Source organism: Heterodontus francisci, chromosome 7 (genome assembly GCF_036365525.1).
Source record: "Heterodontus francisci isolate sHetFra1 chromosome 7, sHetFra1.hap1, whole genome shotgun sequence".
Classification (NCBI taxonomy): Eukaryota; Metazoa; Chordata; class Chondrichthyes; order Heterodontiformes; family Heterodontidae; genus Heterodontus; species Heterodontus francisci.
The window spans coordinates 39,485,538-39,629,716 of record NC_090377.1 but is presented as its reverse complement, the minus strand read 5'-3'; the positions used below and the strand labels follow the sequence as shown (position 1 = coordinate 39,629,716).

The 144,179-nt window shown below is 43.6% G+C and overlaps 1 protein-coding gene across 1 annotated transcript; it reads right to left on the bottom strand.

Annotated features, from left to right (window-relative positions):
• Positions 1-131,825: 131,825 nt before the first annotated feature.
• On the bottom strand, positions 131,826-134,365 carry nxph2a (neurexophilin 2a). Its single transcript, XM_068036265.1, has 2 exons — positions 134,351-134,365; positions 131,826-132,647 (listed from the first exon to the last, which is right to left on the bottom strand). The coding sequence occupies exons 1-2, from the start codon at positions 134,363-134,365 to the stop codon at positions 131,898-131,900; spliced, it is 765 nt and encodes a 254-aa protein (XP_067892366.1). The 3' UTR covers positions 131,826-131,897.
• Between the last annotated feature and the right edge of the window lie 9,814 nt (positions 134,366-144,179).

Genomic DNA, 144,179 nt, shown 5'->3' with positions numbered 1-144,179 from the left:
AAAAGAAAAAGAGGACAATCACAGGAGTTTCCTCTGTGCTTCTCACACTCCACTACCAGATAAATGCAAATGGGGTTGTCTGCCATTTAAAGCAGCTGTCAATTGGCCTCACTCCCCTGCTTTTCCCCCATAGCCCTGCGGATTTTTCCTTTTCAAATATATATACAATTGTCTTTTGGAAGTTATCATTGAACCTGCACCCACCACCTTTTCAGACAGTTCGCAACAACTTGTCCATCTCTGATTCCTGCTCCATCCCTACAGTCCTCCGAGAACTCAGCACCTCCAATTTTGGTCTCTTGTGCATCCCCCATTTTATTCATCCCACCATTCAGGCGTCTAGGCCCTAAGCCCTGAAGCTCCCTCCCTACTTCTCTACCTCTCTTCTCCTTTAAGATGCTGCCTAAAACCCACCTCTTTGACCAAGTGTTCCTCTCCCCTTTTACAGGAGAAAATAATTTCACAAAACAATGAGGCAGGGCATCATTGCTAACTTCATCCATGTCACGCAACAGATAAAAAGGCAGATTGAAGTGACGAAGTAATTCAACAAGTGATTAGTATTGCCTGATGCATGATCCTTGTGCTCCAGAAGAAACTAATTGGTTGACTATGAGCAAACATGTATATCAGAATGAAAGATTGCTGTAGCTTAGCATCAACTGATTAAAAGTTTAACCAGTACATAAAGTTAACCATTTCACAGGTATTTGTTTCAGACTGGGGCTCCAGCTGATAAGCCACAACCTTTTGTTACTAGACAAATTCAGTTTGGTTTACTCAGCAGATGGTGGGTCCAGATGTGTGATAATCACAGCATCAGCAGCAGTATCAGAACACGTGCCACAATCGCAAAAGTGTTAAGGGAGAAGACAAGTTATTATCTACACAGAGATGTTGGATCTCATGAATTGACATATACTTCTTGTGGTAACCATATATTGTTCTTGTGTACTTGCAGCTGAGTTGGAAGTGGAATGTGACAATCATTGGATCATACAGCATAGAAGGAGGCCATTTGGTCCATTGTATATGTGACAGCTCTTTGAAAGAACAATGCAAATAGTCTCATAGCCCTGCAATTTTTTCCTTTTCAAGTATATATCCAGTTATCTGTTGAAAGTTACTATTAAATCACTGTATAAGAACAAAATTCTTATCTTCCTCCTTGTTCTTTTGCCAGTTAGTCTGTGTGCTCTGGTTAGTGATCCTCCTGCCAGTGGAAACAGTTTCTCCTTATCTATTAGACCCCCCATAATTTTGAACACCTCTATTAAATCTCCCCTTAATCTTTGCTGTTCTGCAAAGAACAATTCCACCTTCTCTAGCCTCCCACATAACTGAACTCCCTCATCCCTGGCACCATTCTAGTAAATCTCCTCTGCACCCTCTCCAAGGCCTTGTTATCTTTCCTAAAGTGTGGATCCCAGTATTACATAGAATATACAGCATAGAAATGGGCCATTTGACCCAACTAGTCTGCTGGTGTAAATACTCCACATAAGTTTCCCCCCATTCCATCGACCTCATTTCAATTTTTCGGCATATCTTTCTATTCCCTTTTCTCTCATGTACTCATCTGGATTGCTTTTGAAATCTCCCATGCTATTTACCTCAACCACTTCCTGTGGTAGCAAGTTCAACATTGTAACCACTCTTGAGTAAAGAAATTTCTCCTTACTTTGCTATTGGATTTATTAGTAACTACCTTGTATTTATTGGACACAATATTCCAGCTAAGACCTAACTAGTGATGTTATAGGGTTCATTATAACAGGAAATGCTGGAAAACAGGCCAGGCAGCATCCATGGAGAGTGTTAACATTTCCGATCAATGACTTTCTTCAGAACTACAGATGCTGTCTGACCTGCTGAGTGTTTCCAGCATTTTCTGCTTTCATTTCAGATTTCCAGGATCAGTATCTGTTTTTGTTTACCAGAACCTCCTTGCTTTTGTACTCTATGCCTCTCTTTAAAAAGCCAGGACAGTATGCTTTCTTAACAGCGAATCATTGTTTGATATATTCTTTAAAAAAAGACAGACTGTAATCCATTCTGCTTATATTTATTTATTTGGCTGATTCTAAAAAAACAATTTTTGAAACTTTCTAATTACCTGCTCTTTTAAATCAGCATCATATAAATTGTTGTATTCTGTTTTCAAAAATTTAGGACTGTCATCAATCTAATATAGTCTAAAATGTCTAGCTTCTTGAGGCTCAGTCCCAATTTGACTAGGCGATCCAGATGAATTGGAGAAGATATTTTCAAGGAACTTGAGGCAGCTTACTGTATGGGTCCAAGTAGAAACAAAACTATTGCAAACCTTAGGGCTGCTCTGTTTTCTTGACAATTGAAAGACCAGACTTAGGTTGACTGACTAACTCAGCAGGTCCTTCCCATGCTTTATGTATCAACCAGGAAGAATACAAATTTAGAAACAAGTCCATTGTCCTTGGAGGCTCCTACCACCCACGTGAATTGAAGAACTATATCAAAACCTTTCAAAGAGCTGTTCCAAGGTGTAGCCGGACAATATTTTTAAAAAGAGTACAACCATACTGGCAATTACACACGTTTACACTTAAAAGGGCTGAATTTTACCGGCCCCTCGACGCCGCAGATCGCGGTGCGGAGGCCGGTAAAATGCTTCGGGGAGAGGCTCGCCTCGACCTGCAACATCGAGAAGGGCCCACCGCATATTACCGGCGGGACCTCCGTGTGGCCAACCCCCCTGCCACCTGGTGGCGGGCCCTTCATCAGCATATGTAAATGAACATGTAAAATATTTAAATAAACTTACCTGCAGGCGGCGGCCATCCCACTCTGATATTACAGCTGCCGTTTGTGTTACGCGCATCTTCGGAACTCCATACGGAGTTCCAGGCGAGGGCCTGGTGGGGAGGGGGAAAAATAACATTTACAGGGCGGGAGGGCTGGAGGAGCGGGGAAATCAATTTTTATTGGATCCTCATTGGCTGCAGGTGAGGTCCCAGAGGACTGGAGAATAGCCAATGTTGTTCCTTTGTTTAAGAAGGGTAGCAAGGATAATCCAGGAAATTAGAGGCCGGTGAGCCTTACATCAGTGGTAGGGAAATTATTAAAGAGGATTCTTCGGGACAGGATTTACTCCCATTTGGAAACAAATGGACTTATTAGTGAGAGGCAGCATGGTTTTGTGAAGGGGAGGTCATGTCTCCCTAATTTGATTGAGTTTTTTGAGGAAGTGACAAAGATGATTGATGAAGGAAGGGCAGTGGATGTTATCTATATGGACTTCAGTAAAGCCTTTGACAAGGTCCCTAATGGCAGACTGATACAAAAGGTGAAGTCACGTGGGATCAGAGGTGAGCTGGCAAGATGGATACAGAACTGGCTCAGTCACAGAAGACAGAGGGTAGCAGTGGAAGGGTGCTTTTCTGAATGGAGGGATGTGACTAGTGATGTTCCGCAGGGATCAGTGTTGGGACCTTTGCTGTTTGTAGTATATATAAATGATTTGGAGGAAAATGTAGCTGGTCTGATTAGTATGTTTGCGGACAACACAAAGGTTGGTGGAGTTGCGGACAGTGATGAGGATTGTCAGAGGATACAGCAGGATATAGATCGGTTGGAGACTTGGGCGGAGAAATGGCAGATGGAGTTTAATCCGGACAAATGTGAGGTAATGCATTTTGGAAGGTCTAATGCAGGTGGGAAGTATACAGTAAATGGCAGAACCCTTAGGAGTATTGACAGGCAGAGAGATCTGGACGTACAGGTCCACAGGTCACTGAAAGTGGCAACGCAGGTGGATAAGGTAGTCAGGAAGGCATACGGCATGCTTGCCTTCATCGGTCGGGGCATAGAGTATAAAAATAGGCAAGTCATGCTGCAGCTGTACAGAACCTTAGTTAGGCCACACTTAGAATATTGCGTGCAATTCTGGTCGCCACACTACCAGAAGGACGTGGAGGCTTTGGAGAGGGTACAGAAGCGGTTTACCAGGATGTTGCCTGGTCTGGAGGGCATTAGCTATGAGGAGAGGTTGGATAAACTCGGACTGTTTTCACTGGAACGACGGAGGTGGAGGGGCGACATGATAGAGGTTTACAAAGTTATGAGCGGCATGGACAGAGTGGATAGTCAGAAGCTTTTTCCCAGGGTGGAAGAGTCAGTTACTAGGGGACATAGGTTTAAGGTGAGAGGGGAAAAGTTTAGAGGGGATGTGCGAGGCAAGTTCTTTACACAGAGGGTGGTGAGTGCCTGGAACTTGTTGCCAGGGGAGGTGGTGGAAGCAGGTACCATAGAGACGTTTAAGAGGCATCTTGACAAATACATAAATAGGATGGGAATAGAGGGATACGGACCCCGGAAGTGCAGAAGGTGTTAGTTTAGGCAGGCATCAAGATCGGTGCAGGCTTGGAGGGCCGAATGGCCTGTTCCTGTGCTGTACTGTTCTTTGGATGTGGGGATGGTGGGAAGGGGTTGGAGGGCAAAAGATTGGAGGTTTGGGGGGAATTTCAGGTATTGGAACAAATAACTGATGGTCATTTCATTGCCTGATTGATCATTGTGGGGGGGTTGGGGAAGGGCCTCCATCACTGATATTTCAATGTATTAAAAATCTTTTATTTTATACCCTTTAAAAATTAAACTTATTTGTGTGGGCTTAAAGCCCTTTAAAAATGGCGCCGGCGCTAGCGCGGTGGGGCCAGAAGCCGTTGCCGGGGACGCAGCAGCCGCCTCCACTGTGTCATCGGGACGGCTGCTCCGCCCCCTCTGTTCAAATGAGCCCCCACACGTAATATCGCGGGGGCACAGGGACGGCGCATCCGCACTGGATGCATGCCGTTCTTAGAGTGCGCAACCGCGATACTGCAGCACACTCATAAAATTCAGCCCAAAATGTATTAATTTTACAGAAAACCAAAATGTATCCAGCGTTCAATGGCAGTAATACAAAGATTTTTTTTAGATAATCAGAAAAGTGGCCCAGATTTTGAGGACAGCAATGAAGCAAGGGTGCTCACAGCTGCCCACAGATATTTTGCTGGTTTTTCAGCAGCGACTTGCTGCCAACAGGAGGTGAATTTTACCAGGCCCCTGACGTCAGGGGTCGTGGCAGGGGGCCAGGAAAATAACTCCAAGAGAGGCCCGCCATGGGCCTCAACAGCGGGAAGGCCCCGTCCCATATTACCGGCGAAGTCGGGCCTTGTGGCAGCCCCCCTCGCCGCTCAGTGGCAGCATCACAATTTACATATGTTACTATATTCTAATTAATGAAGTAATCACTTACCTGCTGCTGCCAGCCATCCCGCTGCAATATTGCGGTTGGTTGCTGGAACTTCTGTGCCTTTGGATCTCCGTTCAGAGATCCAAGGCGGAAGACTGGTTGGGAGGGGCGAGGAGGTAAGTTTTCAGGGTGAGCGTTGGGGTGGGGGGGGAGCGTGAAAAACTATTGCGATTGCTGGAGGGGATGGTGGGATGGGTTATAAACTTTGGCAGGGGGGGCGACGATCAGGATCGCAAGGTAAGTTTTTTGGGGGAAAAGGGCATTAATAAATTGCTTAGTCATGGGGGCGGGGGCAGGGAGGAAGACGGGATTGAATCTTTTATTAAATTTTTCACTTTCATTTTATAGGCCCTGTAACTTTAAAAATTTAAATTAAACTGAAGGGCAGGAAGCCCTTTAAAAATGGCGCCAGCTCCTGCGTCACTGTGTGTCCGACCCAGCCCAACCCGACCCGAGCCCAAATGCTTGATCCGGAAGAGCGACACGACCTGAACCCGACACCTGTCGTCGAGTCCCGTAGGATTCGGATTGGGTAGCCATGCTCTAGTTGGAGGTAGCAAATTCCTTTTTACTCCCATCTCTAAGAAGTCTCTGCCTCAGGAGTAACTTTCTGTTGCCTTTTGCGTTTCTGGGAGTTCTGGAGTTTCTCCAGATAGCCTGCTAATTAAAAATCTAAATAGACCTATTGTGTGATGTCTACTGCAGCTGAAGTTCCTTGAAATCCTATCCACTACAGACTGTTCATCAAACTCGCCTGGAGACTGTGAGTGGCATCTGACTATTCGACTCTGGGACATCTCACTGATCCAGGAAATTAACCAACCAGGACTTACTACCCAGTTGTTTTATTATTCCTAAGAAGCAGTTCTAATTTTGAAAACAATTTTAGAACCAGTTAACCATTGGTTTTTGAATGTGTGTGTGTGTGTGCATGAGGGTTAGGAGGAGTAAGAAGTTATAAAGTCTTTTCAGACATAGACATTGTTTAAGATATAGTTTATTAATAAATAATTAAATGGTTGTTGTTTAAAGATACCTGGTTTGGTGTGTTTTATTTTGTGGGGGTTAATAAAGTGTGTAATTTGGCTAATTTTTCCAGTAGGTGGGAAGCTTTAATAATATGTCGTGACCTGTGGAATAGTGGGCCTGAATTGACAGTACATTACTCCCGCCTCGGTAGTAACAAGGACCAGAGAAATTGTTTGGAGTAATTATGACAGATTACACCATTCACTTACATCTGAATGCAGGAGCCATGGCTTTTTCTGCATTATTTAATGGGTAACTACAGCAACTTCATACCTTTACATTAATTTCAATGCCAAATCTATCAATGAGGTACTGTTATAGCACAGCCTGTATAGGAGCACAGTAACCAGGGATAGGTTGAATCATGGGCATTTGACAAAATTATTGACTCAGCCACGAACATGGGGGCAATTAAACTGCACGTAAAGTGTAGAGCCAGCCTAATGCCATCAAAACACAGTCTAATTTAAAACACATTTCTCCCTAGAAATCAAGTAGCTAAGCATACAAACACCAATGGAGAGCAGCACAACTGTATTAGCTAGCCAGCAAGCAAAATAGTATGCACTATCAATGCAAATTACTTTTGTTGACAGAATAGAGCTAGCTACATCATATCACGGGGTTTTAGATGGACCTTATCAGATGACCTCTTTGGATTCACACTGTGTCAAGAGTGCAAATTCATCCAATAAACCATGACAGTCAAGGGGAGGATTGTTATTGTGATCATTGAGTTGGGGCAGTAGAAAAATCAGCAATAGGAAGGCGAGTAATTTCTCACACTGCTGTTGCCACAAGACAATTTAACTTGTGATGGTCTCTGTTTATGCAACTTCTCCACCTGCTTGTAATATGTGTCTGAAGATAGGGCAGTGATCTCCAAATCAGGAGAATGTTATAGGGGGGAAGCAAATAGTACTTTAGAAGAGTCATGTAAAACAGAAAAGCAGAGTGGGAAAGGAAGGAGCAGAGAGATTAACAATAGGTAGCCGAAACCAGTTTATTCATCTTGACAGGCTGTTAAACCAGGTCCTGGATTCTAAAATACAGAAACAACCGAATCCCTGATGGAGAAAATGTCATTTGGTCACCAAAGCTAGTGACAAAGTTAGATAAATACAATTACAAATAAAGAGCACCCTTCAATTCCTCCAATAAAGTGATTCTCTTAAATTATGTCTATATCTCAGTCTATCACTGTCAATTCCGATTCAGCTCTGAAGATAATTATTAACAAAAAGCTTTTCTGCAAAAAGTTGAGCAGTTGTTATAAAATGGCTAGTTGCTATCTGTAAGATTGTACTCCAGACTAAACAATTTATGTCTAAGCCAAATCTCTTACCTGTTAGCAAATGTGCACTTTTAATGTATTGTAATTATATGATACAGACAACTTTCAGATGACATCGACCACTCAGGTTATCTGCCCTCAAATTGGATAATAAATGATGCATATTGCAGTTACTGGTCTTGGAAATACTTGTAAAACTTGCCCTTTAATCCAATTCACAGCAAAAAAAATAGTTGATGACTGTTTCTAACATGGTCATTGAAACATAATACACTTTTACTATGTCTTCCCTTACAGTTTTTAAAACTGCAAATGCAGCAGAGATTGTGCTCAGGAATCATAGAAAGTTGATCATAGATTAAGGTTTATTAAAGCTATGCAATTACATTGTATTTAATAACTATTGTATATGGGTCAGCAGCATCCTGTTTTTGCCAATATCACTTAGCTGCTTGCATTCTTGAGGAACTTACAGTGATGACCTCTGGAGATTACCTGGATTTTCTTGCTTGTTTTCCACTCAATATAAGTTCTGGAACAATGTGATTCCGAATGGATAGCAGTGGAATTGCATCATTTATATAGAAGTGAAAATCCAGCAACTTTCAACATGTCACTGAGCTTGTGTCCCAGGTGAAAGAAATGTGTGCCAGAGTGCAGACATTGAGACATTCCCTGAGTGACTTTTGCCATTTTAATATGAGTTTACATAGCACAAGCCTTAAAACTCGTGTTTTACAAGGTTAAAGGCTTGAAGCAGGAGTGCCCAACCTTTTTACATGAAGGGCCACATTACAATTTTTGGCTTACATCGGGGGCCAGTAAGATCATTTCGAAAGATAAAGGCATTAAACATTTATCTTACTATTAATCAAAATGACAACAAATGTGCATTTTTGTGAAGAAACTTTAGATAGAAGATTAATTTATTGAATTACTTTCTCATCACTATGTTCAACACTGATTTCATGAGATACCTGGCATTTTGTTGCTTGCACAGTGTTTGCCCGTATGCTTGTTGTAGCGATGCAGACTATTCTGGATAGATGTCTATCTGTCAGGAGTGATCTTGATCATTATCTCTCCCTCCTCTCTCTGTCTCTCTTTCTTCCCTCCCTCTCTGTCCCTCTCTCCATGTTGTTACCCCTTCTGTGTTGTTCCTCCTCTCTGTGTCATTCCCCCCTTTTCCCCCTCTCTGTCCTCTCTTTCTCCCCCTCTCTCCTTCCCTTTCCACCCCTTTCTTGCTCTCCTCCTCTCTCTCTCCCCTTTCTCTCTCTCTCTCCCCTTTCTCTCTCTCTCTCCCCTTTCTCTCTCTCTCTCCCCTTTCTCTCTCTCTCTCCCCTTTCTCTCTCTCTCTCCCCTTTCTCTCTCTCTCTCCCCTTTCTCTCTCTCTCTCCCCTTTCTCTCTCTCTCTCTCCCCTTTCTCTCTCTCTCTCTCTCTCCCCTTTCTCTCTCTCTCTCTCCCCTTTCTCTCTCTCTCTCTCCCCTTTCTCTCTCTCTTTCTCCCCTCTCTGCCCCCCCCTCTCCCTCCCTCTCTCTCCCTCCCTCTCTTTCTCTTTCTGTCCCTCTCTCTTTCTCCCTCTCTTTCTATCCCTCTCTCCCCGCCGCCCCCCCCCCCCCCCCCCCTCCGACAGTTGCAGAGAATGGGAACGCTCAGTAGAGCAACTCGTGGTTGGTCAGTTTTTTAAATCGTAGCCATCTGACAGTCGCTTAGAGCAGAGACAGCACTTTCGACCTTCCGATAAGTTCGTTTTTGTCTGCAGGCTTTTTTAAAAAATAGAAACCTGCCGGAAAACCACCAACTTGTCTGAAGTTCGGAGGTGCTGTCTCTGCTCTAAGCACTTGTCAGCTGTGAAGCTGATGGCTGTGATTTTTTTAAAGTTGGACTGGTCTGGAAGAAGAAACCAATGGGAAAATTCTCATCCCTGAAACTACCAGTCACGGACCTCAAAATGTTTTACCATGGACACTGGAATCCATGTACAGGCACGTTGCTGATCCCTGAGAGTAAACTGGGATCACAATTTCCAGATGTCTGTGCTTTACTGTGCATGTGCGTCATCTGGAAGTTCTCCAATTTACACCATTATAACAGTGAATGCTGTTGGCCTCACCATTATCCTATATCACATCCTACATAAGCATGGTTTGTTTCATAATTTAAAGCAGCATGAACCATTAATATGTTGCCGTTTTATATTTTTAAAGGTGGCAAACTCTACAGAGATTGCATTTGATATATTACCATCTTAAAACCAAAATGTTTTGTTCTCCAAGGCCAGGTATTTTAGATAATTTTTCTGAGTTGCAAATTGTTTTAGTAATTTATCATACTTCACCATTAGAATACTTAATGTTTATAGTCTCTAAACCCTCTATATTCATTTTTGGGATCTTGCTGTGTGTAAATTGGTTGCCACATTTCTGTATTTGGTAACAGTTTTCATTCTTCAAAATAATTCATTGGGTGTGAAATTCTTTGCGAAGTCTTGAGCTTGTGAAAGGTGCAATATAAATGCAGGGCCTTCCTTTCTTCAACAATGAGCTGGCTCCGATATTGCATTTGGAACCAGCACATCACTTCAGAAATTAATCCATGCCATGAGTTGCATTGAAACTATTTTATCTGCCTAATTAATATTTTTTTCTCTCTCACTCTTGTATTTGCATGTAATCTCAATTCAGTATGCAGATGCTGTATGTTAAATGGACTTTCTATACTGTGTACTTGGATTTCTTCTAAACCTTTAAGCACTTGCAAATACATAAAATGTTATCTGACCTATGCCACGCCTAACTTGAAAGTTCCTGATTCTGACACCAGGTGATAAAAGTGTTAGATTTTAACCATCTATATCGTCATGCAGGCCCCCACCTGCCAAGAATGAGGCAAATTAATTTTGCCACATGGACACTAAACTTCAAATTGTTGCTCGGAAGAAGAGAAGGCATGTTGTAAGGAATTGCCAGGCCGCTGGCCAGAAGGACATTTTTGCATATTAGCAGACAGTGTTGGAACAAAGGAGCTATCCCCTGCTCCCAAACAATACACAAAAAAGACCTGGTCAAACCAGTTGGTCAGGTGACCACCCTGCTGGCCAACTTGGGGAGTTTTAAATTGTAGAGATAGTGTTTGAACTGGCAGAAAGCTCTTGGCTCCTGGATTGAAAAGAGCCTCTCCTGTCTGCTCCCATCTCTTTCTCACCATCTTCGGAATTTACTGAAGACAAATGAACCCAAGAGAGAACAGTGAACAAGGTTTAAGAAGAATACTGGACCCCAACGAAAAGCAAGATCTACCTACAAGCAAGGACTATACAGTGAGCTTGAAGACCCATAACAAAAAACCCTTCAGATATTGCCTCAAACCTTTCCACTTGATTTCTTCTCTTTTCTGCCTCTATCTGCATGTGTGTATCGCGTATGCATGCTAGCATGGGTGCGTCATGTATCCGTAGGAGTTAACCAAATTAGAGTTCAAGTTTAATAAATTTCACTTTTCTTCTTTAAACCTAAGAAAGTCTGTTTGTGCTTGTTTCGTTGCTTTATTATTGGAAAGTGGTGAACAAGGATTCACCAAGGGGGAGCTCAAAATATGGTGTGTTAAAAATTAAACCTTGTTACAGTAAGACCAGGTAAAGGCTGAGAGGGCCCCCAGATACCTTTCTCACCTAGTCGTAACAGAAATGTGTGTTACTGTCCTGGATTTTACCCACAGACAAACGAGAGAAATTGGAAGCGGGAAGCCAAATTGTTCCCAATCAAAAAAGAGCAATATTTTAATGCAGGTTTTCTTGTGATTTTGTGTGATTGAATGCTAACGTGTCTGAAAATGATGCTAGCAGCTCTCCAAGCCAGGGTGAAGTAACTTGGGATAAGTTAAAAGCACTGTTTATGGAGGAGTTGAGAAAAATGGCTGAGCAGTAGGTGGCAGGGCTAGGAGGTCTGAACTCCGAAGGCTAGTGGCCAACCGTTTTTCCCTTGAATCCGATGAAGCAGAAGCAGTGTTAGAAGCAGATTCCAACAGGGTATTGTTAGCAAAGATACAATTGGAACAGAGGAAACCTAAATTAGAAGAAAGGGAAAAAGAGAGAGAGAGAGGCCCCTGAAACAGGCACAATGTTTGTACATATTCTTTCTGTCTGCAAAGAACCAGGGCCCTGTCTATTAATATATGTAGCTTCCAGTACACGCAAATGCATCATACTGTGAGTCCTACTGACAATCTTAAATTGGTCATCAGCGTAATTCTTAGCACACTGTGGATTATTTAGCAAATGTTGTCCAATCATGGAATCACATCTAATGTTGGACACTGTGTTTTGAGTTTTGCAAGCATGGGTTGGTTGGGTATTAAAATTTATGGGTTAAATAAAATGGGTTATTAAAAATTAATGAATAGATAATTGCAGACTGGTGAACACGGAAGCAAAAATCGCCAGTTGGTGTTGTCTTTTTGCTGTGTATGTCTCTGCCAGTACGACACTGAGACAATGATGCTGGTCCATGTTAGGCCGATCACATGTTTTACACTTTATAATAAATTTTTACAGTGTACCAATCAAACACTTTCTTATGCTGCTTCCTTAAATGTGGCCATCCAATCACATTGCAGTATATTTTATGCTCAAGTAAGTAATTAAACCGTATGACAGTGGCAGTTTTAAAATTGGTTTTAAGGGCCACGTTTCACTCTAGTACTTGCTAGAGATTACTCAGTAGCCATCTGTAGATGCATCTTTCATGGTACCTCAGCAATAGCCTACTCACTACACAGTTTGGGTTCTGCAAACACCATTTGGTTTCAGACTTCACAGCCTACATCCAGACATAGAGTCAAGAACTAAATATGAAAGGAGAGGTGATAGTGCCTGCCCTCGACATCAAGGTAGCATTCACTCAAGTATGCACCAAGGAGCCTAAGCAAAATGGAGATCAAAGGGGAAACCCATTGACACAAAGGAAGATGGTCATGAACATTGGACCACAATTATTGCAGCCTCTGGAAATTGCTGCTGGAGTTCGTAAGAAGATTTTGTAATCCCGCCACCAGGGGCAGTAGTGGGCACTGAAGATAGTGGCCACCCCGCACAGGATCTGCGCCACCACGCCGCCGCGATTGTGTGGCGAGCAGCCACTTTACATATTCACGGCAGCCGCCATCCCAATCACGTGGCGGGGGTAGCATTGGTGATGCTGTTCACAGCGTCACTGTTGTGGAAGCAGGTGCTGGAGCCATTTTTAAAAAGCTGTCAGCACTGTAGACAGTTCAACAAAGTGCAGAGTTCACTGCTTCTCTTCCCCCCACCCCCCCCCCCCCCCCCCCCCACCACCGCCTTCCCTATGCCCAAAGTGCAAAGTTCATTCCTTCCCCCCTTCCCTATACACAGAGTGCAGAATTCACCCCTTCCCCACCTCAGTGGCACTAGCTTTCCCTGAACGGGAAAGTGAAGGCGCATGAGTGCAACTCATCGCACTGAGGATTGAGCACTGAAGGTAAGATCACTGCAGTTTAGATTTTAATTCATGCAAATGTGTAATTTAAATATGCTAAGTCGGGTCCTGTCACAGAGCAGCGGAGGGGCCGTCATGGATCTTCCTTGCCGCCAGGAAGATCAGGCCTGACAATCCTGGTGTTGGGTTCCGTGGCGGATGGCGCACCAATTCTCTGGTCTGCCCCCACCCCCCGCCATGGAACCAGACATTGGGCTGGAAACAAAATCCAGCCCAGTATCTTTTACCCAACCATCTTCATCTGCTTCATCAATGACTTGCTCTTCATTATACAGTTAAGAATGGCCTGTTTATTGATGAAGCCACAACATTGAGCTCCATTCATGACTCTTCCAATAATGAAGCACCCAATGCTGACCAAGAAGAAGACTGGGCTGACAAGTGGCAGGTAATAAACATCTCCAGCAAGAGACACCCAACCACCTTCCTCTGTCCTTCAACAACTGTGCCATTGCACCATCAAAGTCTTGGGGGTCAACACTAACCAGAAGCTGACCTGAACGTCATTGCTGCAAGAGCAGGATAGTTGATGGGAACTTGAATGAGTGGCTCTCCTGACCCCTACCCGTGGCATAATTCAAGTCAGGAGTATGATGGAATACGTGTCACTCTTATGAACTTGCTTTTACCAGTTTATATTGATATTACTGTGTCCTGTAGTTGTGATTTAACTTGAAACAAACCTGATTAATCTTATCTATTCCATTCATGTATTAATTACTTATTTTCAAGACTGAATAGTTGAATTTTTCCAAACTCTCCTAGTAACTCACTTTTCTAGGAATTTAGATCAGCCTCATGGCCCTTCTTTGCACAGCTTCTATTGCTTGGATGTTTATCTTGTGCCTCATTGACCAGAATTGAATGTAATACTCATTGTAGCTCTGGACCAGAGCACTGTATAGCTTAAAGATGACAACCTCAGATCCTTTCAGTGAAAAATTAACATGAAATTTGTTAACCTTTTTAAAGTCATACTATATTCTCGATTAAATGTTATTCGAGTTTCAGAATGTTTGTAAATACCTTCAAGTTGATGCACAGTCTGATTTGAATAGTGCTGCTGCCTATTGGTTTCTTATCCTCTTTTATCGATAAAATGTCTCCTTTGCCTTTTTTCACAGACCCAATCCTTCAGGAGATTGTCATTTTCCCTGCTCCTAAACACCACCGTTCTGACAGAATTTGGCACATAAAACCTTTTGTCACCTCCAAATTTGACTCTTATTTTTATCTGATTATGCTCCTGTGAAGTGCCTTGGGATGTTTTCCTACATTAAAGGCGTTATATAAATTCAAGTTGTTATTTTCAATCCCCATCTATAAGAATGCTTTCAAAAACTGAAACAGGATTAGGTTCCTCTTAGATGCCCCAAAACTTCTTATAAAATATGTTCCAATCAGCAAACGCATTCTAACGTCATTTAAATGCAAGCAGAGAATGTAGTCTTTAATTATGCCGATGCTAAGCCACTTTGACAGTGGCATGAAAACTGGCTTAAATGTAGGTAAATGGCGATCAGCATTGATTTTAATGAGGGGTGGAGCTTTAAGGAAGTTTTCACACATTTAGATGAGGGTAATGGTGGTGCAGTGTAGAGCATCCTAGGAAATGTTAGCCTGCTGTAAGTCATATATGCCATAATTTCCTGAGTATCTGCACCATGGCAACATCATACACTACAGCCAGCAAATTCCAGGCCACTTATAAGTATATAGATTTCTTGCTCTGAAAATGGCTGTTTTACGAATGAAGACTGACAGTAGTCGGGATTTTATTCCGTGACAGGCTTCCCAGCAGTGGGCTGGAAGGCACAGGGAGACCCCACCTCGGCCCTCCATTGGACCCCTGTTGCAATTCCACATTGGGCCACCACTCAACTGCCCACCGTTGGGGACGCCCTCTGTTTAAAGGACGAGCTCCTGCCTCCAGAGCTGCTGACTAATCAGAGCACCAGCAGTGCCACTGGAGCAATGGCCACTGTCAGTAGTGCAGGAAGCCTGCAGTGCCTAAGATGGAGGAGACCCCAGGATGCAGGTTAGTCAGGCAGGCACTGGCAATGGGGCAGGGGTGGGGCGTCGTGCCAGGGAGCCCTCTAGGGGTTATGGATTTCCCTCAGGAGGGACCGTGCCACCCCAGCTCACTGGGAGCCACCAGCTCTCACATGGCAGTGTCTCTATGTGGCGGCAGGATCCTCTGATTCCATAAAATCGGAGGGGAGGTGGGAGCGCACCCGTGAGTGGCCACTTATTGGCTTCAATTGGCCTGAGGTGGGAAAGCCGTTCGTGGCTTTCCCCGCCCTGGGCAAAATGGCAGGGGGCCAGGACAACATGGGGCATGGCACCCCTTGGCATTTTGTTTGCCCACCCCGCCTCCATTCCTGTCTCCAATTTGTTACTGATCGAATAGCAAAGCTCAAGTCAATTGAAACCCAAATGGAAATAGGAAGATTTTAATAACCAGACAATTATAGTTGAAATTTCCTTCATTCTGTTACATTTATTCCATGATCATAGTCACATGTACTTTATGGCTTTGTCCATGGGACAAATCTAACACTTAGATGAACTTCTAGGCATGATATTATGCTGTGGTCTAATCCCTAAAACATTGAAGGGCTAATGCCACCTTTTGATACATGCAAACACAACTGAAGCTCTACACAAGTACAGGTAATTATGATGCCAACTGATGCTTTGAATTTGTAGATTCATCAAGCCTGATTTTGCTATAAGAATAACAGTAAGGCTGACAACAACATTTTCAGTCATGATGGCTAAATCGGACAGCAGCTTCTAGCGTCCACGCGTGCAGCTAAACGTGCAAATCCAGAAGTTACAGTTAGAGAAACTGTGCTCCTCCACTGGGTATGCCGTTACATTCTTTGCTAATAGACTCAGCACTGAAATCATTGTAATGGTGTGAACTTGCCCAATAGTTCTGCACTAAAAATGGCTGAAGAAAGTAGGGCGTGTATTTGGGATTAATTGAATTTTTAATGGTGCGATACATCATAATTACTGCCTCTCTAACCCTGAAAATTTAATTTTACAAGTGTGAAGTCTCATTCCCTCAAAAGAAAATTAGTGTTGGAAATATACAAAAAGTATTAAAATATATATTCCTTTTCTTTTTTGTCTGTCTCTTTTATCTCTCTCCTTTAATCCCATCTGTATTCCCTAATCTTTATTTTGCCTACTGTACATCATTTAATTCTAATTTATATATGCTGCTCTATAATTCCTGGTTTAGACTCTGCATGGCTCAGTAAGGTTCTTCATTCTGATAGGTTGAAGAGCCACACTGTTCCTTGCTTTTTCTTGCACAACTACCACAGATCTCCTGTAATAGGTGCTGCATTGAAATTGATGCCCTTTGACAGTAGGTCTCTACTCTGTGGGCAGCTGTCAGCAAGGTGAATGGTGAGCATCATTGCTTCGCTGCTGACCACAAAATACGAGACAATATTTTCAGTGTAACAGTGCGTATCCCAGCATCAGTTTACTCCGTTAATCTTGAAAGCTCTATTCCTTTAACAATCATACTTCTGTGATATAAATGGGATGAATGGCCTCATTAGTGCACTGAATTATATTTACTTTCTAATTAATCACTTAGAGACAGATTTTCCATGTTATTTCATTGATTTGTTTTGATGCCCAAAACTATTATTCATCATCTTCAACATAAATATCAATGAGTATATTGTGTTAGGAAGACTTATTTAACAGGACTGAATAAATAATGACTTATGTGGCAATTGTACGTGCACTGACAAAGCCCACCTCCCAAAAAAAGTCTGCTGCCAATTAAAGATGCAAGGTTTTAATCAAGCATGAGTATATGTCTTCATTTGTATTAGCCCTTTTGCTTCATGGACAAGACAAATTTTAATTACCGCTGCTCTACCTCATGGAGCATAATAATGAAGTAGAGTACGTGGATGGATTTGAAGACTGTATTGAGTCAAAACATTATCTTTTCTTGAGATATGAACACTGGATTTGGGCTTGTTCCTGGTTCTATGTTTCTTTTTAAATCCACTTGCAGGTTACCTACTTTGTAAATAGAGTTTTGTTTGAAGTAATAATCCTGTGGGGAAAATGTAAGATAACTTAAACCAAACACAAATGCAGCTTTTAGTCAGAGTTAAAGGGTTAGATAATTTGTAATTCTGATCAATTTTGAGGGAAAGAAGGAAAATTGCTGAACTTTCTCTTGGCAAAGACAGTTTATACTTGATATGTGGAATGAAAGGGCTGAATGCCTTATTCTAATTCTATGTTTTCTTATACTTTTCCATCATTTTGTGTAAGTACAATTATAAGCAGAAGCATTGGCACAATGTACATCGGAGACATTATTATTGCTCAAGACATGAGTTCTATTCGCAATTCTGAACTGAGTAGCAAGACATGTGTCTTTTTGGTTCGAACGACCTTTTAGGAAAGGAACTTGCTATTGAAGCATACAGTGCGGATATGTCATACCCATAGACTAATTACAATTTTATTACTTTGATAGAGAAATCTCTTGCACTCAGTAAGGGTGATTTTTGTGTCTCTCCACTACATTTGTGCTTCAAAATGGAGCAGTAGCAAGCCCGATGTAGCACTCATTTAAATTTTTGGGGACTTATTTCTAGCCCACCCAATGCTCCCACTGAAACAGGCAAGAACCTCTTAGATATATGTTAATATCACAGTTAAATCCCCAAATGTCAGATTATGCTCCTGTTCACCAAGCATAGGCAGTAGAAGTTGGGAAGCAGCCATTTTGAGCATATGTTAAAAGGATAGGCGACTATAGGGAAATCTGACTGCAAAGTTTGCATACTTATTTATGTCAGTCACTTGTGGATTGTGAAATTTAAAGGTCTTGCTGCAGTAGGTGCTGCAAACATTTTGTCAGCATTTTCCTTTTGCTCCTAACATTAACACCCCTCCACTCCAAGGTGTCCCTGCAGGCTTATCAAAACCAGTTGCCACTGCCTGATTTGTTTCCCAAGATTGATGACCTGCATATAGGGAGCATGCTAGGCACTGACAGCTTTCTGAATTAATGAGGCCTAACCATGAAAATTACATGGACACTTTGCCAAATTCTATGGGTGGGCACAGTGCACGCCTTGCCCATTGCCCGCCCGATGTGTGCACAAACCAAAAATCGCCACAGTGTCTGCTGGCAACAAAATTAATCCAAAGCCTGTAAATGAGTGAATAGAGTATCAGGCTTTTGATGTTGGAATAAACTTAAATATAAAGAACTTCTCAAAGTTAGTGTGAACGTGAGTGACTCCTCATAAATCAAATTGTCACAGTGCAATTTGAATCACATCTAAGATTACAATTAATTTGATAACACATGCATTGGCAATATTTAAAAGTATTTGACACTTGGGCAATAGCCTGATCTTGGAGTAATAATGGACAGAAATTAGTTCAGCTGGAATATGATTTTGTATAACCAAAGTGGCTTACATCACTGGAATCGAAAATTCCGTAGACTTGGAATGGTTCAAAAGTAATAAAATAACCGCCCTTCTCCTATTGTTGCTATATATTGGTCATTCCCACTTGTTGCAAATTATGTGGGATGGTTTCATGGAGTATGTTTCAATTCAATCTGTTTCACTCTGCTTCAGGTAAGAGATACCAAGTGAGTCAAATTCCAGATCTGCTTCCAGTTTCCTGGGCCCAGGCAGCTATAGATCCTATACTTCAGGCTCTCTGTTTTCTATCAACTTCATTCTTTAGTAACACAATAAATTTATATTTCCCCTGTATCATTCTAGTGTTTATTATTTACAAAGGAAAAATATAGTAGTGATGTTGCTCATAGGGGGAGGCGGTGGCATAGTGGTAATGTCACTGGACTAGTAATCCCAATACCTAGGCTAATGCTCTGGGGACACGGATTCACGATCCCATCACAGCAGATGGTGAAATTTGAATTCAATTAATAAATCTGGAATTATAATCTAGTCTGATGGTGACCATGAAACCATTGTCATTTGTTGTTAAAACCCATCTGGTTCACTGATGTCCTTTAGGGATGGAAATCTGCTGTCTTTACCTGGTCTGGCCTACATGTGATTCCAGACCCACAGCAAAAGTGGTTAACTCTTAACTGCCCTCTAAAATGGCCTAGCAAGCCTCTCAGTTCAAGAGCAATTAGGGATGGGCAACAAATGCTGGCCTTGCCAGCAACAGTGGCGCAGTGGTTAGCACCGCAGCCTCACAGCTCCAGGAACACAAGTTCAATTCTGGTTAGTGCCTGTGTGGAGTTTGCAAGTTCTCCCTGTGACCGCGTGGGTTTTCGCCGGGTTTCCTCCCACAGCCAAAGACTTGCAGGTGAGAGGTAAATTGGCTGTTATAAATTGCCCCTAGTATAAGTAGGTGGTAGGGAATATGGGATTACTGTAGGGTTAGTATATATGGGTGATTGTTGGTCGGCACAGACTCGGTGGGTCGAAGGGTCTGTTTCAGTGCTGTATCTTTAAATAAAAATAAAATAAATTTTTAAAAAGCACCTACATGCCATGAAAGAATAAAACTAATCACCACTTTTTAATCAGTGATACAATTCCTTATTTACCTGAATTATATATGTTGAAGTCCGGCGTCTACAAAACATGAGAAGGTGCTATATTCTTGTGTTGGTCAGGCTAAGAGATTGAGATGGCAAATAAATATTCATTTTTCTCGTGTACGTAATTGAAAGAATAAAAACTCTGAGAGGGGAAGGAGGAGTCCTTTAAAAACTGTCTCTTTCATGCCTAAGTAATTTGGAAAATTTATTTTAAGAACTAAATTTGTAGAGAATCTTTCGAATGTAATTTAATTTCTAATCATAACCAGAGGGAATTTTATTTTTTTCCCGGTTCAAACTGAGATCGCGACTATAGATTTCACATTGCATTGAAAATTGAGGGACTTCAGGTAGTGGCTTGAGCTGCGCAAAGAGAAAGAAGACTACTTGGCTAATAAGACTATTTTTGTAGCCAATAGGGAGTAGCTTCTGATACTGCTGTATCCACTCAATCTATTCCTTTAAGTTTTTTGCAACCCAGTAATATTTATGCCCATCTATTTCAATGATTTACATTGAAAAGGTGTATCAAATCAGTCTAGGACAGGGATTATGTTCAAAGCCATATTCAGAGATTTCTTCTTAGTACTGGTTAAAACTGTTATGTTAATATTGTGGAATCAGTTTCACTGACCAGCAGGGAAGAAACAAAATGGTGGCGGATGCTGCCAAGCCATTTGCTAATTGCTCTCCTGTTTCTGCCCTGAATTTCTGTTATATGTGGCTCTTCTTGATCTGCAATCGGCAAATCAGTAGCAGATGACATTCCGAACAGATAAGTGCAATGTTCTACACATAGGAAGGAAAAATGAGTGTTATGAACATACTGTCAATGGTATACCCGTAGCTAAGGATGAAGAGGGATTTTGGGTGATGGTAATTTTGTCCCTTAGCACCTTAAATGACTGCAGCAACAATAAACAAAGTGAGTAGAATGCTAAATTATATTGCTCGAGTATAGTCAGAAGATGTCACAATAAAACATCTTAAGAAGTATTTAGATGAGCACTTGAAACGTCATAGCACACAAGGCTAGGGCCAAGTGCTGGAAAATGGGATTAGAATAGATAGGTGCTTGATGGCCAGCACAGACACGATGGGCCAAAGGGCCTGTTTCTGTGCTGTATAACTCTATGACTCTAAAACTGTGTCATGCCCCTGTTTAGACTACACCTCAAATGCAGCGTATAGTTTAGGTCCCCAATGTTCAAGGTATTCTGGGGTACCCTAACAAAAAGATGAAGAATGAAACCAGTACAAGGGCAATTTAGGATTGATAGCAAGACGTACTCCTTTAAGTAAAGAGTGATCAACATTTGGAATAGTCTGAGGGTAGGGCTGAATGGAACATAGGAATATAGGAACAGGAGTACCCCATCCAGCATTGAAACTTGTTACACTTTTCAATTAGTTCCTGACTGATCTGTTCCTCAGCTGTATTTATCCACCTTTGCTATGTATATCCCTTGATATTCTTAGCTAACAAAAATCTACAATCTCAGTCTTGAAAATTTCAATTGACCCAGCATCCACAGCGTTTTGACAGAGTGAGTTACAGATTTCCATTACTCTTTGGGTGAAAAAGTGTTTCCTGACTTCACTCCGAAATGAACTAGCTTATTTTAAGATTTTTTTTTATATTCGTTCATGTGATGTGGCCATCGCTGGCTAGGCCAGCATTTATTGCCCATCTCTAATTACCCTTGAACTGAGTGGCCATTTCAGAGGGCATTTTAAGAGTCAACCACATTATGCCCTCGTATTCTGGATTCCCCCAGCAAAGGAAATAATTTATCTATCTATCCTATCAACCCCCTTAATAATTTTAAAGGCCTCATTCTGATCAACCCTCAATTGTATACATACAAAATTTATTCATCCTATCCTCATAGTTTAACCCTTTAACCCCTGGTATCATTCCACTGAATCTGCACTGTATCTTCTCCATGGCCAATATATTTTACCCGAGGAGTGAAGACCAAACATGAACATAGTACTCTAGATAGGGTTTGAACCAAAGAATCACTTCCTCACTTTTGTACTTCAATTCTCTTGAGTTAAATGCTTCAGTCAGATTGACAAACAATCCATTTAGATCTTTTTCTTTTTGAGATAAGCGGTCCAAGACACACAGGGTAGGATTTTCCCTGCGGGCTTCTGAGCCTCACCGTCAGGCTGAAATGTGCGTCAGAAGCCCGCACTGTGGGGGAAATTATCACTCACTGTGATTTTCCCCGAAGCAGCCAATTAATGGCCAATTAAGGCCGTGGACGGGCTCTCGAAGCTGGACGGCCAATCAGAGGTCCTCCAGCTTGAAAGCAGCAACAGCAGGATGCCATGACAGGTAAGTGAGGGGTGCCCTCTCCATCATCTTTAAACTTATAGTAAAAAGTGGGTCCGCAGCCGAGCCACCACTAGGAGGGAAGGGGAGTGGGGTTGGTGGGCAAGCCTCGCTACAGGGTGGGCCTGCAGCTGCCGCTGGGGGACCTCTTCCAGGTAGCTAAACTGTTCCCCCACCGCCTCCGAGAACCTGGAGGCCTGATGGGAAAATCCCTGTCAGTGTCCAACAATTAGCTTTAAGTGGCCATTAATTTGCTGAATTGACTATCCGCCGCTTGAGGCGGCTAGCCCTGCCAATACAAGCCCCCTCCTACCCACCCAGTCTGCCTTGGGAAATGGCCTGGGGGTGCGATGGAGCCAGGGAACTGGCCACAGGCCAGTGGTGTGAAATTCCGTGCCCATCGACCTTCGTTCCTATCCCCAATGTGTAGTATAAGGATCTGAAAGGTTTAATGTTTGTGACAGTGAGAGTAACCTGTTCCACTGTAGTAGTGATGATGATATAATAGTCACATGGGTAATAGACTGGAAGAAGCAAGAAGCATCATGAGACGTGCTAGCAAGTCATGCTTAAGAAGAGTGTATGTAGTTGTTTAAATACAATAAACAAGTTATTATTTAGACATATACAGACTCTGAGAATTCTGTAGACAAAGCTCGACCTAGCATCTTAAATGCTATCAACAATATGCTACACTGTGGGGCCTTAACATCCTCCCCATAGAATCGTGCATCATAGAAGGAAGGCATTCGGCCCATCATGCTGTTTGAAATAGCCAGTCCCACTCCCTTGCTCCTTCTTTGTAGAAAATTTTCCTCTTTATGTATATATCCAATTTCCTTTTAAAGAGTTACTTTTTAATGTGCTTTCACCACCTTTACAAGCAGTGCATTCTCGATCATCATAACTCACTGCGTAAAAAGATTTCTTCTTATCTCCTCTCTTGTTCTTTTTAACTTAATTATGTTAAATCTACATCCTCTGCTAACTGACCCTACTGCTAGTGGAAACAGTTTCCGCCTATTTGCTCTGTTACAACCCCCCATAATTTTGAACAGCTTTATTAAATCTACCATTCACCTTCTCTGCTGCAAGGGGAAAAATCCTGGCTTCTCTTGTCTTTCCACATAACTGATTTCCCTCCTCCCTGGTGCCATTCTAGTAAATGTTCTCTGCACCCTCTCCAAAGCCTTGACATCCTTTCTGAAGTGTGGTGCCCAGAAATGGATGGAATACTCCAGCTGGGGCCTAACCAGAGATTTATAAATGTTTATGATAACTTCCTTGCTTTTTTACTCTGTGCCTCTATTTGTAATGCCAATGGTCCCATATGCTTTTTTAACAGTCTTATTGACTTGTCCTGCTGCATTGAAGGATGTGTGTATGATTATATTTGGACTGGATTTTTTTGGCCTGATATTCTAATGACCAAAAGAAATCTTCAAAGTCAGCAACCAACTGGCATGAACTATCTGATTAGGCAGAACTATTCTTCTGTTTGTGAGATCTTCACAGCCAGTTATCCTCGCCTATGATCCATTTAATCCATTGGAAACAGGGCAAAGGTTTAAGTTATGTTGGTCTTAGGATCATAGAATGGTTACAGCACAGAAGGAGGCCACTCGGCTCATCGAGTTCATGCTGGCTCTCTGCAAGAACTACTCAGCTAGTCCCACTCCCTGGCCCTTTCCCTGTAGCCCTGCTTATCCAATTCCCTTTTGAAAGTCAAGATTGAATCTGTCTCTACCACACTTCCAGGCAGTGCTTTCTAGATCGTAACCACTCGCTGTGTAAAAACAGTTGTTCCTCATGTCAGCTTTGGTTCTTTTATCAATCACTTTAAATCTGTGCCCTTGGGTTTCGACCCTTCTGCCAATGGTAACTGTTTCTCTCTTTGTAGTCTATCTAGACCTCACATGATTTTGAACACCTCTGTCAAATCTCCTCTCAACCTTCTCTAAGGAGAACAGTGCAATTTGCCCAAAATCTGCCAAACCATTGCAAAAGATTGAGGAAATTCAAGTGCAAGTATGTCCTGCACAAATTGAGCATCTGTGATTATTTGTCCTAGTTTAAAAATCATCTTTCTGGAAGTAGGCCCTGCCCACAAAACTGGTCACACCCCAGATCAAATCAATCACCACGGCAAGTTTTCACTAACTGCACACATTTGCAGTTCTCAAGGAGATTCTTAAAATTAAGCTGTTGTTTTTAGGCACCGGGGCACAATTGGGCAACTTTTAAAAGCTTTTAAATATCAAAAAACCTTTAATTTACTAAGTAACTAACTACTGTACACCAATTAAACTAATAAATGGTTCTCTTTAGTTTTATCAAAGTTATTTTCTGTTATTTAAAATGAGGTTAATCGCAGGTGGTAGACTAGACACTCTGGTGAAGATGCTTTTTTTGTGTTGAACCTATTTTCAGCTGTATGAATAAAACACCAGGTAAACACTTTTAAATACCAAGGAATATTTTGAATGCAAAAAAGATGTAAATAATTATGTTCTAAAACACTATCCAATTGCATGAGTTCATGGAAGATTTTACATTCAACGATACACAAACAAGTTGAGCAAAAATTACATTCAGAAAACTATGGCAATTTTGTTTGTAATTTGCACCTAAACTGCCAATTGCGCCCAATGTGGAAACTCTAGCCCAATTTAATTTTGGAGTTGAATGAATTACATAAGAGAAAGTCAAATATAATAGCATCTAAACGTATTGTAACACAAGCAATTTTGACATTTCAAATTTGCCCTGCCTAGTTTGAGGACAATTTTAGGGCTTGCATTTTAGGTGCAACACTTTTATTGCTAAAAGGCACTGGGTTTTTGAAAATAAAATGGCTAGTGTAAAACTTGCGTACCTCCAAATCTGCAGCATGGAGTAATGGTTCTGATTTACACAGTATGTCTTAAGATGCACTATTTTATAAGGAAGAGAACATAATATCATGCAAAACCCAATGCTGAATTGTAGGTATGTATCCTTTTAAGGTAACAATGTCTCTATTTGTGGGTAACTTAGTTGAGAATCTCTTGACATTGTGATTTTTTTTTTTTAACCTGTACATTTTCTCCATAGATTCCAAATTGCCTTTGTTTTCATTGGAAACAGAGCTTTGGACTTGTTTTAATTCGTTCCTGGGATGTTGGCATCACTGGCTAGACCAGCGTTTATCGCCCATCCTTAACTGCCCTTGAGAAGGTGGTGGTGAGCTGCCTTCTTGAACCACTGCAGTCCATGTGGGGTAGGTACACCCACAGTGTTGTTAGGAAGGGAGTTCCAGGATTATGACCCAGCGACAGTGAAGGAATGGCGATATAGTTCCAAGTCAGGATAGTGTGTGGTTTGGAGGAGAACTTGCAAGTGGTGGTGCTCCCATGCATCTGCTGCCCTGGTCCTTCAAGGTGGTAGAGCTCGCAAGATTGGAAGGTGCTGTCGAAGGAGCCTTGGTGCATTGCTGCAGTGCATCTTTCAGATAGTACACACTGCTACCACTGTGCGTCGGTGGTGCAGGGAGTGAATGTTTGTGGACAGGGTGCCAATCAAGCGGGCTGCTTTGTCTTGGATGGTGTTGAGCTTCTTAAGTGTTTTTGGAGCTGCACCCATCCAAGCAAGTGGAGAGTATTCCATCACACTCCTGACTTGTGCTTTGTAGATGGTAGACAGGCTTTGGGGAGTCAGGAGATGAGTTACTTGCCGCAGGATTCCTAGCCTCTGACCTGTTCTTGTAGCCATGGTATTACTGTGGCTACTCCAGTTCAGTTTCTGGTCAATGGTAACCCCCAGGATGTTGATATTGGAGATTCAGCGATGGTAATGCCATTGAATGTCAAGGGGAGATGGTTAGATACTCTCTTGTTAGAGGTGGTCATTGCCTGGCACTTGTGTGGCGTGAATGTTAGTTGCCACTTATCAGCCCAAGCCTGGATATTGTCCAGGTCTTGCTGCATTTCTACACGGACTGCTTCAGTATCTGAGGAGTCGCAAATGGTGCTAAACATTGTGCAATCAAAAGCAGAGATCCCCACTTCTGACCTTATGATGGAGGGAAGGTCATTGATGAAGCAGCTGAAGATGATTGGGCCTTGGAAAGTACCCTGAGGAACTCCTGCAGTGATGTCCTGGAGCTGAGATGATTGACTTCCAACAACTACTACCATCTTCCTTTGCGCTTGGTATGACTCACCAGTGGAGAGTTTTCCCCCAATTTCCATTGGCTACAGTTTTGCTAGGGGCTCCTTGATGCCATACTCTGTCAAATACTGCCTTGATGTCAAGGGCAGTCACTCTCACCTCACCTCTTGAGTTCAGCTCTTTTATCCATGTTAGAACCAAGGCTGTAATGAGGTCGGGAGCTGAGTGGCCATGGCGGAACCCAAACTGAGCGTCACTGAGCAGGTTATTGCTAAGCAGGTGCCGCTTGATAGCACTGTCGATGACACCTTCCATCACTTTACTGGTGATTGAGAGTGGACTGATGAGGCGGTAATTGGTCGGGTTGGACTTGTCCTGCTTTTGTGCACAGGACAAACCTGAGCAATGTTCCACATTGCCATGTAGATGTCAGTGTTGTAGCTTTACTGGAACTGCTTGGCTCGGGGCACAGTAAGTTCTGGAGCACAGGTCTTAAGTACTATTGCCGGAGTTTTGTCAGGGCCCATAACCTTTGCAGTATCCAGTGCCTTCAGTCGTTTCTTGATATCACGTGGAGTGAATCGAATTGGCTGAAGACTGGCATCTGTGATGATGGGGACATCAGGAGGAGGCTGAGATGGATCATCAATTCGGCACTTCTGGCTGAATATTGTTGCAAATGCTTTAGCCTTATCCTTTGACCTGATGTGCTGGGCTCCCCCATCATTGAGGATGGGGATGTTTGTGGAGCCACCTCTCCAGTTAGTTGTTTAATTGAACCACCATTCACGACTGGTGGTGACAGGACTGAAAAGTTAAGATCTGATCCGCTGGGTATGGGATCGCTTAGCTCTGTCTATTGCATGCTGCTTAAGCTGTTTGGCATGCAAAAAGTCCTGTCTTGCAGCTTCACCAGGTTGACACCTCATTTTCCCTCTTGTTGGTTACCTCACCATCTGCCGCATACCCAGACTGGCAGCTATGTCCTTTAAGACTCGGCCAGCTTGGTCAGTAATGGTGCTGCAGAGCCACTCTTGGTGATGGACATTGAAGTCCCCCACCCAGATTACATTCTACACCTTTGCCACCTCCAAGTAGTGTTCAATGTGGAGAAGCACTGATTCATCAGCTGATGGTGGGGGTGGGGTGGGGGGTCGGTCGGTGGTAATCAGCAGGAGGTTTCCTTGCCCATGTTTGACCTGATGCCATGAGACTTCATGGGGTCTGTAGTCGATGTTGCGGACTCCCAGGGCAACTCACTCCCAACTGTATACCGCTGTGCCGCCACCTCTGCTGGATCTGTCCTGCCGGTGAGACAGGATATACCCGGTGATGGTGATGGTGTATGAGACATTGTCTGTCAGGTATGATTCGGTGAGTATGACTATGTCGGGCTGTTGCTTGACTAGTCCGAGGGACAGCTCTCCCAACTTTGGCACAAGTCCCCATATGTTAGTAAAGAGGACTTTGCAGGGTCAACAGGTCTGGGTTTGCCATTGTCATTTCCGGTGCCTAGGTCGATGCCAGTTGGTCCATCCAGTTTCATCTCCAAATACTTTCATGAATCTTGCAGGTCAATTTTAACACAATGGGAATTGGAGGTGTGGGGGCTGAAGTGGGTGGTGAGCCATCCAGGCCCCCAGATTGTGACGCCAACGTGAACAATATGACTGCTGGCTTGCAGGAGTCAAAATTGGTGGGAGGTCCAGATCACAGTTGGGAGCTATGGAAATGGTCCCAGCAAGGTAAGGATTTAGTGAGGGAAGGCATGCTGTGCTCAAGGGATGGAAGAAGCCTAAGGTATGGGAGGCCCAAGATATCCTTTTGGGGTCAGGATCCTCTCAACCACTATCTTTTGCTGCCGTGTTCGACACTGTCGGTGCCTTTGTTGGACCATGATTAAAATGGCTTGCGGCTCCCGATAGCCTAGTTCGTACATGACATTTAAATTAGCCCTCTACTACTCTGGGGCAGGCCTCCTTCCCATGCCTGAATTCAAGCAAGTAGAAATGGAGGGGATAGTTAGATGCTGGGAATATGACACTAAGGCCCTTACCATCCTAACTCTATCCTGACACACATTGTTCCTGTGGGTGGGAGCTAAGGTTTTAAAATTAGCCCTTATGACTTTTTATTGCCAATAGATCGCCAGCTACAGGAGAAATGCCGAGAACAACAGATGCCCCTCTATGTTGCTTTCATTGATCTCACCAAAGCCTTTGACCTCGTCAGCAGACGTGGTCTCTTCAGACTACTAGCAAAGATCGGATGTCCACCAAAGCTACTAAGTATCATCACCTCATTCCATGACAATATGAAAAGCACAATTCAGCACAGCGGCACCTCATCAGACCCCTTTCCTATCCTGAGTGGCGTGAAACAGGGCTGTGTTCTCGCACCCTTGCTGTTTGGGATCTTCTTCTCCCTGCTGCTCTCACATGTGTTCAAGTCTTCAGAAGAAGAAATTTTCCTCCACACAAGATCAGGTGGCAGGTTGTTCAACCTTGCCCGTCTAAGAGCGAAGACCAAAGTATGGAAAGTCCTCATCAGGGAACTCCTCTTTGCTGACGATGCTGTATTAACATCCCACACTGAAGAGTGTCTGCAGAGACTCATCAACAGGATTGCAGCTGCTTGCAACAAATTTGGCCTAACCATCAGCCTCAAGAAAACGAACAACATGGGACGGGACATCAGAAAAGCTTCATCCATCAATATCGGCAACCACACTCTGGAAGTGGTTCAAGAGTTCACCTACCTAGGCTCAACTATCACCAGTAACCTGTCTCTCGATGCAGAAATCAACAAGCGCATGGGAAAGGCATCCACTGCTATGTCCAGACTGGCCAAGAGGGTGTGGGAAAATGGCACACTGACACGGAACACAAAAGTCCGAATGTATCAAGCCTGTGTCCTCAGTACCTTGCCCTACGGCAGCGAGGCCTGGACAATGTATGTCAGCCAAGAGCGACGTCTCAATTCATTCCATCTTCGCTGCCTCCGGAGAATCCTTGGCATCAGATGGCAGGACTGTATCTCCAACACAGAAGTCCTCGAGGTGGCCAACATCCCCAGCATATACACCCTACTGAGCCAGCGGCGCTTGAGATGGCTTGGCCATGTGAGCCGCATGGCATATGGCAGGATCTCCAAGGACACATTGTACAGCGAGCTCGTCACTGGTATCAGACCCACCGGCCGTCCATGTCTCAGTTTTAAAGACGTCTGCAAACGCAACATGAAGTCCTGTGACATTGATCACAAGTCGTGGGAGTCAGTTGCCAGCGATCGCCAGAGCTGGCGGACAGCCATAAAGGCAGGGCTAAAGCGTGGCGAGTCGAAGAGACTTAGCAGTTGGCAGGAAAAAAGACAGAAGCGCAAGGTGAGAGCCAACTGTGTAACAGCTCCGGCAACCAATTTTATCTGCAGTGCCTGTGGAAGAGTCTGTCACTCTAGAATTGGACTTTCTAGCCACTCCTGGCGCTGCTTCACAAACCACTGACCATCTCCAGGCGCTTACCTATTGTCTCTCGAGACAAGGAGGCCAAAGAAGAAGAGATCTCAGTCCACTCTCTGCAAACTTGGACAAAAGGAGAGAATGATAAAATGGTAAAATCAACGTCAATACATATCAGGGGAAAACTCTTCAGTAGCTGGAATCCTACCCAGTACAAAGGAAGATGGTTTTGATTGTTAGAGGCCAATTGCCTCTGCCCCAGGACATCGCTATGGGAGTACGCAAGTGCAGTGATACATGCCCAACTATTTTCAGTTGCTTTGTCAATGACTATCATAAGATCGGAAGTCGGGCTGTCATGGCTTATTTTGAAATACACCTTTCAATTTAACATTTCTATTATTGTATTAGGAATTTGAATAGAGACTAAAATTTGAACAACTTGCATTTATATGATATCTTTAAACTAGAAAAGACATTTCAAGGCGTTTCACATTGGTGTAATCCAAAAATGCATGTGCTTTATCTTTGCATATAGAGCTCCCAATTTTCTTTACTGACAATTATGTTCTATTTTACGTTAATTGTCTATTACCCAAGTCTGCTATCATCCATTTGTATCAAAATGACCTGAAGTGGAAATCTGTTTGAGGTCATGGGCTGAATTTTATAAGCTGGCAGGCGAAAAAAATGGCAGCCCACCCATGTGGGCCGCACGCCAAAGAGCTGCCGCGATTCCAAGCACGGCGGCTTATTTAAATAGCCGAGCCGGGCCGCCACCCCCCCCACCCTGATCACATAGAGGGGGGCAGGCTGTCCATCCCCAGCAATGGTGTCAGCTGCTTGTGCACCGGTGCTGACACGATTTTTAAAGGGCTGTTAGCCCTACTGGCATATTTAAATATTTAAAGAAAGATATAATGAAATTAAATAAATACATCTCTTTTGTCCCTCTCCCCCCAATAACAATTAAACTAATTATTTGCCCTTCACCCCCCAAAACTGCATAAACTTTAAACTACAACCCTTCCCACTATCGCCTGCACCCATGATGTTAATTTGACCCAGTTCCACACCCACCCCCCCCCCCCCCCCCACCACATTGAGAAACTTATCTCTTCCACCCTCCTGACAAACGTTCCACCTCATTTCCTCGGAAGGGGATCCGAAGGTACGGGAGTGCCGGCTGTTGGGCCGAAGATCGCAGCGGGATATTAAGATTAATGATAAGTATATGCAAATCTATTAATTTAATTGCTGAGTGGCAGTGGGGCTGCTATGCTGCCCTGCGACCACTGGGAGGTTTGGGCCGGGCCCTGCCGGCATCGAGGTCCTGGCAGGCCTCATCCGGGGCCATCTTCAGGTCCTCCCCTGCCATGGATCCCGACGTCAAGGTCTCCTTAAATCTAGCCCAATGTATGCAGTGAAGAGCTAAGAAAGAACATGTGGCTTTCATGACAAGTGAAAGTAAAACTCTGAAATGTATGATTTCCTCACCTTCAGTCTGCAACCATGGATTGAACTGGGGCTTGTGAGCCAGGTGGAAAAGGCATGAAGTTGCAAGAGAGAAAATAGGCCTAATCTCCTTGGTTGAGGGGGTTAGAAGGTTAGGGTAAGAGGGAGGAGGTTTAGAAGGGATTCAAGGGGAAACCAGAGGGTGGTGGGGATTTGGAACTCACTGACTGAAAGGGTGGTAGAGAAGAAACCCTCATAACATTTAAAAAGTACTTGGAGATGCACTTGAAATGCCGTAACCTACAAGGCTACAGACTGAGTGGAAAGTGGGATTAGGCTGGATGGCTATTTGTCAGCTGGCACAAACACAATGGGCTGTATGGCCTCCTTCCATGCTGCAAATTTCTCTGATTTTATGATTCATCTGCCTACCAAAAAGGAGGCATCATCTAGTAGCACAATTAGTACCTTATAAAGTTTAACCAGCTGAGGCATGCAAATGATTCTGGTCAACCCACAATTCTAATTCATTGCTTCTATATTGGTAGATAAGTGAAATACATTTAGTTAGTCACAATTCCACCAATTTACTTGTTTGCAATGGAGACGTGAAAGGAAACTTGTTAAATTATATGGCATTAGTTTAGAGTTAAGTTCATCTTGTGCCATCCTTGCCAAAAGTATAATACTTAGTGAAAGTAAATCAATTTTAAAGGCTTCACTTTAAGATTAGATTAGATTAGAGATACAGCACTGAAACAGGCCCTTCGGCCCACCGAGTCTGTGCCGAACATCAACCACCCATTTATACTAATCCTACACTAATCCCATATTCCTACCAAACATCCCCACCTGTCCCTACCACCTACCTACACTAGTGACAATTTATAATGGCCAATTTACCTATCAACCTGCAAGTCTTTTGGCTTGTGGGAGGAAACCGGAGTTTTAAAGTTAAATTTTCTATTGTGGCCCTTTTACTTTCTTGCCACTCTTGTGATTCCAGCCATGATGATAATGATTTTGCAACACTTGGAAAGATGCAAGAAAATTGTGTAGAAATGATGCAAATCTTCTATTTCCAAAGCAGTAATTAAGGCTCATTAAAAAGAAGCCAACAGTTTTATGAATTGTCTTATGATTGGAGGCTGCACACCATTTAGAAAGATTCCGCATCAACAGTATTTTTATTGATTTCTCTGAGGACAAAGATGCTTAGTGGAACTATGAATTATAATATTCCCTCTTTCAAGACATCCTACCATTTATTATTTTCTGTTCAATCCTCTGTCACACTCTATTGAGGCACCTGACAGGTTACTGAATGCAAATAATATAGATCATCAGTCTGTGCTAATACACTGCCTATTTTAATACATGTCTGTGGAGAAAAGTTAAATTCTACCAGCCACAACAGAGGACCTTGCTACTCTTGATATTTAGCACTATTTTCTCTTGCAGCAACCATTGTCTATCAACAGACAATAGTCCTTCAGGAGACAGCAATTGCCAGATACACACAAAGTGGTAGAAAGGGTGTAAATTATATCTCAAAGTTGTCGAAGTGACAATTGTAAGGAACATGTAACTGGATTGCAAGTATCGTTGGTTCATTATTTCAACCACCTTAGGACACTGAAAAGCTAGAGTAAGCCATTGGGGGGAATTTTATGTTGGCAGCGGGGATCTCGACGTCGGGGAAACAGACGCTGAGATCCCTATGTTACCTCTTTTAAGGAAGGCCCGCCAAATTTAGTGCCAGTCAGGTACTTAACTGAACAGTGCCGGGCCTTCCATAGGATTTAGGAAGTCCCGCCCTTGCAGAGCTGCTGGCCAATCAGAGGCCGGCAGCTGCAGCGCCACTGTGGAGGTGGTGGCTGCTACTGTAGCTAATGCTACCAGACACTGAGGAGCGGCACTGGAACCAGGCCACAGGTAGGTCAGGGCAGGAGGGGACTCGCATGGTGTGGGTCACGGGGGAGGTGGGGAGTGGGGCCAGCAGCAGAAACAGGGGTTGGCCCTCAGTGGGCAGCCCCCTTCCCAATGCCAAGTCCCTCATTCAGACAGTAAGTAGCTTTGTACGAGGGCCTCCCACCCCCACCATGGAGCCGGGAAGCAGCCTGCACGTTTTTTTGTGCCGTGCTTCCCACGAGGCAAGAGGGCTGTCCGCCACATGGGTAATTGTGGCTGTGGCGGGAAGAGGTCCTTAATTGGGGGTTAGTTACCCAGTTAAGGGCCTCAATTGGCAGCGGGGCAGGAAGGCTGTTTACAGGCCTTCCCGGCGCAGACTAAATTTCGGCAGAGGCAGGATGGTGATGGTGGGGACCCCGCCACCATCCCACCTGATTTTATTCCCTCCCTGCCTCCAAACCCACTGTGGGGAGAGCATAAAATTCCACTATCACACCAGTGCAAAAGACAAGGCTGAAACAATTGCAAGCATCTTCAGCCAGAAGGGTCAAGTGGATAGTCCATCTCAACCTCCTCCTGAGGGCCCCAGCATCACAGATGCCACTCATCAGCCAATTTGATTCACTCCACGTGATATCAAAAAAAGGCTGAAGGCACTGGATACTGCTTAGGCTATGGGCCCTGATAACATCTCAGCTATAGTACTGAAGAATTATGCTCCAGAACTAGCTGCACCCCTAGCCAAGCTGTTCCAGTACAGCTACAACACTGGCATCTACCTGACAATGTGGAAAATTTCCTGGGTATGTCCCATCCACAAAAAGGACAAATCCAATCCAGCCAATTATGACCCCATCAGTCTACTCTTGATCATCAGCAAAGTGATGCAAGGTGTCGTTGACAGTGCTATCTAGTGACACTTAGCAATAACCTGCTCACTGATGCTCAGTTTGGGTTCTACCAGGGTCACTTGGCTACAGACCTCATTACAGCCTTGGTCCAAGCATGGACAAAAGAGCTGAATTCCAGCAGTGAGGTGAGAGTGACTGCCCCTGATAGCAAGGCAGCATTTGACAGAGTGTGGCATTAAGGAGCCTGAGCAAAATTGAAGTCAATGGGAATCGGTGGGGGGGGAGGGGATCTTTCCACTGGTTGGAGTCAGACCTAGTCCAAAGGAAGATGGTTGTGGTTGATGGAGGCCAAACATCTCAGCCCCAGGTCGTTGCTGCAGGAGTATTTCAGGGTCGTGTCCTAGACCCAACTATCTTCATCTGCTTCATCAATGACCTTCCCTCTATCATAAGGTCAGAAGTGGGGATGATCGCTGATGTTTGCACAGCGTTCAGTACAATTTGTGCCTCCTGGGATACTGAAGCACTCTATGCCCACATGCAGCAAAACCTGGACAACATTCAGGCTTGGGCTGATAAGTTGCAAGTCACATTCACACCACACATGTGCCAGACAATGACCATCTTCAACAAGAGAGAATCTAACCATCGCCCTTGATGTTGAACGGCATTACCATTGCTAAATCCCCCACTCAACATCCTGGGGATTACCATTGACCTTAACCTTAACTGGGCCATGTAAATACTGTGGCAACAAGAGCAGGTCAGAGGCTGAGAATTCTGTGGCGAGTAACTCACCTCCTGACCCCCCAGAGCCAGTTGGCCATCTACCAGGCACAAGTCAGGAGTGTGATGGAATATTCTCCACTTGCCTGGATGAGTGCAGCTCCAACACTTAAGCTCAGCGCCAAAGACAAACCATCCCACTTGATCAGCAATGCTTCCACTACCTTAAACATTCACTCCCTCCACCACTGACGCACAGTGGCAGCAGTGTGTACCATCTATAAGATGCACTGCAGCAACTCGCCAAACCTCCTCCGACAGCACCTTTGAAACCTGTGACGTCTATCACCTAGAAGGACCAGGGCAACAGATGCACGGAAACACCACCACCTCCAAGCCACACACCATCCTGACTTGGAACTATATCACTGTTTCTTCACAGTGGTTTGGTCAATATCCTGGAACTCCCTAACAGCACTGTGGATGTACCTGCACCAGATGGACTGCAGCAGTTCAAGAAGGCAGCTCACCACCACCTTCTCAAGGTTAATTAGGGATGCACAATAAATACTGGTCTGGCCAGCGATGCTCACATCCCATGAAAGAATTTAAAATAAGAAGGAATACTCCACATAAAATAATCTGAACCACTGCCAACTGGGGCTCCCCCTGTCCCTTCTGTGATCGTGACCGTCCCCCAGCACAGCCTTCTTTATAGATTGTAAAAATACTTTTCTATGTTGAAAAAATGCTGCAGTACGTTATAGCTTGCAGATATGTAAGTATAAATACTGCTGCATTTCTTTTATTCATCCCAAGACATTAGAGAAGTAATTGTAAAAGACAGATAACATAATTTGCTTTTAATCACCCAATGCCCTTGACAATGATCTTCTGGTAAGGTTTTGACTTTTAATGATTAATAAGATGAATATGACTGCCTGCTTCTCAGAAGAAGTATTATCATGTTCTTTGATTTAGACTCATTTGTCAACCAAATTATGGCATGTCATTTTGAACATCTGGTGGATCTGCACCAACTTCATACAGTCATTATTCACATCTTGAATACACTGCTGGGTCCAATTTTAGGTTAATAATTTAGCTGTTGCATGACATTTAAGCTTAACCCCTCCTTTTAAAAAAATCTCTTCAGATTATACTTTGATTTAAAACAAAACCTATGTGGTTTCCTGAAAGGTGTATCTACATTTTTTGGGGTTTCATAAAATGTGACAATCATTTCTTACTCCTTGTACAAATTGTCAGAAGAGCTGGTAACTACTTCACAACTCAAGTTATAAATCATTTCAAAATCTAATGGAGGCTCTCTTTGTTTGCTAATGGAGTTGAAGCAGGGAAAGTTAAAGCAGACCAAATTCTTTGGGGTCAATAACAATGCCTGTGGGGAAGGGGAAAGCGAGAAGGAATCCAGCGCCACAGCAATTTTCAGCATTATGTCTGAAATAATGGCCCGGATTTTACAATCAGTGGTGAAGAAATGGCGCTGACCACTGACCTCGGAGAAAGCTGCCCACAAAAATCTAGTAATTTCCGTGGCATGGATTTTCTCCTTCCCCGGTATCAGTTTGAATCTGCTGCCAAATCAATGAGATCTGCAGGCGCCAGCAACAGTGATGTCATTAAGCAGGGTGAGCAACCAATTTCATTGACGTATTCTCACAGGCAGCCAACCAGGAAGTAAAATGCACTAAATCTTCCATTTTTAATTAAAATTTTACAGAGAGCTAAATAAATGATTGGAACATGCACATGGGATTAAGGTAGAAGCTAAAATATGGTAAACAAACTTTTTAAAAATCCCCATCTTTAATTCTTTTGATCATAATGGAGAAATATGACATTCCATAAATATCAATTAGCTTCTCAGAGCCCATGAGGCTATTCAGCAGCAATTATGAACTTAGTACTGCAAATTCCAAGCCAATCTGATGGATCTGAAACTATCATTTCATACTGAATATGATTTAGACGTAATAGTTTTGTTTCTGTTTGAAATGTTCATGTTGCATTGTGATAGTTCTCAGTTACTCTTGATGATTTTCCTGTGATTGATTTGAGCCATGGTCTCGGTTTTTATTGCTCAATACAGGACTAGTACCAGCATCAGAAGACCAGGAGAATAACTGGTTTGGTCACTTGCTTACTCACAGAATGTAACACAAGGTAAGCGATGCAATGGGTGAAAAGGTGTAGTCTGAGGGGCAGGGACTCGCATGCATAGTATTTTAGTCTGACATCAATTAGTTAATCCATAACAGGGGTGCTAATTATAGTTGTTAGTGGTTTGTAGCTATTTCTAATCTCTCTGCTTGAACGTTGCATTTACCTTTGTGACTGTGCTTTCCCCTGTACCCAGGCTGGCATTTGCAATTGTCAGGGACCACACATCTTCCAGCATTCTTCCACTCTATCTTGCATCCATGTGGCGCAACAAAACATGGGGAAAAATGCATATATTAGCTGACAGAATTCATTATATGGGGAAAAAAGACTAGTACCACATGCTATTGAGTTAACAGGAGAAAATGGCATGAAACATTATTTTGTTTGTTTAGAAGTCTAAATAATGTCTTTATAAATATTCAGTATAAAGGCTCCACAACAAAAAAAGTTTCTTTTGAAATTCTGTTTAATTTTCTGTGCCAAGTGGCAAAGCAACTTGGTGTACTAATGCAAACTGATGCAATGTTGGGTTTGCACCCATGGTAGTTTGCATGGTGAACTTCTGATCTTAACCAGGAAGCTAAGGAAAGTGCCAATCTTTCTGCTTCCCAATCGCTTGCCATCCAGAATCAATCTTATACCTACTAACTAATTGCAGAGCTCCACTGGCAGATAACTGAATATACCAGTGGCTGAAAACCTATTGCAAAATGTCTTCAACACTCTGATTCTATCCACTTTTTGTGTTCTTATTTTAGTAATAAAGCAGAAGGATACCAGCAATAAGTTTACTTTCCTGAACTAAAATTGAAGTCTAAGCAGTATATGGTATAGTATTGGTACACTAACCTAAAGCAGTATATGGTACTCTAGGTTAGTGTACCAATACATATTAGCCCAAATTTTGCAGCCAGTGGTGAAGCGACAGCACTGAAGCTGCCCACAAAGGTATTGCGATCTCTGTGGCATGGATTTCAACTTTCCTGATGTTAGTTTGAATCTGAGGCCAAGTCAAGGGATTCCTAGCCATCCAGTAATGGCGATGTCATCAAGCTGGGTAGGCAGCTAATCACACTGAAGCATTTCCACAGACAGCAAAGCAAGAAGTAAAATACACTGATCATCCTTAATTTTAATTAAATTTTACAGAGAGTGAAATAAATGATTGGGACATACACATGGGGTTATGGTAGAAGCTGAAATGACATAAACAAACTTTGTTAAAAAATTAAAGATGTGTGGAATTTTTATCATAATGGGGGTGTTTGACATTGCACAAATATAAAATTAGTTTTTTAGGGCTAGTGAAGGTGCTTAGCAGCAATGATGAGCTTAGTACACTGTTCAAAACCAGTTACACCCTCAAAGATTTATACAAGACTAATAGTGTAAAATGCCTTGAAGCCAGTAGAGAGGCTTTGAGTTGTCAGGAGGTGAGTTACTTGCTGCAGAATACCCAGCCTCTGACCTGTTCTAGGAGCCATGTCATTTATGTGGTTCCTTCAGTTAGTTCTTGATTAATTGTGACCGTCCCAGATGTTGATGGTGGTAGATTTGGTGCTGGTAAAAAGAGATAGAGTGGAGAAACAGCGCGGACCTGATTGGTATATTTCCAAAATTTTAAAACAAGGGCAGTGATTTAAATTGTGGCAGGAAACTATAAATTACTGTGTTAAATTTATAGCTTAACTACAACAACTTATATTTATATTGCACCTTTACTGTAATAAAATGTCCCAAGGTGCTTCACAGGAGCATTAGAAAACAAAGTATGACATCGAGACACAAAAGGAGGCTTTGGGTTAGATAACCAAAAGCTTGCTCAAAGAGTTAGGGAGTTTTAGAGAGTGCCTTAAAGGAGGAAAGCAAGGTGAAGAGTCGGAGTAGTGAAAGGAGGATATTCCAGATCTTGGGACCCAGGCAACTGAAGGCGCAGACACCAATGGTGGAGCAATTAAAATCAGGAATGTATAAGAGGCCAGAGTTAGAGGAGCGCAGATATCTTGGAGGGTTGTGGGCTGGAGGACATTACAGAGATAGGAAGGAGTGAGGCCATAGAGGGATTTGAAAACAAGGATGAGAATTTTAAAATAAAAATATTGCTTGACCAGGAGCCAACGTAGGTCAGCGAGAACAGGGATAATAGGGGAACAGGAGTTGGTGCCAATTAAGACACAGACAGCAGAGTTTTAGATGACCTCAAGTTTATGGAAAGTAGAATGGGGGAGACCAGCCAGGAGTGCATTGGAATAGTCAGGTCTAGAGGTAACAAAGGCGTGAATGAGGGTTTCAGCAAATGAGGCAAAGTCAGAAAATATTATAGAAGTGGAAATAGGCAGTCTTAATGATGGCATGAATATGAGATTGAAAGTTCATCTCAGGGCCAAATGTGACACCAAGGTTGTGAACAGACTGGCTCAATCTCATACCGTTGTTATGGAGAGGGATGGAGTCAGTAGTTCATGGATAACTTTGTGTAGAAAAAGACCTTTGACACCAATCCATCAGACAATGGTCTGCATGGAATGTCCTCAAGGCCCTACGGGAAAAGGAGATGGTGGATTCTGTCGGATGGTTCATCAAGCAGTCTGTCAAAGGCATTTGGTAGAATGCCTCATCATCAGAACTTTCAAACAAGCACCAAGATGTAGCTTGGCTGGTGGTGAGAAGGGCCCTGTCCGATCCTTCCTGCACATCCGGAATCTCACCGCCTCCGCACGCTGCCCTCGAGGTGGCTGTGATGGGGAAGAAACTGTTGCCCAGCTCCTTCTGGAATGTGCCTTTGCAAAGCAGGTGTGGAAAGAGATGCAGTGGTTTTTGTCGAGTTTCATTTGGAGCAGCTCTGTATCACATGAGTCTGTGCTCTACGGGCTGTTCCCAGGGATGTACACCGAGATAAACATCAACTGCCGCTGGAGGACCATCAACTTGGTGAAAAACTTGGTCTGCCCAAAACTTGCTGCTCTTCTAGTGCAAAGAGTTGTCCACGACCGAGCGTTGCAGACTGGCACATTCCAAGGTCCAGGTCTACGTGCTGAGGGACGCACTAAAGCTTGAGTCATCCGCCGCAAAGGCTCAATGGGGAAAGACCATTATGGCGGGAGCACCTTTCACAGTGAACTGAGGAGCTGGAATCTGTTTAAAAGCCCTCAGGCTAAATGCACCAAAATGTTTTTTTACTATGTCATGCCAATGTACATTTCATTTAAAATGGAATGTGAAGAATTGTGAGGCACTTCATGTTTTTCTGCATCGAAGAAATTTTATCTCTATCGTACTTTCCGGAATGTGAAATTTGAACTAATAAAACATTTTTTCAAAGGATGGCGTCAGTAGCTAAGGAATGGAGCTGGAGCAGGGACAGAAAACAATGGCTTCAGTCTTCCCAATATTTAATTGGAGGAAATTTCTGCTCATCCAGTACTGGATGTCAGATAAGCAGTCTGATAATTTAGCAACAGTGGAGGAGTTGAGAGAAGCGGGGGGAGGTAGAGTTAAGCGTTATCAGCATACATGTGAAATCTAACGCTGTGCTTTTGAATGATGGCACTAAGGGGCAGCATATTGAAGAGAAATAGTAGGGAGACAAGGATAGATCCTTGGGGGACACCAGAGGTATTGGCGAGGAGCAGGAAGAGAAATGATTGCAGGTGATTCTCTGGCTACGATTAGATAGATAAGAATAGAACCAGGTGAGAGCAGTCCCACCCAGCTGGATGACAGTGGAGCGGCAGTGGAGGAGGATGGTGTTGGCAATATGTCAAAGACTGCAGACAGGTCTAGCAGGATGAGGATGGAAAGTTTGCCTCTGTCACAATCACTTAGGATGTCATTTGTGACTTTGAGAAGAGCTGTTTTGGTACTGTGGCAAGGGAGGAAACTTTATTGAAGGGATTCAAATGGAGTTTCAGGAAAGATGGGAATGAATTTGGGAGGTGACCATAGAACCCGAAAAATAACGGCACAGAAGGAGGCCATTCAGCCCATCGTGTCCATGCCAGCTGGAAAAAAACTAGCCGCCCAATCTAATCCCACCTTCCAGCACCTGGTTCAGAGCCTCGCAGGTTACAGCACTTCAGGTGCACATGCAGGTACCTTTTAAATGGGTTGAGGGTTTCTGCCTCCACCACCATTCCTGGCAGTGAATTCCAGACACCCACCACCCTCTGGGTGAAAATGTATGTCCTCATGTCCCCTCTAATCCTTCTACAAATCACCTTAAAACAGTGCCCCCGATAATTGACCTCTCCGCTAGAGGAAACAGGTCCTTCCTGTCTACTCTATCTAGGCCCCTCATAGTTTTGTACACCTCAATTAAGTCACCTCTCAGCCTCTTCTGTTTTAAGGAAAACAACACTAGCCTATCCAATCTTTCTTCATAGCGAGTGGGTGGGCGAGTGGAAGGAAGGGACACAGCAGAGGCAGCTGATCAGATGGTGTAAATCTTTGTGACAAAGACGTCCATGAGCTCCTCCTGTTGTTGGAGGTAAGAATGGAAGGGACAGGGGAGAGGGGTTTAAGAAGATGGTTTGCAGTAGAGAAAAAGAAGCTGGGGGTTATCTTTGCATTCCAAGATGATTCTGGAATAATGAGCAGTTTTATCAGATGAGAGCAGGACCTGATAGTGCTTTATATGGCCCAGCCCCATCTGGCGGTGGATGGCTAAACCAGTCTGCCATATCCAATCAAGTCTGTGTACCTTAGTATTAAGGGAGGGGGGCTGAGGGCCATACCAGGGGGAATGGCCAGGGTGAGACCGTTCTTTTTATTGGGGACTAAGCCATCTAAGGTGGAGGTGAGGGTGTGATTGAGCAAATCAGTAGCTGCAGAAATGTTGTGACAAACAGAGGGCCGAAGGCTGGATAGTTGATTTTGGAAGTGCAGTTGTAAGTAAAAAGGGGGATTGTATTTTCCAGGGATGGATACAGAATGAGGTAGGGTTGGGGCTTGGGAGGGGAATGTGGGTGGAGAGTGATATACGAAATTGATCAGAGGTGGCCTTAACTATGATTGATACGATGGGACTAGCAAGGCTGTATGAGACAGCAAGACCAAGGGGGTGCCATGAATATGGGTTGGGGAGTTCACGTGGAGGGAGAGGTTTAGGAAGGATAAGATCGCAGTGAACTCAGAGGAGAGAGAACATGATGAGTTGAGATGGAGTTTGAAATCACCGAGGATGAGAAGTTGCTCGGTGCAGAGGCTGAGGGAGGAAAACAGTGAAGAGATATCAGTGATAAAACTTTATCGTACTTGGGAGGGTGGTAGAGAACAATGATTTTGAGAGTTGGGAAGGATGGAACAAGGTGAGATGCTCAAAGGAGGACAAAGTACCAGAGGAGTAGGGGGTCAGTCCAAGGTGTAATCTAGTGATAAATGCCACATCTCCATGGTGACTGTCTTGGTGGAGCGAGTGGTGGAAGCTGTAGCCAGGCGGGGAGGCTTCATTAAGTGGCAAGTTATCATCACCCCTCAGCCAGGTTTCCGTTAAGGCCATGATGTTGATGTAATCACCACAATAAGTTCATGGATGGCAAAGGGCCTTGGTCATAAATGAACGGACATTCTGGAGAGAGATACATAGAGCGGTGGTGAGAGCTGATCCGCTGGCGGTGTCCACAGGGTCAGCAGTGGGAGGGGTGAGTTGGATAGGAAGATGATTGGCAAGATTAGTCCCCAGCTGGCGCACTGAGCGGGAAGGTCGACAACAGAGTGGGGTGGAACAAATGGGATTGCTGCTCATAATGAGCCAGCATCGAGTGCCTCAGTGAGCCCATTGGTGGATGCCAAGAGGGAAGCTGTAGGCTTATGTAATAGGGAGTCAAATCTGGGTCAGCGGCACGAGAGCAGGAAGATACAGGAGTGCTGAAGGATTGTAGGGGATTGGGAGGACAGAATACCTGAGAGTGGAGAAGTGAAAGGAGACGTGACAATAGAAGAGAGTCTAGGAGGGATAAGGGGAAAATAAGTTAAAGAGAAAGAGCAGAAGTGGAAATAGATTGATGGACTCAGGTCCCAAACGACAGTGAAAATGTGCACATGAATGGACTCGGAGGCTCAAATTATATAGGTCTAATCACATAAAAACTAGGGTACATAAATTTAGTATAATGTGCATAAGCTGTTGCTAGGTAGATTACATATATAAGCCTTAAGCATCATCACAGGATGTGATGTCCGAGTTTGGAAACTGGTGTAGTGAGTGAAGACCAGAAGCTGTTTGAGGGTAGAGTATTGGAGGACACACCGATGGAGATATCTTTGTAGGAATGATGATCCAGGTGGTGTACAGAGTCAGTTGCAGGATAAAAAGATGAAGAAGTTGGAGGACACCATAAAATCCGGAGGTTTTATTCTTCAGCCCAGGTGGGTGATATTCTGGCCAGGAACAGATTGAAGCTGAAAAACCAGTATAATCGGTGGCGAGTCACAGGCTCAGCAGAAAACTGAGGTTTCTCAATCACAGCAGTGGTGGGAAAAGGGCTGATCAAGTAAATATCACAAAAGAGCAGCAAATTAGACACAGTAGTTGGGTCTTGCGGTATAGCCAGTGTAGTCCAGAACAGAGGCGTCTTCTTGATGACGAGAGAAATCCGGGAATTTGAAGCTAAGTTTGAAAGAAGATTTAGATATTTTCCAGATCTTTTCCACCGCTCACAGATCAAAAAATAGCAGCAGATTGTATACAGAAGCAGAGTCGTACAATTTTTCCAATTTATTCCAGTGCACAAATGTATCCCTGATATCCAGTGAAACCAGGAACCTGAAGCCAGATTTGAGAGAAAATCCACATCCAGGTCTTATCCAGATCTTTATCAGAGCTCACAAGGTGAGATTGGGGATGGGGTTTGAATCATCAGACAGAGGCCATTTAAACTGTTAACTTGAAGTTTGGACTAAAATGCATCCACTGTTAGAATTGGGGGAACTTAAACAGCAGAAGAGAGGATTTAGGGGGAAGAAAGAGCAACAGATAACAGCAAATGGCCACAGATAGACGTGAACAGTGAGAAGCTCCGAAGACAGCCAACTGCGCATGAGCTATCTTGAGTAGAAAAAGAACTTGTTCAACTAATTAATAGAATTTCAATCAGGGTAAGTATAACAGTAAGGAAATTAGTATTAAGAGTATTAACACCAAACAGGTCTAGAGGTATTAATTACAATAGTTTATACTAGGTAGTAACTAGATTCTAAAAGAGGGAATTAGAGACTTTTTCCTTCAATCATGGATGGGCAGCTGAGACCTGTTGCTTGCAATTCTTGTGGAATGCTTCTGGAAACTTCAGGATACTTCATGTATTCTTGGGGGACCATGTGTGCAGGAAGTGTCTCCATCTGCTTGAGCTCAGGATTTCTGAGCTTGAGAGGCCCCTGGAGTCACTGCGGAGCATCAGGGAGGATAAGAGTTTCCTGGATCATACATTCCAGGGGCCGGTCACCCCACAGACAGTGAGAGTTTAGGATAGTAGATTGGTGGCCGCCAAGGAGTAGGAAGGGGCAGGAGGTGCAGAAGTCTTTGGAGTGGCTGCCACTCTGAAACCGGTACTCAGTTTTAACGACTATTGGGAGCGACGACATGTTGAAGGAATGCAGTCCAGACCCTGGAACCAATGGGCATGGGACTGTACAGGAGGAAATAGCAAAGAGTAAAAATGCAGGACTTATCCAGATCTTTATCAGAGCTCACAAGATAAGAGATTCCATAGCCGGGGAACAGAAATTTCTGTAACCGTCATCCTGAGTCCCGCATGGTGTGTTGCCACCCTGGCACCAGGATGACGCACATCATGGAGAGCGTGCAGAATATGCTGAAAGAGCCAGAAGCTGTGGTACATGTCGGTACCGACGACAGAAAGAACAGGTATTGAGGTTCTACAGTCAGATTTTCAGGAGCTAGGGAGGATTACTCCCAGTGCCGAACAGTAGAGAGAGTAGATCAATGTGTGGCTTGAGGCATGGTGTAGGAAGGAGAGCTTCAGATTCTTGGGGCATTGAGACCAATTCTGAGGCAGAGGTACCTATGTGAAAAAGACAGATTGCACCTTAACAGGACTGGGACCGATGCCCTTGCAGGGAGCTTCATGAGTGTGGTTGGGGAGGGTTTAAGCTAAATTGGTAGGGGTTGGGCAACAGCATATAAGACGAGAAAAGACGAATAAGGTGCATAAAGTAGTGACAGTGTTGTGTTGTATTGGAGAAGGAAATAGTACCATATTAGATAGGAACAGACTAAGAAGGACTATAAGGAATACAACAACAGGTTTAGAATGCATACATGTAAACACACAAAGACAAGGTTGGTGAGCAACAAGCACAAATAGCCATGTGGGAATATGATGTCATGGCAGTAATGGAAATGTGGCTTTAAAATGTTAGGATTGGGTGCTAAATTTTCTACGATAAAAAGTGTTTAGAAAAGATAGGGAAGGTAAATAAAAAAGGAGGTGGGTTGGCAGTACTGATTAGGGAAGACATTGTAGTGTTGAAAAGACTTGAGGCAAAGACAGAATTCATTTGGTTAGAGCTGAAAAGCAAAAAGAGATGAACATGCTACTGGGGGTATTCTATAGGCTTGCAAATAGTGAGAGAGAGATAAAGGAGCAAAATTGCAGGGAAATCACAGATGTGCAAGAACTATAGAGTGGTGATATTGAAGGACTTTAATTATGCAAATATTGATTGGGATAATGTTACAGTAAAGGGTAAAGTGGGGGAGGAATTTCTGAAATGTGTTCAGGAATACTTCCTTCACCATTATATTCTTTGTCCAACTAGGAAGGAGGCATTACTGGATCTGATTCTGGAGAATGAGGTGGACCAAGTGATTGAGGGGGAACACTTGGGTAAGAGTGATCATTGTATCACAAGGTTTAGATTGGTAATGGAGAAGAGAAAGGATCAATCTGAAGTAGAACTTCTAAATTGGACTTCAATGGGATGAAAGTGGACCTCGCTAGAGTAAAATGGAACCAAAGACTGATAAGAAAAAACTGTAACATGACAATAGGTGATCTTTAAGGAGGAAATGTTCTGGTGCAGGCTAGGATGCATACCAATAAAGACAACAAGTAAAGGAACAAAGCCAGGACTCCTTGGATGATGAGGGAGGTAGGGAATATGATGAAAAAAAAGGATGTATGATGCATGTCAGGTGAATTCTTCAAGTGAGAACCATGCCAAATGCAATAAATTGAGAGGGAAAGTGAAGAGGAAAATAAGACTGGCAAAGAGAATATGAGAATAAAATGGCAGTCAACATAAAACAGAACCCCAAATTCTTCTACTGGCATGTAAATAGTAAATGGGTAGTCAGAGGTGGGGTGGGGCCTATTAGGGACAAAGAGAGTGATGTATGCTTAGAGGTGCAGGGCAAGGCTAAAATACTTAATGAGTACTTTGTGTCGGTGTTTACTAAGGAAGAGCAATCTGACAGAATTTCGGTAGAAGCAGAGATGGTAGAGGTAATGGATGGAGTGAAAACTGATAGGAAGAATGTAATGGAAAGGCTGGCAATGCTTCGAGTGGATAAGTCACCTATTCTGTATGGCTTGCATCCCAGGTTGCTAGTGGAAGTGGAGATTGCCATAAATTTTCCAGTCTTCCCTGGATATGGGGGAGGTGTCAGAGGATTGGACATATGTGACATCCTTATTCAAGAAAGTGTGTAAGGACATTCCTAGTAACGACAGGCCAGTCAGTTTAATATCAGTGGTGGACAAGGTTTTAGAAATAATAATCAGGGAAAAAATTCAACAGGCACTTAGAGAGGTTTGAGTTAATTAAGGAGAGCCAGCATAGATTTGTAAAAGGCAGATCATGCTTGACTAATCTAATTGAATTTTTTGATGAAGGAATAGAGAACTTTGATGAAGGAAAAGCAATGGATGTTGTCGATATGAATTTTAAGAAAACATTTGACAAAGTACCACATAAAAGGCTGCTTGACAAAATTGAGGTTCATGGAATAGGAGGGTCAGTGTCAGTTTGGATAAAAAAAAATGGGTAAAGGACAGAAAACAGCGAATCATGATAAATGGTTGTTTTTCAGACTGGAGGATGGTAGACTGTGGTGTTTCCCGAGGGTCAGTGCTAGGACCACTGCTTTTTTTGATATATATAAATGCCTTGGATATTGGAATACCGAGCAAAATTGCAAAATTTGCCAATGATACCAAACTTGGAGGTGTGACCAACAGTGAGGATGATACAAATCAATTGCAACAGGACATAGACAGGCTAACAGAATGGGTGGGCAAGTGGCAGATAGAATTTAATACAGAGAAGAGTGAGGTGATGCATTTTGGCAGAAGGAGTAGGGAGAGGCAATATATACTAAATAGCACAGTTCTTAAGAGTGTGCAGGGGCAGAAAACCTGGGGGTTCGTGTGCATGGATCTTTGAAAGTGGTAGGATACATTGAAAGAGTAGTTAGCAAAGCATTTGGGATCCTGGGCTTCATAAATAGAAATATTAAGTACAAAAGCGGGGAAATTATGCTGAAATAAAAGCGAAATACTGCAGATGCTGGAAATCTGAAATAAAAACAGAAAATGCTGGAAATACTCAGCAGGTCTGGCAGCATCTGTTATGCTGAACCTTTATAAAGCTCTGGTTAGGCCACAACTAGAGTGTTGCATCTAGTTCTGGTCACCACACTTTAGGAAGGATGTCAGAGCCCTTGAGAGGGTGCAGAGGAGATTTACCAGAATGGTTCCAGGGATGAAGGATTTTGACTACAAGGTTAGGTTGGAGAAGCTGGGGATGTTTTCCTTGAAGTAAAGGAGATTGAGGGGAGATTTGATAGAAGTGTACAAGATTCTGACAGGTTTAGATAGGGTAGACAAAGAGAAGCTATTCCCATTAGCTGATGGTTCAAGGACTAGGGGACACAGATTTAAGCTTTTGTGCAAGACATGTAGGGGGTATATGAGGAAGAACCTTTTAACACAGCGAGTGATAATGACCTGGAACTCGCTGGCTACAAGGGTATGGAAGCAGAGATGATGAATGATTTCAATAGGAAATTAGATGGGCACTTGACAGATATAAAGTAGCAGGACTATGGGAATAGAGCGACAGAATGGCACTGACTGTGATGGGCCAAATGGCCTCCTTCTGTGCCATAATAATTTCTCTATGATTCTATGAATGTCAAATGGTTAGGGTATCTCTTGTTGGAGATGGGCACTGCCTAGCATGAATGTTACTTGCCTCTTATGAGCCCAAACCTGGATGTTGTCCAATGTATGGCTTGCTTCACTCTTAGGAATTCCAAACGAAGCTGAATACTGCAATGGTAGGTGAATAGCCCCACTTCTGACCTTATAATTGAGAGGGAGTCATTGATGAAGCAGCTGAAGATAGTTGGGCCTAAGCTGCTGCCCTGAGCAGCTCCTGCAGCGATGTCCTGGGGCTGAGATGATTAGATTCCAATAACCATAACTACCTTCCTTTATGCTAGATATACCTCCAGATGTGAGAGTTTTCCCCCGATCTCCATTGACTTCTGTTTTATTAGCTCCTTGGTACTACACTCAGTCAAAGGCTGCCTTGATGTCAAGGGCAGTCACTCTCACTTTATTTCTGGGATTCACTTCTTTTGTCCATGTTTAGAGCAAAGCTGTAATGTGGTCCAGAGCTGAGTGGTTCTGGTAGAACCCTCAGTGAGCACGTTATTGGTGAGTAAGTACTACTTGATAAAACTATAGATGGCTCCTTCCATCACTTTGCTGATGATTGGGAGTAAGATGATAGGACAGTAATTGGCCAATAAAAACAAGAAATGCTGGAAATACTCAGCAGGTCTGGCAGCATCTGTGGAGAGAGAAGCAGGGTTAACATTTCAGGTCAGTGACCCTTCTTCAGAACAGGCAAATATTAGAAATGTAAAAGGTTATAAGCAAGTAAAGCGGGGGTGGGGCAAGAGATAACAAAGGAGAAGGTGTAGATAGGACAAGGTCACAGATTAGCTGACCTGAAGGTCGTGGAGCAAAGGCAAACAATATGTTCATGGTGTGTTGAAAGACAAAGCATTAGTACAGGTAGGGTGTTAACGGGCTGAAAATTGAACAGCCACAAGTACAAACATGAAAAAAAACAGTGGGTAAGCAAACTGAACAAACTAAGATGAAATAAAATAAAATAAACACAAAAATATATATAAACATAGGAAAAAGAAAAAAATAACTGAAAATAAAAGTAAAATGGGGGGTCCGTCATGCTCTGAAATTATTGAACTCACTGTTCAGTCCGGCAGGCTGTAGTGTGCCTAATCGGTAAATGAGATGCTGTTCCTCAAGCTTGCAAATGCAGACTAGGTGACCGCTTTGCGGAACACCTCCACTCAGTCCACAAGCAGGACCCCAAGCTTCCAGTTGCTTGCCATTTCAACACTCCCCCCTGCTCTCATGCTCACATCTCTGTCCTGGGATTGCTGCAGTGTTCCAGTGAACATCAACGCAAGCTCGAGGAACAGCATCTGATTTACCGATTAGGCACACTACAGCCTGCTGGACTGAACATTGAGTTCAATAATTTCATAAAATGGCCCCCCATTTTACTTTTATTTTTAGTTTTTTCTTTTTCCTTTTTAAAATTTTTTTTTGTGTTTATTTTATTTTATTTCATCTTAGTTTGTTCAGTTTGCTTACCCACTGTTTTTTTCACGTTTGTACTTGCGGTTGTTCAATTTTTAGTCCGTTAACACCCTATCTGTACTAATGCTTTGTCTTTCGACACACCATTAACATATTGTTTGCCTTTACTCCACGACCTTCTGGTCAGCTATTCTGTGACCTTGTCCTATCTACACCTTTTCCTTTGTTATTTCTTGCCCCACCCCTGCTTTACTTGCTTATAACCTTTTACATTTCTAATATTTGCCTGTTCTGAAGAAGGGTCACTGACCTGAAGCGTTAATTCTGCTTCACTCTCCACAGATGCTGCCAGACCTGCTGAGTATTTCCAGCATTTCTTGTTTTTATTTCAGATTTCCAGCATCCGCAGTATTTTGCTTTTATTTCAGTAATTGGCCAAATTGGATTTATCTTTTTTTTTTGTGGATGGGACATACCTGGACAATTCTCTACATTGTTGTGTAGATGCCAGTGTTATAGCTGTACTGGAACAACTTGGTTAGAGGCATGGCTAGTTGTGTAGCACAGGTCTTCAACAGACAAGCCAGGATGTTGTCAGGTCCAGTAGCCATTGCTATGTATAGTGCATTCAGCCATGTATTGGGATCACAAGGAATAAATTAGCTAAAGTATTGAGTACTGAGCCATACAGACCAGGAAAGTTCCAGGTTTAATTCCCAGTCTTAGGAGAGTTAGCAAACATCAGGTAAGGCAGTAGTAAGGGTGCTACTATCAGTCTCACTGCTCTTAAGTTAGAGAGAGAAAAATCAGATTGGCTACCCATTTTTCATTGCTATCAACAACTCCTGCTGAATGTGTGTGGCTATGGATATTGAGGATGACAGAATCAGACGTAACTTGATGGATCCCTTAATTGAAGTTCTTGCATACACTCAACAGAGCTTAAGTGTAAGAACAGTCACTTGAGTGAAATACTGGAAAGTGACTCCCATGGAACTATATCCCAGTAGTGTCTTCATGTCTCAGAAAATGCATAATTACTGTTAACTTAATGTGTGCATCTAAACCACCACCAAAAAAGCTGTAAAATGTTTGACGGGCGGGACAGTGACGTAGTGGTAATGTTATTGAGCTAGTTATCCAGAGGCCCTGACTAATGCTCTAGGGACAAGAGTTCAAATCCCACCACTACAGCTAGGGGAATTTAAATACAATTAATTAAATAATCTGGAATTAAAAACTAGTCTCAGTAATTGTGACCATGAACCTACTGGACTGTCATTAAAAACCCATCTGGCTCACTATTTTCATTTAGGAAGGAAAGCTGCCATCCTTACCTGGTCTGACCTACATGTGACTCCAGTCCCACAGCAAAATGGTTGACTTTTAACTGCCCTCTGAAATGGCCTAGCAAGCAACTCAGTTGTACCAAACACTACAGAAAAGTCAAGTAAGAATAAAACCAAACAGTCCACCTGGCATTGACCCAGGCATCTGAAATGGCAATGGCATACCCAGCCTCGTCGACCCTGCAAGGACCTCCTTACTGACATCTGGGGGCTTGTGCCAAAATTGGGAGAGCTGTCCCACAGACTAGTCAAGCAACAGCCTGACATAGTCATACTCACCGAATCATACCTTACAGACAATGTCCCAGACACCACCATCACAATCCCCGGGTATGTCCTCTCCCACTAGCAGGACAGACGCAGCAGAGGTGGCGGCACAGTGGTATACAGTCGGGAGGGAGTTGCCCTGAATGTCTTCAACATCGACTCCTGACCTCATGAAGGCTTATGGCATCAGGTCAAACATGGGCAAGGAAACCTCCTGCTGATTACCGCCTATCGCCCTACCTCAGCTGATGAATCACTACTCCTCCATGTTGAACGCCACTTGGAAGAAGCATTGGGGGTATTAAGGGCACAAAATGTACTCGTGGTGGGGGACTTCAATGCCCATCACTAAGAGTGGCTCAGTAGCACTACTAATAACAGAGCTGGTCAAGTCCTGTGGCACGTGGTGAGGGAAACAACAAGAAGGAAAACCTGCTTGAGCTCACCCTAACCAATCTACCTCTCGCAGATAATTGTTCATGGTAGGAGTGACCACTGCACAGTCCTTGTGAAGACAAAGACCCCACTTCACACTGAGGATACCATCCACTTTGTTATGTGCCACTACCACCATGCTAAATAGAATAGATTCAGAACAGATCTGGCATCTCAAAACTGGGCATCCATGAGGCGCTTTGGAGCATCAGCAGCAGCAGAATTATATTCAAACACAATCTGTAACCTCCTGGCCTGACGTATCCCGCACTCTACCATTACCATCAAGCCAGGGGATCAACCCTGGTTCAATGAGGAGTGCAGGAGAGCATGTCAGGAACAGCATCAGGCATACCGGAAAATGTGGTGCTAACCTGGTGAAGCTACGATACAGGACTAAATGCATGCACAACAGCAGAAACAACATGTGATAGACAGAGCTAAGTGATCCCACAACCAATTGATCAGATCTAAGCTCTGCTGTCCTGCCACATCCAGTCATGAATGGTGGTGGACAAATAAACAACAGGACGAGGAGGCTCCACAAATATCCCCATCCTCAATGATGGGGGAGTAAAGCGCATCAGTGCAAAAGACAAGGCTGAAGCATTTGCAGCCATCTTCAGTCAGAACTGCCGAGTGGATGATCCATCTCTGCCTCTTCCTGAGGTCCCCAGCATCACAGATTCAATTCACTCCACATGATATCAAGAAACAGCTGAAGGCACTGGATACTGCAAAGGCAATGTGCTACGATAACATCCCAACAGTAGTACTGAAGACTTGTGCCCCAGAACTAGTCATATCCTTAGCAAAGTTGTTCCAGTACAGCTACAACACTGGCATCCACCCAAAAATGTGGAAAATTGCCCAGGTACCTCCTGTCCACAAAAGCAGGACAAATCCAATCTGGCCAATTACATCCGATTTAGTCTACTCTCGATCATCAGCAAAGTGATGCAAGATGTCATCGATAGTACTATCAAGCGACAATTACACAGCAATAAACTGCACACTGCTCAGTTTGGGTTCCGCCAGGGTCACTCGGCTCCAGACCTCATGTTCAAACATGGACAAAAGAGCTGAATTCAAGAGGTGAGGTGAGAGTGACCACTCTTGACATCAAGGCAGCGTTTGACCGAGTATGGCACCAAGGAGCCCTAGCAAAATTGAAATCAATGAGAATCAGAGGGAAAACTTTCCACTGGTTGGAGTTATACCTAATACAAAGGAAGATGGATGTGGTTGTTAGAGGCCAAACATCTAAGCCCCAGGACATTGCTGCAGTTCCTCAGGATAATGTCCTAGCTCAACCATACGAATTAAGAGAAGCAGGCCATTCAGCCCCTCAAGTCTGCTCCGCCATTTCAATAAGATCATGGCTGGTCTGCATGTGCCTCGAATTCCACTCTCCCATCTACCCCCGAGAACCTTTAATTCCCTTGCCTAATAAGAATCTATCTATCTCCGCCTTAGAAATATTCAATGACCCCCACCTCCACCACCTTCTGAGGCAGAGAGTTCCAAAGTCGCACAACCTCGAGAGAAAAAATTTCTCCTCAACTCTGTCCTATCTGGGTGTGATTTTTTAAAAATTCATTCATGGGATGTGGGTGTCGCTGGCTATGCCAGTATTTATTGCCCATCCCTAATAGCTCTTCAGAAGGTGATGCTGAGCTGCTGCCTTGAACCGCTGCAGTCCTGGGTGTAGGTACACCCACAGTGCTGTTAGGAAGGGAGTTCCAGGATTTTGACCCAGTGACAATGAAAGAACAGCGATGCAGTTCCAAGTCAGGATGGTGTGTGGCTTGGAGGGGAACTTGCAGGTGGTGGTGTTGCCATGCATCTGCTGCCCTTGTCCTTCTAGTTGGTGGAGGTCGCGGGTTTGGAAGGTGCTGTCGAAGCAGCCTTGGTGAGTTGCTGCAGTGCATCTTGTAGATGATACACACTGCCGCCACTGTGCGTCGGTGGTGAAGTGAGTGAATGTTGAAAGTGGTGGATGGGTTGCCAATCAAGCAAGGTGCTTTTTCCTGGATGGTGTCGAGCTTCCTGAGTGTTGTTGGAACTGCACCCATCCAGGCAAGTGGAGAGTATTCCATCACACTCCTGACTTGTGCCTTGCAGATGGTGGACAGGCATTGGGGAGTCAGGAGGTTAGTTACTTTCCGCAGAATTCCCAGCCTCTGACTTACTGTTTTAGCCACAGTATTTACGTGGCTGGTGCAGTTTGGTTTCTGGTCAATGGTAACCCCCAGGAGGTTGATAGTGGGGGAGTCAGCGATGGTAATACCATTGAAATTAAGAGGATATGGTTAGGTTCTCTCTTGTTTGAGATGGTCATTGCCTGCCACTTGTGTGGTGCAAATGTTGCTTACCACTTATTAGCGCAATCCTGGATGTTGTCCAGGTCTTGCTGCATCTGGACACGGGCTGCGTCATTATATGAGGAGTCGCAAATGGTGCTAAACATTGTGCAATCATCAACAAACATCCCCACTTCTGATCTGATGGAGGGCAGTTCATTGATGAAGCAGCTGAAGATGGTTGGGCCTAGGTCACTACCCTGAGGAACTCCTGCAGTGATGTCCTGGGACTGAGATGATTGACCTCCAACAACCACAACCATCTTCCTATGACTCCAACCAGCGGAGAGTTGTCCCCCTGATTCCCATTGACTCCAGTTTTGCTAGGGCTCCTTGATGCTATACTCAGTCAAATGCTGCCTTGATATCAAAGGCAGTCACTCTCACTTCACCTCTGGAATTCAGCTCTTTTGTCCACGTTTGGACAAAGGCTGGAATTAAGGCAGGAGTTAAATGGCCCTGGCGGAACCCAAACTGAGCATCAGTGAAGAGGTTATTGCTGAGCAAGTGCTGCTTGATAGCACTGTCAAAGACACCTCCCATCACTTTACTGATGATTGAGAGTAGACTGATGGGGCGGTAATTGTCTGGGTTGGATTTTTACGCTTTTTATGTACAGGACATACCTCATTTACCTCATTGAGGTATGCCTTGTGTTGCTCCTGGCAGCCCCAGCTGCACACTTCATTGAACCAGGGTTGGTCCCCTGGCTTGACGATAATGGTAGAGTGGGGGATATGCCGGGCCATGAGGTTACAGATTGTGGTTGAATACAATTCTGCTGCTGCTGATGGCCCACAGTGCCTCATGGATGCCCAGTTTTGAGTTGCTAGACCTGTTGAAATCTTTCGCATTTAGCATGGTGGTAGTGCCACGCAACACAATGGTGGGTATCCTCAATGTGAAGACGGGACTTTGTCTCCACAGGACTGTGGAGTGGTCATTCCTATCAATACAGTCATGGACAGATGCATCTGCGACAGGTCGATTTGGTGAGGATGAGGTCAAGTAGATTTTTCCCTCTTGTTGGTTCCCTTACCACCTGCTGCAGACACAGTCTAGCAGCTATGTCCTTCAGCACTCAGCCAGCTCGGTCAGTAGTGGTACTACTGAGCCACTCTTGGTAATGGACATTGACGTCCTACCCAGAGTACATTATTTGCCCTTGCTGCCCTCAGTGCTTTTTCCAATTGGTGTTCAACATGGAGAAGCACTGATTCATCAACCGGGGTCTTGTAGGGCGGGGATGAGGGTGCAATAGGTGGTAATCAGCAGGAGGTTTCCTCGCCCATGTTTGACCTGATGCCATGAGACTTCATGAGGTCCGGAGTCGATGTTGAGGACTCTCAGGGCAATTCCCTCCCAACTGTATACCACTGTGCCATCACTTCTGCTGGGTCTGTCCTGCGATGGGATAGGACATACCCTGGGATGGTGATGGTGGTGTCAGGGACATTGTCTGTAAGGTATGATTCGGTGAGTATGATTATGTCAGGCTGTTGCTTGACTAGTCTGTAGGACAGCTCTCCCAATTTTGGCACAAGCCCCCAGAGGTTAGTAAGGAGGACTTTGCAGGGTCGACAGGGCTTGGTTATCATTGTCATTTCCAGTGCCTTAGGTCGATGCTGGGTGGTCCATCCAGTTTCATTCCTTTTCTTATACTTTGCATTTTTTTAGTACAGCTGAATGGCATGCTCGGCCATCTAAGCGTCAACCACATTACTGTGGGTCTGGAGTCGCATGTAGGCCAAGGTAGGCAAGCTATATTTACTTCCCTAAAGGACATTAGGGATGAAATATTCTCTACTTGCCTGGATGAGTGCAGCCCCAACAACACTCCAGAATTTTGACACCATCCAACACAAAGCAGCCCTCTTGATCGGCACCCCATCCACTACCTTCAACATTCACTCCCTCCACCACCATTGCAGCGTGGCAGCGATGTGTACCATATACAAGTTGCACTGCAGCAGCTCACCAAACTTCCTTTGACAGCATCTTCCAAACTCGCGACCTCTACATCCTAGAAGGACAAGGGCAGCAGATGCATAGGAACACACCCATCTGCACGTTCCTCTCCAAGTCGCACATCATCCAGACACAGTTCTTCACTGTCACTGGGTCATAAACCTGGAACTCCCTCCCTAACAGCACTGTGGTGTACTTACACCAGATGGATTGCAATGGTTCAAGAAGGCAGCTCACCACCACCTTCTCAAGGGCAATTAGAGATGGGGAACAAATGCTGGCCTATCCTGGGACACTCATGAAAGAATAAAAGTTCCTGCTTTCAATTTTCAGGTTAAAGGAGGCAAACAGACACCATCATTTGTGCAAGGAGGGTCACGTACTTCTAAAATAAGTGGTACATTTTTAGAATTAGTAAAGTGGGCACAGCAATAATAGATGAAAAATCTTACTGTCTTTATTGTTAAAGGTGCATACATTTTTCACACAGTTTGTCATGGCCATTGTAAGGGCATCAGCTTGATGTTGCACATTATTCACCATTAAGACACTTCTCTGAATGCATAGCTCTGTTTCATGCAGAGGTGAGTTATTACATGTCCATCAGGTAATACATGATTACATGGAGTAATCTCTCAGTTTAATGATGGAGCATCATCACCAGGTATAAAAATTCATTAAAAATTAACCTATGCTCTTTTCAGCAGCTGTCACTCTGAACATTTGATTTCCTGGACTTCTAAACTGTCAGGACTGCTTTGCTGGATTACACTGTATCGCTCGGCCAATATAAAATGAGGCCAGTTTAACCTCTGTGTTGGGAAAGGTTTTAGAAATGATAATCCAGTGCAAAGTTAACTTGGTCAAATGTAGATTAATTAAGGAAAGCTAGCACAGATTTTTTTTTTAAAAAACAAATCATGTTTAACTAACTTGATTGAATTTTTTGATAAGGTAACAAAAAGTGTTGATGAAGGTATTGTGGTTGACGTGGTGTACGTGGCCTTCCAAAAGGCATTTGACAAAATGTGGCATTTTGTCAGCAAAGTTAAAGCCCATGGAAAAAAAGGGACAGTGACAGCATGGATACGAAGTTGGCTGAGTGACAGGAATCAGAGAGTAGTAGTGAATAGTTGTTTCTCGGTCTGGGGTATGTTATATAGTCGGCTTCCCCAGGGGTCAGTACCAGGGCCACTGCTCTTCTTGATCTATATTAATGACCTAGACTTGGGTGTACAGGCCACAATTTCAAAATGTTGAACTGACACAAAACTTGGAAGTATTGTGAACTGTGAGAAGATAGTGATGGACATCAAGAGGACATAGAGAGGCTGGTGGAATGGGCGGACGTGTGGTAGTTGAAATTTAATGCTGAGAAGTGTGGTGATATATTTTGATAGAAGAATGAGGGGAGGCAATATAAAATAATGGATACAATTTTAAAGGGGTAGAGGGACCTGGGGTTAGATGTGCACAAATTGTTGAAAGTGCCAGGCCAGGTTGAGAAAGTTTAAAAGGCCTACAGGATCCTGGGCTTTATAAATAGAGGCAAAAGCAAGGAAGTTATGGTGAACCTTTATAAAACACTGGTTTGGCCTCAACTGGAATATTGTTCCCAATTTTGGGCAAGACACTTTAGGAAGGACGTGAAGGCATGAGAGAGCACAGAAAAGATTTACGAGTATGGCTCCATGGATGAGGGACTTCAGTTACTAAGATAGGTTAGAGAAGCTGGGGTTGTTCTACTTAGAGAAGAGAAGGTTGAGAGGAGATTTGTAGAGGGTTCTGGACAGAGTAGATCAAGAGAAACTGATCCCATTGGTGGAAGGGTCGAGAACCAGGGGACGCCAATTTAAGATGCATGGCACAAACGGCAAGGCAACATGAGGAACATCTTTTTCACACAGCTTTTGATTAGGATCTGGAATGCGCTGCCTGAGTGTGTGGTGGAGGCAGAGTCAATAGTGGCTTTCAAAAGGGATTTGGATAATTATCTGAAGAGAGAATTTGCAGGACCACGTAGAAAAAGGTTAGGGATTGGGACCAGCTGAGATGCTGTTGCGGAGAGCCAGCATGGACGTGACAGATCAAATGGCCTCCTCCTGTGCTGTAACCATTCTATGACTCTAGTCAATTGTGGATGAACCATAATATCCATCAAATATTGGTAAGACTGAAGCCGCTGTCTTCGGCCCCCATCACAAAACTAGTCTGTTCTATTTTATCCTGAGATGAACTTCAAATGTCATGTTCTGTCTACCACAAAACCTATCAACTTCCACCCCTTTACATTCACCCTGTCTCAGTCCATGTGCTGTCGAAACTGTCATCAATGCCTATGGTAAAGGCCTGCTACCCGACCTGAATCCGATGGGACCCAACTACATGTGTCAGGTTCAGGTCGGGTCGCACTTCCGGGTCTGACATTCGGGCTCGGGTCAGGTTGGGCCGGATCGGACACGCCCTAACACCACCTCAGGTAAGTGACTCTAATGTTAATTTACTTTTTGGACTTTAAAGGCTGTTTTGTTAGTTTTTTAAAACTTGCGCAGGTAAGGAACAAAGTGAAAAACGGAAGGTACGTTGACTGATGGTCGGGTCGGGCGCAGGCAAAAATGGAAGAACTTGGGCCGAGTCGGGTCTCATTTGCAGACCCGAGCAGGCCTTTAGGCCCTGGCACCTCCAGACTCAACACTTCAATGTTTTCCTGACCAGTCTCTCATCCTCCACTCCATATATTTCAATTCTTCCAAACCTCTGCTGCCCATATCCTGTCCCACACAAAATCCCCATCACCCATCACTCTTGTCCTTGTTGACCCAGTCCTCCAATGCTTCAAATTTAAAATTCTCATTCTAATGTTCAATTTGCTTCATTACTTTGCCCTTCTCTGTCAATGTAACCTTCTCCATTCCTACCGTCTTCCAAGAATTCTACATTCCTCCAACCTTGGCGCATGCATCTCCCTTCCTTCACCCTACCACTGCTGGCTGTGCCATTAGCCTTAGGCCACTACTCTGAAATTCCCTTACTAAACTTTACTCCATCTTTATCTCCCTCTCCTTCTTCAGAATATTTCTTAAAACTCACCTTATTGAACAAACTCTTGGTCACCCCTGAAAATTTCTCCTTCTTTGACTCAGTATCCATCCTTTACTGATGTTATTACCAGGTGAGAAGGGGTCTAAGGGTTCCCTCTCAGTCTTTGCCTGGTTTAACCGTAACATGTTTAATTTTAAAGCAGTGTTTTTAGCTCCCCCTCAGTCAATCCTTGTTCATGCTCCAATTGTAAGGCAAAGAAATCAAACTGGTTTCCTTAGATTTAAACAAGAAAAGGTAGAAGTTTATTAACCTTAAACACTAAACTGGTTAATGACTACGAATATGCAACGTGACCACGCTAGCATGCATACACAATCAACGCACACACAGATAGAGACAGAAAAAGTCGAAGGAATAAAGGGGAAAAGTTTGAGGCAATATCTGGTAGTTCCAGTCCTTAAAGTTCAATGTGGAGTCTTTGGTTGCCAGTAAGTCTTGCAATTTGTTGGGGCCCAGTTCAGGCTTCAACTTGTTCCGATGTAGGAGTCTTTTCTCTCTTGAGATTTACGCGTCTTCCATGGGTCTGGTGGCTTGGGAGAAAGTGAGAGAGAGAGAGACAGCAGGTGAGAGACTTTGTTGCAGCTTCAGTTGTATACCGCCTTCTGGGTCTTTCTCTGTGGCACAGTTCAAAAATCCTCAGGTTGCCCAGCAGGTTAGTCATGTGACTAGCTCCTTATTTGCGAACAGTCCTGCGAGGTTTGTGGATTTCAAAGCTGTCATTGGGTGGGGGTGCGTAGTGCTATCTCTTACCAACAAGATATGGAACCATTGTCAGACCAATCTCTGTTAATTGAATCAGTGATCAATTTCTTTGTCTTTCCAAGCACTGTCTCTTAGTATGCAAATGTTCTTCTAGCCAAGTGTCTGGTGATCTCCAAACCAGTCATTTCTTCATTCCAGCAACAGTTTAAAATCAATGTTCATATATGAAATCAATATGCCTCATTCTTGGCAGGTGGGGGTTTGCATGACAACTGATTACATCTGATTACAAAGTGCTTTGCAAAGTTCTTTCTATATCAAAAGGCACTATATAAATGCAAGTTGTTATTGTTTTTAAAAACATCTCCCAATAATATTTCCCCCAAAAATCATTGAAACATTTAAAGACTGTGGGTGGAATTTTATGCTGTCCCCCACAGTGGGTTTGGAGGTGGTGAGATCATAAAATCTGGTGGGTTGGTGGCAGCGAGGGTTCCCGCTACTATCCCACCTCTGCCAAAATTTAGTCTGGGGCGGGAAGACCTGTGAATGGCCTTCCCGCTCCGCCGCCAACTGAGGCTGCGAACTGGGCAATTAACCCTCAATTAAGGGCCTCTTCCCACTCCAGCTGCAATTACGTGTGCAGCAGGTGGCCCTGCAGCTGCACAGGAAGCACAGTAGAAAAAACTGTGCGGGCTGCTTCCCTGCTCCGGGGAGGGGGGGGTCCCTCACTGTAAGGGGCAAGGGCTTGCCCTGGTTCCCAAAAATGCCTCACGAGTTGGACGTCTTGTCCAAATGAGCGATCTTTATTACGAGCATGCAAGCAGAAGTCCTACTCTCACGAATGATTGTAAGCATTCTACTAGTACAATGTCTGAGCAGTCATTTCATACAGTTTACAGGAGGTTTATTTTATAAGCTCTTTCTTTAATTACCTCATCTCCCACTTACTGTCTTCCATAGTTTCATCCTGCCTTGGTTATATTATTCACCTCGTCAACCTTTTATTTAGGTTTTGCATATGATTCGGGCGCCTCGCTCTTGGCCTTGTTACCTTTTGATTCATATAATTTGTGTGTCCAGTAGGCAAGTTTTCTCAAGTTACTGGGACCTAAGTTACACCAAGTATCCCATGTTCCCTAAGCCAGTCTCCCCTACACTCACTCAAAGGCTCTTTGAATGAAGAACCCGGCTTGAGAAGGGAGATCCACTGAGGACCACCCCCTGCCCTTGCTGCCAACTCCCTCCCCCCTCCCCCACAACTCCCACCATGTGAAACCCCTCCCTCTCTGATCTACCTGAGGCCTGGCTCCAGCAATGCTCCTCGGCCTCCCAACAGTAGCTGCCGCCTCTGTGGTGACACTGCAGCTGCCGGCCTCTGATTTGCCAGGAGCTGTTCAAGGGCGGGACTTCCGGTGATGGGATCCTAAATCCGATGGAAGGCCTGCTGCTGTCCACTTAAGTGCCTGATTGGCATTAAATTTGACAGGGCCTCAGGAAAAGAGGCGATGTGGGGATCTCAGTGTGGGTTTCCCCTAATGTCGAGACCCTCGCCGCCAGCTTAACATTCCCCCCTGTGATTTAGATGTAATTAATTTTAGTTCCAAACTATATTCTGATGTTAGGATGATTCTTTATTAATTTTTTCTTTGGAAACTGATTGCCCTCTGCAAAAAGTTGTTGAATGATCTATCTACTGAACTCAAGGAGAGCTTGGTGGCTGAAACAAAATGGAATATGTCTTCATATCAACAAAAGTAGTTTGATAGTATGTTCATGGGTCAAACTTGCATTTGGGTTCAAAAGTTTTTATCAACTGTTCAAGCTACAATCACTGTTATTGGCATTATAACCTCTCAAGTGTATTAGTTTTAGTCACAGTTGTTCTCAATATGTTCAGAAAACGGACATTCAAAAAGAAAATGCTTTGTTGACTGTTTGTAATTACCTTGTTTCTCAGCAATCCATGACTCTCAATTGGGTTAAACTAATTCAACTTGTTCAATGCAAAAACATGAGTTTCAGAGCATTAAAGTCCATGTACATTGGTCTGATAGCCATCAACCAGCAGATGCAGAAACAAGTATTGCTTTCAGCTGCAGACTTGGAGAAAGGTCACAACACAAAATATTTTCTTCTTGAGCGTACAGCAGTGAAACATAATTGGACTTGTCTACAGTTTGTTCGAACAAAGTTCATCTATAATTTTACTGGTCCACTCAATCTAGCATTTTTATATCAATCTTGTTGCTAGATGTTGATGGACAAACAGGCAACATAAATCAAATTATAGGTAAACAAAATGGCATCTCATTTGGAATTAGTTGTTGGCTTTTTAAAAAATTAATTCACGGTATGTGGACATCGCTGGCAAGGCCAGCATTGAATACCCATTCCTAATTGCCCTCAAGAAGGTGGTAATGAGCTGCCATCTTGAGCTGCTGTAGTCTGTGTGGTATTGGTACACGCACAGTGCTGTTAAGGAGGGAGTTCCAGGATTTTGACCAACGACAAGGAAGAAACAGTGATGTATTTCCAAATCAGGTGGACATGTGACATGGAGGGGAACTTGCAGGTGTGCTGTTCCCATTTGACTGCTGTTCTTGCCCTTCTATGTAATAAAGTTTAAGGGCTTGAGAGATGCTGCATAAAACATTGGCAAATTGCTGCAGTGCATCTTGTAGATGGTACAACTGCAGCCATGGTGTGCCAGCAGTAGAGGGAGTGAATGTTTAAGCTGGTGAATGGGGTGCCAGTCAAGTGAGCTGCTTTGTCTTAGATGGTGTTGAGCTTCCTGAGTGTTGTTTGAACTGCACTGATCCAGGCAAGTGGAGAGTATTCCATCCTATTACGCTCCTTTCTCATACCTTGTCAATGATGGAAAGGCTTTGTGTAGTTAAGTGAGTTACTCGCTGCAGAACTCCCAGTGTCTGATCTGCTCTTGTAGTCACAGTACTTATGTCGCTGGTCCAGTTAAATTTCTGGTCAATAGTGACCCCCAGGATGTTGGTGGGGTTTCAATGATGGCAATGGTATTGGAATGTCAAGGGGAGGTGGTTACACATTCCTTTGTTAATGATCATTGCCTGGCACTTGTCTGGTGTGAATGTCACTTGCCACTTATCAACCCAAGCCTGAAGGTTGTCCAGGTCTTGCTGCATGTGGGAAAGTACATATATTGGGAATTTCATGTTCATTGAGACTATATTTGAAAATTGTATTCAACATAATAGCATAGTTGGGATGATATATCCACTTTATTTCTATATTTTAATTTGTTTTGTTAATACTTGATAGCTTTAATGTATGAGCTTGCAATGTCATTGTTTACATCCTATATTTTCAGTACATTAGAACTGCAGGAGTATTGATTTAATTTATATAATGATGAGTTGAGTTAAAGTGAGGAGGTATGCAGCAGTATTACTTTGTCACTCCTTCAGTTAGGATTTGCCTTTAGCATTTCTTTGGGAATATAGAATTAGTTGCTATTTAGTACATAATAGGGATTAAGAACATAAGAGAATATGGAACAAGAAAAGGTAATTTGGCACACAATCCTTCAAAGAATATTTAAAATCTACCAGCTCTCTATTATTAAGCTCAGTTTTGAAACCCTCCACCAGTTGTCAGAGAAAATGGGTGAGATTCTAAACGAGTACTTTGCATCGGTATTCACCGAGGAGAGGGACATGATGGATGTTGAGGTTAGGGATAGATGTTTGATTACTCTAGGTCAAGTCGGCATAAGGAGGGAGGAAGTGTTGGGTATTCTAAAAGGCATTAAGGTGGACAAGTCCCCAGGTCCGGATGGGATCTATCCCAGGTTACTGAGGGAAGCGAGAGAGGAAATAGCTGGGGCCTTAACAGATATCTTTGCAGCATCCTTAAACACGGGTGAGGTCCCGGAGGACTGGAGAATTGCTAATGTTGTCCCCTTGTTTAAGAAGTGTAGCAGGGATAATCCAGGTAATTATAGACCGGTGAGCCTGACGTCAGTGGTAGGGAAGCTGCTGGAGAAGATACTGAGGGATAGGATCTATTCCCATTTGGAAGAAAATGGGCTTATCAGTGATAGGCAACATGGTTTTGTGCAGGGAAGGTCATGTCTTACCATCTTAATAGAATTCTTTGAGGAAGTGACAAAGTTGATTGATGAGGGAAGAGCTGTAGATGTCATATACATGGACTTCAGTAAGGCGTTTGATAAGGTTCCCCATGGTAGGTTGATGGAGAAAGTGAAGTCGCATGGGGTCCAGGGTGTACAAGCTAGATGGATAAAGAACTGGCTGGGCAACAGGAGACAGAGAGTAGCAGTGGAAGGGAGTTTCTCAAAATGGAGACGTGTGACCAGTGGTGTTTCACAGGGATCCGTGCTGGGACCACTGTTGTTTGTGATATACATAAATGATTTGGAGGAAAGTATAGGTGGTCTGATTATCAAGTTTGCAGACGACACTAAGATTGGTGGAGTAGCAGATAGTGAAGGGGACTGTCAGAGAATACAGCAGAATATGGATAGATTGGAGAGTTGGGCAGAGAAATGGCAGATGGAGTTCAATCAGGGCAAATGCGAGGTGATGCATTTTGTAAGATCTAATTCAAGTGAACTAAACAATAAATGGAAAAGTCCTGGGGAAAATTGATGTACAGAGAGATTTGGGTGTTCAGGTCCATTGTTCCCTGAAGGTGGCAACGCAGGTCAATAGAGTGGTCAAGAAGGCATACGGCATGCTTTCCTTCATCGGACGGGGTATTGAGTACAAGAGTTGGCAGGTCATGTTACAGTTGTATAAGACTTTGGTTCGGCCACATTTGGAATACTGCGTGCAGTTCTGGTCGCCACATTACCAAAAGGATGTAGATGCTTTGGAGAGGGTGCAGAGGAGGTTCACCAGGATGTTGCCTGGTATGGAGGGCGCTAGCTATGAAGAGAGGATGAGTAGATTAGGATTATTTTCATTAGAAAGACGGAGGTTGAGGGGGGACCTGGTTGAGGTGTACAAAATCATGAGAGGTATAGACAGGGTGGATAACAAGAAGCTTTTTCCCAGAGTGGGGGATTCAATTACTAGGGGTCACGAGTTCAAAGTGAGAGGGGAAAAGTTTAGGGGGGAAATGTGTGGAAAGTTCTTTACGCAGAGGGTGGTGGGTGCCTGGAACGCGTTGCCAGCGGAGGTGGTAGACGCGGGCACGATAGCGTCTTTTAAGATGTATCTAGACAGATACATGAATGGGCAGGAAGCAAAGAGATACAGACCCTTAGAAAATAGGAGACAGGTTTAGATAGAGGATCTGGATTGGCGCAGGCTTGGAGAGCCGAAGGGCCTGTTCCTGTGCTGTAATTTTCTTCTTTGTTCTTTGAATACAGAAACCACTTTATCCAATGAAATATTTCAACTTTTCAGTCTGTTGATATCTCAGTTATTTCCATTCTGGTTCCCAACTAGCTACTTCGCCATTTTCTTTTGAAAGAATCATTAGTTGACACAGCATTAACTGCTTTTGCAGTTCCATTTATTCACCACTTTGTGGGGTGGTGGTTGTAATTCGGTTTTCTAGTCTTGCTTGATAGATGTTCAATTTTGCAATAGTCCTTTTAGTTTTATGTTCATTGTCTAAGAATCCATTACTGCTGAATAAGAAATATAGTGAGTTGGAGGGCCTACACGTGATGACTTACAGCACAAGTGAGCAGAAACAGGGAGCTGCATTTTACAGCCTCCCCGCCCCCACATTGCCTCCAGCACAGGTCTGCCACAGGCCTTGACGCCGGGAAGGCCCAGCCCGATATTGCCGGCGGCGGCGAGGCCTCATGGTGGCCCCCTCCCTGCTGCTTGGTGACAGGAGAGTCATAAGAGTTTTTTTTAAAACTGGGATGTCTGTGTGCCTTCAAGACCTGTTGCTATTTTCTGTGAACAGTGACTGAATGTTGACATTTGGTATTTGGAGTGCAGGCTGCAAGGCAATTCGGATACAAGCAACAAGAAGATTTTACGATGGTCTTGTGGCTTCTATTGAAAAAGGCTTTCTGTTTCACTTTGGCAGTGAAAGAAACCAGGGGAACTATGAGCAGCTAAAAGAGGTTCTGCTGGAGACTGGTCAGGAATACAATCCTTAGAAAACTCTCTTGAAAAATAGTTCCATTATCAAGTAAAATTCTAATCGCTTCATGAGGTCAAAAGAACTTTAAAGAAGTTGCAAATCTAATGTAGGGAGCTAAAACCCTTGTTGCTGTTTACGCCTGGAGAGAGGAAGAGACCCAGAGAAAAGAGGAATTGTTACACTCTGTGGAGAAACGCTGCTTTGGAGAAACCAAGCTTGTGTTTCAGGTGTGACAGGTTGCTGTTGCCTCCAGTCAAGAATCCCTGCCTGAGGAGTGAGTTCTGTAGTTGCTCTGTGGAGAAGGCTCCTTTGCTGAGACTAAGTCCTGTTGACTTTTGTGTTTTGGAAGTTCCTGAACTCTCAAGAAAGTTTCTACTGTTAGACTGCTATTTTAAAATGTAAATAGACCTGTTGCTACAACCTGTTGCTGAAAGAGCTATGTGACACCTACTGCAGATGAATTACCTTGAACGCCTACCCACCACAGACTGTTCATTAATTTTACCTGGAGACTTTGAGTGGCATCTGACTATTCAACTCTGGGACACCTCACCGATCTGGAAAATACTACTAGAAGTTTCAACCTATTTATTTTATTATTCCTAAGAAAGTGTTGTAAAGTCAATATTTCCATTTTCCCTGGTTAACCATTGGTAATTGAATGTATGTGTGTGCATAAGGGTTAGGAAGGTTAAAGGAGTTATAAAATCTTTTCATACATATAGATCCATATCATTATCATTTAAAACTTGGCTTATTAATAAATAGTTAATTTTGTTGTTGTTTAAAGAAACCTGGTTTGGCTTGCTTTACTCTGGCGATAAATAAAGTGATTAATTTGGCTATTTTTCCAGTTGGTGGAAACTTTACTAATATCCTGTGACCAGTCAAGCAGTGGGACTGAAGTAACAGGATCAAGGCAGAAGTAATGCACTAACATTAATTGGGAGCTTTTATGGGATTCAAATCCAATGCTAATTACTTGATTTATAAGGGGACTAATAATTTGAAAGAGAAAAAAATAGAAGAACCAAGTTTCTTGTACAAGGGTAAACACCATACTATCAGAATGGCATTAGCAGATGCAGCAGATTTTCTGGGAAAGGAGAATGTATCCCTCAGTGACTTGAAAACTTTAACCAAGGTTAAATTGATAGAATTGGCAGCAACATTGGGGTTAGAATTGAAATCAAATGCCAATAAAGCAGAGATATTAGATATAATAGTCCAACGTTTAACATTGCAAGAAGAGGAGAAACAAGAAGATAGTAAGTCGAAGTGATGCAGTGGGATTGGCTAGAATTCAGTTAGAAATGAAAAAAAACTTGAGCAGGAAAAAAAATTGAATTAAGAAAACTTGACAAAGGAAAAAGAAAGAAACAGCAATAGAATTGGAAAAACTTAAACTTCATGAAAAAAAAGAAATAGCATTGGAAAGACTTAGACTTGAATTTCAGAGAGAAAGTGAAAAAGAAGCTAAGGAATTCAAACTTAAAGATAGAATTAAGACAAACGGGTGGTCTTGACTCCAGGGAAAGTTCTGGTCAGAAAGAATCTGAATCTAGCCCAGGATCCAGTGAAAAGTTGTTTAAATTCATACAAGCTCATCCTAAGTTTGAGGAAAAGGACGTAGAGGCATTTTTCATTTCTTTTGAAAAAATAGCTAAACAAATGAAATGGCCAAAGGAAAGCTGGATGCTGCTTATGCAAAGCAGGTTGATGGGCAGAGCTAATTATGTTTATACCATGCTTCCTGAAGAGGCTTCTGTAGATTATGTGATAGCAAAAAAGGCTATTCTTGCTATGTATGAGTAAGCCCCTGAAGCTTACTGTCAGAAGTTTCGGAACTTAGAGATTGGCTGGGCAGACGTATGTAGAATTTGAGAGGGTGAAGCAAATTAATTTTGATCATTGGATGCGGGCATTAAAGATAGAAACTACATATGAGAATTGATTCTCTTAGAAGAGTTTAAAAATTCAATCCCTCCAGTAATGAGAACTCATGTAGATAACCTGAAAGTTTTAAAGAAGGATAGAAAATGGGAGAGTGAAAGGAAGGCAAGTAGCTGGGGACAAGAGGGAACAGCTGGGAATGTCCCAGGATCACATCCTCAGGCCAGAAAGGAATGTGCTGAGGGTAGAAGTGAGGTCCACAAGCCAAAGTGGTGTCATTGCCCCATGGTAGGACATCTTCATTCAGAATGCTGGAAGTTGCAAGGTAAACCCATGGGACTTGTTGGGGTACACAAAGCTAATGCTGAGAAAGAGCCTCTTTCTCTGACTGAGAGTACAGCAGACCAGGCTGTGGCTTTAACAGCAGCTGTAAAACCAGAGACAAAAACCAAAGTGAGTGTAGAGGTTAAGAATAAGATACCTGAAATTTATAATGAATACTTGTTAAAGGGAAAAGTAACTCCATATCCTATCGTTATACTTAGGGATACAGGAGCAAACCAAACTCTTTTGCTGGGGAAAGGTATAACATTTTCACCAGAGAGCGCACTGAACGCTAAAGTTTTAGTTAATGAAATTGGCAGGGAGTATATAGCCGTACCTTTATATAAAGTGCACCTAGAGCGTGGCCTAATATCTGGGGTGGTAACTGTAGGAGTTGTCCATAGCTTGCCAGTAGAGGGCATTGACTTACTCCTAGGGACTGATTTGGCCAAATCAGAAGTATCAATTTCTCCTGCAGTCACAGAGAAACCAAATGAAGTTAAAGAAACAAAACAATTGCAGGAACAAGTTCCAGGAATATTTCCTGTGTGTAGCAATAGCTCAACAGGTTCCATTGTCGGAGGTAAAATTGGCACCACATACAGATAGCTGAGTATCTGAAACTTTATTTGGAGATTTGGATAATCCAGATGAGATCAGAATAAATCAGTGATTGATGGCCGGCACAGACACGATGGCCTGAAGGGCCTGTTTGTGTGCTGTATAACTCTGACTCTATGAATAAAATATTCAGGGCGGGAGGGGTGGGGGAGTGGGAAAAATAAATTTAATTGGTTGTGTGAATGGTGGGAAGGGGTTAGAGGCCAAATGTTAGAACGTTGAGGGGTGGGGGGGGTGGTGGGGAGTTTGGAAGGGAATAAAGTATTTTTTGACAATAAGTGCCAAATAAATGACCATGAGGTAGGGTGGGGGGGGGGGGGGGGGGAAGGGCCTCCATATCTTTATTAATTAATAAAAAAAATTGTTTATGTACCTGTAAAAATTAAAAATTAATTCGAAGGGCTTAAAGCCCTTTAAAAATGGCGCCAGCACGGTGGAGCTGAATGTCATTGCCGGGGATGCAGCGGCCACCTCCTACATGTCATCGGGGGTGGCCGCTCCGCCCCCTCCATTTAAATGAGCCCCCGCACGTAATATTATGGGGGCTCCTCGGCGGCACTTCTGTGTCAGAAGGCCGCTGAGTTCAAAGCGTGCCGCCGTAGACCATAGATCGCTTATAAAATTCAGGCCTATGTGTGTGCATGAGGGTTAGGAAGATTAAGGAGTTATATAATCTTTTCTTACATATAGATTCATGTCATTATCATTTAAAACTTGGTTTATTAATAAATAATTAATTTTGTTGTTGTTTAAAGAAACCTGGTTTGGCTTTCTGGGGATAAATAAATAATGTGATTAATTTGTCTATTTTCCCATGGGTGGGGAACTTTTACTAATATGCTGTTAACTGTGGAGTAGTGGGACTGAAGTAACAGTGCATTACTCCCGCCTTGGTCATAACAGGAGCAAAATTTAAATATTTTAATTTATTTAAATAAATGAATGAATTACTTAACCGCTCCCACCGTTTGTCCTGGAATGATATTGATGCCGGTGGCCGGCACTCCCATTCCTTCGGATCTCCGTCCGGGGATCTGAGGCGGAACACTAGTGGGGATGGGGGAGCAGATAAGTTTCTCAGTGCGGGGCGCGTGCGGAGGGAGGGTAGCAGGATCAAACTAATTTCATTGGTCTAGGGGTGGTGGGATGGGGTAAAGTTTAATGTTGATGAACCTGGGGGGGGGTGCGTGGGGGTAGTTCGAGAGCACAAGGTAAGTGTTTTGGGCAGGCGGGGGAGAGGGCAGGTGAATTACTTATTGCGGGGAGCTGGGTGGGAAAGGGTCAGGATCACTTTATTTCATTTTTCAGAATCATTACTTCTTTAAATATTCAAATTGCAAAGTAGGGCTTGAAGCCTTTAAGGCGACTGACGCCGTTGCTGGGGACAGACCACACGCCCCCTCCATGTCAGCGGGGTGGGGGGGCGGTCTGCCCCAGACATTTAAATGAGCCACCGCATTCAATATCGCAGCGGCTCCGCGACATGTGGTCCAGGTGGCAGAGCACCATTTTTGAAGGCGAGTTTATAAAATCCAGCCCAGGGTCTAGTGCAAGTGACATTGAGGTCCTGTAGGTGTCATGGGATATGATTTAAATACTTTAAGGCTCCCACTTGCTTCAAGTGGGCTAACCTAGTGAAAGCCCTGAACAAATAGTGCAAGGTGGGATTGGAGAAGGAATGAGGCACTAATTGTGGCACTGCAGTTTTAGGATGACTACTGCCTCTTTCTCACCAGCTGGAGTGAATTAACATTGGCTCTTTCATCTTTTAATGGTGGTAATGCAAGCCCATGTTTCTCACCATAGATGGAAGAATTTTGAATGCTGATGTGGAAAAATGAAGGGTTAATAGGGTTAGTAAGGTTCACACAGCTGAAGTTGTTTTTTCTCTTACTGTAACTTTCCATCATGAGGTCTTGGTCTGTTTATCTGTTTGAAGAGATAAAATTGGGGAGGGTAAAATTGCAAAGAAGAACTGATATTGTAAAGTGTTGAAAAGAAGTGTATAAGCAATAAGATAACCAAATATGGGCATGAGTAACCAGCTGTATTAATTCCTCATAAAGACATTATATTTATATATCTCTGCTGTAACCATGACTTTTCACAGAACACTTGGTCCACTGAAGGCTCTCCCCTTCATGCTTGTAATAAAGATTTCCTGATTTTAGCTCACTCCTGACTCTGAAGTGGCTTTTGTTTCACTACAACTTGGCATAGTTGGCAGGATCTGCTGACGGCCCTGACTAAAGTAGAGTCCCCACAGACAGCAGACACCAGAGGGTGAATACACTTTATTTAATACCACCCCACGTTTACTTAGGTTTGACTGATCGCTGGGGCCTCCTCGGGACCTCAGGGATCACGAACATTTGAACAGAGTTGGAGAGACTGAATGTGGAGAAAGGGCAAGGAGACAATGCTTTGTCTAGTATCGCTGACAACTGACGGACAGGCTGGGGGGAGGAGGCTTAGTGGGTACTCCTTGGAGGTGAAAAGCCTTGCGACTTGTGTTTAGGCACCCTGACCAATGGACTGGTCATGATGAGAATGCTTAGTGGGTGTTCCCAAAGGTGAAGAGCCTTGTGCATAGGGTCAAAAACCCAGGAGAAGAGACAGGTTACAAGTGTTAGAATGGCGGGAGCCGGAGTGGGAAAGTGAGAGGTATCAGGTTGAGGAAAGAGGGACAACTTAAACAAGATAATTTTAGTGAAGTTTAAAGTGAGTAAAAGCAAGTTACTGTGTCTTTTGTTCGAGTCTGTATGAATGTTGGAAGCTTCCACGAATTAATGTACTTGTCTGTGCAGATTGTGTTTTGTAGAACTAACAGTAGTTAACCTTTTAAGGTCTGCCTTTAATGTTGAAAGTATGAATCTGTTACTTGTTCTATTTTTGCACGTGTATATTTCTGTGAGAACCCCGGAGTCATGTTTTGGTTGTGAACCTGGGCTTGGGACTGGAAATTTAATGCAGATTTTTGGTTCTTTGAATTCATAACCCATTACAGGAATCAATATTTCTAAGTTGTTTGGAATTAAAAAGTGTGAATGTGACTGATTTCAATTCAAGATTGTGCATCCAGAAATGGGATATAAAAACGGAATTAAATTTAAAGATGCTGATGTAATGTTTTATTTTTATTTTAAAAGTTGGCTTTGCAACTGTGAAAAGGCAATGAACAATTTTGTCAGAGGTAAGCTTCAGCCTTGAAGACTTAAAGATGTCTGGCAGAAATCCAATTTGAAGTTTTAAAACACTTTGCTTTCACCGAACCAAAGTTTAAAATCTGCTATTGGCTTTTTGCAGTTTAAATTAAAGACATGACTTACTGACTGTTTTTAAGTAGTTAATGTCAGGAATTGGAAATTTGTTTAAGGGAGAGAAGGATAAACAAAGGAGATATGGGAAAGATTCTGATTGGTTAAAGTTTGTTTAAGAGGCTGGTGTTAAGTCTTTTGTGTAATAATGTTAACAACTTTCTCTTTAGTTTTTTGGTTTTATTACAGTCATTTGAAAAGGCATTTGAAATATGTAATTTACCTTTTCTTTTAAAAAGCATGTGCTATTCTGTTCTGTGTATAGTTAATAAGCATTGGTCTGAATTAAATTTAAATTATGGTTAACTGACCTCAGGTTACTTTCAAGAAACTAAAATGCCATCCAAGATAAAGGACAAACAAAATATGGTAATACATAGAATCAAATAGAAATGTATGATTTCTGTTTTAAAGATATTATGAATATTGAACTGTAAAGTTTCTCCAGGGCTCATGAATGAGATAGAATTATAATTAATGGGAATTGGAAGTTAGATCTGACTGATGCTAGAGATAATAAAGGAATTTTGGATACAATGGTGAAAATAGAATTCAAGCTGTTAAATGAATATAGTGTAACATTTCCAAGTGCAGAACTTTCCAGTGAAAGTCAGGAAAGTGGAGGTAAGACTGGTAATTTGATAGCTTTCTCTTGGAGATATTTGTATCCTTGCCTATGAGTTTTTTTTTAAAAGACAACATTTGATAGTCTGTCCACTACCTGAGACATCAGGACCATGCAGGGGGGAGATAAGCAAGGATCTCAGACAGACGTCACACCTTTTTTTTGATCTTGTGATAAGATCACAGAGTCAAATATGTGTGGCATGATATTGGAATAAGAGTGCAGATGTGATTTGTTACATGTGAAGCAACCAACATGCAAAATGCATGGTGAAATGCACTGAAGAATGGGTCTCAGACATGTATAGCAACTTAGCATGAACAACAGCATGACATGAAATGGTTAATGTGGCCAGTAGAATGAGACATTTTAAATTATCAAGGCATTGACAGATACTCCATGGAGAAAATGACTTTACAATAATCAGGATGAATTAAACACATTGATAATGGTTAGAGGATGTAAAATTAAAGTTCAGAAAGACAGCTGATGGGCTAGGAAAATAATACTTAGCAAGAATTATCCACAAGATGGATACAGGTAAAGAGAGAGCTGGAGAATCTTTTAAGTCCATGCATGATGGAAGGATTGTGACTTTGTAATGAATGTAATGTGACGCTTTCGTGACCAGTGTGATTGGACCATAGATGTTGCCACCCCGATTAGATGAGTTAGACTCAAGGAAGGGGAATGGTTTGGAATTGGTACAGCAGTTAGTACTGCAGTCTGGAATAGAAAGGACCACCACCTCACAGAAAGACTTAGTAAAAATGATGCAGAACAATGAGCGTAGAATGCAGGAAATACAACGGCTAGGCAACGGGCAATGGTGGGAGATTGTATATAATCTAGGAAAACATCCATGGCTCTGGACTCTGCCTATGTTTATGATACTAACCCTGGCTGTAGTATTAGTAGCAGGACTCTGCATGCTTTGCTATTTGAGGTGCCTTGTGCGACAAGTGCGTTACACGAAACAAAGCTTAGAGCTGGTGGCTTTTCTTGGAAATAGTAAAATAGTTAATGAGGGGTCAATAAGGATATCTTCCCCTCAACTGGGGGAATTGTAGATTATTAGGTTACTAAAAAGTTATTAACTAGAATACTAATAGTTTATAACTGCTAGATTTTAACAAACAATGAAATCATCTAAATCTAGCATTTAGTTTTATTAGAACTCTTCTTTGTAGTATGGTAAAGTGGGAAAACTTAGGAAATAGGGCACAAAATATACAAGATGTCAAGGTAGAGGGATTCTGAGAGATTGTCAAGTTTTAAAATGCTTATTTGCAGTAAAAGGGTGAGACCATTGAGAGCAGACAGTGAAAACCACTTCTGTAAGAACAAAATGTAGATTTGTCTTGCAATGAGATAAGGGACAATGGAATGTAAAAGCATTGAGATAAAGTAATCAACGCAAAGGGGTATTACCTATATAAAACTGAAAGGAAGAACAGAGGAAAAACCTATTGTCTGGTCATAAAAGATCATTTCACAAGGTGGGTAGAAGCGTTTCCAACACGAAACTGCACCGCAGACATAGCTGCTAGGATACTGGCAGAAGTAGTGATACCACAGTGGGGAGTTCCCCTACAGATAGATTCTGACTAAGGAAACCATTTTGCAGACAAGGTTCTGAAAACTGTGTGCAGACTGCTGGAAGTAAACAAAGATTTCATATACCCTACCACCCTAGAGCTCAGAAATGGTAGAGTGTATGAATCGAACTTTAAAAATTGCTATCTCCAAAAGCAATTGCGAGTACAAGTAAAAAATGGGTAGATGTACTCCCAGCGGTGCTGATGAAACTACGGGCCACTTCTAAATCGAACAATAGGACTGACCCCTTATGAGTTAATGACTGGAAAGGCTATGAGGCTCCCTGAGGGGGTTGTGGCAGGGAGTGGTGAAAAGGGACCACTAAAAGATAATATTACATCCTATGTGAGGGAACTGTGCAAACAACTCCGAGGTATGAAAACAGAAGTGAAAGAGCAGCAAGAGGCTACAGACAGGGACCCGAGCATAAGCTGCCCGAGCTCCGAGGTAGGAGACAGAGTAATGGCGCAGGTAGTGCCATCCCAACCAGGACTGGCACCCCATTGGATGGGACCCTACACAGTCCTGATGACCAGCGACACTTCCGTATGTTTGGACATGCTGCGAGGCAGCAGATGGAAATATTGGTCTCAGGTTAGGGCATTTGACTCACATTCTGTTTCTGCCAACAGGATAGTCACAGCAGATCTCTTAAATATGGGATTTTAGGTAAACCACGAGAGCAGTGGCAGCCTGGTGGAGAGCAGTGATGGTGATCACCCTCCTGGTAGTCATCGCAGAATGGAGGCACCCACCGTGCACATCAATAAGAACACCTGCATCCTGGGCAGTACACACAACTGTCTAAGGGAGGTAAAGAAGACTGGATCTTTGATAAGATCACCCCAAGTACCCACACGACCCAAGTAGTATGCCTACCAGATTCAGACCTGACAAGGAACGGCCCAGCGGTCACTGTGCAGCAGCCTGGCATGACAGTCCTTCTACTGAACCTGGGGTGTGACGAGGTAACAATATTTTACAATCAGGTGAAGGGTGATGCGGTATGATGGTTTTTCCTACCACAGGCATGTGAAGAACCAAGGGGTTATGGAATACCTTTAAGTCAGACCAATATAACATTTAGCAATAGTTTGGACGGGTTGGTAGATATAACTGGGATGTACAACAGCAACTTGGGACTCAGAGTATTGTTTTGAGTGCGGACTGAAATATGCTTCAAACAGAGGGCTGGATTTTAATTGGGCCACATGCCAAAGAGCCGCCACAAGCTTAAGCGCGGTGGCTCATTTAAATAGCCGGGCGGCCTGCACCCCCCCATCCCCCCAATCACAGAGGGGGCGGGCTGTCTGTCCCCAGAAATGGTGTCAGCTGCCTGTGCGCAGGCAATGACGCCATTTTTAAAGAGCAGTCAGCCCTGCCGGTTTATTTATATATTTAAAGATATGTTCAATAAAATTAAATATTTGTTTTGCCCCTCTCTCACCCCCCCAATAACTATTACATTAACTATTTGCCGTTCCCCCCAAAACACTTAGAGTCATAGAGAGATACAGCACTGAAACAGGCCCTTCGGCCCACCGAGTCTGTGCCGACCATCAACCACCCATTTATACTAATCCTATATTAATCCCATATTCCCTACCACATCCCCACCTTCCCTCAATTCTCCTACCACCTACCTACACGAGGGACAATTTACAATGGTCAATTTACCTATCAACCTGCAAGTCTTTGGCTGTGGGAGGAAACTGGAGCACCCGGCGGAAACCCACGCGGTCACAGGGAGAACTTGCAAACTCCGCACAGGCATTACCCAGAATTGAACCCGGGTCGCTGGAGCTGTGGTGCTAACCACTGCGCCATCCTATCTTTAACATCTGATCTGCTACCCCAAAACTGCACAAAGTTTAAAGTACAACCCTTCCTACCATCCTCTACACCCATGACGTTTATTTGACACCGTACTCCTCACATTGATAAACTTACCTCCTCCCTCCTCCCCACCAGTGTGGCACCTCGTTTCCCCGGACAGGGATCAGAAGGCATGGGAGTGCTGGCTGCCGAGCTGAAGATCACAGCAGGCTCTCAAGATCTGAGGTCAATGTGGGTGGCACAGTGGCGCAGTGGTTAGCACCGCAGCCTCATAGCTCCAGGGACCCGGGTTCGATTCTGGGTACTGCCTGAGCGGAGTTTGCAAGTTCTCCCTGTGTCTGCGTGGGTTTTCGTCGGGTGCTCCGGTTTCCTCCCACATCCAAAGACTTGCAGGTGATAGGTAAATAGGCCGTTGTAAATTGCCCCTAGTGTAGAGAGGTGATGGGGAATATGGGATTACTGTAGGGTTAGTATAAAAGGGTGGTTGTTGGTCGGCACAGACTCGGTGGGCCGAAGGGCCTGTTTCAGAGCTGTATCTGTAAATAAATATAAATAAATAAATATAAATGCATTCATTTTAATAATTTGAATATGGTGAATGTGGTTCCATTACCGAGTGGCGGGGGAGCCTCCACAGTGCCTCGCTGCCGCAGGGAAGATCGGGCCGGGGCCTGCCGGCATCGAGGTCCAGGACGGGCTTCATCCAAAGCCATCTTCAGGCTACACCCCCCCCACCCACCACCACAGATCTTGGCGTCGAGGGCTGCTTAAAATCCAGCTCAGTAATTTTCACGGGAGTTGAGGTGCGATCTGGATGGACCAATTTGTCTCCATTCATCTGGGAGCCGGGACTCGAAGGACAATATTGTCAAGAATTGTGTATTAATGTTATTAACCGTCCAGGATGTCCTGATGTAAGATGCTTTAATTTCATGACATGTGGTTATAGGAAATTGGCACAGTGCCCCACCACTGAGTTGCCTCCCGAGGACGGCATGATAAGGATAGGGAACCCAAAGATGCTATTTCATGATACCATGATTAGAGTGACCTATAATTTAAGTAGTGTAATTCCTGCATTAAAGGCCAACTGCAGTAACTACCCTGAGTCAATTGACTGGGCAGAGCACAAATTGCAGCAGCTGATCAGTGATTATAAGAATCAGATAACCCCTGGAACAAAGAACCCATGGGGGAGAAAGGAGCGGAACATATTTGGGGATGGAGGGGACCTGTTCGGTAGTACTAACTCAGTCCTAAATTCATGGGGTATTTTGAATATCAATGATTATGCCCTGTGGGGGCATGAGAAAGTGCTAAAGGCTTGCAATTTGCAGCCCGAGGGACACAATATGCAGTCAGCCTTGGATCTGCAAGGAACAGGGTTAGTGAAAGGGTTAACTTTGCTGGGAGAAGCCATTATGAATTTGGCTGGTTCACAGTCCAAGGGTCAGGCCTTCGATGTACTGGCTTGAGACTTAATTGGCAAGATAGAATTAGATATAGAGAATATTCGATTTGGCACCGTGCCCAGATACACACACACGGATGTTAGTGGCCTAAGTTTGATTAATTTGGAACCAGGGAGAGAAGAACTGCCAGTGACCCGACCGACTAGTGACGGTAGGGAAGACACACTCATGTTTCTGCTGATAATGCCGCAAGGCACGAAGACAATTTATGCTCTCTAATTTGGCCAGTAGTGTTCCAAACCAAGCATGACATAATTAGGACATCCAGTGAAATTGAAAGAGGACTTGAAATTGTTAGGATTTGATGCCTGCAGAAGTTCAGTAGGATCCCTGGGCAACTCTGCCTGCAGAGAATCCAGGAAAATGGTTTAGGTTGTGCCCACCTGGATCAGATATAATCTGTCCAGGACCCAACAGGGTATAGTGATGTGGAAAATGAAGGGTTACTAGGGTTACTAAGGTTCACACAACTGCAGTTGTTTTTTGTCCTCGCTGTAACTTTCCATCATGAGGCCTTAGTCTTTATCTGTTTTAAGAGGTAAAATTGGGGAGGGTGAAATTGCAAGAAAGAATTGGTATTGTGAAGTGTTGCAAAGAAGTGTATAAACAATAATAAGATAACCAAATATGGTCATGAGTAACCAGCTGTATTAAGTCCTCAAAGTTATTGTATAAATATCTCTGCTGTAACCATGATATTGTCGAGACACTTTGATCCACTGAAGGCTCTCCCCTTCATGCTTGTAATAAAGATTTCCTGATTTTATCTCACTCCTAACTCTGAAGTGGCTTTTGTCTCACAATAAATGCCTTGTAGCAATTAGACTTGGTGAGTGTTTTAACTCAGATGAAACATGCAAGCATTCTGTAATGGCCCACAGTCTGGTAATTATACCCCAATACCACAATCTCTATAGAAACAAAGTTTGATTTCATGATGTTTTTGTGGTTCAAAGTTACTTTAGTTTTACCAACCTGTTTGTTGATCCTTTTAATATATTTAGTTGAGTTTCATCTTTTGCTTTCTGTACTGTTGAGATTATGCTTAAGATGCTTTGCTGCTCTGCACTCAGTTTTACTCAAGCCTGTTTCATTATTTATAATCTTTTGTCCCTGATTGCCTAAAATCCCATTGTTTAGCTGCAACTATAATCTTTACTGGAAGCCTAAATTAATTTCAACAAATTATAATGGAATTACAAATGATGAAAACTCAATGTTGTCCAACATGAGCACAATTTGAACTTTAATTTACAACCAACAATGCATGGGCCAGTAAAGCCTCTAACACACTTGCTCTTATTCAGACAATTGCATGTGACAAACGTATTTATAAGACCATGTTTATTTAATAGGTATATTTGTGTTATTCTTTAATTGAACGTAAGAAGCACATTTGTTTTAATTGAATATCTTCGTACATCGAATCATTTACATCTAAAGTTGTAAATTTGGGAGACACTGCGTATGAACAGAATATCCCTTCACCTCAGAATTCATCATAAAATGATGGGATTAAAAACTTTTTTTTGTAGTAGCTATATGAGTTCTAAACAAAACTAATTTTGACAATCTTAATTAACCTAGTGGGCATGAGTCCACAGCAGAAGCTGCCTATATTTCAACACTGACTGACATTTATTTGGCAATCACACTTACAGCGCAAAAGGATAGCTGATAGGAAAGTGTTAGACTGATGCAACAATGGGTGCTCGTGATTGTATGAAAGTCAGATGATCATGAAACGATCTAATTTTTATGTAATTAGACTTATGTAACTTGTGCTCTCCCCGAGTCCATTCACATGCACAATTTGACTGCCAGTCCGGACCTGAGCCCATCAGTCTACTTCCACTTCTGCTCTTTCTCTTTAAGCTCTTTTCTCTTTACCTCTCCTAGGCTCTCTATTGTTATGCCTTCTTTCACCTCCACTCAGGTATTCTGCCCTCTCAATTCCCAACCCCTATCCTTCAGTACTCTTTGACCTTCCTGCTCTTATGCCACCATCCAAGGCTTGACTCCCTATTAAATAAGCCTACAGCTTCCTTCTGTGCCTCTCTTGGCATCCTCCAACGGGCTCATTGAGGCACTCGATGCTGGCTCATTATGAGCACTGATTCCAATTGTCCCATCCCACTGTTGTCGATCTTCCCACCCAGTGTGCCCATTGGGGGCTAATCTTGCCAATCTGTCCAATTCACCCCTCCCACTACTGACCCTGTGGACTCTGCCAGTGGATCAGCTCTCACCGCCCACCTACGCATCTCCTTGGAACATCCATTCACTTATAAACAAGGCCCTTGCCATCCATAAACTTAATGTGGATGATTGTGTCGAAATCATGGCCTTAACAGAAACCAGGCTGAAAGGTGATGACACTTTGTCACTTAATGAAGCCTCCCCACCTGTCGACATCCTCCACTACTTGTGCCGTCAAGACCATCATGGTGGCAGTGTGCTGCTTATCACCAGGTCACAACTTGGCCTGACCCCATACTCCTCTGGCACTTTCTCCTCCTTCGAGCATCTCACCTTGTTCCACCCCTCCCACTTCTCTTTCAAAATCATTCTTCTCTACTGCCCTCCCAAGTACGATAAAAATATTACCAATATCTCTTCACTGCTTCCCTCCCTCAGCCTCTGCACTTAGTGACTTATCCTAGGTGATTTCAATCTCCATTTCAACTCATCATGCTCTCTCTCCTTTGAGTTCACTGCCCTCTTATCCTCTCTAAATCTCTCCCTCCATGTAAACTCCCCAACCATATTCACAGCAACATCCCACCGCCCTCCCCCCCCACCCCCCCCGGACCTGGTCATCTCACGTGATCTTGCTAGTCTCATTGTATCAATTACAGGTAAGGCCATCTCTGATCATTTTCTTGTGCCACTCTCCACCCACATCCCCCTTCCATGCCCTAACCCTAACTCATTTTGTATCCATCCGTGGAAAAAACGATCCCCCTATTCACTTACGACTGCACTTTCAAAATCTCAACTCTCCAACCTTTGACCCTCCATTTGTCTTAACATTTCTGCAGATACTGATTTGCTCAAATGCACCCTCACCTCCACCTTTGATGCCCTGGTCCCCAATAAACAGATCAGTCTCTGTCACCTGGCCATTCCCCAGTCTGGCCCTCATCGCCACTTCCTTAAGTCTAAGACGTGCAGACTTGTAACGATATAGTGACAGCTAGTTTAGCAATCCAGTGTCAGATCTGGCTAGACCACTTAAAACACTATCAAGTCCTGCTTTGTTATCTGCTAAAACTGTTCACTATTCCAGGATCATCTTGGAATACGAAGATAACACCTGGCTTCTCTCCTCTTCTGCAAACCCTCTTCTTAAACCCCTCTGAGCTCGTATTGTCCATGCAACCACCTCCTACTCCCTTGATCCTATTCCCACAATTTTCCCTCCTGGTCCCCATGTTAGCTGATATCATAAACAGTTCTCTCTCTTCAGGTGCTGTCCCTCTCTCCTTTAAATCTGCCGTCATCAACCCTCTCCTCAGAAAAATGCTTGACCCCACCGCCCTTGCAAACTACCGCCCCATTTCCAAACTCCCTTCCCTCTCCAAAGTCCTTGAGTTTGTTGTCACCTCCTAAATCCGTTGCCGTCTTTCCTGGAACTCCATCGTTGAATCAGGTTTCTGCCCCTGCCACAGCACCGAAACAGTTCTTACAGTCACAAATGACATCCTAAGTGATTGTGACAAAAGTATACTTTCCCTTCTCGTTCTTCTCGACCTGTCTGCTGCGTTTGACAAGGTTGACCACACACCGTCCTCCCCACTGTCGTCCAGCTGTATGGGATTGCTCTCATTTGGTTCCATTCTTATCTATCTAATTGTAGCCAGAGAATCACTTGCAATGGCTTCTCTTCTTGCTCCCACACCTCTGGTGTCTCCCAATGATCGATCAACAGTCCTCATCTATTTCTCATCTACATGCTGCCCCTTAGCAACATTAATTGAAAGCACAGCATTAGTCTTCACATGTATGCTGACGATATCCAGTTCTACCTCATCACCACTTCTCTCAACTCCCCCACTGTTGCTAAATTATCAGACTGCTTATCTGACATGCAGTACTGGATAAGCAGAAATTTCCCCAAATAATAATTGGGAAGACTGAAACCATTGTTTTCAGTCCTCACTCCAAACTCCGTTCCCCAGTTACTGACTCCATCCCTCTCCCTGGGAACAATCTGAGATTCAGCCAGTCTGTTTGCAACCTTGGCGTCACATTTGACCTCGAGTTGAGCTTCTGACTTCATATTCGTGCTATTAATTCTGCCTATTTACACTTGGTAACATTGCCTGACTTCACCCTGTCTCAGCTCATTTTCTGCTGAAACTCTCATTCATGCCTTCAATACCTCTAGACTTGACTATTCCAACGCATTCTTGGTAGGTCTCACGTTCTACTCTCCGTAAATTTGAGATCATCTAAAATCTTGTTACGACTGGGTGAGGAAGGGGTCTCAGGCTCCCCTCTTGGCCCTTTCCTGATTTGGTCATAACAAGGTTTATCTTTTAAAACAGTGTTTTAGCTTAACACCTGAGTGAGTCCTTGCTCACTGCTCTCTAATTGTAATTGCAAAAAGGAACCAACCAGACAGGTTTTCTTAGGTTTAAACAAGAAAGATGTAAGTTTATAAGCCTTAACACACTAACTGTTAAAATTACTAAAAATACGCGACACAACCATGCTCGCATGCATATGAGATAAATGCACAAATAGATAGAGAGGGGGAGAAAGAATCAAAGGGGGAGGTTGAAATAGTAAATGGAATTCAGTTACTGTCTTTAGTTTTGCTGTAAAGTCCATAGTTGGAATTGCGGTCTTGTAGTTCTCACTGGGGCCCAATACACACTTTCAAACTTGCTTCTTTGACACCGGAGGTTGAAGACATCCTCTGTCTTGAGACTTAAGCTGCTTCCGTGGGCGCCTGGGACATTGCGAGAGAGAGTTCCTAGTCTGGCCAGCAGGTAAGTCATGTGACCAGCTCTTTGTTTGAAACAGCATCGTCTGCGAAGGTTGTTGATTCTCAATGTTCTCCAGTCACACACAGTGGGGTGTGGAGCTCTGGCTCTTACACAGCCAAAGAAGGTTGATTATTATGATTGCCCAGACCCATCTTGTTAATTGAATCAGTGAGCACTCCCATTTTCTTTCTATTCAACTGTCTCTCAGAATGCAAATGTGCAACCATGTTTCAGCTGTCCAACTCTTTTTTTAAACAAGTTCTGTGCAATGTCCAGTAAAAAGGGTTCAAGTAGTATTCCATCTGATTAAATTAATATGTTTCCATTTGGCAGGTGTGGTTTCCATCACAACTCCACCTCTTGCCGGATCAAATGCAGCATTAGGAGAGCATTTCATTACAAATTATAAGGGAGAGAAAATAGAGGAAAGCACATATGCATTTCTCTCATTCATTCAGAAATCTTAAAAAATTGTTTCAGCTTGTCTTTCCTTTGTAGCATTGCTGCTTTAAACTGCCCCTTTTCCTTGAGGTGGGTCTGAGATAGTTATGTGTTGCCCAACGGCTTTAAAGTTTCTTTAGGATCAGCCTACAATACGTTGAGAATGGGCATCCCAATAAATGTGTGATTTCTGGGGAGGATTGAACTTGCACATTTCCATGATTGTCTAGGGTGCCTTTGTTCCTGTTGGGGTCTGCAGGGGGATGGTTAGATTGAATTAGCCCTGGTTTGGAGCTCTGATCATGGAATTCAGCAATGGGTGGATCTGCTCTGACCTCACTTTTAGTGCTCTGGTGAATCATGCAAGTGCTATTCACTTCAGGGTATTGTTGGTTCTCTTTTCTCCTGACTCTGAGGGTGGATTCTTTGCTCATCTTCCCTTTGTCCTCTTTGACACTCCAGCTTGCAGGTATTTGTCCAAATTCAACTGCACTCCCCTGTGGCACTTCGACTAGGTGAGCCATCACTCTCACTGTTTCTCTGCCTCTTGAGGGCTTTCCTTATCCCTGCAGGTTTCTGCAAATGCTGATAGCAACCCTGGTGGGGTGCTTCTGGTGTCTGCATTTACATAGGAGGATGTTGGGTCTAATTTTTCCAACATTTCAGGGTTGGCTGACCAGACAGTAGGGGTTTTCATTTGGGAATCCTCCCGAACCTCCTTTAACCTGTCCTATATGTCCCTTTTTCCCCTTTCCTCTCTAACGTTTTGCCAGCCCTGTGTCCGTCTGTCCCCTTTTGTTCTCGGCAGGGCTCCCTTACAATTCTCCAGCCTTCTGCTGGAGGATTTTCCCCAAAGCCGATACAGGAATTAGGGGTGCAGATTTGCCTGCAAGTTGGGGTTTCTCCTCAACCTGGCACATGTAGCAACTCCTACAGTACTCCACTACATCCTTGAGTTTTGGCCAGTCAAACTGCTGTCTTATATGGGCTTTGGTATCTCGTATACTGAGATGTACAGCCATTGTCAACTCATGGACCATTCTTAATATTTCTCTCCAGTACCTCTGCAGCACCACTCACTGGTGAACTACAGTCCACGCTTTGTCCTCAGACCTGATGACAATTCCATTTCCTCATCAGTACCTCATTCTTGCAATCAGGGACTCCCTCTGCTTCAATTTCAGTCTGGCAGTCTGTGCTAACTCTCGCAATACTGGGCAGCTCGCTGAGCCTCAGCTAGGGAAGATCCATTTACTCCATTCCCTGGGTCTTCTAACTTTCCATGGTCATCTGTCTGCAGCACCAATTCAGTCTCCTCTGGGGCAGCTGGTTTGATCATGGCTTGATTCACTACACATTCAGGGAAACTGCAGGGGACTGTCTCCTGCCACTGCCCTGTCTCTGACCTCCTTCGGTGTCTCTTTCACCACCGGGGAAGCTACCACCTTCATCCCTGCCAGATCACCACCTAGGAGCAGGTCAACCCCATCCACAGGCAAACTAGGGACAAACCCTACAGTCAAGGGTCCTGAAACTAGGTCACACTCCAAATGCACCTGGTATACAGGTACAGGCATACACAGCCTCCAATACCATTCGCCACCATTCTGGTATTTACTACACTTTCTGGGGGAAAGGTCATGCCTTTTCCCAGCAAAAGGGATCTGGTGGCCCCTGTATCCCTAGAGATTACTATGGGCTTGCCTGCCCCATTCGAGAGGTATGGGGTCACTCTCCCTTGAGACACAAAATCCTGATAACCTTCAGGGATCCTTTTAAATTTTCCTGCAACTGCAACAGTACGTTTCCTGGGTCTTACTGCTGCTGCAGTTAAATCCACAGCCTGCTTGGGTCTCTTCTCCTTCACTGAGCGGGTGTGCCCTGATTAATCCTACAGGCTTTCCCCATAGTTTGAGCAGTCAGCCCACAGATGACCTGTCTTATTACAATGGAAGCACACAGGCCTTTAGGTCTCACTCCTACTTATAGCACTATCCTTTTTGGCTGGAGGAGGGCCCCGTGTGTCCAAATTTTCTTTCTCTGCCAGGACTGCTTGGGCCTCCACCCTTTGTCCTTTTCGGATTTGTGGGGGTGACAAGGAAAGGTTTTCCCCTGGGGAACTGACTTGTATATTAGAGCAAACTCATCAGCCAGAACTGTGGCTTGCCTCACTATGTACTTTTTCTTCCTCCACATGGGTCTTTATGGAGGGGGAAGAGTGTTTTTAAATTACTCTAGTAAAATCACCTGAGGTTTTCATAGGTGGGCTGTACCTTAAGAGCCCTCAATCACTGGTAAAAGCCAGCTGCTCACTTTCCTGAAACTCCAAGTAGGTGTGAGCAGCTTGTTTTCGGAGGGTTCAGAACTTTAGGTGGTAGGCGTCTGGTATTAGCTCATAAGCCCCGAGGATAGCATTTTATGTCAATTCACAATTTGATTCTCTCTAATTCAAGTTTCCTCAGTTCCAATTATATCTTTGCTAGCAATGCCCTGCTGGAGTCTATTTCTAACCCTGCCTCTTATTCTTCGGGTTCGAGGGAAAAGTAGTTGGCCACTAGTCGCAAGAGTTCTGATTTCCTAGCTCTGGCATGGAAAGCGATACCACACAGCCATATTCCTCAACTCCTCCATAGTTACTGCTTTTAACTTATCCCAAGTTACTTCGGAGTTAACGTTTCGGGTCAGTGACCCGAAACGTTAACTCTGCTTCTCTTTCCACAGATGCTGCCAGACCTGCTGAGTGGTTCCAGCATTTCTTGTTTTTATTTCAGATTTCCAGCATCCGCAGTATTTTGCTTTTATTGCCCAAGTTACTTCACCCTGGCCTGGGAGTGTACTGGCTTCGGTCATGGACGTGTTAGTATTCTAGTACACACAACCAAAAGAAAACCTGTATTGAAATCTTCTCTGTTTTGATTGGGATCAACTTGATTTCCCACTTCTAATTTCTCATTTGTCTATGGGTCCAATCCAGAAGATAGCCCCCAAATTTCTGTTATGACCAGGTGACGAAGAGTCTCAGGCTCCCCTCTTGGCCCTTTCCTGGTTTGGCCATAACAAGACTTATCTTTTAAAACGGTGTTTCAGCTTAGCATCTCAGTAAGTCCTTGCTCACTTTTCTTTAATTGAGACTGCAAAATGAACCAGTCCGGTTTTTTTAGGTTTAAACAAGAAAGATGCAAGTTTCTTCACCCTAACACTCTAATTCAGTTAAAATTACTAAAAATACACTGTATTGAGGATTTTGTGAAGAGAAAATGTAAGAAATGTATTATTTTGCTCGCTTTTGGGCTTTTGAGCTTTTCTGAAATTATATTACCTCCATTTATAGTTGGCATCAGAAACTTGGCCTGAGGAAATAATGAGTATTAATTATTCTGATTATGCAAGATTTTGGTACAGTTAACAAGTAGCATCATCACTATTAGGAGACTGATCACTGCTATGGATTTCGGATGCATGAAAATCCAGCATTTACACTTTATAAAAAAATGATGACTTTAGCATATTATTTCAATGACATTTTAGTCAATTATAATCCAAGCTTGTACGTGCAAATTCCAAATGTGCACAGAAAAGCAGCAAATTCATATATTAACTTGTCTACTTACATAAATATCAAATGATTTCATTGAACTGTCAAAGTCAAGTTGGGAATACAATTTTTGCTGTAACCAATGCTGATCATGGTATTCCTGACCTCACTTGCAAAGCTGAGCATGTTAAAAATCCATGGCATAAAAAATCCATTACACAAAATGATTACTGGATTCTCAATTATTAAGTGGTCATGGATCACGGGTCAACTTATGTGCAGCTTTTAAATGAGTTACATTGCCTCACTGGGTCTGGAGTTTCCACTCGATTGTATTGGTTTCTTTGGTGCAATTCCACAGCCCCCACCCCCGCCCTCAATATTGGTGGAACTGGTGTAAGGGATTGCAAAATTTTAAGTGCAAATTGCATTCAGTGCTGATTTTTCGCCCTAATTTTTAAATCATTGCACTTGAAGCTGGCCACGTCCCCAGGGTTAATCAATCACCATTGAGAGTTTCCACTATTTGTGCATGTTTGCAGGACTTCGAGGCAGCTCCAAAAGTTAAGCTGGATCTTTTGGACACAGGAACACTAATAAGGGTTTGAATAATAAAAAATAAATATACTTAAGAACTGGCTACAGTACCCAAATCTAAATAGAAAATAATTGTATATTTTTTAGTTATTTTCTTGTAATTTAAAGTCAGGTTACTCAGGTGGTGGTTGGCATTGATTTAAAATGTTACTTTCTTGTGCTAAATCTATTTTCAGCTATATTAATCAAACTTTACCACGTTATCACTCTTACATATAGCAAGAACTATTTTTTAAATTACATTTTTAAAAATTGTTTTAAAATGTTGATTGATTGTGCTGGTTCATAGCAGATTTTGCGGTTGGCACTGTGCAAATGAGTTTGAGTGGAAACTGGAGAAAAAGCGCATTTCAAAATAGGTGCCGATTATGTTGGAATCACCAGTTGTGCCCAAAGCAGAAATGTACATTTTACTTTGTAAATATTTGTATGTAAATGATTCCATTGCATTTAAAGCCAAAAATTTAGAAGCCTAATTATTTGTTTACCATTGCTGATGACACCCCTAACTTATCCATCCCTTGCTCCTGTATTATAATAAAGAATACTTCCCTCCTGTCCCCAAAAATAAGAGTATTGTATTCCTTCTCTCCCTCTTATAGTTAGTTACGTATATACTATGTAAAATTCTTTAGTCAGGGTGCAGTAGGACTTCAGTATCCCAGTCGAGAGAGGAGAAATTTCAGTCAAGGGTTTCTGTTCCTTGTTATTATCCACAGATCACTGCTGGAAAGTATGCGTGCCTGTGAGCATTGGGTAAAGTCAGCAGCAAGTTTGGCTGTAATGCCTCATATGGTTGAGTAGACTGCCACTACACACTGTCAAGCGCCCTATATAGAAGATGGACACTGGGGAGAAGTATCAAGTGGCTTCCAGCACCTGTGGGACTATATCCCAATGTGAGTTACCATTTTCAAGATGGAAAATTGCAGGAAAAAAATGCTGCTTTAAATGGATAAAATGAAGACCTAAGGAGACATTAGCTATTACTTTTCATGCACTGTTTTTCTCAGGCAACTATTTCAAAGAGTGCTTCCCTCTTCCCCAAATAATTTTATTTCTTCTTTCCTTTCCCTTTTTCTAGTCTGCACAGATTATGCCCAGTTGAGGGATGCTGGTGCAGTATTGGAATTTGCTACTGGGCAGCACAGACAGCTGTTCCTTGTACATCCCGTGAAAGAAAGTGCCTGGGCTCTGCTTTGTAGTCCCTACAATGGGTGGAGTTCCAAGCATAAATTGATGTCATGTTGAGTAGCTCATTCAAAGAGTCCATTTTTGTTTGGAAATGAAACTGTTGTCTGTTGGTTCTAAGAATAGGTATATAGTTATTAAATAGTTCAGGGGAAATGATAGTTATTGCACTGCAGCAGTGCAGGTGGGGAAATAATGGGTGTCATCCCTGAAGGATAGTCATGTAGAGCAGAATAGCAAAGCTGTATAGACTGGGTGGAATGTGTATGCTGTTTGCAGATTTAACCTATTCTCTCATTCTATTTTTTTAAAACTCCACAGTGCAGAGTGTACAAGGGCCAACAAACTGCACCTAAAAGCCCCCATATAATAGAACCATGATGTTACAGATATGCGGCATTTTGTTTGTAATTGTTATTTTAGTATTTTTCCAATTAATCTGAAGACTATTTTTATGCTCACGTGATGTGCAATTGAAATGCAGAATGCAAACTGAATAGTTATAAAAATTGACTTTTCCTTTAAAAAGTGGACAGTGTGTTGCAAAATGGCTGAAGGTCAAACTGTATATTTAAACAGTCTTACTGCCTGTTAAGGATAAAAAGATACATTCCAAGCTAAGATGTGCCAATGGCATCCATCCTAAACCCATCAAGAGATATTTTGTCCATGATGGTTTCACAGGATAACCTCCCGCATGTGGCCACTCATTAGCGGCAGAGCAGGAGTCAGCTCTGATGGGCCAGGGCCCTTCAGAGAGGACGATATGCTTTTGACAGGCAATGCCGCTGCCTGGTCATTGCCAGTGACTGCTTGGATATGCCCTTTCTACCAATCTCACATTCACATCTCGTCACTTTTAAGGCTGTAGGGTAAGCAATGTGTGGTGCCCTCACCTTGGTGGAACACAAAGCCATTAACCCTCTTGCTGCACTGCAGCCAGGTTCAAGGGATGACCCCATGGCTACTGACCTCTATAATCTCCATCCAGGCTTGCTTCCTCTGGCAGGCCAGTCTCCTCCTCCTATCTGGGGGAACAGGACCTCCCTCCTTGCCTGAGTACCCAGGAGGAGAACCTGCAGGGAGGCATCACTGAACCGTGGGTCCACCCGGGATCCACCTTCTGCCATTTCTTGTACTGCTTTCTTCTTCAGGGCTTCCTTTGTGGGTGGATGGAATTGTCAGTGTGCTGGCAGCCCTTTAAATAAGGCACCAGTACTTCCAGTGGCGTGACCTCATGCCGCCTGCGCTGCCTGAGTGGACGGCTCACTGCCTCCTGACAGTTAATTGGCCGGCTGCCACTAAATCATGTTCTCAGGCACACCCCCTGCCCAAGCGGCAGTGGCTCCTGCCTCCGGTTCCGATGGCGGAACCTCGGGGCTTTCTGCAAAATTCAGCCCTACACTTCAAAGGGTACTTAATTATTTATAAAGTGTTTGGGATGGCCTGAAAGGTGCTATATAAATTCAAATTCTTTTTTCCCTTATATCCTATAATAATGATCTTTACGTTTTTTTTTAAACTAAAAAAGAATTCTTTAGCTGTTCCACCGAGGGTAGTGAAGTTTACACGAGATGAAAGGTTATTCAAAGTGACAGTAATATAGGATCTAGAGAGATATTGAGTATTGCTGAAAATAGAGACATGTTGTCAAAGCTTTTCATCTTGCACTCATCAGGACAATCTGAAAGAGTACCAATGTAAAGGAAAACAACTTTATACTGTATGAGAAGAGAGTGCTGATTGGTTGGCAAGTGAACTCTGGTAGAGGCGTTGCAATGGAGAATGGTCAAGAGGTCAGAATTAGAATGCAGATATCTTGGATGGCTGAAATGAGAACAGAAAGTGCTGGAAATACTCAGCTGGTCTGGCAGCATCTGCTGAGAGAGAAACAGAGTTAACATTTCAGGTCTGTGACCCTTCATCAGGGCTGGCAAAAGTTACAAATGTCTTTAAGCAATTGAAAAGGGGTGGGGGTGGGGGGGGGAAGTAGAACAAGAAGGAAGGACTGTGATAGGATGTGGGGGAGAGATTAAATGACAGATGTCATGGAACAGAATGCAAATGGATCGCTAAATAATTGCAGCAAAAGACAAAGCACGAGTCCAGAGGGTGTTAATGGCAGAATAATGAACAGATCTGTACAAAAGCAAAAACATAAAAATAAATACAAGACTAGCACATGATTAAAAAATATAAAACAAGAATATATATAAAAATAAAAATAAAGTAACAAAAAGTAATGGGGCTCATGTGCAGACCTTACTTTGATGTCTTATCCAGAATACAACACTTCTTGAAGTGTCATCCTAGATTATGTACAGATTATTTTATAGTGGGAGCAGTGTTCAATAGTAATTTGACCTTTATTCTTCTCACTAAAGGTTCGGTTACAATTACAGACGTCAGTGTCACTGCCAATAATGGAGATTTGTGTTGAGCCAGTCTTCTTAAAAGGAGGAAGAGAACATTCATTACTCCACTATGTTATGTTGCAAAGCAAACAGGGTTGACAAAGATAGGGAGTGATGGAGAAACGTGATCTTGTTGGAATTCATGTTGCATCTCCTGATCAGAAGATTATTTCTGTGGCTACATTTCAGCATTCAGATCCACAGAATTGGGTGGATTTCAGCCACAATTGTGACTTGTATTTCAAATTCTGGGCAACATAGAGCTTCAGCGATAGTTGTTCCTTGATATTGCTGATCCAAGCTATTGCTCTGCAAACTCCAGCATTTAACTGCTCATGATCTGGTTAGCCCACACTGAGTAAAAATTGTAAGGGATTCTCAAAATGCACACCCAAAATTGAAAGGACTCTCCATAACACTACAGACTTATACATGTTATTAAAATGCTATTCATTTCCATTGTATGTCTTAATTATGTCACATTATAACTTCAATTATCACAACACTAATTTCACTGCTAAATCTTCTTATTCCATCCTGTTGATTCCCATTTATCGCCTGCTAAAAGGATTCCTGAAGTCTTTGTAAACTTCGTTCATATTGAATATATAATAAAACATGTTTGGTGTATTTCAAGGTTGTACTGTATCCAAATGACATTGTTCTAGCTCTTTGATGTCATCTGACTTCTTAATCTGTTACCAAGTAGCTCCTATATTAATAGCAATGCAAGTGCTTTTAGTTCATGCGTTGCCAACTTGCTTACTTGACTGTCAAATATCTACCAGGACCAATTCCAGTGTGGAATTCACTTCTGACATCCTAAATATAACTGGCTTTCAAGCACTGATTACTGTATTGATTCATTTATAAATGTAGTATTGTCAACATGGCATTGAATGCCTTGCTAATACTGAATTCAATGGTTTTGGTAGTGATGAAATGTTACATCCCAGTTGTTCAACTTCGAATAATGCAACATTGGTGGTACATTTAATAGGGTGTGAGAAATGGGTTATCGTCACATAACCAGCTCATAAATGTTGATTGGAAAAAGGTAGAATTCCTTAGAGGCAGAGAATTGACCACCAATCTCCAACTGTTAGTTAACATTCCAATGCCAGACCATCACATTTCAATAACTAAAAATGATCATAAATGATCTGCATGCAGTGCACCATACTGGAGCCAGGGTGGATGGTGGAGAGGGTTTAAACTGTAAAATATAAAGCTTAAAATGCAATAGCCTGGAATTTCTGCTAGGTTGTGCTTTTTTCTGGTGTACTTCATCTGAAATTGGCCAAACCAGTACAAAAGCTCAAAGAATTTCAAGTACAAATTATGTGCAGTGCTAAGTGAGGTTCTGTGATCTTTTGCACTAGTTTAAAACCATTGCACCAGTAGTTTTTTATTTCAGTGCAAGGACACTATTAACACTTCTTAAAAACTCAAGATTTTTTTTTTTATTTACTAAGAAACTGGCCACTGTACCCCAATATAACTAGAAAATGGTTCAGTATGATCTTTAAGTCATTTTCAGTCTGTGACCTTTCATCAGAACACAGACTTGAAATGTTGGGCTGGATTTTGTGTTGGAGGAAGGGCTTCCGGCACCAGGCCAAAAAGGCGGGGGGTACCCCACCTCTAACTTCCCCTGACCACTGCCGCCCCCCCCCCCCACCCCCCAAACGCGATCCTCCAGTCTTTTTCTGTCCATGTTTTAGGAGGCAGGACCCCTGTCCATTTAAAGACTTTAGTCCTTCAGTCCAGGGGGAGGGGGGGTGGGTCCCAGCAGGTGAAGTTTTTCCTGGTGGGGGTCCTCCATGGGCCACAAATTTCCCACAGAGAAGGGACTCCCCACCCCCAAGCCTGCAGGGAGGGCGTCCCATTTTACAAGGTATCCTCCCCACTTGGTGGGGGCCCCCCACCTCCTCCAACCCCCCACCCTGCCAGTAAGATTCCAGCAGCTGTGGGAAGAGGCCCTTAATAGGCCGCTTAAGGGTTTCAATTTGCCTCTGGGCGGGCAGGCTGTCATTGGCCTATCGCGCCCTTGGGAAGAGGTCTGGGCGACTGGGAGGCTTGAAGGCTGCTTATTATTTCGATACATGGCAGATTTTATGTTCAGTGATATGCAAGTTAGTTTGAGTGGAAACTTGAGAAAAAAAAACACACATCTGAAAATTACCATAATTTATACCCAGATTGCCGGTTGCACCTTAAGTGCAAACATCAGGCTACTAGCTTTATTATATTGCAGGCATCCTAAGCAGAACACGGAGTAGTGTCACTAAAACTGCTGTAGTTTCAGATCACCCGTTATACCACATGCTTTGCCTCAGACTGATGTAAAAGACTATCTCACCATTGCACACAACCTGCAGTATATGTGAGGCATTGGACCCAATCTACAGTAGTTTAAATGCTCTTTATTAACAACTTCTACAAAAAAGCAATGAGTCTGATCTTAATTAACCATTAACAAATGATTTTGTAAAATTATAATTTGATGACCTGCATGCTTCTGTGCATTAGGTGGAAATTATTTTTAATTAAAATGGTTTGCTGTTAAATGGGCTCTGCTGTATTAAATTACCAGAAATTTGTAAGCAGGAATTACTAATTGATTTTTCTCTTACCTATTCTACGGCGAGATGAGAATAACCTCTGAAGCAAACATTTACAATATCTTGTGTGAAGTTCTCTGGGTATGCAGGTAACCCACAGAATGCTGAAACAGCCATTTAGATGAACAAAACAGAGCCAGGAATCATTCTAGTCTGTGGTTTTTGCTAACCTGTTCCAATAGCTGTGCCTGGACAAGTAAAGCATGCTGCGATACAAAAATGAGAGAATTGATGCAGGTCTATGGGTGGTAATCAAATGAACAACTTGGCATCAAATGAAAGTTAATTGCCCAGGTATGTCCTGTACACAAAAAGTAGGATATGTCCAACCCAGCCAATTACCGCCCCATCAGCCTACTCTCAATTATCAGTAAAGTGATGGAAGGTGTCATCGACATTGCTATCAAGCGGCATTTGCTTAGCAATAACCTGCTCAGTGACACTCAGTTTTGGTTCCGCCAAGGCCACTCAGCTCCTGACCTCATTACAGCCTTGGTTCAAACATGGACAAAAAAGCTGAACTCCAGAGGTGAGGTGAGAGTGACTGCCCTTGACATCAAGGCAGCATTTGACCGAGTATGGCATCAAGGAGCCCTAGCAAAACTGAACTCAATGGTAATCAGGGTGAAAACTCTCTGCTGTTTGGAGTCATACCTAGCGCAAAGGAAGATGGCTGTGGTTGTTGAAGGTCAATCATTCCAGCTCCAGGACATCACTGCAGGAGTTCCTCAGGGTAGTGTCCTAGGCCCAACCATCTTCAGCTGCTTCATCAATGACCTTCCTTCAATCATAAGGTCAGAAGTGGGGATGTTCGCTGATGATTGTACAATGTTCAACACCATTTGTGACTCCTCAGATACTGAAGCAGTCCGTGTAGAAATGCAGCAAGACTTGGACAATATCCAGGCTTGGGCTGATAAGTGGCAAGTAACATTCGTGCCACACAAGTGCCAGGCAATGACCATCTCCAACAAGAGAGAATCTAATCATCTCCCCTTGACATTCAATGGTACTACGATAGCTGAATCCTCCACAATCAAAATCCTGGGGGTTAGCATTGACCAGAAACTGAACTGGAGTAGCCATATAAATACTGTGGCTACAAAAGCATGTCAGAGGCTAGGAATCCTGCAACGAGTAACCCACCTCCTGACTCCCCAAAGCCTGTCCACTATCTACAAGGCACAAGTCAGGAGTGTGATGGAATACTCTCCACTTGCCTGGATAGGTGCAGCTCCAACAACACTCAAGAAGCTCAACACCATCCAGGACAAAGCAGCCCGCTTGATTGGCACCCCATCCACAAACATTCACTCCCATTCCACCACCGACGTACAGTGGCAACAGTGTGTACCATTTACAAGATGCACTTCAGCAATGCACCAAGGCTCCTTAGACAGCACCCCCTAAACCTGTGGCCTCTACCATCTAGAAGGACAAGGGCAGCAAATGCATGGGAACACCGCCACTTGCAAGTTCTCCTCCAAGCCACACATCATCCTGACTTGGAACTATATTGCTGTTCCTTCACTGTTGCTGGGTCAAAATCCTGGAACTCCCTTCCTAACAGCACTGTGGATCTACCTACCCCACATGGACTATAGCGGTTCAAGAAGGCAGCTCATCACCACCTTCTCAAAGGCAATTAGGGATGGGCAATAAATGCTGGCCTGACCAGCGACACCCACATCCCATGAATGAATAAAAAAATGTAATAGGCTGCCTCTGGGAGCCCTGACCAATTAAGGATGGCATGTGCAGTTGGGAGCGCCAATGGGAGCGCCCAAGGCTGTGGGTGGCCAGCAGACCCACCAGGAGAGCTAGGTGTTGCTGCTATATACGGGGGACCTGAGAGCGGCTCAAGATGGAGATGCGCTCTGAAGACTTTTAAATGATTAAAAATAACCTGCGGATGTAGCTCCCAGGCCATCATTGTGGAAGGAGATTTCTCCCCTAGGATGGCCTGAGGCTGCAGCTGTCGCCCTGTGGCACCCACGGCTCCGGTAGGTGGGGGTGAATTAAAGGAGATCTCGCTCAACCCTGGCCTGCTGCCAAGAGACTGTCTCTAACCACCTGCTAGGCTTTAGCCTCAGTGGGGGGCCTGTCTGCCACCGGTAAGATCCTGGTGGCATCACTAATTTTCCCCTAAGTGGGTATTTAATTGATAGTTAGCTGCCACTGTCGGGTGGGTAACTGATTCCAGTCTCGCCCCACCTCCGGCAAGATCACTCAGTGGCAAATGCATTGGTGAGCTTCCCCAATGTGAGATTTTCTGTAATTCCCCCACCCTAGCCTCCAAAGTCGCCTCCATACAGCTGATAGGATTCTGCCCTGCATGTTTCAGTGAGGATTGTTCAATTTGATTGGTTGAAGAGCCATGTTGTTGTTTGTCCTGCTCAATCGTGAAACAGAATCAAAGAATCACAGAATTGTTACAGCACAGAAGGAGGCCATTCGGCCTGTCATGTCTGCACTGGCTCTCAGAAGGAGCAATTCACCTAGTACCACTCCCCCACCTTCTCCCTGTAGCCCTGCATATTCTTCCTTTTCTGATTATGATCCAATTTCCTCTTGAATGCCTCGCTTGAACCTGCCTCCACCATACTCTCGGGCAGTGCATTCCAAATCCTAACCACTCACTGTGTGAAAAAGTTTTTCCTCATGTCTCCACTGCTTCTTCTGCCAATTACCTTAAATCCATGCCCTCTTGTTCTCGATCCTTCCACCGGTGGGAACAGTTTCTCCCTATCTACTCTGTCCAGACCCCTCATGATTTTGTGTACCTCTATCAAATCTCCTCTCAACTTTCTATTCTCCAAGGAAAATAGTTCCAAAATCTCCAGTCTATCCACGTAACTGAAGTTCTTCATCGTCGGAACCATTCTCGTGAATCTTTTCTGAAATCTCTCCAATGCCTTTACATCTTTCCTAAAACATGCCACCCAATTGAGGCCGAACCAGTGCTCTATACTTCCTCACTTTTGTAATCCATGCCCCTATTAATAAAGCCTCGAATACCATATGCCCTGTAGAGGGCAGCACGCTGCATCAGATGCCTGATGACAGTAAATCTCACTGAAAAGCTCGCAACATGTCTGGGCAGCTATCAGCTTGGCGAACAGCAAGCACTGTTCCATTGCTGCTGACTACCAAATCTGGGCCAATTATATCCTTATGTATGCTTTTTATAAGTATGAATACATGTTAAGAAATATATTTCTCAGTCAGTTTTTTTAAAACCCTGTTGTTTTCTTTGCAGTGGTCAGATGGTGCACAGTTTAATGTATCTAGTGAAGCAGTCCCTTGGGGCTTTGTGGAACATGGGGCTCTTTATATGCATTTTTGCGGGTTACAAGCTTCGTAAATAAGTTACAGTGATTGGTACAACAAGAAATAACAAACAGGTATAATGCCACAGCGTAATGGAGAGAAACTGGGTGGGCCACCAGAGACAGAACAGGGTAAACAAAAATCCAAGCCAGGAAAGTTTAATGGAAGACAAATGGAGTTTGCAAATATAAATATTTCAAGATGACAGAAGCGGTATGATAAACTGTATTGTCAAAGAAGCAAGAGAGGCCATAGCAAATGTTTAAACATACGGTGGTTCTCAGTACTGTAAGCTGAACACACTTATTCATAAGCAGTCTTCAACCTTGTGCTAAGAGTAAATTCAGGTAGCAAGAAGATAGAAAACTTTCCAATTAAACTCCTCTTTAACAGTCTAAACAAAAACTATCCTAATTATACTTCAGCTGCTTATGGAAAGCAATCTGCACAAAAGCCACAATACTTGGAAAGTTATGTACAAATAAATTCAATTATTTTATTTTAAATACATTTGCAAATCCAACAATAGATCAGATGCACTCCAACCTCTGCTTCTTGTTTAAATGAGCAGTTTTTTCCACTAGCCTTTGTGGACAGTTAAATTGTCTGTACCTCACCAATGCTTTCTTTAAGCGAATGTTCTCATTAGTAGAATGTTATCTATCTGGAGGGGAGAGGAACTTGATTTCAGTACAAAGCAAGGCTAAATTCCCTTGATGCCTTTGGTGTGAGAGTTTAAATCACAACAGCAATTACCGGAGACAGGTCAGAGCCTCATTTAATTACTGTCAGAATGAGGAGTGAAGTGAGCCTATTGTGGGTCCTGACTGATGGTCTTGGTCAGAGCTTTATCATTGTTATGTCCCTAGGCTTCATTAATGGATGAGTAATGACAAACTGTGAGTCAGAAGACAGAGTTTATACCTGCAGCAATTTGCTTTTGAATCCTAGGTAATAGTCACAAACAATTTCATATATACGCCTCATCTACTTACCTAGATTTTTTCAGTGTAGCTCATGAGTCTTATTTTAATATTGGGATGGAGGGGGGTGCAGTTAAATAAATTTTCCTTATAATGCAAAAATAATTTTCTATGTGCAGGTCATTTTTTCATCTTTCCAGATTTTTCATCACTGCTTTATTCTTCTGATGAAAACAAATTTGCTCCAAGTGATGAAATGTTTTTAAATCACTACTGCCACTGTTAAATTATAACGGCTGGCCACCTGTTCCATATTGAGGATTCAAGGACAATTGAAGGACATGCATTTTTCACCCGGCAGAGTCAAAGAACAGCATGGTCAGTAACAGTACAGTAATATGCTCAATCATAAAGGAAATGCTAACAGTGTAGAAAAGCTCTATGGTACAGACAGGACTAGTGGAAGAATACATGGGCCCAGATTTTACAGTCAGCGGTAAAATCACGGTGCTCGCTGCTGACCTTCATGAAAGCTGCCTACAAAGATCTAGCGATTTCAGTGGTTTGGATTTCACTTTGCCGAATGTTATTTTGATTACAGCATGAGCTTCAGGGGAATCTCTGCAACTCAGCAACAGTGATGTCATCAAGCAGGCTAAGTAACCAATCACATTGCAGAATTCTTACTGACAGCAAGCCAGGAAGTAAAAATTATTCATTATCCTTCATTTTTTAATAATTTTACAGAATGTGAAATAGAGATCGGGACGTATACATGGGATTAAGATGGAAATTAAAATGTCACAGCCTTTAAAAAGGTATTGTTTGCAAATTCTGTGGATTTTTTTTGATCATAATGGAGAAATCTGACATTCCACAAATATAAAATTAGCTTTTCAGGGCCAGAGTGGTTGTTCATCAGTAATTATGAGCTTAATACAGCGTTATGAACCCAATTACACTTCATTCAACTTTTCTTAAAAGTTTTTACAGCGAGACTAAAAGCGTAAAAGTGGAAGTTCGCGTCAAATCAAATGATTTCAGAAGATTTCTATCTGTGGAAACTTCAACAGTGCCTCCTGTGAAGGAGCAGGAATTCACTGACAGCAACTTCTAGATATCCACACTTAACTATGTATATGTGGATGCCAGAAGATGCCACCAATTTCGCAGTTGTAATGATGGTGAATGCTGACAGTTTTGTTGTCATTACAACTGCAAATATTGAGCCATGATCTTCAAAGTCTTTTGCAGTACAGGTAGCCAATCATTGTAACTTGTTTTTAAATTGATTATTTTCTTCAGAATTACCACAGTGGACTGATATCTTTAGCAGTAGACCATTGGATTCTCAAAACAAATGAGTTTTAATACTCACCTTGACTAAGTTTCCAATTTCTATGTTATTGGCTAGAATTGATCAGCATTGGTCAGGCTTCTTACTGGAATTTTTGAAAGTGCATGGGGTAGAAGAATGTGAAGCATTGAGAATTTGCTTCCATCTCATAGCAGGATACTTCTGTCCTGCAATTGGATCAGGAGCATGTTTTCATACAGCCTTTCAAGCCATGCTTCAGAAATGTCTGGCTGAGGATGCAGAGGTTATTTGTTGATCATGGCTAGTATGCATTGACATTCAAGATCCTTCATTATGTATCACAGACTACCTGCACATTGACAGAATAGATGTCTTTGAGGTTGACATAAGCCATTGGTTGTGGATATATTTATCCTAATGTATTAGTAATTAACATGCAACATCTCTGGGAAAGTAGCAATGATTCAGAAATATTGTTACCATTCCAACTGCTGCTCAGTGCTTACATGGAAATATAAAAGCTTGTGGTGTCTCTGGAACTATAAATAGTCATTCTTGAAAGCATGTGAATACCATATTGTGACTAATACCACTAAGTTGCAACCAGGTGATTGAAACAGACCAGACAAAGGGCCCTCAATTCATTTGTTATTATTGGAAGCTTTGGGTAAAGGTGTCCTTGGAGAACTCCAATCTCACTGCTTCAGACAATCAGTTCCAGGTCTGACATGTTGACTCTTTCAAATCCTTTTCTTTCAATATGTTCTTGTCCTGCAAGGGCGACATCTGTGTTCCCTTATACATAATTATTTCAATCCTCATTTGAAAGAATAATGGCAGCCATGATCAGACCAAACACGATGTTGCTGTGCTTTCGGTTTGGTAAAGAAGTTTATAGAGATAACTTTAATTGTGGGCAAAGATTAAAATAGGTGATATAAAATCAGCTGCTCCTTATACACTCCGCCCAATTTTATTTCCCTCCATTGACTTCATTAAAAAGGAAAATCAGCTTTGTTGTACAATGGGCAGCCAAGTGGATATCTCCCATTTTACACCATCTTCCCAAGGTAAAATTAGCCCCCCATGTTTAGCACCAGTTCAGAATTGGACTTGTTGGTGATGTGTCTGCAGACTCTTCAAGTAATTGGAAAATGCAACATTGCCTGTTTTAATTGGATTCAACCTCCACTCAATGAATTTATTGATATTTTACGACACCTTCTTCTGGCAGGGTAGGGATCCTGAAGAACCAAGACAGCACGGAGTGGACTTTGCCATCAGAAACTCTTTGTTCAGCATGATAGAGCCACCTTCAAATGGCTCAGAATGCAAACTGTCCATCCGACAGCTCACCGCTTTTGGTCCAGTACACCCACTCAGCATCTATGCTCCAACACTCTGCTCTTCACATGAAGTTAAAATCCAGTTTTACGAGGAACTCCATAATATCTGTAGTAGCATTCCCAATACAGAACATTTGTTCCTGCTGGGGGACTTTAATGCCAGGGTTGAGGCTGACCATGACTCATGGCCCTCCTACCTTGGGTACTATGGCATTAGAAGGATGAATGAGAATGGACAGAAACTGTTGGAGTTGTGTACCTATCGCAACCTCTGCATCACCAACTCATTCTTTCATACTAAACCCTGTCACCAGGTTTCATGGAGGCATCCAAGATCACGCTGTTGGCACTAGCTGGACCTCATAGTCACAAGGCGAGGCTCTATAAACAGTGTCCAAATCACAGGCAGCTTCCACAGTGCAGACTGCGACACTGACCACTCCCTGGTGTGCAGCAAAGTTAGACTCAAACCAAAGAAGCTACATCACTCCAAGCAGAAGGGCCGCCCGTGCATCAACACTAACAGAATTTCTTATCTACAGCTGTTACGTAAGTTTCTAAATTCACTTAAAAAAGCCCTTCAAAACCCCTACAGGGGATGCAGAAACCAAGTGTGCCCACATCAGAAATACCATCTATGACTCAGCAATGACCACCTATGGCAAACGTGTGAAGCAGAATGCAGGCTGGTTTCAATCTCACTTTGAAGAGCTCAAACCTGTCATAGCTGCTAAGCGCATTGCACAGTTGAACTACAAGAAAGCCCCCAGCGAGTTAACATCTGTAGCACTTAAAGTAACCAGAATCGCTGCACAAAGAACAGCCAGGCACTGTGCAAATGACTACTGGCAACACCTATGCAGTAGTATTCAGCTGGCCTCTGACACCGGAAACATTAGAGGAATGTATGATGGCATTAAGAGAGCTTTTGGGCCAACCATCAAAAAGCTCGCTCCCCCCCTCAAGTCTAAATCAGGGGACACGTTCTCTGACCAACGCAAGCAAATGGACCGCTGGGTGGAGCACTACCTAGAACTGTACTCCAGGGAAAATGTTGTCACTGAGACCGCCCTCAATGCAGCCCAGTCTCTGCCAGTCATAGATGAGCTGGATGAACAGCCAACAAAATCGGATGCCATTGATTCTCTAGCCAGTGGAAAAGCCCCTGGAAAGGACAGCATTACCCCTGAAATAATCAAGAGTGCCAAGCCTGCTATCCTGTCAGCACTCCATGAACTGCTTTGCCTGTGCTGGGATGAGGGAGCAGTACCACAAGACATATGCAATGCCAATATCATCACCCTCTATAAGAACAAGGGTGACCGTGGTGACTGCAACAACTACCGTGGAATCTCCCTGCTCAGCATAGTGGGGAAAGTCTTCGCTTGAGTCATTTTAAACTGACTCCAGAAGCTGGCTGAGCGTGTCTACCCTGAGGCGCAGTGTGGCTTTCGAGCAGTGAGATCCACCATTGACATGCTGTTCTCCCTTCGCCAGCTACAGGAGAAATGCCACGAACAACAGATGCCCCTCTACGTTGCTTTCATTGATCTCACCAAAGCCTTTGACCTCGTCAGCAGTCGTGGTCTCTTCAGACTACTAGAAAAGATCGGATGTCCACCAAAGCTACTGAGTATCATCACCTCATTCCATGACAATATGAAAGGCACAATTCAGCATAGCGATGCCTCATCAGACCCCTTTCCTATCCTGAGTGGTGTGAAACAGGGCTGTGTTCTCGCACCTACACTGTTTGGGATCTTCTTCTCCCTGCTGCTCTCACATGCGTTCAAGTCTTCAGAAGAAGGAATTTTCCTCCACACAAGATCAGATTGCAGGTTGTTTAACCTTGCCCGTCTTACAGTGAAGACCAAAGTATGGAAGGTCCTCATTAGGGAACTTCTCTTTGCTGATGATGCTGCATTAACATCCCATACTGAAGAGTTTTTGCAGAGACTTATTGACTGGCTTGCAGCTGCCTGCAATGAATTTGGCCTAACCATCAGCCTCAAGAAAATGATCATCATGGGACAGGACATCAGAAATGCTCCATCCATCAATATCGGCGACCTCGCTCTGGAAGCGGTTCAAGAGTTCACCTACCTGGGCTTCATCATCAGTAACCTGTCTCTCGATGCAAAAATCAACAAGCACATGGGAAAGGTGTCTACTGCTATGTCCAGACTGGCCAAGAAAGTGGGGGAAAATGGCGCACTGACACGGAACACAGAAGTCTGAGTGTATCAAGCCTGTGTCCTCAGTACCTTGCTCTATGTTTGCCAAGAACGACATCTCAACTCATTCCATCTTCGCTGCCTCTGGAGAATCCTTGGCATCAGGTGGCAGGATCGTATCTCCAACGCAGAAGTCCTCAAGGCTGCCAACATTCCCATCATATACACCCTACTGAGCCAGCATCGCTTGAGATGGCTTGACCATGTGAGCCACATGGAAGATGGCAGGATCCCCAAGGACACACTGTACAGCGAGCTCGTCACTGGTATCAGACCCACCAGCCGTCCATGTCGCCGCTTTAAAGGTGTCTGAAAACGCAACATGAAGTCCTGTGACATTGATCACAAGTCGTGGGAGTCAGTTGCCAGTGATCGCCAGAGCTGGCGGACAGCCATAAAGGCGGGGCTAAAGAATGGCGAGTCGGAGACTTAGCTGTTGGCAGGAAAAAAGACAGAAGCGCAAGTACAGAGCCAACTGTGTAACAGCCGCAATTTTATCAGTGCCTGTGGAAGAGTCTGTCACTCTAGAATTGGCCTTTATAGCCACTCCAGGCGCTGCTTCACAAACCACTGACCACCTCCAGGCACTTACCCATTGTCACTCAACACAAAGAGGCCAAAGAAGAAGACATCAGGTTTGCAAGCCTTTCGGTGGTGAGCTTCAAAAATGGCGGTCCACCTGAGTGGACCGCACGTCACGGAGCCACTGCAATATTCAGCACGGCGGCTCGTTTAAATGGCCGGGGTGGGACATAGAGGGGACGGGTGGTCCATCCCTGGCAATGGCGTCAGGCGCCATTATGCAGGCGCCAGCACCATTTTTCCAGGGCTTCGAGCCTTAAATCTCAATTTACATATTTACAGGAATAGTGATTTAAAATAGATTTGAAAAAATTAAATAAATGTTTCTAACCCCTCTCCCAGCCCCCCCAATAACCATATAATTCATTCCTTGCCCTCTCCCCTCTAGAAATACTGGCCTTGCGCACCTGAACTCCGTCCCTCCCCCAATGTTCATAAACAATGCACTTTACTCCTTTCCACTATCCTCTGCACCAATCGGGTGAGTTTGACCCCGCTGCCCCTCCTTCTGCACTGAAATACTTACATGCTCCCCCCTCCCCACCAGTGGCCCACATTGGATCCCTGGACAGGCATCCGAAGGCACTGGAGTACCGGCCACCGGCAGCAATATCACTGGGAATCAGGTAATTAATTAGTTCATTTATTTAAATTTTGCTTCCGTCGCCAAGCAGTGGAGGGGCCACCACGAGACATCGCCGCCACTGGCAATATCAGGCCGGGCCTTCCCGGTGTTGAGGCCAGCAGCGGGCCTCTCCCGGAGGCATTTTCCAGACCTCCTGTAACTACCCCGAAGCAGGAGGTCTGTAAAATTCAGCCCATCATTGCTGTTCCCAGGGTGTTGCCAGATTCAGGGAAATGTTGAGAACACCTGGACACTCGCTCATATAATTTCAAACATTGTGGAAAAAGACATATACTTTACAAAATTCAAATTATACATCATTATTCTACAATAGGTTGTTTTTGATTTCTTAATGAATATATAAACCTAGATTAAGTTCTTAAGTTAGTTTATGGAACTACATTTGCAGTATTCTTTGTGTAAACTAAACCATAACAGTATTATTGTGTAATTTTATTTTGACTCTCCAGATATATTTCTGAAAAAGCGTCTGCCATAGAGGATGAAAAACATTCAAATTATTCTCAATGAAGAAGTGAGGCAACTTTGCCCATTTAAAGAATGAAATGATCAATGAACATATATCTCTGATAGTAATGTGATTTAAATAAGCCTTGGGCCATTAACCAGGAATCAAATTTCAGCAAAAGACAAAAACCTCACTTTACATCTACACCTGTTGTATAAACAGTTTGCAAGCTGCCATCAGTATAGTGTTTGTCAATTGACATTGCTTTGATTAACCTTGAAATACACATGCATTTATACAGCTATTATCATGCTGCCAAATATGGGTTGCATATAGTAGCGTGGATAAATAAATGCTTAGTCTGACTTAAGTGCTTTGAACCAAATTGCTATTCTTTTTGTCATGATCAAAATATTTCTATGCATGACATTTAATTTTCACTGTGTTGTTAATTCTTACTGGATTAAGAAAACCTGTGGGAACAAATGAACTGTTCCTACAACTTTCTAAACTTGTTCCTAGATTTGCCTATGGACATTTTTGAATTCAAGGCATTTTTAAGATTAAGGGAGGGAAATTTGTTCATGTTAGACTTGTGGCAATTCCCTGGGGGGCAGGCAATGCCATGGGCTGCTACCTACGCAGCCTGCACGGTGTTCTTCAATGGTACCAATGAGGAATGCCATGCGGGCAGCACAGTTAACGGCCCACAGTGCTGCCTGCCCCTGGGGAATGGATGTAAGTCTGCACAGCTACGCAAATAGATTTCTCCCCCTAGATCTTACAATTTACCTACCTTGGTATTGTCCTCTTGCTTCTCTGTTTATTGTGGCCCAGTTGTGGTCCAAGAAGGTTGGTTGTTTGCTGGCAGGTGCCCTCCATGGGCCACAGATTGCCCACAGAGGAGGCTCCCCCAAAGCCTGCACGGTGGTTGCTTTGTTTTAGTGGGTGACTTCCCCATGTGGGGTGGAGCCCCCAACACTGCAGGGTTCGTGACTGTTAACAGGCCTCTTAAGAGCCTCAATTGGCCTCTGGGCGGGAAGGTCGTCTTTGGCCTATCCCACCCCTGACTAAATTGCTATGCGATGGCAAGGCAACAGGACCTCCACTCACCCCCACCTCCTGTCGCAATTCTATGGGCCCCTCCGCTTCCTAGCCCGTCTCCGGGGCGGCCCATAAAATTCAGCCCAGTGATTCAATATTAGATTCATTTTAATGGTAATGCAACTGGGGAGGTCTGGTTATTATGCCTGCTCACATTACTGTTGAAGGAAGAAAACAGAACATTTCATGTGCCTACCCATACCAATGAGCTTTCTTGACTGATCTTGTTGCTTAACGTTTAGATGATTAAATGGAGTTGGCATATAGCTGTCAGGTGCAGACAGGATTAGTTTATGCTGTCATGTTCTTACAGACAAATATACCCTTGTTGAAAATCAATGGGCTCTCACATAAAGAGCAGTCTCTTGGGCAAGATACAAGAAGGCACCTACCAGCCATGAAGCTATAGCCCAACATGAATTACTGTTGTGACCTCAGTAAGACCGTTAGCATTAAAAATGCAACATTTGGACCCCCAGACCAATTTAAAGAATTACACAACAAGATTTCACATTTTAAGTCTTTTATTATAAAAACTAAACTAAAAGAAATCCCCATTAACTAAGTAATACTTTGGAAGAAGCTAATACCCCAAATTACAAAGAAAGGTATTTTCTTTATTTATTAGAATACTTACAAACCTCACACCATACTTATATGTTACACAGTCCTCTTTAATGGTGAAATCTTTTCAGTTAAAAGTCCCAAACTCCTCCCAGTTGCAATGGGTTGGATCTTCCAGACCTTTTAAAAATCAATGGCCTCTTCACTCACTTCTCCGAGCACTTCCAACCTGGAAGTCGGGCTTCCAAGAGCAGGTGTTCCTCTGTCTCTCTCTGTCTGTCTGTCCCTCAAGGCTGCCACTGTTAGTTATTTTCCTTTCTTACAACCTGCTGTAAGGCTGTCACTGCTTCTGTACAGCCTGTCTGTCTTCAGAAAATCAGTTAAATTTATCTGTATTCAAAAATCAATATCTCATTATTGTTACTATCCCATTAGAGACCAGTAACTTTTTAAAAAAGAAACTTAAGTTATTACTGAAAGAATTACGCCACAAGATTTCACATTTTAAACAAAAAAGCTTTACAAGAGTTAAACAAAGTGAGCACTACTAACCAAACACAACATTTTGTAATCATTTATACTCTCTCTCTCTCTTTGGCCTCCTTGTGTCAAGAGACAATGGGTAAGCGCCTAGAGGTGGTCAGTGGTTTGTGAAGCAGCGCCTGGAGTGGCTATAAAGGCCAATTCTAGAGTGACAGACTCTTCCACAGGTACTACAGATAAAATTGGTTGTTGGGGCTGTTACACAGTTGGCTCTCTTCTTGCGCTTCTGTCTTTTTTCCTGCCAACTGCTAAGTCTCTTCGGCTCTCCACTCTTTAGCCCCGCCTTTTATACTATATATACATTCTATAAAGTTAAGATCTCTACAGAACACTCCCTGTTTGATTTTTACTTCCACCCAAGAGTTCCATCTACTTTACACGTTCTTGAAAGTTCATTCACTTCTCCTGGCACCAATCCAAAGCATACAACCGCTCTCAGGAATTCACTTTGATTCTCCTTAGTTTCCCAGCTATCTTATGAGGTGAGATTTCTTGCGGATTCTCCGTCAAGCAATTAGCTAAGCGAACCCTCCAGCTCTCCTTCAACACCTCACAATTGTGGACTCCCCAGCTAAAGCATGGGCCTCACTGGCACTCTGGCATACTGCTTTGAATCAGAAAGCATGCTGACTCCTGATAGCCCTTTGCTACAGAGTCCAGCTGCTTCTAAACAACTGACCTTTCTCTGAACAATCCCAGAGATAAAACACCTGACCAACAGGCATCTCCCTGCATAATCTACCTCCATATTCATGGAGTACACCTAAGATGCCCCAGATAGAAATTTAAATGAAACGACTCCAAAACATACCCTTTGATTTTGGATACCCACATGAATAATTTATACTGCTAACAAAGACAGGGCCATTCTCTTCAAACTCACTGACTTCAGTTCCCCAACTAAGCGACCCCATCTGCTGTTTTATGGCACTCACCCCTCTAATTCTGACTTTATAGACATATGAGAAGATCTTTGAAGTGTAAATATCTTGAGAGTGGTCTGGCAACATTTTGAATTCCAAAATTTCAATTACCAATTTAATTTCCCCAAAAATAAAAGTGACCTCTAAAAAAAAATTAATATAAATCATGAACTAGATGATAACAGCATTGTCCTGTTCCAATATGCAAAATAAAGACAGGGCTAAATTGTGGCGAGTCGAAGAGACTTAGTAGTTGGCAGGAAAAAAGACAGAGGCGCAAGGGGAGAGCCAACTGTGCAACAGCCCCAACAAACAAATTTCTCTGCAGCACCTGTGGAAGAGCCTGTCACTCCAGAATTGGCCTTAATAGCCACTCCAGGCGCTGCTTCACAAACCACTGACCACCTCCAGGCGCGTATCCATTGTCTCTCGAGATAAGGAGGCCCAAAAGAAAGAAATATGCAAAGTCCAGAAGTCTGATTTCAGCCAAGCCACCTGGTCCTTCCTTTGTTCCTAGGTGTTAACAGCTGCCTGGTACATTTGCATCCTCAGAATCACTGACTCATTGTTTACAATCTGAAAGTCTAGGAGGGTGGAACCCATTGTTCTACTGGTGTTACCTCTGCAGTTTCAAGTGACTCCTGACAATGCAGCCCAGCGCCGACATCATCAGATTGATCCCAGCTTCGCACATGCACAGAATGGACTCTTGCTGTCAGTATAGTGCTGTGCATGCCAGGAATAATACGCACACATGCGGAAAAATGTCATTCGCGTACTGCAACGTCTGCTCGCCGCTTGCTTCCCACCTCGTCACTTCTTCCCATTCAGCCATTCGCTCCCCACTTCACCTCCCCCCACCTGTCAGCCACCGGCCTCACCACTTCTCTCCGCTCAGACACTCGCTCCCAGCATCACCCACCCGCACCTTCCTGTGGGCCATTCATTCGCGGCCTCACCGTTTCCTCCCCTCATCTCTGCCTCTGCTCCCCGCTCCCTCCCACGATCACCGCCTTTCTTCCCCACATGGGGGAAGTAGCGGAAAGAGAGAGTGACAAGATAGGCAGGATAGGGGAGGGAGACTGTGAGCAGGAGGGAGCAGGGAGCAGAAGCGGGAGGGAGTGGGGAGCAGAGGCAGAACAGAGGGGAGGAAGTGGCAAGGCCGAGAGCGAGGGCCCGTGGTGGGGGGGGGGGGGGGTGGAGGGGGGGTTGGTGAGTTTGCGGGAAGCTAGTGGCCAAGGGAGGAGAAGTGGTGAGACTGGAAGCGAGCGGCGAGCAGATGGGCGCAGGAGGCAGCGGTGAAGAAAAGCACAATGGCAGGACGGAGCGGGGTACTGTTAGGGTGGGTTGGAGGCAGCAATCACAGCCACTGTGGCCATTTGGGTTTAATTTGTTTTCGTTTTTGTGATAAATTGAGCAGTGCTATCTTTCATACAGGCATCTGCCAAAAACATTGCAGTGATGTTTCAGTGCATGAGGCTGCATTTGCACATGTCCAAGTACTGCACCACCTAGTGGTTGCATTGTCAGCAAACGCAGCCTTTTTCTAAAAGTCTTTGTTCTGTGTGCTCTGTTGTTCTGTTAACCAAAATTTCTGTCTTGTCCTTTGGCAGAGTGGTTGTGAGGTCACCCTGACTTCAAGGACTTCAAGGAATTAAGAGGGCTAAAAGGGGTCATGAAATATCTTTAGCAAACAGGGTTAAGGAAAATCCCAAAGCCTTTTATTCATATATAAGGAGCAAGAGGGTAACTAGAGAAAGAATTGGCCCATTCAAGGACAAAGGAGGAAAATTATGCGTGGAGTCAGAGAAAATGGGTGAGATTCTAAACGAGTACTTTGCATCGGTATTCACCGAGGAGAGGGACATGACGGATGTTGAGGTTAGGGATAGATGTTTGATTATTCTAGTCAAGTCGGCATAAGGAGGGAGGAAGTGTTGGGTATTCTAAAAGGCATTAAGGTGGACAAGTCCCCAGGTCCGGATGGGATCTATCCCAGGTTACTGAGGGAAGCGAGAGAGGAAATAGCTGGGGCCTTAACAGATATCTTTGCAGCATCCTTAAATACGGGTGAGGTCCCGGAGGACTGGAGAATTGCTAATGTTGTCCCCTTGTTTAAGAAGGGTAGCAGGGATAATCCAGGTAATTATAGACCGGTGAGCCTGACGTCAGTGGTAGGGAAGCTGCTGGAGAAGATACTGAGGGATAGGATCTATTTCCATTTGGAAGAATATGGGCTTATCAGTGATAGGCAACATGGTTTTGTGCAGGGAAGGTCATGTCTTACCAACTTAATAGAATTCTTTGAGGAAGTGACAAAGTTGATTGATGAGGGAAGGGCTGTAGATGTCATAGACATGGACTTCAGTAAGGCGTTTGATAAGGTTCCCCATGGTAGGTTGATGGAGAAAGTGAAGTCGCATGGGGTCCAGGGTGTACTCGCTAGATGGATAAAGAACTGGCTGGGCAACAGGAGACAGAGAGTAGCAGTGGAAGGGAGTTTCTCAAAATGGAGACGTGTGACCAGTGGTGTTCCACAGGGATCCGTGCTGGGACCACTGTTGTTTGTGATATACATAAATGATTTCGAGGAAAGTATAGGTGGTCTGATTAGCAAGTTTGCAGACGACACTAAGATTGGTGGAGTAGCAGATAGTGAAGGGGACTGTCAGAGAATACAGCAGAATATGGATAGATTGGAGAGTTGGGCAGATGGAGTTCAATCCGGGCAAATGCGAGGTGATGCATTTTGGAAGATCCAATTCAAGAGTGAACTATACAATAAATGGAAAAGTCCTGGGGAAAATTGATGAACAGAGAGATTTGGGTGTTCAGGTCCATTGTTCCCTGAAGGTGGCAACGCAGGTCAATAGAGTGGTCAAGCAGGCATACGGCATGCTTTCCTTCATCGGATGGGGTATTGAGTACAAGAGTTGGCAGGTAATGTTACAGTTGTATAAGACTTCGGTTCGGCCACATTTGGAATACTGCGTGCAGTTCTGGTCGCCACATTACCAAAAGGATGTAAATGCTTTGGAGAGGGTGCAGAGGAGGTTCACCAGGATGTTGCCTGGTATGGAGGGCGCTAGCTATGAAGAGAGGTTGAGTAGATTAGGATTATTTTCATTAGAAAGACGGCGGTTGAGGGGGGACCTGATTGAGGTGTACAAAATCATGAGAGGTATAGACAGGGTGGATAGCAAGAAGCTTTTTCCCAGAGTGGGGGATTCAATTACCAGGGGTCACGAGTTCAAAGTGAGAGGGGAAAAGCTTAGGGGGGATATGCGTGGAAAGTTCTTTACGCAGAGGGTGGTGGGTGCCTGGAACACGTTGCCAGCGGAGGTGGTAGACGCGGGCACGATAGCGTCTTTTAAGATGTATCTAGACAGATACATGAATGGGCAGGAAGCAAAGAGATACAGACCCTTAGAAAATAGGCGACAGGTTTAGATAGAGGATCTGGATTGGCGCAGGCTTGGAGGGCCGAAGGGCCTGTTCCTGTGCTGTAATTTTCTTTGTTCTTTGTTCTTAAACTTTTAAAAATCATAGTTTTGAAACATAATCATGTTACGAAGTCCAGTGCTCATAACATTCGTTCTGAGAAAACCAGGGGATGATTTATAAGGTATATGCCTTCAGAGAAAATTAATCTGTGCACGTATTATCTTTGTTCATTTATACATTAAACAGATTTATGTTAGAGGCAAACAATTTCAGCATAAATGCATTTATTTCAGTCTCTGTACATTCACATGATATGGGCCATAATTTGCTGTCAAAATTATGGCAAGGCTAATGGTAAATGGGTAATTATTTATGTGATAATCATACAGCAACTTCAGGTCAGGACCAGTCGTGTGGTTGAATATCCAAAAGTTGCCTTCTGAGTTGTGGTGCTCTTCATCGCATCCTCAGCCTCTCTTTTTTTTAGGAGCTTGCTGTATATGCTTATTATTGCTCATGAGACTTGCCAAAGAAAATTAAATCTTGTCATTAAATGTGTAAGCACCCTTCTAATGACATGCTAAGTGTTAATGACTGCCAATCAACCTCTTACACACTGCAAATTAACTATTCCAAATGTGGATTCTCATTCCTTCAGGTTTTGAATTCTTTGGGGAGATCTTAAAAATTACAAATTTTAAATTTTGATTTCTTACTTTTCCTTTCTGTCTGTTTGTTTCTCTCTCTTTTAATCCAATTTATCTTTCTGTACCTATTTGACATTGAATTCATCCCTTTTAACCCTAACCCTAACCCTTCTTCTAATTTCTTCCTGTGTTGATTCCCAAAAATTAAATCTCATTAATTATGGAAATACCCTGTTGGTTGCCCTGTTCACTCAGGTCCTCGGTGCCCTGTTTTTGCTCACTGCACTTTTATCAGCTTGCACTTTCAATGGCTTTGTGAGCAAAACTTATGTGAGCCAAAGGTCCAGGAACAAGTCTAACTAATGGTAGGCACTATTAGCTGTCTTGCGATAGCAAATTGTATCTCATTATTTATTTTTTGAAAGACAGGGCTGAATTTTATGGGTGCGCCACAGTTCGCAGTGGCGCACTCTAAAAACAACATGCATCCCGCGCGAATGCGCCGTCCCTGAGCCCAGCAATATTATGCACACGGGCTCATTTAAATAGAGGGGGCAGAGCGGCCACTCCCAATGACGTAGAGGGGGCGGCTGCCGCGTCCCCGACAACGGCGTCCAGTGCCCCAACAATGGCATCCGGCGCCACTGCGCAGGCGCCATTTTTAAAGGACTTTAAGCCCTTAGCAAAAATGTAAATTTTTAAAGGAACATTAGTGCAGATCTTTATTAAATAAATACCTATGTTATGGAGGCCCTTCCCCAACCACCCCAATGGTCATTTAACTGGCCCTCATTGACAAAAAACACTTCATTCCCTACCCGAACTTTCCTCCCCAACCTTGAATCATTTGCCCTTCAACCCCTTCCCACCAGTCACAGAATCAATAATAAATGATTTCCCCGCTCCTCCACCCCTCCTGCCCTGAAAATTTTGTTCCTCCGCCCTCCCCACCAGGTTCTCGCCTCGGAACTCTGTACTGAAGACTCGGAGGGCGGAGTTCCAGAGCGGTAATGTAAAAAACTTACCTCGGGAATTTTCGGAGAAGACTCGGTGGGTGGAGTTCCAGACCAGTAAGTTACCTCGGGTGGGGGAAAAAAACTGAAAAAGTGACGTCACAGGAAAGCTGTGACCTGATTGGCTGGTAGGGAATCTGTACCGAATTTGAAAATAAAACTGATAAAAATTGATTAAAAGACTAATTAACTAATTAATAAGCAGAGTAACTAAACCAGAGGGAGGAGATTACTGTATTTAGACAGCATTTAATATTTATTGTAGAAATCTAGCACTAGGGACCATATAGTTAAGTGTATCATAATTTAGTAAGGATTTAATAAGTATTTATTTTATATTAATTAACTAATTAGTGCTAGAAATGACAATTAGAGGGGTGAAGTGCTTCACCTGTGAGATGTTGGAGGTCCGTGACGCTTCCAGCGTTCCGGGCGACTACATCTGCAGGAAGTGTACCCAGTTGCAGCTCTTCACAGACCGCATGGATCGGTTGGAGCGGCAACTGGATGCACTTAGGAGCATGCAGGTGGCAGAAAGCGTCATAGACAGGAGTTTTAGAGAAGTGGTTACACCCAAGGTGCAGGCAGATAGATGGGTGACCGCTAGAAGGGGCAGGCAGTCAGTGCAGGAATCCCCTGTGGCTATCCCCCTCTCTAACAAGTATACCGTTTTGGATACTGTTGGTGGGGATGGCCTATCAGGGGAAAGCAACAGCAGCAGCCAGAGCAGTGGCACCATGGCTGGCACTGTTGTTCAGCAGGGAGGGACAAAGCGCAGAAGAGCAATAGTTATAGGGGACTCTATAGTCAGGGGCACAGATAGGCGCTTCTGTGGACGTGAAAGAGACCAGGATGGTATGTTGCCTCCCTGGTGCCAGGGTCAAGGATGTCTCTGAACGGACAGGGGACATTCTGAAGGGGGAGGGTGAACAGCCAGAGGTTATGGTACACATCGGTACCAATGACATAGGCAGGAAGAGTGATGAGGTCCTGCAGGGGGAGTTTAGGGAGTTAGGTAGTAAGTTAAAAACAGGATCTCGAGGGTTGTAATCTCTGGATTACTCCCTGTGCCACGTGCCAGTGAGGCTAGAAATAGGAAGATAGTACAGCTAAACACGTGGCTGAGCAGCTGGTGTAGAAGGGAGCATTTCAGATATCTGGACCATTGGGCTCTCTTCAGGGACAGATGGGACCTGTACAATAAGGACGGGTTGCATCTAAACCGGAGGGGCACTAATATCCTGGCTGCAAGGTTTGCTAGCGTCACTCGGGAGGGTTTAAACAAGTGTGGCAGGGGGGTGGGAATCAGAGCAATAGGATAGCTAGTGAAATAAATGAGGAGGACATAGTAAATAAGGCCAGTAGGACTAAGAGGAAGAGCAGGCAGGGAGATGTTGCTGAGCAACAGCGGGACTGGTGGTCTGAAGTGCATTTGTTTCAATGCGAGAAGTATAACAGGTAAGGCAGATGAACTTAGAGCTTGGATTAGTACTTGGAAATATGATGTTGTTGCTATTACAGAGACTTGGTTGAGGGAAGGGCAGGATTGGCAGCTAAATGCTCCAGGCTTTAGAACCTTCAGGCGGGCTAGAGGGGGATGTAAAAGGGGTGGGGGAGTTGCATTACTGGTGAAGGAGAATATCACAGCTGTACTGCGGGAGGACACCTCAGGGGTCGTGCAGCGAGGCAATGTAGGTGGAGCTCAGGAATAGGAAGGGTGCAGTCACGATGTTGGGGGTTTACTACAGGCCTCCCAACAGCCAGCGGGAGGTAGAGGAGCAGATATGTAGACAGATTTTGGAAAGATGTAAAGGTAACAGGGTTGTGGTGGTGGGTGATTTTAACTTCCCCAATATTGACTGGGACTCACTTAGTGCTAGGGGCTTGGATGGGGCAGAATTTGTGAGGAGCATCCAGGAGGGCTTCTTGAAACAGTATGTAGATAGTCCAACTAGGGATAGGGCTATTCTGGACCTGGTATTGGGGAATGAGCCCAGCCAGGTGGTCGAAGTTTCAGTGGGGGATCATTTCGGGAGTAGTGACCATAATTCCATAAGTTTTAAGGTACTTGCGGATAAGGATAAGAGTAGTCCTCGGGTGAAGGTGCTAAATTGAGGGAAGGCTAATTATAACAATATTAGGCAGGAACTGAAGAATTTAGATTGGGGGCAGCTGTTTGAGGGTAAATCAACATCTGACATGTGGGAGTCTTTCAAACGTCAGCTGATTAGAATCCAGGACCAGCATGTTCCTGTGAGGAAGAAAGACAAGTTTGGCAAGTTTCAGGAAGCTTGGATAACACGGGATATTGTGAGCCTAGTCAAAAAGAAAAAGGAAGCATTTGTAAGGGCTGGAAGGCAGGGAACAGCCGAAGCAATTGAGGACTAAAAAGACATTAGGAAGGTACTTAAGCAAGGAGTTAGGAGGGCTAAAAGGGGTCATGAAAAGTCATTGGCAAACTGGATTAAGGAAAATCCCAAGGCTTTTCATACATATATAAAGAGCAAGAGGGTAACCAGGGAAAGGGTTGGCCCACTCAAGGACAGAGATGGGAATCTATGTGTGGAGCCAGAGGAAATGGGCGAGGTGCTAAATGAGTACTTTGCATCAGTATTCACCAAAGAGAAGGACTTGGTGGATGATGAGCCGAGGGAAGGGAGTGCAGATAGTCTCAGTCATCTCATTATCAAAAAGGAGGAGGTGTTGGGTGTCTTGCAAAACATTAAGATAGATAGGTCCCCAGGGCCTGATGGGATCTACCCTAGAATACTGAGGGAGGCAAGGGAAGAAATTGCTGGGGCCTTGACAGAAATCTTTGCATCCTCATAGGCTACAGGTGAGCTCCCAGAGGATTAGAGAATAGCCAATTTTGTTCCTTTGTTTAAGAAGGGTGGCAAGGATAATCCAGGAAATTATAGGCCAGTAAGCCTTACATCAGTGGTAGGGAAACTATTAGAGAGGATTATTCGGGACAGGATTTACTCCCATTTGGAAACAAACAAACTTATTAGTGAGAGACAGCATGGTTTTGTGAAGGGGAGGTCGTGTCTTACTAATTTGATTGAGTTTTTTGAGGAAGTGACGAAGATGATTGATGAAGGAAGGGCAGTGGATGTTATCTATATGGACTTTAGTAAAGTCTTTGACAATGTCCCGCATGGCAGACTGGTACAAAAGGTGAAGTCACACGGGATCAGAGGTGAGCTGGCAAGATGGATACAGAACTGGCTCGGTCATAGAAGACAGAGGGTATCAGTGGATGGGTGTTTTTCTGAATGGAGGGATGTGACTAGTGGTGTTCCGCAGGGATCAGTGCTGGGACCTTTGCTGTTTGTAGTATATATAAATGATTTGGAGGAAAATGTAGCTGGTCTGATTAGTAAGTTTGCGGTCGACACAAAGGTTGGTGGAGTTACGGATAGTGATGAGGATTGTCAGAGGATACAGCAGGATATAGATCGGTTGGAGACTTGGGCGGAGAAATGGCAGATGGAGTTTAATCTGGACAAATGTGAGGTAATGCATTTTGAAAGGTCTAATGCGGGTGGGAAGTATACAGTAAATGGCAGAACCCTTAGGAGTATTGACAGGCAGAGAGATCTGGGCGTACAGGTCCACAGGTCACTGAAAGTGGCAACGTAGGTGGATAAGGTAGTCAAGAAGGCATACAGCATGCTTGCCTTCATCGGTCGGGGCATAGAGTATAAAAATTGGCAAGTTATGTTGCAGCTGTACAGAACCTTAGTTAGGCCACACTTAGAATATTGCGTGCAATTCTGGTCGCCACACTACCAGTTGGATGTGGAGGCTTTGGAGAGGGTACAGAAGAGGTTTACCAGGATGTTGCCTGGTCTGGAGGGCATTAGCTATGAGGAGAGGTTGGATAAACTCGGATTGTTTTCACTGGAACGACGGAGGTGGAGGGGCGACATGATAGAGGTTTGCAAAGTTATGAGCGGCATGGACAGAGTGGATAGTCAGAAGCTTTTTCCCAGGGTGGAAGAGTCAGTTACTAGAGGACATAGGTTTAAGATGAGAGGGGCAAAGTTTAGAGGGGATGTGCGAGGCAAGTTTTTTACACAGAGGGTGGTGAGTGCCTGGAACTTGCTGCCAGGGGAGATGGCGGAAGCCAATACGATAGCGACGTTTAAGAGACATCTTGACAAATACATGAATTGGAAAGGAATAGAGGGATATGGGCCCCGGAAGTGCAGAAGGTGTTAGTTTAGGCAGGCATCAAGATCGGCGCAGGCTTGGAGGGCCGAATGGCCTGTTCCTGTGCTGTACTGTTCTTTGTTCTTTGTGAGCTGCGGTTGGAATTGGTAAAACCGCCGCCTGCAGGTAAGTTTATTAGCATGTAATTTAGGTTCATTTGAATATTTAGATGAAGGGCCTGCCGCAGGTGACGGAGGAGCCCACTGAGGTCCCCCTGCTGCCGGTAATATGCGGTGGGCCCTTCTCAACGTTGCGAGTTGAGGCGGGCCTCTCCTCGCAGCATTTTACCGGCCCTCACGCCATGACCCGCAGAGTGGAGGGGCCTGTAAAATTCAGCCCACAGTTTTTCCTCTTAGTATTTCCCATTGTAATGTTAAATAGCAAGTAAATCGATTTTTATAAAACAAGTAAAATATAATGTTTTGCAAATAAATGTCTTCATAAATAAACCACTAATTAGGAGTAGAAAGGTGAATTCAAGAAGGAACAATGATGTCTAACATCGAAGATTTTGGGTCCAACTCTGCTGGCTGCCAAATAAATCCAATGCACTTGTTCATTTTTATTCCACTGTTGGAAAAATATTGTCAATGAATGAGAATATCTTGTCAGTCTCTTGCCAGTTTCTTGTTAATGCGCAGTCTTCTTGAAAGCAGCATGTCAAACGGATTGGAATGTTTAAAGGCAATTAATTTTTTCTAAATAAATCAAAGGAGCAGAAAATGAAGTGCAGAATTAGGCTTTGAGGCTGAATGATTGCACACAATAAAATGCAATCTGGTGGTAGTATGCAGAGTGAGTCGTGCGAATGGTGGTAAATTACCTTCTATATCTACCTCTACTGTGTTGACAAAAAAACTTTTTTTCTTTAACAAGTTATTTGACATCCTGCTTGCATTGAACACAGCTAATTCAAACTGTCTTCATGTTGGTGGAAACATACATAAATTGACGTGGGAAGTTGATGCTATAAAGTTTTTTTTAAAATCTTTGGTTGGGTTGTGAATGTCAGCTTCCATTATATCTGGCCAGTATTAAACTTATGAAGTCCAATTACTTCTGTCTGGGTTTGAGATTGTGAACAAAAAACAAAATATTGCAGATGTTGGAAATGTGGAACAAGAACAGAAAATACTGTAAATGCTCAGCAGGTCACCAGCCTCTATAGACAGAACGGACAAGATATTTTGGGTAAGGACCCTTCATTAGAACAGTCTCTCCCCAGATGTTTCCTGACCTGATCAGTGGTTGCAGCATTTTCTGTTTTTGTTTCAGATTATGCATCTCTATCCTTGCACTCTTCCTATTTCTCATCTGCATGCTGCCCCTCAGAGGCATCAACAAAAGAAACACATTTGGTTCCACATGTACCCTGACTCCACCCAGCTCTAAATCCCTACTATCTCTCTTGACCACTTCACTGCCTCTAAGTTGTCAGACTTCTTGTCCGACAGCCAGTCCTGGATGAGCTTTAATTTCACTCAATTAAACATTGGGCGGCACAGTGGCGCAGTGGTTAGCACCGCAGCCTCACAGCTCCAGGGACCCGGGTTCAATTCTGGGTACTGCCTGTGTGGAGTTTGCAAGTTCTCCCTGTGTCTGCGTGGGTTTTCTCCGGGTGCTCCGGTTTCCTCCCACAAGCCAAAAGACTTGCAGGTTGATAGGTAAATTGGCCATTATAAATTGTCACTAGTATAGGTAGGTGGTAGGGAAATATAGGGACAGGTGGGGATGTTTGGTAGGAATATGGGATTAGTGTAGGATTAGTATAAATGGGTGATTGATGTTCGGCGCAGACTCGGTGGGCCGAAGGGCCTGTTTCAGTGCTGTATCTCTAATCTAATCTAATTGGGAAGACCGAAACCATTGCGTCGCCAAGACTGCTTATTTTCACTTGATAATATTTACCCATTTCCATCCCTGCCTCAGCCCATCTGATGCTGAAATCCTCTTCCTTGCTTTTGTTACCTCCAGACTCAACTATTCCGAGACTCTCCATCTTCCACCCTCCATAATTTTAAACTCATCCAAAACTTTGCTGCCCATATCCTAACTTGTACCAAGTTCAGTTCATCCATCATCTCTGTGCTGATCTACATTGGCTTCTGCACCACTAATGCCTCCATTTTAAAATTCTCATCCTCATGTTCAAATCCTTCAATCGCCTCACCCTTCTCTATTTCTGTCTCCTCCTCCAACCTGAGAACTGACGTATGAGGAGAGATTGAGTGGATTAGGATTATATTCGCTGGAGTTCAGAAGAGTGAGGGGGGATCTCATAGAAACCTATAAAATTCTAATAGGACTTGACAGGGTAGATGCAGGGAGGATGTTCCTGATGGTGGGGGAGTCCAGAACCAGGGGTCATAGTCTAAGGATATGGGGTAAACCATTCAGGACTGAGATGAGGAGGAATTTCTTCACCCAGAGAGTGGTGAACCTGTGGAATTCGTTACCACAGAAAGCAGTTGAGGCCAAAACATTGTATGTTTTCAAGAAGGAGTTAGATATAGCTGTTGGGGCAAAAGGGCTCAAAGGATATGGGGCGAAAGCGGGAATAGGTTACTCAGTTGGATGATCAGCCATGATCATAATGAATGGTGGAGCAGGCTCGAAGGGCTGAATGGCCTACTCCTGCTCCTATTTTCTATGTTTCTATGTTTCTATGTTTTAACCCTCCGAGAACACCATGCTCCTCTGACTCTGGCTCTTCTCCAACCCCACTTCTTTCACTCTACCATTGTTGGCAGTGCTTTCAGCTGTCTAGACACTATGCTCTGGAATTTCTTTCCTAAACTTCTCCACTTCTCTCTCCTCCTTTAAAGGACTCCTTAGAATCTACTTTTTGGAGTCAGCTTTTGATCACCTGTCCTCCTGTCTCTTTTGGTTCTGTGTCAGTTTTTGTCTGAGTGTGCCATGCTATAGGTGCTAGATAAATGCAAGTTGTTGTTATTACTTTTATCTTAAATGAAATTCTAGAGGCCCTTATTCTTCAAATCAGGCCCTCAACACAAATACAGCTGGCTTTACACCCAAACACTTGCCTGTCATTTTAAAACATACAGCTATACAAAAGTACATGTACAATACACATGACTTTTTTTACATGACTATTTGTGCCCTCAGTAAAATGAATAAAATCAAAACGTATATTTGCAAACTTTACAGTTTGATGATACTTAATACTTGACACATCGAGAGTGTTAGTAGTTTAATAAGCAGAATTAGTATGCCACATACTAGTCAGTGACTTAAAGGCTCGCATGCTTACTATCCCACGTTTTGCACAACAGTGGCACATCTGGATTTGTGCCTTCTGTTGACTGCAAAGTAGTTTGCTGATCTCTGCCGTACTGTTAGGAGAGCGAAGAGGAGGCAAATGGTAGCCAGATGTTTTAACATAGGGAGAATCAGAAGGAGCATCACACCAGCAGGTCTCGTGCAATTCATAGAGGCTAATATGATAGAGTCAGCGGAAGGAGAGCAGATTACCTTTCTACCCTGCGGGCTGACATTTAATGGGCGGTGAGCTTGAAAGAAGGCGTGGCGCGAGCTTGAAAGAAGGCGTGGCGCAAGCTCAATTTGCGTGCTGCTATGCCCCTATGATATTTCAAGCGGGGGCTCATTTAAATGGAGGGGGCGGAAAGGCCGCCCCGATGATGTAGAGGTGGTGGCCATTCCGTCCCTGGCAACGGCGCCGGCACCACCACGCAGGTGCGGAGCCATTTTTAGAGTCGTAGGGCTGAATTTTACCAGCCCCTCGACGCCGCGGGTCGCAGCGCGGGGGCCAGTAAAATGCTGTGGGGAGAGGCCTGCCTCGACCCGCAATGTTGAGATGGGCCCGCCACATTTTACCAGCGGCGGCGGGACCTCATTGCGTGCCCCTCGCCACACAGCGGCAGTGCCACAATTAGCATGTGGTAATGATTACTTACCTATGCTGATATTGCAGCCCGCTGTCTCTCCACAGACACTACTGGATTTTTTGTTGAACGGGCGGCCGTCATGTGTCCTCCCGTTCAAAATCCGAAAAGCCGGCGAGTCCTCACTCTGCATTGCGGGAGGGAGGGGGGATATGCAGGGGTCTAACTCTGCATTCTTAAAGGGAGGAGGGAAGGAGGAGACACAGGGGTCACTCTCTGCATTCTGAAAAGGGGGGGGTTGGGGTCTGGGATTACTGAACGAAAAGCTGTGCTGCCATAAAGGGAAGTACAGTGTACCATCCCTCCGATAACAGTGTACGCTCTGTGTTTGTGAGGGGACAATGGCACACTAGGCACCCTGTGTGTGGGGAGGGTGCCAATAAGGGCAGGAGCATTAAGGTTTTATGGATGGTGGAGGCAATCGATTCAGCTGGTAGGATCTTGATGTGGTCATGTTGTGCCACTCAGTGTTGGCCAAGATGGGCAATGCCATGGCACACCACATAGTTGATCCAGGAAAGCAGCTGATGTACCCGTCAACACCAATCCCTGCCCTGTTAGAAAGCTTGGAATACATGCAGGGTTCAACTTTATTTATCACATGGAAATAGGTATGGCTCATCCTACATTGTGTGATCCTCTGCACGTGAAGATCTGTATGCGCCAGAGGCAATACCAACAGGCATATGTGATCCATGTAGAGGCCCCCGGTCATGAACAGCAGCCCTAAGGGGAGCCCACCATTATGGTTGCCATGCATCCACAGGCCCCATGTGACATGCCATTGGATGTCAGAGCAGAAGTGTCAGAGGAGATTGCGCATGTAGAGAGGGTGGTTACACGTCTCTGTACCCTCTCAAGCATGGCCTGCAGCCCATGGGCTCCGGTGGACATCCCATGCCTTTGTTCCTCATAGTGGCAGCAGTTCTCAAGCCTGACGCCTCTACAGCCTTTTAGGGGCCCACCAGAGACCTTTGTGGGGTAACACAGTCAGCAGTGCACCACTGCATCAGGGAGGTCACCAATGCCCTGCACCGGAGGGCCAGTGAGGATGCCGCTTCAGGACAGACTCTCACAGCCAGGCCCAGAGGGCCACTGGTTCTGGCACCATTGCCGGAGAACCACAGGTGGTAATGTTCATAGACTGCACTCATGTTTCTTCCTATCTACCTTATCTATGCCCCTCATAATTTTGTATACCTCAATCAGGTTCCCCCCTCATCCTTCTCTGCTCTAAGGAAAATAACCCTAGCCTATCCAGTCTCTCTTCATAGCTGAAATTCTCCAGCCCGGGCAACATCCTGGTGAATCTCCTCTGCACCCTCTCCAGGGCAATCACATCCTTCCTATAGTGTGACGACCAGAACTGCTCACAGTACTCCAGCTGTGGCCTACCTAGCATTTAGTAGAGGTCCATCATAACCTCCCTGCTCTTATATTCAATGCCTCGGCTAATAAAGGCAAGTATCCCATATGCCTTCCTAACCACCTTATCTATCTGCGCTGCTGTCTTCAGTGATCTATAGACAAGTATACCAAGGTCCCTCTGACCCTTTGTACTTCCTAGGGTCCTACCATCCATTGTATATTCCCTTGACATGTTAGTCCTCCCAAAATGCATCACCTCACACTTCTCAGGATTCAATTCCATTTGCCACTGCTCCGCCCATCTTACCAGCCCATCTACATCATCCTGTAATCTAAGGCTTTCCTCCTCACTATTTACGACACCACCAATTTTCATGTCATCTGCGAACTTATTGATCATACCTCCTATATTCTCGTCTAAATCATTAATGTACTTTTAAATGGCTTCAAGCCCTTAGGAAATAATTGAATTTTTAAAGTTACATCACTTGCATTTTCTTAAAGAAGTAAATAAAAACTGGAGGTCCTTTCCCACCAACCCCACCCAATGTTATTTTTATTGGCCTATATCACGAAAATTTCCCCTCCAACCGCATCACATTTGCCCTTCAACCCCTTCCCACCATCCCCACAGCCAATAGAAAATGTTTCTCCCAGACACCCCCACCCCGCCCTGATAATTTCACTCCTCTCCCTCCTCACGAGTGTCTCGCCTCGGAACTCTGAATGAAGTTCTGAAGTTGCAGGAGTTCTGGCCGGAAGCTGGAATATCAGCGTGGAACAGCCATCGAAACCAGGTAGGTTTATTTGCATGCTTTTAAATTAATTTTAATATTAAAATGAAGACCTCGCCACCGAGCAGCGAAGGGTCACACTGACTCTTCGCTGCCGCTGGTAAAATGCGGGGGGCCTTCTTGGTTTCAGAGGGTAGAGGCAGGCCTCTCCCAGAAGAATTTTCCGGGCCCCCCTGCCACGACCCCCAACATCGGAGGGCTGTTAAAATTCAGCCCTTCCAGTCAGGATTGTGTTTGGCTTGGGGAGACCACAGAAGAGGCAAAAGAGAGAAAACAAAGATAATATAATTGAAAAGAACTCTATGAAAGAAAGCATTCAAATGAATTGAACTGTTACCTGATCCTCACATGAAAGCCAGAATTCCTACAAGGACACAGTGCATCCCTTTTGCTGGGGAATTTCCACAAAATCCCTGGTGCCTGGTGTCCATGCAGGAATTGAGATTTCTGAGTCTATACATTTAGTACAGTTGTTAAACCATTGTACTTGAATTTAAATGCAATTGCTTTGCAAAATGCAACCAAATCTGAGTGTCTGAAACCCTCAGTATTTTCTTAACATTTTATTAACTGACAGGTTCATCAAATGTGACAGCTGGCCCTCAGGGAGTGAACCCTTGCTTACTGAGTCGTTACACTCTTGGGGCTGGATTTTGTTGAGCTCCCAACGTCTGGCTCCATGGCAGGGGGGCCAGAAGATCAGAGTGCAAGCGATCTGCCACAGAGCCCTATGCCGGGAATGCCAGGGCCGATCTTCCCAGTGGTGGGGAAGCTCTGTGGTGGCACATCCAACACCCCATGGCTGGACTTGGAATTTAATATTCAAATCAGTTATTTAAATATGTCTAAATGGAAGCCGGAGCAATCTTACTGGCAGTTCCAGATCTTCCAAGTGACATGTGGCACTCCCATGCCATCACCTTCCTGTCCAGGGAAAGCTGGTGGCACTGAGGTGGGGAAGGGAGGAACTCTGCATTTGAAGTGGAATTGGGGAGAAGGGTTGAACTCTGAACTTAGGTCAGTTGAAGGGGGGCTGTGAAGGGGGCCAACTCTGCACTTAATGCAGTTGGGATGGAAAAGGGGTAATTTGGGCTTTTCTGGTGTAGTTGGGGGAGTGAGTCAAACTTTATTTTTTGTTGCAGTTAGAGAGGGGGATGGGGTCAACTTTGATCTGTCAACGCAGGCCTGGCAGGCCTATAAATGGCGCCGGCGCCTGCGCAGAAACAGGTGACACCATTGACGGCATCGCCAAGGCCACCTCCGCCATGTGATTGTGGGGGGGGGTCGGCCGCCCTGAATATTATAATGAGCATGCCGCCATTTTTTTCACCCGCCGCCACTCGTGGTGGTGTGAAAACAAAATTCAGCCCCTGGTTTCTGATCGGTCAACATGAAAATATTTTAACCATGATCTAGGTCAAACTGTGTTTGCTGACAGATTTGATAAATGCTTTCCAAAGTGCTGCAGTCCTATTGTGAACAATTGCCCAAATTCCTATTAATTCAATGCACTTTGACTGGCTGTAATTGACCTGGTTTATAAGAAAGGGTTAATAATGTAAATTGTAATTACATGTATTCCTCCAGATTTAAACTTCAAATTCAATTAAACAGCTTCCAATGGTATACTTCTATATTTGGCTGATACATCTTTATTTGTCATAGCATTTTTAAAAATTCCGTAACGGCAGATAATTTAAATTTCATGCTCATTAATTCAACGAATTTTAGTCTAGACAGCAATACATCTTCTATTTCACAGCTAGCGGTAGTGCTAATGAAATTCTAGAGCTCCCTGATTTGTCCTAATAATGTTTCTTGGACCATCTTCTGATTCCTTTGCCCTTTATTCTCTTAAACGCAGGATTTTTCCTCTTGAGATTTCTAAATGAAATGTCATTAGAAGAGATAGATCAAGCCCAATGCTGCAGTGTTAACACAGTATACTTGATAATCCAGAAGCTGTAGATTTGATTTCCAGGGATATCTGCTACTGACTTGATCCAGTGTCAGAGCCGATGTATTTCTTCAGTCTTTTACCAGAATGCATTAATTTGGTGATAGCTCAGCATACCACCTCATATGTATGAAACGATGAATTGCCCATCGTCAGAAGCTGATCACTTCTTGTCAGCAAGTATCACATTTCATAATCTTTGACCATTTTTCCATAGAAATGGTTTTATTGAAAAAATAATTATCTTTAAATATTATGTTTTAAAATGATCTTTATGTCGTCATTGTCGACAGGAATAGTGCCGCAAGACTGGAGGATAGCAAATGTTCAAGAAGGGGAGTAGAGACAGCCCTGGTAATTATAGACCTGTGAGCCTTACTTCGGTTGTGGGTAAAATGTTGGAAAAGGTTATAAGAGACAGGATTTATAATCATCTTGAAAAGAATAAGTTCATTAGCGATAGTCGGCACAGTTTTGTGAAGGGTAGGTCGTGCCTCACAAACCTTATTGAGTTTTTCGAGAAGGTGACCAAACAGGTGGATGAGGGTAAAGCAGTGGATGTGGTGTATGTGGATTTCAGTAAGGCGTTTGATAAGGTTCCCCACGGTAGGCTATTGCAGAAAATACGGAAGTATGGGGTTGAAGGTGATTTAGAGCTTTGGATCAGAAATTGGCTAGCTGAAAGAAGACAGAGGGTGGTGGTTGATGGCAAATGTTCATCCTGGAGTTTAGTTACTAGTGGTGTACCGCAAGGATCTGTTTTGGGGCCACTGCTGTTTGTCATTTTTATAAATGACCTGGAAGAGGGTGTAGAAGGGTGGGTTAGTAAATTTGCGGATGACACGAAGGTCGGTGGAGTTGTGGATAGTGCCGAAGGATGTTGTAGGGTACAGAGGGACATAGATAGGCTGCAGAGCTGGGCTGAGAGATGGCAAATGGAGTTTAATGCGGAAAAGTGTGAGGTGATTCACTTTGGAAGGAGTAACAGGAATGCAGAGTACTGGGGTAATGGGAAGATTCTTGGTAGTGTAGATGAACAGAGAGACTTGGTGTCCAGGTACATAAATCCCTGAAAGTTGCTACCCAGGTTAATAGGGCTGTTACGAAGGCATATGGTGTGTTAGCTTTTATTAGTAGGGGGATCGAGTTTCGGAGCCACGAGGTCATGCTGCAGCTGTACAAAACTCTGGTGAGACCGCACCTGGAGTATTGCGTGCAGTTCTGGTCACCGCATTATAGGAAGGATGTGGAAGCTTTGGAAAGGGTGCAGAGGAGATTTACTAGGATGTTGCCTGGTATGGAGGGAAGGTCTTACAAGGAAAGGCTGAGGGACTTGAGGTTGTTTTCGTTGGAGAGAAGGAGGAGGAGAGGTGACTTAATAGAGACATATAAGATAATCAGAGGGTTAGATAGGGTGGATAGTGAGAGTCTTTTTCCTCGGATGGTGATGGCAAACACGAGGGGACATAGCTTTAAGTTGAGGGGTGATAGATATAGGACAGATGTTAGAGGTAGTTTCTTTACTCAGAGAGTAGTAGGGGCGTGGAACGCCCTGCCTGCAACAGTAGTAGACTCGCCAACTTTAAGGGCATTTAAGTGGTCATTGGATAGACATATGGATGAAAATGGAATAGTGTAGGTCAGATGGTTTCACAGGTCGGCGCAACATCGAGGGCCGAAGGGCCTGTACTGCGCTGTAATGTTCTAATTCTAATTCTAAAGCATAGCATATCAATGAACATTTAAATAAAAGGCTCTGAGCTTGCTTTGATGTCATTTCTCATAGACTACAAATAAGCAATTCATTAGCCATTTCAGCAATTATCACTACCAACATCCTAGGAGTTACCATTGACCTGAAACTGAACTGGAGCAGCCACATAAATACTGTGGCTACAAGAGCAAATCAGAGACTGAGAATTCTGCGGTGAGTAACCCATCTCCTGACTCCCCAAATCCTGTCCACCATCAACAGGGCACAAGTTAGGAATGTGATGGAATACTCCCCACAACACTCAAGATGCTCGACACCATCCAGGACAAAGCAGCCCACTTGACTGGCACCCCATCCACCACCTTCAACATTCACTCCCTCCACCACCGACACACAGTGGCAGCAGTGTGTACCATATGCAAGATGCACTGCAGCAACTCACCACACCTCCTTCGGCAGCACCTTCCAAACCTGCTGCCTCTTGCATCTAGAAGGACAAGACAGCAGACGCATGGGAAGACCACCACCTGCAAGTTTCCCTCCAAGTCACACACCATCCTGACTTGGAACTATATCGCCGTTCCTTCACTGTTGCTGGATCAAAATCCTCCCTAATAGCACTGTGGGTGTACCTGCACCAGATGGACTGCAGCGGTTCAGGAATGCAGCTCATCACCACCTTCTCGAGGGCTATTAGGGATGGGCAACAAATGCTGGCCTTGCCATTGATGACCACATCCCATTAAAGAATAAAAAAATAAAAAACAATTGGAAAACACCTCACACCTATTGTGTTGGAAAATCTTTGGCTTCTTTCTGGCTCTGCACAGAAAAAGATAAAATGAAAGGGGGACAATTTTAACCCAGCTTGCCTGTTGGGAAACTGATGGGGTTGGTTGCAATGTTGATTTTACAAGCTCCCAATTTTACTATCCATTCAAGTCATTGTTGTGGAGATATCCATGACTGGATTATTCCACCACTCTGACAGGTGTTAAATCTAACATTGGGTGAAAAAAATGAGGAATACTGGGGAGGACTCTTTTGCAATCTATCCCAATAGTTGAGTACCAAACAGCATTGCTATTTCAATGGATATTCTGCAGATTTTAATTGGGAATTAGCCTCAAAAGGAAATAATCAGGAGGAACAAAGTGCTCCTTCATAACTTGTTCTGAAATGTGTTTGCTTGTAGCAGATGTGTATTCCACAGTGAAGTACACCCGCTGTGTTGTAATATCTATGCTAATATAATGAGGGTATGGGGTGTATTTACAGGATGAGGACAATGCAGTTGTATGTGGGAGTCATGGATATGCATGAAATGTTTATGTTTATCAAAAGCATGGTGCTGCAGAGTATTGATAGATCATGGTTTCCTATATGAAATTTGTGGAGCTCTTTGAAATGTTTGTAGGACTTTGCCCGATATTCATAGGGGTCATACCCCTGTCCTACAGAGCTTGGAGAAATCAGTCATTCTATTAAGCATTGCTGGAGATAACGATCATGGGTATTTTTGGGAAAATCAGGAGATGGTAGCCATTAAAATTATTTCTGAAATTCGCTGACATATCTTAACAAGAACAACTTGTATTTATGTAGCATCTCTATTGTAGGAAAATATCCCACAGTCCTTCATAGAAGTGTAACTCGATAAAAGTTGACACAGAGTCAAAGAAAGAGATATTATGAGGTCTGGCTAAAAACTTGGTTACTGAAGTAGCTTTTAAGTAAGGTTATAAAGGAGGAGAAAGAGGTGAACAGGAGGCAAGGTTAAGGGAGGGAATTTTAGAGCTTAGGGATTAGATGGCTGAAGAATTTCGAACAGTGGGGTAGCCACTTTGCAGTTTCTAACCTCTGCTCAACATTGTACAGCACAAAGAATTACAAACCAATGGCTCAGAGATTGCCAGTAATATGTTTTGGCATTGTAGTTGTGTGCAGCCCTGAGGGTATCTTCTAGGCCAATAATTAACTCCTCATAGTGGCCATAATGCCTTCCAAATGATATTGTTAGAGTGATGTATGTACACCTCGTTCTTTCCTGATTAATTATGATGGTCAATATTTCCACATCACAATGAGCATGTGTATTCAGAAAGGACAGCTTTGTGAAATTCTGGTGTTTGGTTTTGTAGTAATCTAGTTAAAATCGGGTGTTTGTGAAGACTATAAAATTTTTTTGAAATGTAGTAAAGGACTATCAATTGCAGTATACTTTAAACCTAAATGTATTTAAAACATTCCCCATTTTGTCCCGAAGTTGAATATTACAGGTATGCCCTATGTTTTTATTTTACAGCAGCCATGCATTCCCTAAATCACTCTAATAGGTGCAGCACTTTCCAAGCCCAATTTGGCATGTTCTTTAGGACGATGCTGTAAATTAGTTAGCAAATTAAGAAGCTGAGAACAATCCTTCTAGTATTGTAACTAAATAGCCTGTATGCAGTGCCAGTATGTGTTGACAAAACAGATTAGAGAAAACTATAATGTGAGTTAGTTTCATTTTATCATAACTACACTTCTTAAAGGCACTTAACATGCATTTTCTCTTAGTTTGTGTGAGTCGAATGAAGCACTGGCTTTAAAAAAGGTAGAAAACCAACACTATTTGCTTTTGCAATAAAAGCAAATTACTGCAGATGCTGGAAATCTGAAATAAAAACAGAAAGTGCTAGAAATACTCAGTAGGTCAGGCAACATCTGTGGAGAGAGAAGCAGAGTTGGGCTGAATTTTATGAGTGTGCCACAAATCGTGGCAGTGCACTCTGATCTCGGCGGTCTGCCCACGCAGATCCGCCGTCGCTGAGCCCCGGTGATATTTCGCAGGAGGTCTCATTTAAATGGAGGGATGGAGCGGCTGCCCTGGATGTCATAGAGGGGGTGGCCGCTCCGTCCCGGGCAATGGCGCCATTTTTAAAGGGCTGCATGTCCTTACCAGCAATTTTAATTTTTAAAGTGACCATTATCTTTAATTTACATAAAAACGTTAAAGTACAGATCAAAACCCCTCTTCCACCTCCCCCCCAAATCATAAACCAATAAATTTATTTCCCTCTCCCTCCCAAAAATCCTTTTTTGCCGGTGCTGACCTTTCACCCCCAAACTTTATGATGTTTGTCCTTCAACCCCTTCCCACCATCCCCTCAGCCGATGGAGTACGTTTCCTCCGTTCACCCGCCATCCCGACTTGAAAATTAAATTTCTCCCCCCTCCCCACCAGTGTCTCACCTAGAATTCCCAAATGGGGAGTGGAAGGCGCGGGACTTCCAGCCACCAGGCGGAATATTGGCGTGGGACAGCCACCCGGTCCAGGTAAGTTAATTAACATGTATTAGCAGACATTTTATTAGGCAAATTAAGGCCGGGGCTGCTCCGAGGCCGCACCGTTGCTGGTAAAATGCGGCGGGGCCTTCTCGCGTCGGGGGTTGTGGTGGGGCCTCTCCTGTAAGAATTTTCCAGACCCCCCGCCATGACCCACGACACTGGAGGCTAGTAGAATTCAGCCAAACGTTTCAGGTCTGTGACGTTTTATCAGAACTGGTCTGATTTACTGGTTTTGATGAAAGGTCACAGACCTGAAACGTTAAATCTTCTTCTCTCTCCACTATTTGCTGATCCACTGCTTTATGGATTGCACAAATTATTTACCACAGATTTCTTTAAAGATAAAATATTTTTAAGTATTTTATTGCTTTACAAAGGTAACTCATTTTCTTTTATACAGTGCATCTATTCATACATAACAAGATGCATACAGTAGAGCTGCAACATTAGATATTGAACCAAAGTAAAATATTTTCACAAAGCACATAAGCAATAAATGTTAGCATTAAAATCAAAATTTTTACTGTAATTAGGCAGCGATGCATCTGTACTGACATATACTTGCAATGTACCTGTACATAGTACATATACTGATACATACCATACTTAACACTTCATTTATTACTGCAAAATAGTTAAATAACTACATTATATAATAGATGTAGCACAGTTCCTTATTATGCCTTATTCTTTTAATGCACTCTTCCTTCTAATTTAAAGATGCCAGAATGATGGATCTTTGATGATCTCTGCCATTTGTTTCATTATCTTAAACATTTAAATAAACCCTAATAACTGTAGTAGATGAAGGAATGTAAAAGGTGATACTTGAAAATTAACCCAGAACTATACATATGCATACTTGGGTGCAATTGAACTCCAATAATGAAATCCACTGTGTTTGTATTTTCCAGATTTAATACAACACCGACAATATTTCATATCACAAAGATAAGTAGCCTATCTAGATCTATGCAACCTCCCCGGTGAGAATAAAGGGTCAAACTTATAGCATGAAAAAGACTACTTATTGAAGCACAATAAGTATGGTTTTTTTACATTGAGGAACTAAAATGAAGAATCAAGACTCATAGTGAAGGACACCACAAAGGTTGAAAAGAACTTTAAAAAGGCAAGTTAAAACAGGCAATTAGCTGACTTCAAGCATGTGTTCGAAAAATTTGAAAATTGCAGGTGCAAGCCGGAACTCACTACCTCCCTCTGCCTCAGGTTCTGGGAAAGTGAAAGTTAGAGTGGCTGTACCAACAGTGCTGATTTTAACAGAATGAGAATGTAGGGAGCAGGAAGAGCATGTTAGGTGGTATATCTGGAGCATAGAGGAAAAGAAAGGAAAGCTCAAAGCAAGACTGGCCATTTTAATAATGATAAAATGAAAAAAATAAACATTTCCAACAGGAAAAGGTCGACAGTACAGCTAAAAGAGGGATATTGCAAAGAGAATGCTTTTCTTGGTTATATTTTTAAAATCAAAACCTAGGTCCACAGTGCAGTGCAACACCAAGGTTGAATTTTAAAAATAAAACATTTATCTGTAGAATTAAGTGGAGATTAAGAAAAGTAAAGTTCCTCAAGTGCGAGAGCCTGTTTAAGGTTTATAAATATGTTTGCATTGACTTAATACACAGTTGCTGTTGTGGTCCCCATTTCATTTTAAAAAGCTCATTAAATACTAAGACATGTTGAGATGAAACTATGTGATTTTGTTGAAGGATTGCACAACAAATGGAGAGCAGAGTATTTCTTTACTAAGTTGCTTTCCTTGTGTCCTCTAATTTGTTCCCAATTTTAATATTTTATTGACACAAACAGCCTTTTATAAAGAAACAATTTTACAGGACTACACTTACAAAACACACTATATTGTACATTAAAATGTGTTCAGTCAATTTTTTACAATACTATATTATGTTTTGCTAGTCGATGGAACTACTTTGTACTTTCTTTTATTTCCCCCAGAGAGAAAAAAAACCTATAAAGACTGCATTCTTCAATTAATGTGCAAATTTGACATTTAAAAAATTGTTCATTCTTGTATTGGGAGCTGTGGTTGAAATATAAATATGCAGTTCAGCCTTAGGCTGAGGTTTAAAGACAGAAGTTTACTATTTTTATATCTGCATTTATTTTAATTTTATTCTTGCTATGAGGACTGTTAATAACAGCGTCTTCATTTTACAAATGCTCATCATGCATCTACACCATCAGATGCTCCCTTTTGGGGTAACAGCTGCACTAAACCAGATGTGCCTGTCTTAAACAGTTACTATGATTATTATTCCATGACATTGACTATGTATAAATAAGTTACATACAGAATGGCAGTCTTCACATAACATATGCCATGGGTATTCTGTTAACCAGGTGAATAATAAGGGGTTTCACTATGATAATTGTAATCAGGACAAACTTTCTGCACAAGTTTATAATCTACACTGTAGAAAGCTATATATATGCATATAACCTTGAATGGTTTGGAACATAACCAGGAAACATGACTCTGGGTCTGCTCCTGATAGCATATCTTTGAAGGATCATAATTACATAGTGCGGTCTTCTTTGCTCTGTCTGTTTTCTCATACTCAATTCGACAGTTGAATGTCTTGGACTCCTTGGTCTCCAGCGTTGACTGTGGGGAGAAGTCAAACTCCACAACCTTGGATGGTGGAACCAGGCTTACAGACACATTCCCAAGACCTGTCGAGTTATGTCTAAAGTAGACGCTGAAAGTCCCATTCCCGTGGTCAACTATCTTCCCAGTAATGAGAAGATTCAACTTAACAGTTTTGATGTTGGAATGGAAGTCACCCCATCCAAACATTTTCTTGAATTTTCCTGTTTTAACAATGGGTCTGCGTTTGGTCCGTGAGTGAGATTCCTGAGTATCTGTTAGGTTGTTTAACCATGCCCATAAGTCATCTGAAGCTTTTATACGTGCAGTATCAGTAATGTCCTTTTTTGGCTTTGGAATCTCCTTCACAAACAGCCGCAATGAATTTACCCTCTGTGGATCAGCCAAATTATCAGCAAATGTTTGTTCTGCTGCCTTGTCCCTTAATTCCAGCAGTTCCAATGTTCTTCCTAGATGATTCTCATGAGAGGTGATCTAGAATTAAAAACCAAAGTGTTAATACAAGGGCAAACCACAAATTAGCTCTCCCAATCAGACCTCCAAGTGCACAGATTTTGTGTTTGAGAGTTAATACTTCAACTTTTACCAAATATTACCAGATTATTGTAGGCTTCCTGTGAATACTTGGAAAAAACTGACATCCTGTCCATAGCGTAAGAAAAAAATTACCAAGTCAATTTTGTGTTAGAACTGGGAATTGATAATCTACCAATTCATTATGTAAAAGTGATATTTTCAAACTCACAAAAGTGCTAACTAATTTGATTGAAAATAGAAAATGATTTCCATTCATGGAGATGGTGGTGTAGTGGTAATGTCACGGGACTAATAATCCACTCTTAACTGCCCTCTGAAATTGCCTAATGAGCCACTCAGTTGTCAAGGGCAATTAGGGATGGGCAACAAATGCTGGCTGTTGCAGTGATGCCCACATCCCATGAAACAATAAAAAAAAATCATGGACTATTTACAGTGCAGAATGAGGCCATCTGGCCCATTGTATCACTGCTGGCTCCATGCAAGAGCAACTCCGCTAGTCCCACCCCCCGCCCCCCCACCACCGCCCCCCCCCCCCCCCAACCTTTCCCTGTAGCCCTGCAATTGTTTTTTACTTCAAGAGCTTATCCAATTACCTTTTGAAAGCCCTTATTGTAACTGCCTCCACCAGACTCTCAGGTAGTGCATTCCAGATCCTAACTACTCACTGCGTTTTATGTTGCCTTTGGTTCTTTTGCCAATTGCCTTAAATCAGTTTCCACTGGTTCCACCAATGGGAACAGTTTCTACCTACTCTTTCTAGACGCCTCATAATTTTGAGCACTTCTATCAAATATCCTCTCAATCTTCTCTTCTCTAAGGAGAACAACCTTAGCTTCTCCAAGCTATCTGTGTAACTGAAATCCCTCATAGCTGGAACCATTCTTGTAAATCCTTTCTGCACCCTCCTTAAAGCCTTCACATCTTTCCTTAGGTACAGTACCCGGAATTGGACAAAATGCTCCAGTTGAGGCCGAACCAGTGTTTTATAAGGGTTCATCATAACTTTGTTGCTGTTGTACTCTATGCCTCTATTTATAAAGCCCAGGAACTCATATGCCTTTTTAACTACTTTCTCAACTTGCCCTGACAACTTCAACAATTTGTGCATATATATTCCAAGATCTCTCTGTTCTTGTACCCCCTTCAGAATTGTGCCCTTTATTGCCTCTCCTAATTCTTTCTACCAAAATGTACCGCTTCACATTTCTCTCCATTAAATTTCAACTGCCATGTGCCTTCCAATTCCACCAGCCTGCCTATGTCTTCTTGAAGTCTATCACCATCCTCCTCACAATATTTCCAAGTTTTGAAACTGTCTCCTGCACACCCAAGTCTAGAATATCAAGAAAAGCAGTGGTCCTAGTACCGATACCTGGGGAACCCCATTGCATACCTTCCTCCAATCCAAAAAATAATGGTTAACCACTACTTTCTGTTTCCTGTAACTTAACCAACTTTGTATCCATGCTGCCACTTTCCCTTTTATTCCATGGGCTCTAACTTTGCTGGCAAGTCTATTATGTGGAACTTTTACACTTTTTGAAAGTCCATGTACACCACATCAATCACATTACCCTCATCAACCCTCTCAGTTACCTCATCAAAAAACTCAATCAAGTTAGTTAAACACAATTTACCTTTAACAAATCCATGCTGGCTTTCCCTAATTAATCCGCACTTGTCTTAGTGTCTGCTAATTTTATTTTATTTTTTTAGAGATACAGCACTGAAACAGGCCCTTCGGCCCACCGAGTCTGTGCCGACCAACAACCACCCATTTATTTTAACCCTACAGTAATCCTATATTCCCTATCACCTCCCTACACTAGGGGTAATTTACAACGGCCAATTTACCTATCACCTGCAAATCTTTTGGATATAGGAGGAAACCGGAGCACCCGGCGAAAACCCGGCGAAGACACAAGGAGAACTTGCAAACTCCGCACAGGCAGTACATAGAATCGAACCCGGGTCGCTGGAGCTGTGAGGCTGCGGTGCTAACGACTGCGCCACTGTGTCCTAGATTATTGTTAGTAAAGGCTTTCCCACCACCAAGGTTAAACTGACTGGCTGTAATTGCTGGGTTTAACCTTTAACCCATTTTTGAACAGAAGTGTCACATTTGCAATTCTCCAATCCTCTGGCACCATACCTGTATCTAAGAAGGTTGGAAGATTATGGCGATTATTATGTAAAATTAAAGTTCCGGCACTGGGCACGGGAGACACGTGCAATCATGCGGTGGAGAACGCTTTTCATTGATGGAACCCACTGTCACTCTGCTAAGCACCATTTATGACAGGGCTATAAATCAGTCTGCATTGCTGATGGTCTCCAGGAGGCAGAGATTTCTAGGTGTTTTCAGTTCAAAGACTCTAATTTCTTTACCTACCCTCATCCGTCTTTTCACCTCTTCCACACCATCACTTTGTTTTCATCCGCATCTTTCCATCACCAATCCCACCAAAATGGCAGCCAGTAGGCTGAGACCAGCCCCACAGTTCAGTGATGTCTCCCTGCAGGTGCTTCTCCAGGCTGCCAGGAAAAAGCAGGAGGTCCTCTTCCCTGCAGATGGCATCAGAAGACCCTCCCGCCTGACCAAGGCGGCCTGGACAGAGGTGGCAGAGGAGGTGTTGAACCGTGGGGTTACACAAAGAACCTGGAAGCTGTGTTGGAAATGTGTTAATGACCTGCTCAGATCGGCGAGGGTAAGTGATGCGTCTGAAGTTTTACAAATGGTATCTCGTGGGTGTGTAAAACTTTATGCCTGTCAGTGGGCATCCATGCCAGGTGGGTGAATATGTGATCACATTGGTGCCACACAGCAAATGTGTCTAGAGAACGTGCAAGTCTGGCATCTGGTAGTACTTGGATGCAGCGTGTGACTGACAGGCCAAAATGCGTGATAAGGGTGCATGTAGACAAAGAGTGTTATTTGTCACTGCTATTTCAGTGTTATTTGTCACTAGACATATCATTAACTCAGCATTTTCTCATGCAGGACAAGCAGACCCAAAATGAACGTGAGCATAGTAAGACAGAGGGTGGTGTTCCTGACCTGGGACTCCTATTCCCAGCAGAAGAGGGGGCGGTCCAGATTGCAGGAGAGGAGGGAAGACGAACCATCACGGACGTCGAGGCTGGATCGTCTAGGTGTAAGGATGAAGTGCCAGCCTTAATGTTGAAGCCATAAGGGCACACAGGATGATCGTGTAAAAAAGTGATGAGCTCATGCTTTGATGATGCTGAATGTGCTTCTGTTTGTGCCCACAATCGAACAACAGCACCCCATCAAAATGTTGTCTGTGCCTCTTGTGACGATGATGCGAATGTCCCAGAGGGTGCACTGTCACCTGCCTCTTCTGCAACATCCATCAACGCAGCTACATCCACATGATGTTTTGTACGTAGAGTCTGGGTCACAATTTTGTGGGCACAACACAGACACATCCCAGCAGCTGAGGAAGCATGTTTCAGCCAGGTCCCCTGACATTTGGTGGTCTGCTGGGACCAGGCTCCTGCTGAGCCCCATGATGTACGGTTGAGGCCACAAGACGTCTGCTGGAAATGCAGCCAGCACATGGGGAACATACTGTGGAGATGCTAGAAGTCATGCGTGATTTTGCACAGGCAATGGAGGAGTCCATGCAAGCCATGACATCTGCCATGTCCTAGGCATGTGAGCGTATGGCTTCCTCCATGGAGAGGGTGGTGACTGCCATGGATAGCCAGATTGAGCACTCGACCCATTTGCACTCTGACCTGCATTCCATCGCTGTAGCCGTGGGTTCTGTGCAACAGTGGCTAAGTGAGAAGGGGATGAGGCACCTGGACCTCCCTTCCCCTCAGGGAAACAGGCAGCTGCTATTGGGCACCTAGATGGAGGAGGAGCATGTGCCAGCTTCCCAGGAGTTTTCCTCTCAGGACATCCCCAGGGTAAGTGGCATCTCCTCTTCTCCCCGGACATTGACCCCCTTACCTTCAGCAGGGGAGCCCAAGGCGGATGCTCCTGCACCAGTGCAGGAGAGCCCCAGTAGGATGGAGCCCTCAAGGCCCCGTACCTCCAGAGGACATCCACCAAGGCCATCCTGAGCAATGGGGCAATGCAATGAGCAGACTGCCTCCAGCTCAGCTGCTAATGTCAGGGTTGCATCAAGACGTAGTAGTAGGAAGAGAAAAATTAAAGAATTATGAGCACGAAGGTGGCATAGGTGGTTAAATTAACATTTTAAGACATTGTAAATATTCATCAATACACTTATTTGCTTCATTATTTTATACATTCTCTTCATTCATTGAAAGTTGCTGAGTTAAGAAGCTAAATGTAATGGCACACCTCCTGGCTGGCATGCTTTGATGCTTACAAAGGAGTGAGAGACATGGCCATTCTTGTTTCAATTTTGAGTTTTGTCTTCAGTGATTGCTAGTTGGAGTTTGCAGTTTTGTAATTGTCAGTCATTGCGAAATGCCTCCATATGTAGGCTCAGCAGGCCATACCTTCTATACCTTGCAAAGGAATTTGTCTGAGTTCAATTGCAACTTGGAGATGTTAGGTGGTGCAGGTGTATTCAAAGTGGTAACATGGTGTAACTGGTTCTGATTGTGTGCTCATGGCTGGATGGTAGACATATCTTCAAGTGTGGCACAGATTTTTTATTATTGTAGATTCAACAGCCAGTGCATTCAGCAAAGCTCCCCTGTGCAATTATAGATGGCAGAGGACGCCTGCTTTTAGATTGGAGCACTGGTTAAGCTGGCAGTAGTAGATCAACATCCCAGGAAGGCAATGTAGTTCTGGTGTTGAAAATATAATCATGTAGGTACCTCACTCGTGACTGAAACATCCAAATATAAGGTTGCCCCTGATGTTCTGTGCATGTCTCTCCATAGCCTTGGCATCCATTAAAGGCTCATTCACATTAATGGCCTCCACCTCACACTGGACCAAATCACCCTCATCGGAGAAGGGGTGTTGCTCCTCCCGTTCCTCCTCCAACAAAATATATTTGTGTTACATTGCCCGGTTGTATAGTGCACAGCAGACTACAACTATTCGTGAAACCCTCTGAGCCTGTCCTGTCAGATCTAGGCAGCGGAAGTGCATTTTCGGCATGCCAATGGTGTGTTTGATGACGGTTCTGGTGGAGGCGTGAGCTGCGTTGTATCGCACTTGAGCTGTACTTTGGGGATGCCTCACTGGTGTCTTCAACCATGTCCAAAGGGGGTAACCCTCATCACCCAGGAGCCAGCCATCAACTTGGGCCGTTGCATCAAATATTTCTGGTAGTTGTGAGTTTGGCAAAATGTATGCATCTTGACAGCTCCCTGGGAAACGAGCACAGACCTACGTGATTTTTCACTTATGGTCGCTAACCAGTTGAACGTTGAAAGAATGAAAGCCTTTGTGATTCACAAATACAGCAGGCTGCTCCCAGGGAGCTGTAATAGCCACATCAATACAGTCGATCACCCCTTGCACTCTAGGGAAACGAGCGATGGCGCTGAAGGCCGCTGACCTTGCTGCCTGGCTGCTCTTGTCTACTGGGAAATAGATGAAATCATTGGCATGACGGAATAGGGCATTGGTCACATCTTTTATGCACCTGTGAATGGCAGCCTGTGAGATGCCACATGTTGCCCACTGAGCCCTGGAGAGCACCGCTAGCGAAAAAATTGAATGCTGTGGTCACCTTGAGGGCAACTGACATGAGTTCCCACCAAAACTATGTGGTTGCACGCCCTGCTGAATGATCCCACAAGTTTCAGTTACCATTTCATGTGACATCCTCAAACGTTTCTGGCATTGCTTCTCTGACATCTGGAGGTAGTTTCTCCTTGTCCTGAGGATGCCCTGATGCTCCAGCGCTGGTCTTCTATGATGCCTTTCCTGGAGGTCATTATTCTGAGCAGCCTCACCCTCTTGTGCTGCCTGCTGCTGGCATTGCAGCATCAGTATCTGACTGGCAACAGCCCTCCTCAGTCGCATTCTCTGCTCTTGGTCCTGAGGTAGCAAAAATATTGGGGTATGAGACCCATGTCATTGTAGCTTTGCTACTGTTTGAATGAGACAAGCATTGAACTTAAACAAAAACAAGAAATGCTGGAATCACTCAGCAAGTCTGGCAGCATCTGTGGAAAGAGAAGCAGAGTTAACGTTTCGGGTCAGTGACCCTTCTTCGAAAGTTCCGAAGAAGGGTCACTGACCCGAAACGTTAACTCTGCTTCTCTTTCCACAGATGCTGCCAGACCTGCTGAGTGATTCCAGCATTTCTTGTTTTTGTTTCAGATTTCCAGCATCCGCAGTATTTTGCTTTTATTATAGCATTGAACTTAAACCTTGTTTTACTATGATGCTCAGTTAACTCATATTGCAGATAGGTTGTGTGTGCCTCCCAATGTGCACTGCCGCAACTCCACCCACCCATCCCACTTCGATCTGCAATCCTGGCATACCCATGTGATTTATCATCTCAGTTTGAAAAATGGTGCACATCAATTCCAGGCAAGATCCTCCACCTTCCACCCTCCTCCTGCCCTCTTCCAGCTTTCCCCCATCACCTTTGACTCACCCGACATTACCTTGAACTTTCCCTCTGTGACCCTTTAACCTCCCTGCATTATCCTGGAATGTGTCATTATCAACATATATATGCCATCTCTCCCCCCGTGCCTATACCCATCACCATCGATATGCCCACTCTCACCCTAGATCCTCCAGTCTTCCAATCCCGTGTCCCGCCCTACGATTCCTTCCAATACCCACCCATGACTCTCAACCTGTCCAGGCACCTGAAACCCTCTGACCTCCCTGGCTTCCCTCCTCCACACCTCCAGGCACCCGAAATGCTCCAAGCACCCGAAACCCCACCCTCTCCAATCAACCTCCCTGCAAAATTACCCCTTTGCTGGTCCTCAGCCTGGCGCCAAACATCCATTCCAATGTTGCCCTGCTTTGTTCAAGAATGAAAACTGCTGACTTCAGACACAACTGCACAAAGCCAACTGGTGAACACCACCTTTAAACGAATGTGAACCAGGTTACACGAGATTCCCCGTGCACTGCTGACTTAATCTGGCAGGTAGGACTTAATTTCAAATAATTATAAGGTAATTATTATTCATGGTATGCAAATGTATGAAAAGTTTGAACCTGCCACATGACAGCATGAGGCCCGTCCTGCTATAAACATGCTGCTGACTTAATCTATAAAATAAAACCCGCCATCAGGAAATCGAAATATCACATCCCGCCTCAACGATTTCTGCTCTTGCACACCCCATAAAATTCCCTGCTTTGTGTCCTTCTCACAACTTGCTTTCCTACCTATCTTTGTATCGTCTGCAAATTTGGCTACAATACACTTGGTCCCTTCATCCAAGCCAGTAATATAGATCGTAAATAGATGAAGCCCCAGCACTAAACTGGTGGCATTTTACTAGTTACAGCTTGCTAACCTGAAAATATCCCATTTATCCCAACTCTTTGTTTCCTATTAGCTAGCTAGTCCTCTATCAATGCTAATATATTACCCCCAATACCATCAGCTCTTATCTTGTGTAGTAACCTTTTATGTGACACCTTACCGAATGTCTTTTGGAAATCCAAATACACTACATCTACTGGTTCCCCTTTATCCAACCTGCTTATTACACGTTCAAAGAACTCTAATTAATTTATCAAATACAATTTCCTTTTCATAAAACAATGTTGACTCTGCCTGATTGTATTATGATTTTCTAAATGTCCTGCTACCACTTCATTAATCATGCATTCCAGCATTTTCCCAATGACAGATATTCGGCTAACTGGCCTATAGTTTCCTGCTTTCTGTCTCCCTCATTTTTTGAATAGAGGTGCAACATTTGTGATTTTCCAATCCACTGGGACATTTCCAGAATTTAGAGAATTTTGGAAGATTGCAACCAATGCATCCCCTATGCCTGCAGCCATTACTTTTAAGACCCTAGTATGCAGACCATCAGGTCCAGGGGACTTGTCTGCCTTTAGTCCCATTATTTTTCCTAGTACTTTTTCTCTAGTGATAGTGATTGTTTTAAGTTCCTCCCTTCTGCCTCTTGATTTTCTACTATTCTTGGGATGCTCTTTCATAGTCTTTCTTTGCCTCTCTGATTTCCCTTTACTTATTTCCTTTTTCACTTCCCCTTTCAATGTTCTATATTTATCCTGGTTCTCAGTTGTGTTATCAACCTGACATCTGTCATACACGCACATTTTCTGCTTTATTTTCCTCTCTGGCTTTGGTTGCCCTAGCTTTTCCTCTTGTGACAATGTTCCTCAACTGTGACATGAACCACCTCCTGTTCAAAGGCAGCCCATTGTTCTGTTACAGTTTTGCCGGCCTATCTTTAATTCCAATTTATCTGGGAAAGATCCGATATTCCCCCACTGAATTTGGACCTGCTTAAATTTATTATTTTTTTAACGAGCAATTATCATATAATGGATACTGCATTTCCGGAAAGCCAACAAACTTCTTTTCTATGTTATGGTGTCATAATATAACATGACTGTTTTCACAATTACATCATATAAAATAGAAATCATTACTGTATACAGATGACACAATCACTTTTCTTTCTTTTAAAAACCTTTTCTTCATGAATATAGTGCCCCATGAATATCCTTGTACTAGGACACATTTATAAAGGCAATGATTGAAGTTTGCATGATTGATACTAGGGTGGAAGTGAGTGTAGTGTGGGTGGATATTGCATCACTCATGAAAAAACACATAGTAATTCACTTAGGCCTGTGGTGTCCACAGGTTAAAGTCATTTCCATCACAAAAATAGACGATGGGAATAAATCAATAGTCTGGGCTCAAAATACTACAGGTTGCGATCCTGACATAACCATCAGGATTATGCTCAGTAGTGCCCTTCAGTGCTGACCCTGCTGGACCTTGTGGGGCCGGCCTGAGGGCACCTCAGCTGTATGGACCAGATGAACACATCTTTGGTGCCTGCCTGCTGGAATCTCTGCTGTCTGCCTACCCCTTAAAGGAAGGGTTGCCAAGGCCTCTCCCCAACCCTACCTACTAGGCCCAATTTTTGTTTAAAGAATTAAATTTTCAAGGGCTTTGGCTGCTTGCCTGGCCTGAACACTACAGGTGCAGCCCATATGTCCTTGTGCAGGCCGATCGACCTAAACTCAACATTTAGTATAATGGTCTCCAGTAATATGCTAGGTCCCCATCCAGCCGAGGAAGCAGGAACTCCCAGATTATGGGGTGTCTGGCTCTGGCCATCATTTGCCTTGTAAGGGATGGACAGATGTTCCACCGCTTTAAAGGCACAGAGGACACCCAGCATTGAGGGTAGCAAGGGCACAAAATGTACTCTGGGTCGGGGACTTCAACGTCCATCACCAAGAGTGGCTCAGTAGCACCACTACTGACTGAGCTGGTGGAGTCCTAAAGGACATAGCTGCTAGACTGGGTCTGCGGCAGGTAGTGAGGGAACCAACAAGAGGAAAAACCTACTTGACCGCGTCCTCACCAATCTACCTATCGCAGATGCATCTGTCCATGTCAGTATTGGTAGGAGTGACCACTGCACAGTCCTTGTGGAGATGAAGTCCCATCTTCACACTGAGGGTACCCACCTTCATGTTGTGTGGCATTACCACCATGCTAAATGGGATAGATTTCGAAAAGATCTAGCCACTCAAAACTGGGCATCCATATGACGCTGTGGGCCATCAGCAGTCCAATAAGGCAGCTCACCACCATCTTCTGAAGGGCAATTAGGGATGGGCAGGCCAGTGATGCCCACATCCCCCAAATGAATTTAAAAAAAACAAACCAGTACTCACCATTTCCTGGAGTTCTGGCAGGAGACTGATGGAATCCCTGCAAAATCTTGGCCATGTTGTATCAAAGGATTAATAAAGTAAATTAGTACACACAATCAGATGCATGCCAGGAAAAGGACAAAGCTATCAACTATAGACTGGGATGCTAGTAAATGTTTCTAACAGTAAAACATTGGTTGAAAAATACTGATGGAAGAGGAAGAAATGTAGATTCTATACTGCGACAAAATAAGCAACTGAATCACAGAATCACAGAATTGTTGCAGCACAGAAGGAGGCCTACTGGCCCATCGTGTCTGTGCTGGCTCTCCAAAAGAGCATTTTATCTAGTCCTGCTTCATGGCCTTCTCCTTGTAGCCCTGCACATTCTTCCTTTTCAGATAACAATCCAATTCCCTCTTGAATGCCTCAATTGAACCTGCTTCCACCACACTCTCTGGCAGTGAATTCCAGATCCTAAGCACTCACGGCATGAAAAAGATTTTCCTCATGTCACTGTTGTTTCTTTTGCCAATTACCTTAAATCTGTGCCCTCTTGTTCCCTCCACCAATGGTAACAGTTGTTCTCTATCTACTCTGTCCAGACCTCTCAAGATTTTGAATACCTCTATCAAATCTCTTATCCAAAGAAAACAGTCTCAACACCTCCAACCTAACCACATAACTGAAGTTCTTCATCCCTTGAACCATTCTCGTGAACCTTTTCTGCACTCTCTCTAATGAACATCCTAAAATACTCCAGTTGAGGCCAAACCAGTGTTCTATACAAGCTTAACATAACTTCTTTGCTTTTGTATTCTATGTCCTATTGATAAAGCCTAGGATACTGTATGCTCTATTAACCACACTCTCAACCTGTCCTGCCACCTTTAACGATTTATGTACATATACAACCAGGTCCCTCTGCTCCTGCACCCCCTTTAGAATTGCACCCTTTATTTTATATTGTCCCTCCACGTTCTTCCTACCAAAATGAATCACTTCACACTTCTCTGCATTGAATTTCATCTGCCTCTTGTCTGCCCATTCCACAAATCTGTCTATGTCCTTTTGAAGTTCTGCACTAGCCTCTCCACAGTTCACAAAGTTTCCAAGTTTTGCATCATCTGCAAATTTTGAAATTGTGCCCTGTACACCAAGGTCTGGGTCATTAATACATATCAGGAACAGCAAGGGTCCCAACACTGACCCTTGGAGAACTCCACTACAATTCTTCCTCCAGTCCGAAAAACATCCATTAACCACTACTCTCTGTTTCCTGTCACTCAACCAATTTCATATCTATGTCGCGCCTGTCACTGTTATTCTATGAGCTAGACCTTTGCTTACAAGTCTGTTGTGTGGCTCTTTATCAAATGCTTTTTGGAAGTCCATATACACCACATCAACAGCATTACCCTCATCAACCCTCTCTGTTACCTCATCAAAAAACTCCAGCAAGTTAGTTAAACACGATTTGTCCTTCACAAATCCGTGCTGGCTTTCCCTAATTAACTTGCATTTGCCCAAGTGACAATTAACTTTGTCCCAAATTATCGGTTCTAGAAGCTTCTCCACCACCGAAGTTAAACTGACAGCTGAACTATAAGGTTTAGCTTTCAACATTCGGGAAAAACAAACATAGGGCTGAA